At 40.9% G+C, this 144,179-nt stretch overlaps 1 protein-coding gene across 1 annotated transcript; it reads left to right on the top strand.

The window, feature by feature from the left end:
* Positions 1–40,437: 40,437 nt before the first annotated feature.
* UBE2E3 (ubiquitin conjugating enzyme E2 E3) lies at positions 40,438–101,358 on the top strand. Its single transcript, XM_084288994.1, has 6 exons — positions 40,438–40,566; positions 41,716–41,918; positions 44,084–44,134; positions 95,154–95,286; positions 97,061–97,208; positions 98,848–101,358. The coding sequence occupies exons 2-6, from the start codon at positions 41,725–41,727 to the stop codon at positions 98,943–98,945; spliced, it is 624 nt and encodes a 207-aa protein (XP_084145120.1). The 5' UTR covers positions 40,438–40,566; positions 41,716–41,724; the 3' UTR covers positions 98,946–101,358.
* Positions 101,359–144,179: the final 42,821 nt, after the last annotated feature.

The raw sequence follows: 144,179 nt of genomic DNA, 5'->3' as shown, positions 1-144,179 counted from the left end.
ACCAAGAGCTCACCCATGCCTGGGACCCTGCTGGCAAAGATTTCTTCCAGAGGTTTCAGGCAGATGGTTTGGTAATGAGTACTGTGGCCAGCTGTCCTGGTGGCAAGGCAGACTGGTTGCTCCCAAAGGGTATCGATGAGTGGGTGGTTAAGTACACATTCACCTGTCAGTTTGGGGATTTTAAGGAGGAGGCTGATCGGAAGCAAGTTAGCCTGGGGGTGGGGTCTTAATAGAGTTTTAGTAGGATGACACCGAGCAGCGTTTGATCTGTGCTGTAAATTAAATAGATCTTATCCTTGGCTTCATGGCACAAGCATGTACTTGTCCAAATTATGCTTTCATGAGTTCATCAAGTTTTTAGGATTTGCCAGTCTTTATGCAGTGTTACTTAAAGAAAGGTTCACAGGAATATCACATGCTGCATAAAAAGGTTTGTGTAGTAGTGTTCTGAAGCTAATTCATGTTTCAAAGTCAGAAATGACCATATTAGGCTATAACTTGTCATAACAGCAAGCACTGGTGCCATGAATTCCCTTTTACTGTTTCTCAGGCATGTGGAAAGACACAAAAGATGTGTTATACATTTGTGTTATACAAAGTAGTACACAAATCAGCTAAAATGAGATTTTAGTGTTCTGATTATATACTTAGGTTATTAATTGCTAGTCCAGCCCTCCTTGTATTTTGTCCTCTCCTTATTACCTTGTTTTTGCAATAGATGGTAAGGGAGAAAGACAGACAAACCTGAATGGCACTGTAGCCAGAGGGGCATTTAAAATATTGCTCTGCACCTGGGAAACAGGTTTAATTACTGCCGCTGTCAAAGTGTTTTAATGTAAACAGGTTTCCTGATGGATCACATTTCCTTACTGTGAACTATCATCCCCCAAACACAATCCACTTTATGGTAAGGCTTAAAATGCAGGTATCATAAATTAGAGCGATGAAGCTTTTATGATTAAAGATGCTTCATCTGCTTTTAATGCCTCAAATTATAGAAACTATAACAAGCCTTCACATTAAAATTTAAATAGGATTAAGAGTCTGAAACTCTTTATAAAGTAGATATCATAGGCCTGATTCATTCTGAGATGGTGCGAGCTTAGCACAGACACAGAAGGGAGGTATCTCCTACTTTCTTTATTTTGAGACAGCTTGGAATAGGTTTAGCATAAATTTAAAGAGGACTGAGACTGCCCTAACCTGTATACTGGAGACAGTCTTTGATGTACCGATGTCATATAATGAGATCTTCCTAAAAGGCACCACAGAGCAAGAAAGCATGCTCTCTGCCTGCACTTACTGTTGTATTCCTCGGGGGTACTTTGGATCCTTTAAAATAGGCAACGTACCTCCTATATATCTATTCCAATAGAGGAATCACCATAAAAATACCTGCAGATACACACAAACTGAGAGGTTATTCTGATCGCCTTGATGTATTTGATTTATGTAATCATCTTATCCCATTCACATTACTCCTGGTAATAACTTCTCAGAGCATGTTTCATATTAAGCAGCATTTGTCATAAGCAGATTTTAGATCTGTAATTAAAACATTTGCTTCCACAACATATTTATATTCTGCTCATCCATTCAGAATAAAAAACACGGCTCTTACTTGACCAAGTACCAATAGGTAAGGAAGCTCAGCTTTCAAATGCACATGCTACCTTGCAATTAAAGGAAATAATAATATATAAAAAAGATGAAAAAAGCAAAGAGTAAAATAAATGAAATTACTTCATGTAGGTGGTACATGAAAGAGGAACCTCAATTCATCTTATAAATTATTCATGGTGAATTATTCACTTGACTCATATAGAGATAAAGAAGCTGCTGTTTTATACTATAAAATCTACTCAGACTTAAAACTTCTGTTAATATAAAGTAATGCATGTTTACAGTTAGAGGTGTACTTTTAAATCATCTTTGTGAAATCTGAGTTTGACTGAAGACACTTATTAGGTGTGCACTGTGTTCCTGGATACAAGCAATCACATGGAAAGTGCACAAATGAAATACATAATTCTAAGTGCACCTAACTTTGTGACTCACGAGATCACTCATTCTTTTGGGAAATGAAGCAAATAAGAAAAGTCCAATACACTCTAAGGACATTCCTTGAGATTTCTGGTTTGTATTGCAGGACCACAGCCACCTCTGCATGTACGACAGCAGACTTTTAAAGCTGTTTTGTTTGGTTGGCTTTGTTTTGTGTTTGTAGTTTGTTCTTTTCTAGTACTTATCATTTCAGAATTATAAAATCTTTTTACTAAATTATGGAAAGCTGAAGCCCTGATCCTCCCAATGCTTTAACCATACTAACAACGTTACTGTGAATGTTCCCACCAAATTATTACTGTAGTGCAGATGAGAGTTATTATATGTCCACCTGCACATTTGCAGCCTCCAAAATACTGAAAGGAAATTCTCAGTTAATCAAGGCCAGCCATTCAACACTGAAACTTTACTGTAAATAAATGCCCTACAGAAACAGAGTTCCATGTTTGAAACAGTCCTAGTATTAGTGGAAAGCTCTTCCAGAATCTCTCTAGTATGAGACTTAGAAACATTTTCTCCTACTTTCTGTTCTACATTTATTCATGTTTGTATCATTTTTTCCTGCTTCAGCATGTTAGAACTAGGACCAAACTTGAAGATACTCTGAGTTTAATACCTCACTTTCTTATCTGAGATCCAAGGTAACACATCTCACACTTGACTAAGCACCACTCTATCATATGAAAAGTCACCTCCAATAAATACCATCCTTTGCTGATCAAACATAACTTTACTAAATGAGAGAACTGAGGTACTCTGCATATTCAGAAGCCTGTTCTGCAACAGCATGAACAAGAAAGCTGTAATATCCACGTTACCTCTATACTTTACACACTAACTAGTTTCCATGGTGATTTCATATTTCAGGTCAAATACTATTGCTAGACAAACTGGATAGCAGGTAAAAGATGACTAGATGCTAGTATGATACAGAACATCACAGCCTTACTCTAGCGATGACAGCAGTAAAGCTCTCTGGACTTACAAGATCAGCATTGGTTTGGGTCTTTCCCAGAAAACTGCTGGCCCATGGCTTCAGCACTAAGAAGTCATCGTTTAACTGCCTTCCTGCAGCCAGCTTGAATGCCAATGTAAACTGCTGGACATGTTACAGGATTCATTTGGTCCAGCTGACTAGAGCAGGCTATAGCTACCCCTAGCAGCTATCTTCTGCCCACACTACACCATGCATAACATTACCCATGGTCTGCTGCCAGACTTGTGCTAACAGAATATCCATCTTACATTTAGGGACAAAAGCTTTAAATCCAGATTTTTTATGAAACAAGGGAGTAGTTTACGGTTTAAAATCAAAGCTGTATATGCAATAAGCTTAAAAACAATGGTGGTTAAATTGAGATGCCAGAGTTATCTAAAATTGCTCAGTGACTTTGAAATTCATTTTTATTTGTTTGTTTGTTTTCTTAAGATGGTTGGTTTATTTTTTTAAGCAGGTTCTTTTCTGTCATCACTGCTGTTTTTAACTGTTGAGATTAAGGCCAATATAAACTCTAGCCATATAAAGTCAGGCTTCATTCCAACTGATTGTCAAGAAGAAGATTGTTAAATTGATGCAAAAGAAACCTGATGTACACAAAGTTGTGGCTGAACTCCCTCAACAGGGTGAGGGATATTTCATTCAGTGCCTTGGATTTTGTTGGCTCTTTTGTAGTAATTCATATTTTGTTCAGAAAATAATTCCTTACTTCAATTTATGAATAACTGCAAGACATAAGATCATTTTTTGTATAATTCATTAATATGAATATGTTTTAATTTCATTCATAGAAGTCAGAGCACCGATAATTTTCAAGGTAACAGTATGAATCAGTAAGATGATAATCAGCAAGTTGTGTGCGCTATTGTACTAATTCATTACTGCCTCAAATTTTAGTAGAGATATAATCCAAAAGTCCTAAGCATACGGCCACTATCTTTAAACAATAGTTTTCCTTAAAATTATGCTTTTGTATATAGAAACGGTAATTAGAATGTTTAGAACAGAGTTGTTATTACAAAATTAAATCACAGAAAATAAATTCAGAAAAGCCTGAGAGAGTCTAGCCTTGAAAAATAAGCAGTTAGCCTCCAGTTAAATCATTTTGGGGAAAATTATTTATCAAATCTAGTTTTCAGCTTTGCTGCCTGGTGTTATATCTGCCCCTTTTTTCAATGTGAGCGTGGGCCGATAGCAGTATCTTATTCAAGGTCATACATCTCCAAAGACTTGAATTGTTTAAAAGAAGACTTGTATTGACAAAGGACAGGAACTTTATTGAAATTACTCTACAATGCATATACTTAAGTTTAAGTATATTTGTAAGATTCTGTAAGACATGCACACGCCTAGCAATACATGTATGTCTCTCATTAAAAGGTGTTTAATTTGTCACTGAAGCTAACATTTGAATATCCTTTTGAGAAATATAAAAAAACTGCTATAAATCTTTTCCTAGAAATAAATTAAAGAATGCCAAGCAACGTCACTCCTGTTGTGTTCTTAAACCAAAACTTCTATCTAGGGGTGATGGGGAAGTTAGCAAGCACTTATTACTCAACAGAAGAATAATTACTTTTGCTGCTGTGAGAGGGAATGGATATTTATATCTGGAAAATAGCTACTGCAACTACTTTCTAAAATGCTTCATAATTACACAGCAGCACTGCACACTGCAGAGTTGTTTCCATGCTAAACATCACTTTGGACATGCTTAAATTTTACAGGAGTGAAAACAAGCATGCATTTTTCTCTAGAGGACTGTGTTGTGGGAATATTCATGTTACAAATCTGACACATAAATTCATATGCTCTGCCTGCCTGCTGGAAACAAACTGAACTTGTGTCCAAGGTCTGAAATTCATTATGTATTAATTACAGCTTTGTGTTTACGTATGGAATAACAGGCTATCTTGTACTTAAATTTTAGTCAAGAAAAATCTAGGAATGTGAAGAAATGACTTTGTGTGTTCCTTTTCCAGGAGGCAGAAATGCAATAAAACACATGCAAGTTAATCTGCATTTGAACTCTGGCAGATGTTGGACTGTGTATTAAGTGTGCATGATGCTTACTCAATTATTATTTTGTGTAAAGAAAGAATACAACAAACAGTGCAAAGAACAGTGCACAAAATCCAAACTTTGCAGCTTCTTACAGCTGAAAAGGAGTCTTTAAAAGACCTTCCTACCAATTTTCTAGGGAAAATACAGATAACTAAAACTGTGGAATATATGTGTGGAATAGCTAAGCCTTCTTTGTATTATTGTTACGACATTTTCTTTATGGTTCTATAGCCCTTTGTTGAGAGCAGAAGCTTTTAAAAGTGGATGCATACAGACAGTTACTTTTGCAGGAAGCCAATCTGGTCAACTCCTGCCTTACCAAAGCAAACTTCAGTCCTTGCCACAGAAATGGTATTAAAGCATTCAGATCCATCTCAGGAGTATTAGCTGCAGGTTGTCTGCAAACTTCCTCTGAGAGGCTGCGCACCTTGGATCATGCTATGAGGGACCAGAGGCTTTAATGCATGTTTTGAGTTTTTGGTCAGGATACCTGTCTTTTCAATCCTTCTCTGTACCCATTTCATCCATGAAACCCCAAAAGAGAAAAATTTCAATATGTGGGCTAGGCCGAACATATTACTGGTGCAGAAATGAGAGCTAACCACAATAAGTAGACATGGTCTCAGGAAGTGACCTCAGGCTGAGAACTTCAAGGACTCACACAAAGCTTTTCAGCTGCTGGTCCCTACTGTCAGTGCAACACCTGACGCCTTGAAGCAACTTTTTCTCCTTCTCTGGCAAATGCTGGTAACAGGGAGAGCTGCGCAATAATAGAAACTTGGAGCACCACAAAGAAAAAAAAATCCAGAATAGGTGTTTTTATAATCTGCCCTGGACTTCAGGCCTAGATTAGTTAAGAAGCTGCATTTCTTGCACTTTCAGTGAATGCTGAATATAACACTTCCTATGGTTCTTGTTGTGAAACAGCAGTATGGATAAAACATCACCATTATAAAACTCAGTGGTACCACCATATTTTTCGTTGCTACCATCTAGCCACCCTTCTGGCAAAGCTTAGAAAGCATTTACAGAATAAACATACTAAAACATTGCCACAAAATGGATTCTAATGAACGATTTAAAGGTTTTTATTGTTGTAAATAAAATGCAGCATCTGAAAGGATATTCCTCTGAGTGACTGCTGAAAATCCATTATCTGTAACATGTACAGCAGAAATTGCACATTCATGCTCGTCATAGCATCAGGGGTCTCAGAAGAATCTATTCAGCTCAGTGACCTATTATCTACGCTATTTGATTTTATGCAGCCAATGCTTTTTTTTTCTTCTTCTTTTGGCTAAAACTCATCTTAAAACATTTTAACTCTTTTAAGGAAAATGGGAAAGATATACTCAGCTCAGTTGTTTATCACCCTAAAAATATTATAGCACAAATTATCCAAGCTGAATTGCAAAGAAAAAAACAAACACCTGAAATGGAAACATTAAGGGCCACAGTTTTCAGACACAGCAGCACCTGAAAACACAGAGGTAACTTAAGGAATTTTAGAAGTCCCCACACATGCATTCAACCCATATTTCTGTCAGTATGAGTGTTGTGCTGGACACATCTGCTTCCCTCTTTATGTTTTGGTTCCCCCATTCCTTCATTTGCCCGCATAAAAACAGCCAATATAGAAAACAGGGAGATCTCTTATACCCTCCTCCTCTGCAGTTTCTGCAGCCTTTCTTCGTGAAGTCAGTGGTTGGTGTGGATGTGAGCAGACTCAGCCCTGGGCTGCTCTGAAGGGGCAGAGGGCCAGCTGTGCAAAGCACTGTCAGTCTGGCAGTGTTTCTTGGTCAGCTGTGCACAGAAGCAGCTCATCCTCTGACAGCCAGTGGCTCTGTGGGGTTTGTTGACTGTGGCTGCTGGGGGAAAAAAAAATCACCCCAAATAGTCCCTGCTTTGGCTGCAGTCATGTTGGAAGGAGCCCATTTATTCCTCTGCTCTCTCCCTCTGAGTCTGGTAACATGCAGCTTAGAGAGGTACTGTGCCTATACAATGGATGTGTGCTTGTTAGTGTTTATTAGGCTGAATGCAGAATACAGTTTTGTTGGCAGTGTACTGTACTGAATATGGATGGAGTACTGCAATGATATCAATGAAGTTGTCTTTGCTGCTGACTGCTTTCCATTACCTACAGTAAGACCATTCATAGTTCAAAGCTCTTTCTTCAGCAACCTTTCGGGGCCAGGATTATGGAGACACTTATGTGTCCACTTAAAATCATATGGGAAATATGTCTAATTTTTTTTCATAGTTGGGCAATTAATGACACCACAAGAAATCTACTTTAATGTTTCGTGCTTTATAGCTGTATATAGCAGTAAGACAAGATATGCACCACACCACTTAGACTTTCATTTTCTTAAAGCACAAACCTCAAAACCATGTAACCAATAAATAAATTTGTCAGTGACTGTGAGCATACACAAGGAGAGATTAATAGCAAAAGAGAGAAAAAGAGGTTGCAAAGGGATTTAAGGAAGGAGAATCTCAACAGGGATACAGAAACATAGACACACCATTAAAATTTCCTTTTAAAATGGTAATAAATGATATTAAGTATAAAAGTGCTCTAAGGAAACAATACAAATGTTAAGAACAAAGTAGCAGCTAACCTTCAGGTTTTGGATTAACATGCTAAAATTCAACAAAACCTGTGAAAGCCATGAACTCCAATCTCTATTCTTTCCCTTTCTCCAGGTCCACATTGCATAGGACAATGTAATGCTTGAGCTAAGAGGCTTAAGTATTGGTTTTTACACAATGTTATCACTCTTCTGTCATTGGGACTACAGCTATGACTATTGCTACTACTAGTGAAGAAATAAAAGTTCAGATTTTGCTAAACACTTTGAAGCACTTAAGAAGAAAATTGAGACAATTGAACAACAGCAACAAAATTAAAATTTTCTCCCAGGGAACATTACAGAAAAATCTATCAAAATTCAGCAAAGAGCAACACTTTATAAACAGTGTTGACATACAATTTGATGGATATGACAGAAGAATGGACTGATAAAGCAGAAAGTTCAGAAATGAGAAATATATTTTTGTTCAGCTAAAAAACAATTTCTTATAGGAAAATGGGGAGTACTAGAACAGAATTATTCACAATTTTTCCCAAAGAGAAGAAAAAGTATTTTAAAATAAAAGTCCAGGCAAGAAAATAAAAAAGTTGTCTCCACTGATGGTATTTAAGGTTTTTTGTAACTAAATTTCAAAGCACTGTTTAGAGAGTGATCATCACTATCATCTTCATTTTATAGGCACGGAAATTGCTATACATGATCTGAACAAGTAGATTACAAAAAAATATATCCAAGAAATTGCTACCACTGAAGAACAGATTGTGTAACCAGCAGGCAAATTGATATAAAGGAGAGAGAGAGTGCACACAGAAGTCATACTAAGCAGCCCCCATGGTTGCTGTTCATCTATTATCCTATGTACATACAATGAACTCTCTTAGAGCAAAAAGGTAGCCAGACTAATCTGTATCTGTTTCTCTCATTGCACAGAATTACTTTATTTGATAAAACAGATTTAAATTACTGCTACATTCTCAGATTATGTTTCTCTGGCCTACTTTATCAAATACATTGGCTAAATCTGTGTCAGATGGCAATTTTGCCTGCTTGGATTTACTGTAACTGTCAGACATATAGGCCATTTCACTAGAGCATCTCTAAGTATGTAGCACCATTTCAAATGCTCAAATAGCTGTCAAGTGCACAAAAGATGTATTTTCAGTTCAGCAAACTTGCTACCATCACTTCTGCTTTCTGTTTATTATGCGAACCCAATAGTATTCAGTATTTCTGTACTGTTGATAATTGCTAATTATGGAAGGAAAAGTTATCTGATTGTGAGCCATAGAATCAAATGAATTGAAAACATTCCATCAAGAATTTAACAAAAGTGCAGGAAAAAGACTGACTAAAAATAACAATGAGCATGTTCTCTGCATTGAAAGATCATTGGCAGAAGTAAATCACACAAAATTCAGATCCTTATTGCTTAATCATCTCACATTTCATTAGCCACAGCTGACAATTGTCTTGTACAATATGAATTGCTTTTCATAACAAAAGATAAAATAATAAAAAAAAAATAATAAAATTTCTTAGGCTGGAAATCATTTCCACTAAGATGCAATATTAGAATGCAAATATTCATTTCTGAATTAATTTGTGACAGAGGGCTTGGCCAACCTGAGCTAATCACACCCTTGGGGTCCTATAATCCTCTAAAGCTGATTATCTCATGATTGTCACACCCACTGGGAGTTCCAATTGTCATGAGCAAATTCAAACCTCAGTTTCGGTTTTTGGTTTTTGTTTTTCTTTAAAAAAAAAAAAAAATCATTTTGATGCTAAGGTTGGGTGGTGAATAGCAGCTCCAACTCTAATCCTTTGGCTAGCTGACAGGAGGAAACACATTCTAGTATGTCTCATTGCTTCTTCAGAATTACTAGTCAGAGAGAACCAGAAGCTAGCAAGGCTGGTGTCAAGATTACATACTGATAAGACAGCTTTGTACCTCCACAGTTAAAATACATGCCAATAATAAATATATTCTTTTTTATTATTATTTTTAATTCTCAATTTTATCTTTGAGAGTGTGCCTCTTTGGTTGGCAAATTTATATCAAGTCATGAAGAAATTTGCACAACATAAATTGCAAATATGTTGCATGGCACACATTCAGTGATGTTCTCTTCAAAATCTGTCTTCTACCAAGACTGCAAAAGTTGCAGGAGGAGCAAATAAATTCTGAGCATACGTGTGAAAGAACCGCTGGTGAACAGGTGACATCCTTTTCCAGCAGACACTTCTTGATTCTACATATTAAACCATACCAATAGAGAACTATAGTCAAGGTTTAAGGTTTACAGACAACTAACTGATGGAGCTATTATACATGCAAGCTTTGCAAAACGCAGTTTGCACATTCAGCTAAATTGTGTAGAATGTCTCTGTGAGATAATCTTCATTTATTGAATATGAGTTTTTTATACTGTGAAACTTCTGTTGTACAAATGCTTTAAAATTTGCATTTGTGTCAAGCTAGAAAATTGTGCAGGAGTGCTTGCACTGAGTTATTCATAACACTTCATAACTCTGAATTATTCATAACACTTGTTGAATTTGCATTGTTTGTTACCAGTATTACTAACCTGCTGAAATTTGTTTGATACATTAGCTAACTGCATTTAAATGTATTGTAGTGGCTTTCCACTTCCTAATCCAAACACTACTTGACTGCCATCTGGACTACTGTGATTTCTCATGACTGTCTTTTTACAATTTTTGTCTCTCTTTAAAAATAAATAAATAAATAAATAAAATAAAGAAATTGCAGGTGGGCAGATGTGTGTGTGTACTTGCAGGCGTGGGATGTACAAGAATGTGAAAATCAATGAATTTTTGCAGTTGGTATATGAGAAAACTGCTGGTACATATTTGATGTTCCTAGAAGTACTAGCATGACATAATCTCATATCATTTATTTTGACTCCATCCATACAGTTAAGGTTTCACTCAGCTGTAGAGCATCCAAGCTATTCTACATAGTACAGATTGTCTTGTTCAGTTAAATTCATACTGATTCTCTGAAGTTTGTGTTACAGGATTTAGCACTGTTTCGCCATGAAGCTTTTAAGCAGCAATGTAATGTGTATTTTCTGAAACATAAGATGTGACGTGGAATGTATGGAATTTGGCTCATAATGTTCCAGCAACATTAAGAAGCACAAGATCTGCTGTAAAAGATGAATCATGTGTGGCTTGTGATTAATTTGACGAGCAGCATGAAACTTATGCTACCAAATTTGTATTATTTTTTTTTGAATGGGCTGTGAAATTGTTATCGTTCTACTTAAAATGTATTAAATTTTGCATATTGAAAGCCTGTTATCTGTCTATTATGAAGTTGTTACTGCATGCATGCTGCCATTTGTGTGAATATTTGCACTTCCCTCAGGTGTGCTGTAGGGACTGTATTAAATGCTCCAAATTGCATAGGCATGCTGAGAAATGTGAGCTAAACGATGAGAAAATTTCACTGAGTTTGCTGTGAGGCTAGCACTTATCTCTCCCACAAGATTTTCACAGAACGTGTATTCTATGAAAATTTCACTGTAAACAGGAGATCAGATTTTAGCAAAGTAAAGGAAGGTAGCACTATAGTATAAGCTTACTACACAGACTAAGATGCACAAATGGATAGAATAATCTTGGAGATTACAGAATTTATCAAAACTCTACCTACCTACAACAGTAGCAAGATTTTTTCTTCAAATCTTTATATGATTTTGCATGAAATTCCACGTGGAAATATACTTTCACATAAAAAATTTCATGTACGTTTCTGTTAGAAAGTTTTTACAGGCTTGACAATCATAATGACAAATTTATTGTATGACAAATTTATATTCTGGAAATTCATATTGTAAAAACTTATCTCAAACACAGTACTGCCAATTCTCAATATTCACAAGTGTTAATATGTATGACGTTTTCACAGCCCCAACTCCCTGTAGCAAATACTCATGGGAAGACTTTAAACTTCAACAAATTATTCATGTTAAAATTACAAAGCAAGAATTGTAAATGTAAGGCTTTTTACACTTGGACCAAATAAAAATCAGCCACCACTAGAGAAAGCTCATTTCTTTCAACTCATTGACAATGACATTAAAGCTTCTACACTGGAAATTATGGAGAAACGTGACCTACTAAAGTCATTAAGTTAACATTCATTATATCTCAAACAAGTTACCTAGGTATTCTAAAGAACAATTTTAAGTTTGCTTTTCCCATCCAACTTCTAGGGTAAATTAAGGTAAAAAGCTGGAAAATTTAAACTTCTAGGATCATGTAAGAAACCCATATCAGAGTACAAATTATAACAAGGATTTGAAATAGACTAAATTTTACCACTAGTAGCAGTTTCTTAATCTTATTTCTAACGTTTCAAGCAAACTATTGAAACATTGGATGCAAACTTTTTTAAAAATCATATCAGGTAATACAGTGTGAAACTCCCACGGTGAATGCTAACATCTAAACTAGTGTCATAGAACAGCAAAAACAATTGAGTTGGAACAACTGAATTTACAAATCTATTGAAGAACCAAAATCTTACTATATACTTGCCTGTGTTTTGAGTCTACTTCCACTTCTATTGCAAAAATCATTATTTTCCTAATCACTTCAGAATCTAAATCTTCAAACTCTTTTGATCATTAAAGCTTTTAAATAACTCAGGAATTCTTCAAAATGTTACAATGCAAGCTTAGTTTTCTAGAGCATAAATGCACAACGTGTGTGTGCATGCATGCATGTGTACATATCTTCCTCAATGTGTTACCAATAAAAGGAACTGTTTGGCTTATGAGGCATTACTTACTCCAATGTAACTATGGAGTAGAAAAATTGAATAAAAAAAAAAAAATCCCTCTCACTTATTTTAAAAGCTACCAATATAAAAAACAATATTTTAATGTTGGGAGAGGAAAGAATTTTCATAAATATGACAAATATAGCCAAGACACTTCTTTTTTACTACAGATCTTCAGAACAAACTTTGTTCAGCATCAGTGCAGTGCTCAACATCACGTGTTTGGTATTGCAGACAACTGACCTGGAATCATCTCCAGCAGTTCATGGGTAACGATGAACGGACAGACATATTGCTCAGCTAAGACATGTGACATTTTGTCACAATATGCTTCATGTAAGGAAAAGTCTGGTGACAAAACTGTGGCAGACTGCACAAGTCAAATAGGAATCATGTGGGAAAAAAAATACATCATCTTCTAAACCTATGAGATATGCACTAGTCACATGTACTTATATTTACTGTGATAAAACAGGGGCCTTACCAAAAGAAATCAGGCTCACTCTGCAAGACAGAAGAAGGGAAAAACATGTTTTTTGACATCAAAGGAGATGGAACGCTTGATAGCTTACATTGCATATTTTATAGGCAATTATGTGGACCCTATTGGCTTCTATAACATTTTGAAAATGCATTCACAATAATATTCTATTTCTACGCCAGCAATGTCAGTGGGAGTCCTGGTAGTATGTTATTTAGGCACATTGAGAAAATAATAGGATTTACAATAGCTGGCAATTTGTTTTCTACTGCCACAGTGCATGCTTTTTGTTAGTCTTCATAGCTGTTAGAAATTTATTTCTGGCTATTCTGTTCATCTTTTCCACAGAAATATTTCTTCAGTGTGAGTCACTTTAGTATGAATTGGACTGTTTATGCTGTCAAAGGTTTTCATTATTAGACTTAACATAAATAGTGCAAACGTTTTTCAAGGAATAGTCATTCACATTTTTAATGTTTTCTGGTTCTGTTTGTAGGCCTGATATATGGCCTTGCCAGCAGCACTAAAAAACTATTTCAGAAAGTAGTGAATATTGGCATTAAACAGTGGTACCATGTTTTTTAAACCTTAAAAAATTTAGATAAAAAATTGGATTTTAGGGGGGCTACTTTTATTTTTTTAATCTACCTGCACTATAACCTTTGTTCTGTGAAGTATACTTATTCATTCAGGGAAAATATTTACGCAAGAAAGTTTGACTCTCATCAAAACTAACCAATAAAATTGTTCATTTCAAGCACTGACAATCAAATTAGTTGGCTGCACTATTTACAGAAATCATTGAAAAAAATATTTCCAGTAATCAACATATTAAAACATTAACAATATCTGAATGGCTAAGGTCTTAGCACATGTTGTAATCCACTAAAATTGTTCACTCAAATTCAGTACAACAAATGGCCTGGAGATTTGTGTTTTTCCAGTCAAGCATTTGTTGTATAGCTGTACATCATATACTGCAAAGAAGAGTGTTTCCGTGCTGTTCTCAGGTTTGTATATCACCACATATCTATTCATAATTACTCTAAGTGTTACAACTTGCTTTTGATACTCCAAACTCCAGCATAAATACCATCAGATCTGGAAAAATATTATGCTTTGTTATACTGTAAGTATACATAATAGAAAACCTTTGTATTTGCTGCAGGGGAAAAGCCAACATTCAATTATATATATATTAAAAAAAAAAAAAAAAAAAAAAAAAAAAAAGATACAGACAAGTACTTTAAAGCTGTTACGAATTATGTGTTGCACGTTGAATTAACTTGGATTACACAGGGAGTAAGAAACTTAATGTATAATAAACTGGCAAGATAAAAATAATTGAGCTCTCACTTCAGCCTTCTGATACATACACAGTTATGTCCTGGTATGGTGCAATTATCTCATTCAAATAAAACTGTATGCTTATAAATTTTTGTAATAAGTTAACTCAAAATTGGTTATTTATTTAACTTGCCAATAATAGCGTTGCCTAATTGCCATGTACCTTTGATCTAGTTCTTCCACCTCCTCCATGCTGTTTCTCAGGATTGTCACCTACTGCAACTGCCCCAGACATGTAAATATACAAAAATAAAAAGAATGGGGCCTATTAAAATGTAACTTTTCTACTTTAGCTTACCCAGTAACAATCTGGCAGATACTGAATGGTGAAGGTAATGTGTTCTTCCTTAATCATTCCCAGCTATTGGAGAAAGTCTAGCCATCAGGTTTTCCTTCACCTGCTCCCAGATCATTTGGGGAATTCCTGTCTTTTGTATGTTAGTTAGAAGATGCTGCGTGGAGAAAGAAGAAATATTAAGTCTTTGTCATATCCTAAATAGAGAAATACAGTCCTAAATTTCTTTTTGAAAGTCCATCCAAGTCCCATAGTTTGGGGATGGAGTGTTTTCTCTGGTCACCTACCACACAAGGATAACACTAATTAAGTTTTTAATTGCTAACCATTTTCTTTGGGTTAATCAGTCAGATCTGCATTCCCACATACGTTTGCTGAACAATTTTCAACATATTATGTTCTCATAGATTCTTTCATTCTTGCTGACTGCTGGAGATAGTTCTCCTGCTTTATTATCTTCCATAGCATTTTATTTGAGACTAAAGTCTCCTCAAGAAAATACATTTTTTGTCATATCTTCCATTGTCTTGTGAAATTCCAAATGCTTTGTTCTCCTCTCCTTCAGCTTTGGGACACTAAAGATTTCAAGATGGGAATCCACTAATTGCACAAGATACCCTTTTTGCCACCACAATTTAAGCACTCCACATACAGACTGCATGCCTTTGAACATCTGCAGTTGACTTTAGCCCCCAAGCCATGTGCAATTTCAGAATGGACAATCGTACAATGTAATTAGAGACAGGCTTCTCTATTATATGACTGTCAGTGAAAGCCCTTCACCAAACATTAGCCAGTCTTTTGGCCCATCTGCTGCTGTCCACTCCTTCACTCAGTTCCCAGAATGATGCCCATTTCTCTTATGTCCCCAAGATGCATAGCTGATCATTCACAGATCTCATCTCTGGATAGCACAGCTTCCTTCTCCACTGATGTCAGAGACTGACAGCTGCCTTGCAGAGAGAACTAATCATGTCTTAATCAAACACACAGATTTATCTCCTGTTACGAAAACCTATTTGCACAATGAATTATTCCAAGAAGGGCCTCCTTATTTTGAAAGAATTAACACACTTGACAAGAGCTCACTAGGTCATGTCCTTTCAACATATGCACTAGACAGAACCTTTTCAACAAGCAGAATCCCAGCTCCCCAAGGAATACCCTCTGGCACAGAAAAATGTTGAAATTCCTTTCCAAGGAAACAAATTTCTTTCCTTAAAACAAAGGAAGATGAACTGTCCCCACTGCCTTGGCATTATTCTGTTCATATATATACACACATATATATATACATATATATATACACACACACGCACACACGTATGTATATAGGGCAAATGACAGCTTTTTCTCTCTTTTTTCCTACCTCTTCATCATCTGCTACACAAAGATGGTAAAGAAGAATCAGGATAACTTTACATGTGTCCACAATTTGTGGAAGGTACATCCAGAAGACAAACTCCAAATAGACATTCCTCTTTCAGAGGTTCAAAGGCTTTAGCACACAGTACATGTCTGCATAAGGAAGAGACACTTCAATATGTTTAGATCTTTCTACAAACTATACTACAAGATATTAAAGCCCTGGAGCAAAAGGTAAATCCAAAAGTGGATGTTTTCATACTCCACATTATTTTGCTGACAGGTTAGGTTACTAACACTGAATGGAATCTGGCCACAATGACAGAAAAAATAGTGATTTCGATAAAGAAGTTGACACTGTTGGAAAGTTCCCATCTATTAGAAAGCATACTGTTTTTCCTCTATCTTAGAACTGAAGTGTTTCAAAAAATCACAACAGCTAGATTGTTAGGTATGAATGAAGGGACTGGAGAGACTGAAACTTTAGTCACTACACATGAAATGATGTTTCATGCCAAATATACACCTTTATAGAACTCTGAAAATCTACTGCAATTTTGGGAAAAGAAGGACTGTTTGAGATCTGATTTGTAGATCTTTTTGTGCTTCCCCATGCAAATAAGTCCACTCCATCAAAAATTCTCAATGGGAGTAATGCCACTTACACACAGAAGTAGTCTACTTGAGGGTAGATTTTATGAATGACACCATGTTTTGAACAGATCTGATTCTTACCGTTTTCTTAATGTCACAGCCAAACAGAGGAATGCATTTTCTGGGCCTTAAGGAAGTAGCTTGGCCTCAACTCTAAATTTATTCTTTAAATGCATTCCTAAGTTTTTGAAGCATATATAGTATCGTTGTCCTCTTCCTCTAGCCATCACGTTTACAGTTTCTATTTTAATTACACGAGTAAGGGAGAAGTCCAGTCTCTCACAGATATGAAACAAACACAGTGAGTATTTGATGACAGGTAACTTACCTGATTCAGCACCAACTGACTTCTGTCAAGAAAATAGTCTATTTTAAAAGTGCATGAAAGTTTAAGGTCCAGACCTGCAGGGGCATAAAACAGTTACCACACATCCTTGAGCCCCCACAGAGGCTGATTAACTATGTATCTTGACATTCGTATAAAGCCAACTCCAGAGCCCAAACCCTGGGGACTTGACTGGATTTAGATGTGGGGGATTTGACAGGCTGGGCAAACTCCTGCTTGGGCAAGCAGGAACTACTGCATTAGTCTTCACGCATCTGTTAGAATGCACTGTGATATGATCAAGTCTGGCATCAGAACCTATCAACTGGGCAGCTATAGGCTGAACATGTAGGGATTGCACATAAACATAAAGCCCATTTCAACAGTGAAACCATAGTACATGTGCAGATCAGTGGGCACATGGGCAGGAGCTCTGATGAAGTCTGAAGCTTCTGGAGTAAAAGTGACCAACCCAGTAAGTAATAAACCAGTTCCATGGCAAGACTCCATGGGTTTCATTGGATCCAGATGGCTCCCTAGACTCAGCAGGACTTTACCTAATGCATGGATCCACAGACCTAGTCTCAAACTCAGACCATCAAACTCCATATGCTGACCAGAAAACATAGATGGTGCCTGAATCCTAAAGGTGTGTTTCACTCTGTGGCCTCAACATCTGACTCACCAACCAATTTTTCAATCTGAGTCTAGAAGAAGCCAAACAATTAGGTGCAAGACTGAATTCAGGAACACTCAAGACAACTGAAGTTAAGACAACACCTAACTGAGTTAGCACCATGGGACACAGCATTCGGTTCCAGAGCTGGGGTCCAGACAGGGGTCCCAGGGGCACAGTCTCAGTAGCATACTCTGTGGACTAGTATTAGTACACTTAAATTTTCTGTCTTTTTATACTCAGATCAGAAGATACAAACACATTCAGCAAAAGGTGATTATTAAAGGTTAACTTGCTGTATTTTTTTCTGCCAAATTACCAATTAATGTAGCTGGAAATAAATATTTTACAGATCTATAATCAAGCCCAGAAAGAAACTGAAGCTTCAGTTGTAGCCTCTAACTATTAATGTATTAAATTATCCTGATATATCTTCAGCTGATTATATCAAGCACTCTTCCAGAATTTGAGAGAGTAGTAATAAATTAAATGATAAATGAGTAATGATTATTTTTATTTTTAACTTATATTCCTCTAGATTTTTATATGGATATTGCCAACTGTTGCTGAGCCACAGTGAATGGAGGAAGTGGTTTCAAACAAATACTTAACAATTGTGTAATAATTGGATATCAGGATTGCATATTTTCTTCTGTTATTTCAGAGGTGCTCTAATATTAAGCAATGATGCATAGTGACTCTTTTTTAAAGCCATATATGTATGCATAAATCCATCACAGAAAGTTGAACTGAACTGGGTTTTGTTCACCTGTTAAGGATGTCCAGTGGGAGGTACAGAGGAAGCAGAGGAGAATCACAGTACTGTCTCATAGATTTTCATGTCTAGTTGCTACACCGCGCCCCTTTTGAGCATCAGACCCTGCCCACCTATTTCCAGAGGAACCAGTTAAGTTTTCAAGATAATTAATGCTTAAGTAACAAACAGTCAAACAAACAAAAAAGGAACTCCTTTTCACCTTCTCTTCCCTCACTTCTCTCACTCTCTGACACCCACAGAACAAGCATGTAAAATGCAAGATGTTCTTTCCCTTATGTGAACAGCACTTGTTACAAAGGGAGCATAGCAGCTAGGTATGCCTGTTTCATTAAAAAAAAAAAAAAAAATACTACCCGCATAGAACAAACAGTGTTTGATCAACATACATGCTAACAGAGCATGCCTGCATATACATTTATATAGGCACAACAAAACAATGGCTAGGATTGTGTTTGTCAACATTTAAAGATTTGGAAGTCAGAAATGCCATTGCCAACTCTTTTTGTAATGCGTGATCACAAAAGATTCCTGAAAATGCTACTATTGGCACACAAGTCATGTTGGTAACATTATCCTACATAAAAGAAATATTGTTGTAATCAGCAATTTTCTAGATGCTAAGTGCTTTTTGTTTCAAAAGCATTTTGTTTTTCTATGCAAAATTGCTACTGACAGTAGTTTTTCTTTAACATAAAAAAATTACTAGGAGAAATAATAGCTGCTATGATATCTAAAAAGTAATATTCATATTGAGTACAGTAATTCTAATAAATATATCATTTCCTAACAATTTGTGGCATAATAAATTCAGTCATTTTACAGCATATAAGAATGTTTTATTGGCCATTACAAAATTCCATTTCCTACCAGATAGCTCCCTGCAGTTTTGTCTCCCAATTACAGAAATATCCTTGAATGCTTTTTTGGGGAATCACAGGCCAAACTACATAAAAAAGACAGCTGCAGACCAGCACAGAATCTTTAAACGCTGGCTGTTGAAAACTTCCAACTACCCATTTCAGTTTTCCTTAGTAAATATGGCCTGGAAATGCAACCCCCAATTCAGACCCCACCAAATATCTCAATATTGTACTTATCCCAGGGTGTACATGTAATCAACCGTTGACAAGAAAGGAGATGCAGACGCAACGTGACCCACACTTGAGAGATTTGTGTGGCCCACTTGGCCGCACAGCATCAGAATGCTTCAGAGAGGCAGTGGAGCAACTGTACTTGCCACACCCATAACAGATACAGAGTCCTCCTACAGACTTCACTATTCCACTATCCTTAGTGCAGTCCAGACACACATTTTTGGCTGCATTAAGTGCTTGCATATAATCAGCTGAAGGACACAGATGTATTATGACTGGAAATGAAAATGCAGAGGGTTCTGAAATAACAGGGGATGAGTTAATTAAAGGATAGGAATTACATATACTGTGAGTAAAGAACACATAGGATGCAGCTGGATAGAGCAGTCATTCAGTTAAAATTGAAACAGTTTATGAAGGATGAGCTCTAAAATAAAATCCATTTTGCTGTCATTAAGGGAAGCTTGAATGTTAAGTCTGACAAAAAGGCTAAGCAAAGTCAGCTGGAATTTGGTATCATGTATACCAGGTCAAATTACACATTGCAAATAAGATTCACTATAAGTTTAGTGTTCGTGAATCATTTGTGAACAGATTTTCTGTACTTGTAGGCATACAGCAAATTACTTCTTTGTAAGCATGCCACAATCTTCTGCATTGTTGCAAATTGCTCATATTGACTATTCATAGTACATAATTGATCATTTAGTTCACAAGCCAAAATTTCCGATCTCAAAGGATGAATTGGAATTTCCAAATATAATAGAAATGAAATAACAAAGAAAAATACACTTCTGACATGCATGTTCAGATGAATACTCATATATTTTCAAATGTGTGAAATTTTAGTAAGTCTTCAGAAACTGTGCAAACATGAAGACAGGAAAAAAAAAAGTGAAATTGAATACACAGCAGTGCTCAACAGCTAAGTCAATAATTGACAACTGATTTTTACCTCTAATTCTCTGAATTTCAGAAGAAAAAGAATGACAAAGTACTTAAATTGCCCCCAAAGGAAGGAAAAAGCACTGAAGGTAACCTTTAGACTAAACAGTAACTGAAATATGACTTAATTCCATGGAGAAAACAGCATCATAAAAAAGCCTCATGAAAAATGAAAACACACAAAGCAGAAGAAAAACTTAGGCAAATCAAGAGAAAATGAACTTAATTGCAATTTAAAATAATTAAGGCTTCATAACATAAATGACTTACCTCATAGAAATTATCATATAAGCAGCATCTTTTTCAAAATGATCTGCCCTCGAGAAATGAAGAAACTACAGAGATTAGACAGAGGATGCAGAAAAACAACTGAACAAGTATCTAAGAACACACAAGAGCAATTCCCTTAGCAGTAGGAATTTTATCTGAACCAGAATCTACTGATAAACCAAGATTATTAAATTTGTAGAAAACATTTAAAGCAAATCTAAAGAGTAAGTATCTAAAGTTACCATAGAAGAAATTTGATACCTGTCAGACAGAAATTCTTCCTTCTTCCCTCTGCAAGTCCTCAATCACAAACATACACCACCTGACTGATTTTAATCATCAATCAACCTTAATCATCACATGTGCTGATTATTTGGAATTTTATCTTGAATGCCATGAAGATTAAAATAATCATTTCTCATACCATCACTACTTTATTATTATTATTTAAATAAAGTGTCTGATCATCACCTTCAGAAACCATGTGACAACATCCTGGACATAAGGGGAAAAATCTAAGCCAAACGACAAATTGTTAAATAAGATCACTGACAAAAATCAGTAGAGTGATTTCACTATATTAAAAAAATGACAATGTTTAAAAAAAGTCTGATCAGTCAGAAGGACATTTCTGAAAAGCTGTCCTATTCTAAGGAACAGATTTAAATGTCTTCTAGTTAATGTTTAAAATCTTGCAAGACAAAATTAAACACATTTATCTTATTCAGTACTTAACTTTTCAAATAGTGAGTAGACTCACTGAGACTATTATCAACATTATATTCTGACTGCCTGTTTTCAATACAGAAAAAGGTACTACCCTTTACTATTGAGCTTTATGAATTTGGATAAATCAATGAGTCATGGCATGAAGTTTTTCTCTTTTTTTCCTATTTTTTTTTCTTTTGCCTTACTTTCTTACAAGCTGAGTATGAAAAATAAGTAATTAAAATCTGGAAAAAGTGGGCTAGTTTACAATGTATTGTATTCTAATGGCCACAACAGCAAACATCAAGATTGCAATAACTCCTATGAATAAAGATTGAGATAACTGCTTTTAAGGGCTCAGAACAAATTGTTTTTCTGATCATGATGGTCTTTTTGCTCCCTAAAAGACATTATCTCAAAGCAATGGTAGACATTCAAAAGATTTTTGTGAAGAGTGTGAAAAGTTTAATTTCTCATGCAGTGTGACAACTCACCTGCCGTTATTCATTATTATGTTCAGTAACAGGAATAGGAAATGCTACAGAAAGAACAAACAGACAACAAAAAAAAATCCTTTGGCCAACGGTAGAGGAATGCTGCTGTGTTTGATGGCTAGGTTCAATTCATTTCCAGGTGGTTAAATACCCACTAGGTTCAATTCAGTTCCAGGAGTTTATGTACCGACAAATACACATGAAGGGATAAGAATAAAAAAATAAAAAATAAAAATAAAAAATGGCACATGGCATAGAGGTAACAAATCATTTTGTAATTGACATTCTAACAGGGGATGACATAGCTAGGCATCACTTAAGGCAATACAACTACTTAGGGAACGCTATGAACTGAAAAGGATGTGTAGAGCAGGGAATACAGCTGATACATCTAAATAGGAATTCAAGATAGAAGTAGTCTTTTCTGGTCATCTACAAAACTTTTTCTGTTGTACGACACCATTCTGTGATGGTTTAATGCATCCCAAATCAAGGGGCTTGTGTCTTCAGATTCTTAAGTTTGTTACCAGTACTGGTGTTATAAACTTATTGCACAAATTTGCACAGATTTTTAAGGAACATTTATGTACTTTGCTATTAATAAGGCACTATTATAACATTGCTATAGCAACACAAGATATAGTTGAGAAGACATTTTCTAAATCTTTCTACCCAGGTGCTTCTAACTTTAAAATCTTTTGCAAAAGCTTTAAAATGCTCACTTGGTTCAACTTAAATATCTCAAGTCTGTTGTCAACATAATAGCAAACAATTCAGAAAATAAAATGGGAAGGGAAATGTCATGTCTGATGAATCAGAGCATATAAATATTATACTTCCTGTATTAAGAGAGAGATTGAGATGATTCAGTAACAAGGAAGTGTAGATATGATGAATGCAGCTCAAAGTTTACACAAACCTAAGTCAGAAAATTAAAAATTATGATATACTCAAGACTTGTAATGCTGCCCTAGGCATAGAGATTAACATACTAAGTAGTGCACACATTAAATGATCAAATTAAGCAGCATACACAGCAATACAATGTACCGTGTAAGCACAAGTTAAGGGTATTTTGGGAAACAATTCCTCTTCTTATGTGTACAAAACCTTATGCTAACATAGGACCAGATTTACCCTGGCAGAAATGCAGCAGAAATGACAAGAAAGCCCATGAATCTGTCCTTGAGAATTTTTCCCTTTTACAAGCTGTTTTCAAAAGCAAGAAGTTTTCACCTACAGACCTATACGCAGGGGCCACAGATTGGTGCTAGCTCTTCTCGGCCACTAAGCGATGCCGGTCTACCTTGGCTCTCTGGCATTCAAGTGCTAGACCATTCATTGAAGTAAGCCACACCTGTGCAACAGAATTCTATTGTTCCAACTATGAAAGGACCCTCTAAGGGAAGGTGAAGTACTCTATGAAGCCTTCATTTTTTTTCTTTCCTGTTTCACCTGAAGACTGTAAAGCTAACCATTCTCACAGCTAATGTGTATTTTCATTTCTGGTTAAAAGAGTGAAGTCAAAACTTCACACAGAATACAAATGCCTTATTTATTTATTTATTTATTTGGAGTCTACGTTGAATTATGCTGTTCTGGTCATGATGAGATAATCATGACTAGAATTACAGGAATATATTTCCCTACTCCAGAACAGGATAAAGCTATTTCTGACAGGTATTTTCTCTAACCTCTACTCAGAAATCCTCAGTAATTCCACAATCTCACAAGACATCCTACCCTATTTTTGCTAGGAAGTTTTTCATGATGTCTAACATAAATCTCTCTTCCTGCAATTATGCTGAATTTATCTCTTAAAGATAAAGTAGGAAGTTCAGCAGGAGATGATGTGTGAATGATGATGTGGTGACTTGTGAAGCTACATCATCACTCCTCAATGTGTTATTCTGTAAGGACAAGCAGTTTATATTTTCACTAGAGATCATTTGGCTGAAATAGACACATTCCTGGGGGGGAGGGGGAAGGGGGAAGGAGTCCAAATTTTAATGCAATCTCATTGCTACTATGCAGTTTTTCAGTTCTACTCAGGAAACAATATGAAAGGGATTTTCATGGAATATGTATGTTTGCATATAATAGAAATTAGATACTGAAATAAAAATTGCATTTTCTTATTTTTGCATTTGAAAAATTTTCTATATGCAAAGAAAAGAACAATCTACAGAAAAAGTCCCATATAAATAGCAGATACAGACTAATAGACACTAAAGACTAGAATATTTTCAAACAGCTATTTGAAAAATTCATACGGAACAAGTATCTTGATTCCTGGAGAACACACTTAGCATAAAGCTTCTTTCAGAGCATTTGTTAACAGAAAATGATGATTTCCCATTTTAGGTAAGTTGGATATTTTACATTTCTTAAGGTTAAAGAAGCACAGCTGTTTCTTGCATAATCAGAAAAGAAATACATATGAAAAATACACCAACTGAGAGTTTGTGTTTCTTCCCTATGAAGTGGGTAGTTTATCGTACCGTCTGACTTTTATCGTCGGGAAGATCTGACCACACTTGGTCAAATCCTTTTTGTACAAATCTTATTGGCTATATTTTATACATTTGGATAATGATTAAATATGACAAACAATGGATGAGAAATATCGAGAGGAATATGCAGGCCAGCACCACTCTTTAAAAAGATTTCAAAGGTAGGTGGCAGAAAGGCACTCAGACTAAAGTTTTTACATCAGAAACACTGAGTTCAATTTGCACATCAGTCCTCAAAGAAAAGAATAGTTTAGGTTTGGTTGGGGTAGAGAGGATGTGATCACAGACATCAATGTAGAATGAATTTAGAAGTAGAGACCACAATCTCATTTTTAGTAAGGGTATCAGTTGAGAATACCTTAACATAGGGGTATGTTTCTGTTGCTGAAGGTCTAAGTTCTCTCACTGTTGCAACAGGCCAAAGGCAAGTACAACAGCACATGACATCCATACATTTAAGTAAAATAAAGCTGGAACATCCCCGGAACAGAGCTACATTTCTACACCAAGACAGGTTGGCAATTTGGCATCACCAAAAGCTTACAAAGTAGGATAGAGAGCAGACATGCACTGCCTTGGAGAAACCTTGGAAGAACAACAGCTCTTGGCAAAGACCTTGTTTCCAGATCCAGACCTGCTGCAATGTAATTGCAACTCCATGGAAATCACCCACCTCATCTATATCTGAGTTGAATCCTTCTGTGTTTTGCATCAGTTTCAAAAGAGCCTTTTTTCCCCCACCATAACAAGTCAATGTAAGTGCTATCAACAGCATGGCAAGATGACAGCTAGTAACAGCCATTTGGGGATTCTTAATGATTCTTATGTGTTGCTTGGGGAGGTGCTGAACTGGTGATGGTATCATCATTACTTTTGTTTTCTTGCTGAAATGAAAAGGGCTAGGGATTCGGCTCTCATTGTAGTCAACCAGTAGCCCCATAAAAAGAGTTAATATGCTGTGGTTTAATTTTCCACATGGAACATCTCCATCTCCTTTTCTATAGGAAAAGAATCTTCAAATGAAAAACAACCTATTAACTGAAGTTAGGGGCTGAGAATGTGGTGGGCGTGTATAAACAAACACTATATTTGCAAGCATCTGTAATAATCACTTAGTTAACAATGAATCAGTATACATCATGTTTTCTTGCTCTTGGAATCTATTCAGGCCTTTTTTTTCCCTGCTCAAGAATTTTTTGCTGATTTTCTGCTTTTTGGTAAAAAGTCAAAGACAGACAATACTTAGGAATTAAATTTGATAACTAGTCACTTACTGTGAAGAAGGTTATACAGAAATATGTTTGCTGTCAAAAGTGCTCATTTATCACTTACATGACACCTAGGGGACAGAAGTATGCTGAAGCACGAAAATGGTACACTCAAGTTAAAACATTTATTGTTTCTCTCTTTTCTTCACACCTTCAAATAAGATATATGCTCTTGCAATTGAAAGCCTATTCAGACCTGAAACTAACTCAGATCTCTGAAACATGTTTAACATATTCTAGGTAGTGAAAAAGATAATAAGTAAATAAGGTAAGTCATTTATTTACCGATCCCCTGCAGCTACTGTATTATTTATCCCAGTGCAAACTGTTACCAAATAAGAATTGTGACATTCCACACAGGTGTAAATGATTAATTACACACAAGACACAGAGTGTAGAGCAGACTGCACAGGATGCAAAAATTTTCCCATTCTTACTCAGAGTCATTTTTAACTGTCACTAAATCCACCTAAGTACAATTTCCTTTTATTTATTTATTTTCTTCATATCCTACTTTTTTGGGTCTTTTATTCCACAGAAATTGTTAGTCTTATAAAATTCAGGATAAAACAGGATGAGTTACAGAGGTGCACCAGCATTCCTCTACAAACAACTTAATTAAAATCTCTTTACAAAAAAGAAAAGAAAAGAAAAAACAAAACAAAACAAAACAAACAAACAAACAAACAAAAAACAATTCTTTTTTTTTCTTTTTCTTAAATGTTTTCAGATGTTTTCTGATTACATATTTCTGTTCAGGAGTGATTCCCTGCCATTCCTCTAGGACTTTGGCTAGCCTGGTGCAAGACAAGCCCATTCTACTGCAGACTTTCATCATCACGCACTGCACAGCTACTTTACTGTAATTTTTTTTTTTTTAAATGATTTAGCTATTTGCTGCTTTGATTTCAAATTTTTGTATTTCTGAGAAAGGTCTGTATAAAGAATTCCACAGTATTAAGTTAAAACTCAAATATGTGTTAAAACTCATATGTGTTAAGGAAGCTTCAACTTACCACTGTCAACAGATAGTGCAAAATAGCATGTTTTCTTTAATTCTCCTAAGACATACTTAATATACAGAAATGTTTAAAAACTAGAAGAACAATTTGATTAACTATAACCACTGCTTACTATTCTGATACAATATAGTAGTAAAAAAAAATCAGAGATGATGTCTATCCCAAATATTTTTGATATAAATAGACAATGCACAGACTGTAGATTAAGAAACAAATATCATTAAATAGCAGTTCTGCAAGTATTACAATCCATGAGGTCTTCTTTCTGTTAGTGTTTACTTTGTGATTGATTGCTTTGTTTGCTTTAGTGAATAATATTAATGGTATACCATGAGTTCACCTGTTATTGGTCAGCAAAGAATACACACAGGAGAGAAAGGCTGCAACTATGGAAAAAGCTGAAATCAGAATTTACATCTGGAGAATCCACAAAGGACAGAAATCCAGACTGAGGCTCTAACAGCAGGTTTTAAGTGAGATCTAGCAAGTTCTAATAATGCTAATATAACAAGAATCCCACAGTCCTCTGCACGGATTTTCTAGTGTCTAGTAGGAATAAGCTCCATCTGCCTTCTTTCTTTTACAGAAGACATTAAACTCCTTTTCTTCTTTGGCCACCTTCAAAAAAAAAAAAAATTGGAGATGCTTTAAATCCCTCTACTCCTCTTCCAAGTTTGTCATGGTTTTGTAAGTTTTTCAAGATAAAGGATAAAAATATGCATTCATATGGTATAATTACAGAAATTTTGCTTCCCCAAGAAACAAGGCCTGAAACAAGATGAAGAAAGCACTAGTAAGAAACAGCGTTGTTGTTGTTGATGATTTTTAGGGTATGAGTTGTCAAGGCTGGACAAGAAGGCATTCAAGAATGGAAAGAGCTGATCTAGAAAGAAAGGTTAAATGAGGCAATGAGGTGGGTGGCTGTCCTAGTTTCAGTTAGGACAGAGTTAATTTTCTTCCTAGTAGCTGGTAGGGTGCTATGTTTTGGCTTAGGATGAGAAGAGTGCTGATAACATGCTGATGTTTCAATTGTTGCAGAGCAGTGCTTACACCAAGCCAAGGATGTTTCAGCTTCTCACTCTGTCCTGCCAGTGGGCAGGCTGGGGGTGCAGCAAGAGCTGGGAGCGGACAGTCCCAGAGCAGCTGACCCAAACTAGCCAAAGGGGTATTCCGTACTGTATGGGGTCGTGCTGAACAATGTATAGGGGTGGCTAGCCAGGGTGGAGGGCCAGACTGCTCGGGGTTAGACTGGGCATCGGTCAGCGGGTGGTGAGCAATTGCATTGTGCATAACTTGTTTGTACACATTATTAGTAGTAGTACTATTATCATTATTATTACTATTATTGTTATTATTACCATTATTGTTATTATTATTATTATTTTTTTCTGTCTTAATAAACTGTCTTTATCTCAACTCACAGGCCTCACTTTCCCATTTCTCTCCCACATCGCAGAGAGGGAGGGGGGAGGGTGAGCGAATGGCTGTGTGGTGTTTAGCTGCCGGCCAGGTTAAACCACAACAGCAACCAATCTACCAAATGAGAAATTATAGTGATAAAAACAGAAAAATGCAAATAGAGGGAAAGATGAGGGAGAAAACTGGACGGGAGAAGGAAAAATAAATGCATGAAAACAGAACAATGGATGAGACTATGGAAAGTAGTATCAGGCTTGTTGGGGAGAAAAGTTTGACACTACTTAACAAATAGTCCCTCTGGAGGACATCTTCTCAAATTATTTACAAGCAGGAATTCATTCACCTTCATGTACATGAATGATGCCAGCACTAGAAACTGCAAAAAGAAAAAAATCTTGATATTTCAGATGTCACGGGACGGCAGTGACCAGAAGCTTTGGATGTCACTGATACTCTCCAAGATGGAACAGAAGGAGCAAATAAAGAATGCTGCATACTGCAAACTACAAGAATCAGAGTGCAGCACATTGATATTTCAATGATATTTGAAAATAAACTTCAGTAAAAGAGGGCTTATGCTCCAGGATTGCTTGGAAAAGAGGTCATGGTGACAGAAGTTACAGAGCTATGACAGCTAATAACTAATAATGAGTAACAGTACGTAACCACTGACATGATAATGGGTTTGGAAATGTTATAAAAATGGAAATAATTTTAAAGATTAAAATTAACCTGGTTTAAGGATGAAAAGGTCTTCAGTTTCATTTAGTAATTTATTGAGGGTTTAAAGTTAATTTAAAGCCTAGAAATGCATCTGGATGATATTAATCCTTTCCTGAAACTGGTTTAATAAAGGCCAGGCTGTTTCTTCAGCTCCTTGCTCACAGGAGCACTGTGGTGGGTGGTGCTGAAGATGATGTAAAAGGCAATCATCTTCATAACTGCCCATGTTCACCAAAGACTTCAGAAGTACATGACACTCTTACAAATCACATCCTGCATAACTGTGGAAAAGCAGGTATCTACACAGGAGCACAGGAGCTACAGTTTTGTTTGCACCACCTGAGCAGTGTCTGAAGCCTGGCTGTTCTTGATGGGGGGGAAGTAGAGGAGGGAGGGGGGCAGGTACCACAGCAAACAGTCAGGAAACTGCACTAGTAGTGTTGCTCTGCTTTAAAATTAGATATGTTTCATAACAACTCTTTCTACTCATTTTTAAAGTTGATCATTTTCCAAGAAACACTGAATTGACAGTACCTGTCTTTTAAATGAATTTGGCTGGAATATAATGAGATGCAAACGACAACCCAGAAGAGAGGTTATTCTGTATTTCCAACTGGTGGTCTCAAAGAACCTTAACAATAAGTATCTATTAATGCTTTCAAGGACCTGAATGGTAAGTTAGAATAATTCTCCTCATTTTACAGATGAGGAAACTCTGACACAGATCAGTTTTGTGACTGCTGGGGTCACAGGGTAGCAATGCTATCTATCTCATCTGTCAGTCTCTGCTGCCCTTTCCCACAGTATATGATCTTCTCTCAAGAATTAATAACTAATATTACAACAGGCCACAAGCCTAAATTTGCTCTTTGCCCAGACAGGGTTTATCTAACTTATTTCCTCTTCTCACTCTTCATTCTGACCTTTTCTGCTTTCCTCTTTTTCTTCATTGCAGATTTAAGCTGTGTACATGGTGAGGATAGCAGGGCTAAAATAACATGTTATACTTTACCCTGAGGGCTGTGAAAGTTGTGATCATTCTTATCTGTTTCAGCAAGGGGTTCAAAAAGGTTTCTCTGTTGCCAAAAAAAACCTTGTCTTCTACTGTCATGAGACTTACCCTTGAGGTTAGGAGAAGTGCTGTTCCTAAAGTAAAGTAGATGGCAAGAGAGAACATCATCTGAAAATGAGCTGCTCTAGGTAGTGACTTGGAAAACAAAGCTTTAAAATTTAATAATGATATTCTGAAACTGACCCAAATTCTGTGGAGGACCAGCCTACACAGGGAAGCAAACCTCTTAGATCCCAGGCAGCACGGTAACTATTAGAGAGCAGGTACACCTGAAGACAGAACAGAAATCTCCCGTTTCTAATGGGTAATGGAAAAAGTATTTATTTGTTACTGGGAAGATTTGTTGTATGTGGAAATGTCAGGACAACTGGTCATACTCAAGCAGGGTACCAAACAAAACACTGGTTTACCTCTTCAGATATGGTCCTGACAATGTCATAAACCCTCTGTCATGGCCTGAAGCATCTTGCAGTAGAGGTGGACAGGAACCAACCCTCATCAAAAGTAGGCGTTAGTTTAACTCCATATTTCTAGGAAGCACCTTTTCCCAGAAACTTGCTGACATCTTTGCACTGATATTAAGACCTGTGCTTGCTGCATGACTGTTGCCTGCCAAAGATGATTGGCCTGTTCTGTTAAGTATGCTCCTGCTTCCTTACAGTACGGTCCTTCTTCCATGGTTTGCTGTGTTCAGCCCAGTGTGAGAAATTAATCTACAGTCCCAAGATACTACAGACAGCCAATTTTGGACTGTTGAAACCTCATTGATATAGCTGAGGATATTGCAGGACATCTGCAAGTATTATACCTTCAAACTATTTTCCAATTTGCTTTATTCCTGTTATATCTGACAATACTGTCAAGAAAATAGAGGAAGAGACAGTAAGGAAAGTGAGACAAATCTCCTAGTGGTGGTCACCTGCAGGAGAACCCACATTCTCAGAGAAAAACAAAACAACAACAACAACAACAAACAAAACCAGATGATTTTCTCTTTAGTGGATACTTTAAATCACCTGAACTTAAAGATTTTCAGATTGAAGGGCAAACAAGCGGAGTAGATGTGCAACTTTATTTTTCAGGCCATTCCTAAGTTTCTAATTGTGTTTGTGATGTGACCAATACATGCCAAGCTGGTTATCCAAATGACAATCATGTGACTGATTGGAGAGACAATTTGGGAATGTCTGAGTGTGTTCTGTGTGTAAAACCTGCAAACACCAATCTTGGGACCTCTCTGTTGTGGACAGATCTGAGAGCTGACTTGATGGCAGATGCCTTCAAATAATATTACTACCATTTTACCATTTGTGGCTGAATAGTATAGCGTACCTTCTCTCCCTGCGGTTTTGAACAGCCTGGTGGACTGAGTTTGGCTAGCTGGCATCATCTGAACTGGCTTTCTTAATGCAGGTCAGGGTAGAGCTGTAGTTCAGCACTGAGGTCAAAATTCAGCAGTTCTTGATCTTTCACTCAACAGCATGAGTTTTCTGTTCATGTAATACAAAAAGAAACAAACATAATCAATTCACATATAATTACTCGTGAGAATTATGCATTTATTCACCTCTGTCAGGCTTTTCTTGCATCACAGGGTAGTAGAGGACAACATTAAAGGAGATTTATATATCTGAATCCTGTGGAGTGAAAGATGAGTGCTTTCTCCCAGTTGTTTCTCAATTTCCCTTTTTCTTCTTCTTCTATTTTTTGTCCTTTTAGATAGTTTAGAATGACCCATCAATAGCATATTAAATGCTAAGAAACAATGCAAAGAAAAAAAAAGTTGATTTGCACTTTAAAGCCTCTTTTCTGACATACATGTCTCTGTAGGGTAGGATTCTCTGAAGGAAGAATTTTGGAATGTAAATACTGACTTTGCTGCTTTCTTGGTACAAAATGATGTATCATTGCACGTCTTTTTTTGTTTGTTCGTTTGCTTCAGGATCTTACACATTCTGATTCACTTATCCATACTGCCAAAGTTTAATAGCTATTAATTTGATAAAATGAATCTTAATATCACTGTATTTCTTCATAGAAAGAAGTACACATGACACAAGCATTTCATCTAGAATTATGTTATACCATCCTATTTCAAAGATAGGTTTGAGAAAGATAATTAAATAAGGAAAAAATGTACTCTGGAGACTTAAAATGCACACCGCAAAACATCCATTTTTAAATGGATATGCTTTAACCACTTCAGACTACTGGAACCATTTTGGTTCTCTATCTCCTTTATCCTTGGTTTGATGCTGAGATAGGAAAGTATCATACCAGAATGTCATATCTATATTGGAGATGAGAAGATATCATATGTACAATATCAATGGGAGTTACTAGCTTTTTTTAAAAAACAATATGGCCACCTGTTTATGTACTGGGATTTAGACGCTTCACTTTAAATACCTGTCTTCCAATTCAATGCTAAATTACATGAATTTGATTCCATTGACCTCTAAATTTCCTTTTTCCATTAGTAGGATTAATACAGACTACTAGCATTACTATTTAAAATCACGAGCAGCCTGACAGCAAAGGCCAAAAGTTCATTCTCACACATAGTTGAAACAGGGACAAAAATAAGCAGACTTCAGGAATGATGATCTCCATTTAGCAAATTAATTAAAACAACGTAAGGTAACATAGGAATAAGAATACCCCTGAGACATTTTTTTTTTCATGGCTTTCAAGATCATGGATACAGTACAAAGTAAAGAAATCTTTTGATGTTAGATGTGTGGAAGCAGCTTCCCTGGCATATTTTTTCTGCTGTTTTGAAGTTAGTACCATGTTCATATTTGTTCTGGCATAGTATGGTCTCTTCTGTTTTTATTTAACCAGAAATCACTCCTAAAAACATAGTATATTAATATTCACACTAAGCATTAATGAGAACATAGTAAAGAGGAAGTAAAAGGTAACTGTTAGAGATTCAAAGATGAATAGGCAGTGCTACAGTTAGATCAATGCAAGCAGAGGTGGCATGAGATAAACCTGCTTTTTCTAGTTTTCCTCACCTGCATTTCACAGAACACAGAAACATCATTTTAGCTTCACTCAGGTTGGAAAACCTGAAACACTTTAAAGATGGACTTCAGCAAACACTCTGACTGCCTCATGATACTGTGTGTTCAGTGATACAGAAGTGCAGGTATACAGTCCTCCTACCTGTAGAGACAGAGTTAATTCACATGTTTATTAAACATTATAAGTAGAAGCATGGACAGCAGTGTCACATTGCATTGTGAAGGAGGGCTGCAGGAGCAGCTGGGATTACTGCACTGGAAAACACACAACAGTCAGTCTGTTGACACACATGTGAATAAAGGTAGGGAAATGACACTGTGGATTTTTGAGAGAAAAGCCACCTGAGGGATAACTGCATTTGGCCGTGCAGCTGTGCTCTGCAGGGGCATGGAGACATCTTTGATCTCTCACTCTCTGCTGGGAGCTTGGCACAGGCAATGCACGTGGCTGGCCAGGAAGGACACTCATCCATCAGCCACTACTCAACCAGCCTAATGAGAGACTCCAGAGTGAGCCTGGTTCAGTTTTCACTTGGAAGAAGGAAGTTGTTCAAAAGTGTAAAATAGAAATGCTCATTACAAAAAGAATCATATGGTGAAACAAGAGTTTACTGTTGAAGCCATGGGACAAAACTAAATCAGACTGACCTCATACCTGCTAAGCATAATTCCTTTCCTGTACAAAGATTTCTGGCTGATGACACGAGAAGAGCTACTTGAAGACAGTCACGTCTTGACATCACACAGATGGGGGTGATAAAATATGACTATAACACTAAAAGCAGCTTATTTCAAAGTCTGCACCACTTTACCACTTACAAACTTCATAGAAACCTTTCTACATACTCAGTGACAAACATAACCCCCTCCTCCCTCCCGCACGATTCAATCTGCTTTTGTCCTTGACTTTCCCAGTGTGTCTCTAGGGCCTGACTTTCCATCTCCAATGGCTGTAGCTACAAGTATTTAAGACAGTACCACCCAGGCTCTTTACTTGGATGTGACTGCTCCAGCAGGGCTGGTAACAGAAGAAAATACATGGAAGCTCTTCTGCCAAGACTGTCCTCCATTCTCAGCCCTCACCACCACCATGGGGATCCCTTCCTGACACACATTTGCTCCTGTTATGAGTGCTGTGGGAACATCTCCCACCCACTGGGGCACAAGAACAGCTAGGAACTGCAACACCTACTCCTATTACAGAGACTGTGCAGGGAGCTCAGGAGTGCAGGCTGTGGAGGATCAGCCCTGCCCAAATTGAAATGGTGATTTATCATGATAGGCCCCTGACCTGTCTTTCCTGTCCCTTTGTAGGAGTGCAGAAACGCAGACAGTAATGCTCCTAGTCAAAAAGCAAGATGCTGCAATACTATTCTACTGGAGTATTTGGTAATCCTGATCTTTACAGGCTGAAGAAGACATTGCTTCTTTATTGTACAAGAGGCAGTCAGCCAAGCTGGCCTTTTATCCAGTGCAGACAAGATAATAGGAAATATGTATGGGCCTTACCCTATAATTAGGGCGCGTTCAGAAGTGTCATGGGCTTTCCAGGCAGGCAGATGTAAGGCACTGTGATTCATCGCAGAGGGGTGTGACTGCCCCCAGGGATTTGTAAAATTTTTTTAAATGCTGACCAGTTCCTTCCTCTTTGATGGGATGGCAGAAACCAAAATTTGAGGAGCCTGTTGGGAGAGAAGTGTGTCAAATTGCTGGGCAGGCAAGCTAGACAAAGCTGTTTGTGCCAATTGTCACCAGCACTGAGTGATAGAGGAAATCTTTTATGCACCTAATCTCAGAGAAGTACATTAGCCAGACTGAAGGAGCTGTCCAGGATCCTTTTGTATTTAATAACCCCTTCAGGATCAACCAATTTAGTCATGTAAATTTTACTATATTGAAAAACAAAACAAAAATAAAAAATAAAAACAACCATCAATCAGCTTATGAATACTGCCCTGCTCCATGTGTGCATTTCTTTCTGACCTTAACTCGGTCAAGTGAGCATGACTTTGTAATTATCTTGCCTTCTTCTGGCTGGCATGAAAGGGCATATTAGCTCTATTACTACCAGCCTATTAACTTTCTGCTTTCACTCAAACAGTACAGGCTGGTCTTTTAGAGCCAAAGGTTTTACGGAGCCAAAGGTTTCCAATCTGAGCAGTCTGTAGATAGCACTAATATATATGCTTGTGTATATACTTACAGATAATTTAATCTGAGATAGTTTAGGGGTGGAATATCTCTTTGTAACAGGGAAATTAGAAGCTTAAAGCCTTCAACAGTATTTGCTACAACAGCTACAACTTTCACAACAGAATATCACACACTGAGAACGATGGCATTATTTTACTACATCCTGTGTGCAGAAACTGGGCAGATTCTCACAGATTTCTGAGAATGCTGGTCTGCACGGGTTATATTTGTAGAGCCAAGTTCTCCCTAACTTATGATCTAAACACTACACTGTTGGATGTACACTAAAAAAATAGTTTTCTAGAGTTTATGAAGTGGCTTGTAGATGCCACTTCATTCATACGCTTTGCTACAGGTAAAAGGCTGATGGTATTTTGTATCTTCCTCTGCTACAGTCAAACACTGACGATAGTGTACTAAAAGCTGTGTCTGTGTTAAAGCAAGCTCAAACTACCAATTTAAGTACATCAAGGATTATTTTTTTTTTTTAATTAAAATTTCAAGGGAAAAATTCATTTCATGATATTGCTTGCAGACAAATACTCACTGATATGACACCTATTTATAAAGACAGAAATACCTTTATGAAGTGCAAATTACTATTGTCCAGTCGACACACCAATCCCACCTGAAGTGTCTCTATTTAATTTTTCTCCATCTGCTCATAGCCTTCCAAGTAAAACAATAATTATAGAGGTTAAAAGCTGACTAGCACAAGCTGCTTTCAGGAAAAAAAAAATGGATTTTTTTAAGCACTGATAATTATTTGACATGCATAGACACTGGATTAATATGAATGACTACAGGAACTCAGAAGGGGCTGTTATGTTTTTTTCTTGCATCAACAGTCCACACACAAGGAAAGAATTTACACAACAGAATATGAGGACTCCATGGGAACCCTGAAATAAAAACATTTCCACATGACTTTGTGCTACAAAAACATCCATTTACCTGACATGCTTTTTAAGTGCTTAATGCTAATCTGCCCAAGAAAACCTAGTACCCAACTGTCCATTTAGTCTGTGTAAAATATGTTTGCCAAATGCAATGCATACCATACAGGAGAACTTTCTATCTATTTCACTGGATTATGATGAAGATTAACTAATGTCTGCAGTGCTTCAAGATGTTAATTATTTTTCTATGGATTTAGGTACAGCAGTTCAACACTATGAAGAACCCTGGCTAACTTGCTAATTCCTGTGCTAAAATACAGTTGGTCACATTATTCTCCTCCTGACTTTATTCAAACGTGTAAGGATCCAGAGCAAGTAAAGATACCCTGAAAACTCCTTTAAGTGTCCCAAATTCTAGGCCTTGTGGCAATCTGCATGAGAGCAGTCTCAGGATTATTCCTCAGCTACAAGAGCTTCCAAAAAGTTGTTCTCTAAACAAGAGCAACTGAAGCACAGCAGTGTTCTGGCTCTCATCTACAGTTCTTCTTTCCTCTCTCCCTCCCTCCCTCCCTCCCTCCCTCCCCATCCTTCCTCCACCACATTCCTGAGCCACTATTTGGAAGGTGGCAATGCAAAACCAACAGATGGGCTAAACACTAGCTGACAAAGAGACAGGGAAATGGTTTCCTAACAGTTGAATCCTGCCCACTGCCATGCTTACTTTACCTCTTGTTTTGAGGACAAAAAATTACTTCTACTTTACTTATGAATTCTTGAGGATATAAATTAATTGAAACACAGTAGGAAGACTGTTCTTTAGGGGTTTATTTTGCATTCACACACCCAAATGAACCCATAGCATCACAACATAAAAATAATCCTATTTATTGTAGTGATTTTAAGTTTAAGGCACCACAGGATGAGCTGTAATTACTGACTTTGTAACAGGCTTCCTGAGCTCCATTCGGTAAATCACTACATCTCTTCCCGGCTCAAGGTTTTGTTTCTAATCTAACCTACTCTACTAGCTCTCTCTGCTAAAGCTGTAAATTATTTGGGGAAAAGACACACTGGGTATCTGCATGTGATCTATCTTACAAGGGTCAGCAGTTGCTACTGTGGAACTAATTAATAACAAAAACACAATCTAAATTTTATCACATCCACTAAAGAAAAAAAAAAAAAAAAAAAAAAAAAAGACTTTATTCATTTCCTGGCTCTGCAGTTTGCACACATTCAGCTGTAGTGTAGCATCACAGTAGAGCTCCAACAGGTGCTTTAACAACACAGCGTGGTATGGGAACACACACAACAGAAAGATGCATTGGTAGGTGGAGATGTATTTACTGTCAGGAAACAATGATTTTGTGATAAAGAAGACGGAGTATATGACTATAAACACTAAATAGTATTTTCAATTGTGCTGCTCTTAATCATGAAAAACGTTCACTGGCCTTATTTTACCATCTGTACACCCTTAAAATGGTAGGAGCAAGGAGATCAAGCAATGATTTTTCTATCCCTCATAGTTTACTTGTGAGAAGCAGAAAAAGCCTTTCACCCTAGTTCTGGTGCCAGGCATTGAGCTGTTTGCTATCACAGCATTTCATGTCAGATGGAGGAGACTGAACTGTGAATTCCTAAACCCAGAAAAATATTTTCAGATGTCTGTGCAGCCCAAAGCAGCTGTTAAACCTCTGCATGTTGACAGTAACTTCATACCTGTGCACTGACAGAACAGGGATGGAGACATACCCAAAGAGATACTGGGCTTCTGAAAAAAAAAACACCAACAGCCTTTGAGAGTAGGGCTTGCAGGGAAAAAAAAAAAGGGGCATCCGATCGCAGAAAAAAAAAAGCAGGCCTCACCCATGCCTGAGTGCCCGAGACTATTCAGACAAGTCTGAAGTTAGGAAGGCTCTGCATGCACCTCACAATACTGGTTGCACTTTCGCAGTTCAAGTGCCCAATAAACTGGCAGAGAAAAAGCACTCATGAGAGGTTCACCAGTTAAAATTACACTGATGTCACATCACAATGAGTATGAAAAGTCGGAGAGATCATGATATGTAGCTATGTAACTATGGCTATTAAAATCAGCATTTTCTCCCTCTGCTTCCACTGCACCAGATCTCAGTGCAGTACTTTTTCTACAGCTGACAAGATAACAAACATACCCTAGGAAAATACAACCTCATAAGAAGAAACTGTCATCCTTTGTGCCTTGATGTCAAATGAATGAATATGCATTCCAATAAACACCTGTTATATCCACAAGTTGCTGTAGTAAATTTGTTTTAATAAGGTACAAAAGGCTGGGGAAAAATCTAGACTGATTTTTCAATTAGCCTCTGTTAAATGGGCATTATTTTCATTTTGTATCCTAAAAGCCATAGAAGCCACACAACGTGTAGCTGTCACGGTGAGCAACCCTTGACCAATCTACTTACACTCTGATGTAGATGCATACTCTGCTAATCATATTTTGGAGTCCTGTGTTGATTGTCACATGAAATAAAATAAAAGTTAAACACTTATTCCTGACTTCCAAAACACGGGTAGCCTTATCTTGGGCATCATCAACAGAATAGGAAAAAAAAAAAAAAACTTTCACTGCTGACTGACAGATTTTTGATGTTGCCATGCTTCCCTTTTACTAATTATGCCCAGATTGCTCATCATGCCAGATACTGTTTATGCTAGGAATTTTCTACAGCATACCTCAGGGGCAAATTGCCTGTAGTGGTGATCTGGGAATTCTCTATAGCCTACTTTAACAAACAAACCTCCAGTATTCCTCCGCATCACGTCATTCAGCTCTCTCACCAAATCTTCAGCATACTTTTCAACTGAGCTAACTTCAGCTACTGACAGAGCTGTACTCCCTGACACGCTGGCTGTGTAGTCCCTCTAGAGCACACTATAGACCCTTTGGCCCCACGATCCTGCTAATCCTAAAAAAAATACAGTAGTTTTAAGTCATTAGGCTGTTGATAAGGAAAGCCCTTGAGGTAAAAGCCATCGAGGTGCAAGCCCAAGTGCTGGACAGCGGTTTCATGTAAATTCCTGCTTTTAGCGTTTACACAAAACTTCACAACATTTGTTAATTTCACCTCTGCTGTAGCAAGTTATTCACAAGCCTGTCTGCTTTTCACAGAGTAACTCTTCTTTTATGAGTGGACATTATCACTGGCACGATCGGACCCTGAGTTTGGAATATTTGTATCACTCCAACCTGCGGATGGCTTTTGCCACACTGCGTGCCCTGTAGATGCAGGGTGAGGAGCTTCTCATGGAAGCCCCAGAGCGGCACATTTATGATGGGCAAGAAATCCCATTCCCATCCTGTACCACCTTCCCGTGACAGCTGCTGCAACCGATCACCCCCTTGCCCCTCGAACCCCTCAGAGCGCGGCAGGCCGCCTGCTCCAGGCTCCTCAACGTGCTCTTACTGCGGGCTGCCGTGCCCAGCGGCACCTCGAGTGCTCGGGTGCTCCCCGTGCAGCCGTGCCCATGAGCCGGGTGGCACCGGCTGCAGCCCCTGGGCCCCGCCGTGCCTCAGCCCGTGCTGTGAGCGGGGGTTTCGGGGGGGATCGGACGGGAGCTGATAAAACCTTGCGGAGCCTGGCCGTGCTGAGAGGAGGGGCACGAGGTGAGGTGAGGTGAGGTGAGGTGAGGGGTGAGGCGAGGCACGAGGCGAGGCGGTGACTGCGGCGACCCCGCCGACCCCGCCGCTCTCCTCAGGGCGGGCCCCGCGGCGCAGCCGTCAGTGGGCACCGGCCCTGCCCAAGCCGGCGGCGGCTCCCGTGGGCCTGGGGGCGGCTCAGCACAGCCCCGCTCCCACCCGGGGCCGGGACCGCCGTCGAAAGCCTCCCTCCCCCCCCCCCCATCCCCGTGCGCGCCGCCGCTTTGTCCTTGCCCGGCCCGGCGAGCGCGCGCGCCCCCGGCGGCGGCGGGAGAGCGCCTGCGCGCACCCCAGCCCAGAGGGGGGCGCGCTCCGGCGGCCGCCAGGCGGGAGCGAGCGCCCCCCTCGCCTCGCCTCTCCTCTCCCCTCCCTCCCCCCGCCCGCCGCCAGCCCCGCGGCAGGCGAGCGAGCGGGCGGGCGGGGGCGGGCAGCCGCCGGCGCGCCCCCCCCCCGGCTCCCGTCGCTTCTCCCCCGCCCCCGGCGGCGCGCTCCCGGCCGCCCGCCGCCCCCCGCCCCGGCCCCCCGGCCCGCCGCGGGAGCCCGCGCCGCAGCGCCGGGGCCCGCCAGCGCCACCCGCCGGCCGCGGGGCCGCACCGCGCCTCCCCCCGTCCCCCCCTGCTCCGGCTCTCAATGTTCCACACCGCCCGGCCACAGAGCCGCCGCCGCCGCCGTATAGCCCCCCGGCCGCCTCCGTCCCCCTCCTCGGGCGCCGCGGGCCCGGCCCGGCCCCCCGCCACCCCGGCCCCCCGACCCAGCAGCGGGACAGGACGCGGGCGAAGGTAAGGGAGAGGCGGGCGAGGTGGCTGCGGCGGCGGCGGCGGCGGCTGGGCGAGCGCGGTGGGGGGAGGCGGGGAGGAGCGGGGGGGGGCGGCTGGAGGAGCTTTGTTCTTGTTTTCGGCGCTCGCTGCCTGCCGGCGGCCGGGGCCGCGGGGCCGGGCCGAGTTGACGCCTGGCTCCGGGCACACACGCAGCGGTGCGGAGCGGAGCGGAGCGGGGCCGGCCGGGGCTCTCCCTCCCTCCCTCCCTCCCTCTCTCTCCCTCTCTCTCCCTCTCTCTCTCTCTCTCTCTCTCCTTCCCTCCCTCCCTGCCCACAAAGCGCGGCCCCCAGCCCTGCCGCAGCAGCTCCCCGCCGCGCTCCTCCTCGGCGCCCCCCCCGCCCCCGCCTCGCCCCCCGCCCCGCCGCCGCAAAATGTCGGGCTGCCGGCCCGGGGGGGGGTCCGCCCGGCGCTGCCCAGGGCCCTGCCAGCCGCCGGGGCTGCCCCCGCCCGGGGCGCTCCGCAGGCATCGCGGGGTCGGGGCGCGGGGTGGGTTTTGCCAGGGTTTTTTTTATTTTTCCCCTTTAAAAAGCGGCCCACGTTCTCTCTCCCCCCCCCCCCCCCCTCCCGGCGCCCAGCCCTTTAAATGCACAGAGCAAGTGTATGTTTCGCTCTGAACGCAGCCCAAGTCTCGCTGGCAATGTATTTTCCCCGAGAGAGGGGGCGAGGGGGGAATCTGGCGTTTGGACCCAATAAAATGCTCTGCTCCAGTGTAAATATTTACAGGGTATTAGTGACTTTTTAAAAAACATTTTCAGTGAGGTCTGTTATTTACAATGTGTCATAAGTTATTAATGTTGATTGCCTAAGTACCCTGCTAAATCTGTCTCATGCCTCGGAACAAAGTCGACAATTGGCATATTGTTTAAAGTATGAAAAAAATGCGAGTGGGTTTAAAAATGGGAAATATCTGTATATTCAGAAGTGTAAATACTGCGATGTAGCTGTCAAGCTGCAGCCCTTGTAGAGGAGACAAAGAAGCGATCTTGGTCAATTTCGCAGTGAAATTGACTCGTCTCCAATTTAAGTGTTCCTTGGAGCTTGGGGAATGGCGAGAGACCGTCCTGCCAGTTGTACTAACTCTGCCTCTTCTTTTCTCCTTCCCCCAAAAAGTTCCCCACGATGTCCAGTGATAGGCAGAGGTCAGACGATGAGAGTCCAAGTACCAGCAGTGGTAGTTCGGATGCCGACCAGAGGGATCCACCAGCACCTGAGCCCGAAGAGCAAGAAGAAAGAAAACCTTCTGCAACCCAGCAGAAGAAGAACACCAAACTCTCCAGCAAAACTACTGCTAAGCTATCCACTAGTGCTAAAAGGTAAATGCGCCAGTAAAGCGTTCCGTGGTGGTTTCGCACACTGCGTGGAGTCACGGTGTTCGCTTGCGCTTTTCGAGGCAGAGGGATTCTTATAAAGCTGTATGGGAAGTAGTGAAGTACAAACTTCTGTAGCACAGGAGTCTTCTGGGAAGTGCCTTCGGTAATCCAAGTCTTGTTGGGGTGGTAATTACGCAGGCTGGTCGTACTTCTTTTGAGAAGTTGTTTGAGAACTTGGTAACTTACAGGCCGGCTGGGGGGCACCTCCGTGACTTTCACGTTTCTAGAAATGAATAAGTGTGTGTCAGCTCCAGGTGTCTTTTTTGCAGAGTTAGTTTTCCATCCCTTATTGGTATAGGGTGGAGTCCTCCTGGTGTGTTTCAGCCTGCAGCCTGATGATGAGCAGTGCTCTTTAATTAAAGAAGTCGCAAAACCCCAGTGACTTTTGTGGGCCTTCTGACTAGCTTCTCGCGTCAATGTACGGTAGAGCCTTTGCACACCTTCAAGTCACTGTTTTTTCCTGGAGTTCTTTCGGGAGAAAGTTAGGCAAGTCTTCTCCCTCAGGATCTGCAGATTCGAGCCATAGGGTTCTTCAGGTAGCCTCTACCTTTAAGTACCAAAATCTTAAGAAACCTCGCTCGGTTTTATCTGTTACGTTTTTATTTGCATACAAGTTTTCTGACAGTCCAGCTTTTAAGACATGTGCTTTAATCATTTTCTGTAAGTCCAGCTGTGTGAAATAAAGCAAACTTTAAATCCCTTGATTCCAGTTGTCTTCTGAGAAGAAACATAACTTTCCAGTCTTTTCCCTCGAGGTCCTTTTCTGTACAAATATTTACAAATATACTGTAGCCAGAAGACCTGTGGAGTAGCCATAGTAGCTTTGAGTTTTGCTTATTTGGTGTGAATACAGGGGTTCAGACTTGTAGGAATGTTTTAGTATTTTTGCGTTGTACTTAAATTTGGTAAATACTTTTTGAAATATGCTGGAATTGCTGCAGGATACAACTGGGTGACATTGGTGACTTTTTGTCTTGTTAAAGAAACCCTATAAAATAGGACTGGCTAAAGAAGGAAGAGTTCTGGAAATGCTATGCAGATTTTGCGATTTATTGTTACTTATCTTTTTTTGAAATGCCTGAGGTCCGTCATGTAGAAACCCTAGACAGTTTTTTCCTCTTGCCTTTGTTTCAGTTAATTATTGTAAGTCCAATTCCATACATCTCAAATAGTTCAGCAGTCTGATCGGACTTAACGGGACTAGTGCAAGGGGCTTTCAGGGCGGTTTCTGTCAGCTCACATTTTACCACTCGCTATTTGTATGGAAGAACAGTCTTGCTTATGTGAGCCTTCTGGTCCAGAGAATTCTTAGTTGTGATTTTAAAGAGGGATTTGCCATGAGTCTTTTAAAATTACACCTTGTATGTGTCTGAATAAATTATTAAATCCACCAAAAGTTTCCAGTATTCATTTTTCTGGACTGTAACACCTTGGGAATGGTTGTTACAATGTAAAGCTAAGCACAGATTATTTCGAGTTATTATGTCGCTTTTTATCATGTAAAATACAGCTACTGTATAAGGTTGGGGGAGGAAAGGCAGGAGAAGGTGTGGACAGGAGCAAAGTTGATCTGGAGAGATCATTCCAGGAACAGAGACAGACTTGCAGATCTGCAAATCTACTTTTGAAACACCCTGCAAAGCGGGAGGTAAAATATTGTCAAAGGAATGTGTTTGCTGACAGCATGGTTCACTTCTTCAGCCTCGATCACAGCTCTGTTGCACTGGTTTTAAGTCACTGTCAAATGTGCTTGTACAGCCTCCCCCCCGCCTCATTTGCATATTAGCTTGCAAAGAAAATCTCTCTGGTAAAAAGTGCTCAGATATGAAAAAGAGTCACTTTTCTGAATACTCGTAGGGAATTTCTACCAAACTCAGCTGTGAGTGTTCTGTTTGTGTACAGCATCGAGCAGGAAAAAGCTGCAAAGTTTCTCAGCTATGGGATTTGGGTTATGCCTCTGAGAACAAAGAGGAAGCAGCCATGTTAGCATTACTGAAGGCAAAGCCAATCTTGCATTTAACTGCATGGTGGTAGAGGGCAGTGTAATTCCCTGATTTATTCTATAGACTATCTCAAATGCTTTGTGTCTGTTCTCATTTCACCAACAGAATCCAGAAGGAGCTAGCTGAAATAACCCTTGATCCTCCTCCTAACTGCAGGTATGTAACAGCTTCTTAAATTGTGGACAGTGGCAGGAGATTAATCTGCTCAGGCTAACAAATGGGAAAGTTCGTGTTTACAGCTGGTGACTATTAGACAAAAATTGCATACAGTGGATTGAACAAGCATAGGGAATGTCTGATATTGAATTCTGGTATTTCATCTGCATGTTGTAGGTGTAGTCATTTGTGGTTTAAGTACATAGTAAAATATATTCAGTTTATTTTTTTTGTGGCTGGTCCCTGTCTTTGTGAAACATTGATTGTACAAACTTCAAAATACATGGAAGCTTTTGACTTAATGTCTGCGTGTAGTTTGAACTGGCCTTTTGAGTGCCAGGTTTATAGAGTTATCGCTTTGTTCTGAAGCAAAAGTAAAGGAACTCTGTTTGATTTTTATAGGCATTCTCTTAGTACGTTGCTTAGTGGTTAGATGAGAGGTATTGCCTTTAAATTTATGTTCTGTTGGTCAGAGTTGTAGTTGCTTGATAAAGGATGTTTTTAAGGAGGTTCCCAACTTGAGAGATGTCTGTTGGTTTTTAGAAAGCAAAGTCATAGGCTTGGAAGGCTGAGTGATAGAGTCTTAGTTGAAGTGAAGGTAACTGGAGCACTTCATCTGTAGGAAAGTTAAATAGTAGCATAGCTGACTAATTTCTTTAAATCTTTTACATTTTTTACTTTTGTTTAAAAGATGCATAAAAATTCTCATTAGCTGTGAACATCCAGCATTAAGTTTTGTGCTAAAACTGCACTTTAATAACGTTGCTTTCATTTGATGCACCTCAGTAAGCTTTCTGACTGTAAGGTTTCTTCAGATTAATAGCTCATGTAACAGCAAGCATTGTACACGTGTTAAAAAAATGCTGGAAGTGCTGTCTGATGTTACGTTAGAATTGTTTGGCATTTTGAATAGTTGGAAGGGGTTGGTGCAGATCTTGTGAATTTGGTAAAATGTGTGATGTTATCCTATTTTAACAAGCTGGGAGAGGCAGGGACTAACCAGAGCTGCGTTTTACTGTTTTTGCGGTAAAGGTGTCTTATCCTGAGGACTATGCTGTAGATTGCCTATGGCAGTCTGATGTATTTGCATGCGGGGGCAGCGGGGTCTCCCTCTTCAGTAGAGGCAAGCTCTGTAAAGCGAGAAAATGTGGGGGGTTGTTTGTTTGTTTGGGTTTTGTTGTTGTTATTTGTCGTTGTTGCTTTTTAATAATTGTCCTCTTACTGGGATCTAGCTCTGTGTTTGTCATTAATTTTGTGCTTGCCCCCCTAAATGAGGCATAGTAGGAAAAAAAAATTATGAAGGAAATGAAACACTAATGCTTTTCCTTGTTAGATAAATGCTGAAAAGATTACTGTAGCGGTTTCAGGTTCAGCAAGCTACAGCTTGGCTTTTCGAAAAAGAAGCCTCCCCCCTCACACTTCCCAATCGCATCTGATGTTTAGCTCCTTGGGAAAGCATGTTCCTCTGGTATTAGCACAGGAGTGTTGCACAGAATCTTTCTTGTGAGCTGGTGCTACCAGTTGCCCAGGAATGCTGTTGAGAATGATGAAAAACCTTCGATGTGTCTAAAATTATTGTAACTTCTCTCCTACAGAGTGTAGGGGAAAAGATAGATAGATAGATAGATAGATAGATAGATATTGTCAGTGAGGAAGCCAGTGCTTCTTTTCTTGCAAGTATTTTTGAAGAGAAAATCACCCTTTAATCAAGAGCAGCTGTATGATGAGTGTATTTTTACCTTCCACAAACATATTTACAAGAGACATTCACTTCTTTAACAGAAATTCTGGGTTTTCAGGATGAACAGTTTGAACAGAGTTTCACTACCCAAAGGATTACCATTTCACTGGAATTTAAGGTTTAGAAAGAGCCTTTTTGATATCCTTTGGAGGTAAATGTAGCTGTGCAGTTTGCAGAGCAGTTGAAGCAAAAGGCTTGCAACATGCTTTCTTGTGGGGTGCAGTAGCACAGATTAGACAAACTGATGCAGCAGGCATATGACACTCTTCATGCAACAAGCAGCAGAATGTTACTTCTTACATTTCTTGTAAATGTGTATAAAAAGTAAGTAAAAAAAAAAGTTTAAAAGCCTGTAGAACGTGGGCATATTCATGTGTGCTTTAAAAATTAAAAAGCCCTGTGTTGTAAGTTCTCCCAAGGGGATTTCTTCATGCCAAGCTGTTTCTCCTGCAGTTCCAGAATGCACCCTTATCATTTGCAGTCCACATGTTGCAGGCTTCCCAGGAAGATAATCGCTAGCTGATGTGGTTGATAGTCCTTCTGGTTGCCCAGTTATTGAAGTAATTAAAAATAAATAAATAAATATGATATAGGCAAACAAAAAACAGTAAATGTAATTTTAATTCGGTACAATGCAAATACTGAAAAGTGTGTTGAACTCTCCTGTACTGAGGTACGTGTTGGTGTCTGCTGCTGCTTCTCACCTGCCAGTGTAACTGCACGTAGAGTTGCTCCCTAATCCACTTCTATCAGACTGATCTGAGGTTGAGTTAGCAACTTAAAAATGACACCAACCGGTTGCACTGTGATTCTCACACACGAGATGCGTAGGTTTCCTCAGTAGTTAAATTTCCCACAGTCGCATCTATTACTATAACATCTGTTTTGTTAAAATGCCAGAGCCCCAAGAGAGCCCCATTCTTGGGTGTGCTGAGCAGGCCTGGGCTGTGCATTAAGTTCTATTTTAGGCACTGGGATAGCAGAATGACAGGCAAATTAAAAATGTCTAAAAAGCATTTTTTGCTTGCTTATCTCAACGGTGGAGTTTGGTTTCTGATTCTGTTCAGTTAATTGGGCAATGTACTGTTAGAAAAGTCACGTTGTTGTGTTTGTGAGTGGTAAACAAACTGCATCCTGGGGGGTACCATGTATAAAATCTTAATGCTGACAGCTGTACTCTTTAACATACAGTAATGCTCAAAATTCTTGTGGATTTTGGTGAGATTTCCAAGAAAGATAGAGCACTGAAAACAATAAAACTAGATTTGGTCTTAAGCCACTAAAGATGATGGGAAAGAAGTTAAGTACTGCTTTCTCCTTGTGTTTTCTCTTGGCTAACAGAAGAGCCCAGAATGAGTCAGTGGGTGTCCAGCTGTAGCACCCGGGCAGATAGGTAAATCCAGGTCACAAGTATCTGATCCTGTTTTTTCTTGCTTTTGCTGGCTTAACTCAAAGTTGTATTACTTGATGCAGTGTGCTGTATTTAATTTCTTTTGTGCTTTTAATAGCATAAAGCACAGCTAAAAAGGTCTTGGCCCTATTGCTCCTGGGCAGCTCAATTTCAAACCATGGCCAAGCGCTTATACATGCTTCAAGGTAGGGAAGTATGCCAAAACCCACCATTGCACATTCTCAGAAAAATATTGCAAAGATCTTGCACGTAATGCGTGGTAAATCTGTGCTGCAGGGATGCTCTTAAATAGGTTTGACATATCTGGAATAACTATTTTCAGTTCGTGGCATAAAACTGCTCCGAGCAGAGGGCAGCATGCTGTAGCTGAGGTTAGATCCGAGGCTGCTGTTCAGACCTGCGAGATTTGGGGGCTCTAGCTCAGGTGGAGCAGGGCACAGCTGGATCCCACCGTCCTTGTGCTCCCTGGATTGTAGCGTTGGCATGAGTGAGGCATTCCCAGGGACACTGTGATTTACAGCAGCTTCCTTTAGCTGTTCCTGGCTGCTCTGCTGATCCACATTAGCAAAACTACGTACTCCCTGTTGTCTTTCCTCACTCCTCATTTCCACTCCAAAATTAATCATTGTTCTTCTTCATGAGAAGGTTGTAGAAGTTCGACCCAATATTAAATGTATTTAGTAACACCTATGCCAGCATATTTTATAGTTTATGTCCTGTTTTGCAACAAATTCAGTTTGGTGTAAACTTCGGAGAAAATGAAAGCAAACACTAAAATCAGTGTATCCACTGAGAGCTTGATTCATGTGGTTTAGAAAGAAGCGAGTTAAGATAGTGTGCCTTTCCCATGTCAGTGTGAGAATTTGAGCATTTTACGGTCTATTCTGTCAGTTGGTTTTAATCACTTCTCTTTGTTAAATTAAAGATCAGACATCTGAAAGCAAGTGGTTAAAAGAAAAAGGCCAGACGAAGCACGTGCCGTAGAGCCCCAGTCAGAGGCAGCTTTCCTCCTTTATAGCTGCTGGGAGATGGGATTTCTTACCAAGACAGAGGTTCTTGGATCATCCCAAAGGCTCTCTGCTCTGTTTCATCCTCTTCCTAGTGAGTGCCTGACTGAACCTGATCAGTCTGCTGAGAAGATTTTTCTCAACAGGGATTACTATCTCTATTTATTTTCAGGCCTCGTACTCTAATATATACTAATGTGATTTCTCAAGCGGTACTACAGAAGGTAGCAGTTGATGATTTTGCTGTTTGTACCCTCTTCTAAGCTTGCAAGTATGTTGATAATTTATGAGTAGCTCATTTTAAAATTACTTATTTTAAAATAACACTCCAGAGTATGTGTACTGAGCACAACGGGCAGAAGACGTAGGGGTTTCGTTTCAGTGCCACATTCTTGTGCTTCCAGAGGATTGCATTTGCTACATCTTGGGCTAATTCTGTGCTGCAGTTTTGCCAACTCAACCCCATGGTCTGGAGTTCGACACAAAGAGAAATGCTTGCAAACCCCTGGCAGACAAATGCTTTTCCTGGTTTAGTTATGGACCCACGAATCCAGACGTTTGTAACTGTCTCACTGTGGTTATTACCCCATCAGTGAGGAAGCATTGCAGTATATATTTAAAGCAATATTGTGAAGGTATTCTTCAGACCAGCAATTTAAGCTCTTTCAATTGAGGTGTCTGAAACAATGAGAAGCAATGAACAATTGCTCCGGTGGTGCAGGTTCCTTTATGTGCAGAGAGAGCTCTGGGCTGAGCACCCTTCCACAGCCTTGTGTTAGTGAGGAAGGTGCCTCAGATAAGCTGGTAGAAGCCTTCCTTTTTGTTAACATACTCCATCTACAGTAAGGTTATAGGCAAATGTTTACTCTGCAAACAGTCGTGCCTGCTGAAGATGTTACTGCACAGCTGTGGTTTGCTCCAGTTCTGCCATGTGGGGTGACTACTCCAGTCAGCAAGTGAAGCTGGCTCATCTGATAGTGCTACCCACGGGGAGGAAAAAAAAAATCATCCAAGTTTGCTTAAATGGTTTAAATAGGTGATTGAAATGAACTCTGCTGGATTTTTCCTCCCACTCTTCAGAGTAGGCATTGTTCACATGAAGCATTTTGTCAGACACATCAGGATGTGAATAAGTCAATCCGTTCCTTTGTCTCTCAAATGTAGTAAGTTTCCATCTCTCCTTTGACAAAGCCAGGCGTTAGTTTTGTTACTTTTTTGAAATCAGTAGGAGGAAGAATATTCTGAATGTAGTCAAATACAGCAGCACAAATGCATGCCTAGGTCGTCGCATGTACTGTTGTGTTTTTTTCATAGAATAGGATTTCATAGAATTCTTCCAATCAAGCTTCTGGCTTTTCAGATCAATGGCAATCTCCTCAGTTTTGCATTTGTACTGTTCATGTCTTATTGGGCAAATGTCTTCATGTTGCTAAATATTGAGTATCAAGTAAAAAAAAAAAAAAAAAAATCAGTTTGGCTTGTTTTCACCTCTGTAGTGAAAACCCCAGCTGTGAACACTAAATGGTTCCCTACAGGAGGAGCTGTTGATTGAGGTAGGTAAGAGGCATTATATTAGGAATGCACGCAAGAATGCCCATGCTGAAATTGAAGGAGCAAAATTTAAAATAATGAAAAAGTAATCCAAACCCTACTTCATAATGTATCTTCTGCGAGCTACATTGTACTTTTTATTCTGTCTCTTCTTGCCCCCGCACTTGCTTGCCACTAAATATAATAAATCCATGCTACAAGAAAAGAAAGATGAAGTTTGCAGAATGATTCTGAGAATACAAACCCACAAAATTATTTCTAACACTTCCTTCCCTGTACAGAAGTTTGCAGTTGCAAAAATGCCATTAAGAGGGCTCACAAATCCTGTAAGAACATGTTTGAAGTAGCTCTCAAGTGAATATTCAAATATTGCTTTTCAGAATTGTCCAGCTTTGAACATAGACTTGCAGTTCCTTCATTGTTAGTCAATGAATGTAAATCAGTGGCTCATAGTGATTTAAAGATCTGTTAATTTAATGATAACCTTGATTTATCTGAAGTTATTTCTACTAAGCCGTTTCTTCCTTGCTCTTTCTTCCCACCCCCTTTCCTACAAGAAGAGTCTAGTCTAGGTCAGGCTAGCAAGGAGTGGTGTAATTTAGCACAGCAATCAGAAGTTGGTATTTTTTGTCCATTTGTAGTAACAGCCTCATTCTGCTATCTTTATGTGTGTGCAGAGTGGCTTTTACCTTATTTGCCAGTAGTCAGTGAAACTGCTTAAGGAGTAGGGATGAAACAAATCTAGAAAGACATTTCAGTAAAACACTGAAGTGTTAAGTTTTGCTGGAGTGCACTGTTATTTAACATGCATTTAAAAAAAAATAATGCAGCAGTGGAAGATTGTGTAACTCCTGTATGTATTGAATTGTGAGAATATTTAAATTACTTTCTTTTCAGTTGAGAGTGGATGAGAGATCCACTAACTAAAATTGCTTTATGTGTGTTTTTTTTTCCTTCACCTTGTCCTGGTGTTGACCTCATTTGAGCTCTAAACCAAGTTTGTTTGTTTGGTGTTTTTTTTTTTGTTGTTGTTGTTTTTTTCCAAAAACCCCCATACAGTGAATTTCTCATGGAAGTAATGTGAGCAGCATAATTAAGACAGTGTTATGCAATATAAATAAACTTTTCTACTCGTAGGAGTAAGTTTTTCTGCCTGCAAATTTGCAGATTAGGCCCTTGTGTAAGCAGTGTCCACAGTGCTGTCATACATGCTCTTAAATGTCTGTATGTTAGTCGTAAGGTCTTATAAATCTTTCACCAGTTTTCATTAGCAGTACTTTCAAAATGGAGAAAAAAAATCGGCCATCTATCTACTCTGGAGCTGCAAAAATAGTTCAAACGCTTTTCACTCAGCTACTGGTGTTACAAAACTGATCCTCATTATTTCTAAGTTTTGTCTGGAAACAATAGAAGAGCCCAAGATGGACCAGTCTGTTTAAACAATTCTTTAAGCATTGTTGTGCAAAAATTTGTAAAAACCACAGAGTAATATGTCCTTACGCGTAAGGACAAATCTGCTTTTCAAATATCCATTTGTATAACTGCACAAAGCCCGTTCAGGCTCTGTGATAAAACTAATTAAAGTATGCCATATATATATATTTCTTTTTACATTCAAGCTGTGCCTTGCTCCTCACTGCCAACCTGTTATATTTAGTTTGTAATAAACAGTGTACATGGCAAGGTCCTAGCGCACTGAACACCTTGCCATCAGACTGACTGTCTGTGTGTGTCAGTTACCCTTCTTTGATCTGATATTTACTTTTACAGCCTTAGGACACCTAATTTTAACTCAAATTAATGAAGTGTAAGTAGATGAGAAATAGCTAAACTGTTAAACCCTTTATTTAGAATTCGTCATCTACTTCATGTAAAACTGATGGGTGGAGATTTCCTGCGACAGGTGTAACTGTGCTTTGCAAATATGTGGAACGTTCTGAAACAGGTAGTACAGGCATGATGAAAATACCGTAAGCGTGTTTTGAGTTAGGCTAAGCAGGCAGGAGCAAGGATATCCAACTACTGGCTGGGATGGGAGAATGCAGGCCATTAAACTAGCCACAGACTACACTGTGACTTTAAATTGATGCCTTTTTTGAGCCAGTAACTGCTAGCAATGAACAAGTCCTAACCTGCTTGCATTAGCTTGGATTAATTTTCTACAGTGTCCTCATGCAGAGAGCGTTCTATGCTATTATCGGGTTCAGAGCTGTGGTTGAAGTGGTTGTTAATTTTATAACACTTACTCTAAAAAAGGCTGGTCAGATCTGTTAGGAGCTCAAATCGAGATTTACTTGACAGTGTTGAAACTGCTGTAGTTTAGCATCACTTCCAGGAGCAAGAGGGGCAGAGATTGCCGTGATGAAACACCACTCAGAACTGCAGTTACCAGTAGCTTGTGTTCAGTTTGGAAGGGTGTGTAGGGAGGGTCTTTAGAGGACTGTCCTGCAGTCCTTCGTCACTGATGTTTTCATTATTGACTTGGATGCTGGACTAGAGCTACATACTAGAGCATGTAATAAATGTTACATTTTCAGGTAACAGCAAAGAGGAAGTGATTACGGGTGCTTTGGAGGACAGGACTAGAATCCAAAGTGACATGGGCAAATGTAGGAAGTGACCTTAAATACATGCAATAGCACACAATTTAATAATGAGAACTGCAAGGCACAGCCCTTTAGTAGGCATAGTGGGCTGCACAAATCCATGGGAAAAAAAGGCTGGGTAAGGAGCAGTTTTTCAGAAGAGGTGTAGCAGGCCTGAGGATCATGTGCTTTTCAGGAGTGAACAATACTACTAGACCACAGCAAGAGAAATAAATAGAACAGCGGTCACAGTAGGGAGATGCATTAAAAAAAGAAGTGTTGGAGACATGGTGTATAAACTCATCCCATTCAGTTCAGCAGTAGTAAAGGCCAGCTGGAGTACCTTATCCAGTTTTAAGCACTACACTGCGAAACGGCATGGGCTAGCTGGAAAGAATACAGATTAGAAGAAAGAAGGAATAATCTGTGGATGTATAAGAGAGTTCCTGCAAAGGAGATACAGCAATTACTGCTAGTCTTATCGGGTGGTTATGGGAGCGGCTTAAATTGCTATAAGGAAGATCTAGGGTAGACATTTGGAGTACCTAGCTATAAAGACAGTATGCAGAAGGAGGTGGTGGCTCTGCATCACCAGAGGTTTTCAAGAACAAAGGTTAGACATGTAACTGTCAGGGACTGCTTGGGTATAGCTGATCCTGTGTTTAAGCAGGAAACAGACTAAGTGACCACTTAAGGACTAGTTTGACCAAGCTATCTGTGGCAGTGGATTTAAGTAACAGTGTTAAAGGAAGGCTCATCAGGAAGTGATTTTCCCCTCATTTAAAAACTCTGTTGTAATATTTCTCTCTATTGTATTTCTCTATTGATAGAACTTGGGTTCTGTCATTTCAAGCAACAGCAGTAACAGCAATTATTTAAAAAGTCACTGGAAACAGTTTTAGCCCTGTTGTCAATTTAAAAAAAAAATCTAGTGATTTTTCTGCTAATTATTTTTTTTTCTATGTAGCTTCATTTTCGGTTTGTGTCCAACCCTACTTTCCTTGCACAGTCAGCATATTCTGCTGATAACTAGAAATAAGCTAGACACATGTCTGATGTTCTCCAGGGGTGTATCACCACTGTGAGAAACTAATAACACTGGTTGTGTAGTAGATCTTGATTTTGGTTGTGTCCTGTGCTCCGTGTTTGGAGTTTCAGCTTTTGTTCCACAGTCATATAGGTACATCTAGCACTGAGATAAACAAAAGCAAGGGATGTTTTTTTCCCTGCTTTACAGAGGCAAGATGCAGTCAATATGCAAGGCTCAATGCATCTGTGCACATGCATGCCGAGTGGATCAAGTGCATCAGAAAACAGTTGTGTAGCATGCTGCCCCTGACCAAGACTCTACCATGGATCCTATCCCTAAGCACCCTCAGGAGTCAGGGCTCAGAAGGTTGTAGTGAAACTGTAAGCAGCCTGGCAGGTTTCCAGCTGATGAGTTAATGCTGCTATAAACTCCAGTAGTTCCTCTTTGAGGCATGCAGAAGGGTGCAGACACTGGGAAAGTAGCCAAGAAAGGCAAAGAGCAGACGGCAAAGCTAAAGGCCAGCCTCAAGGATTCACAACACAATTGTCTTCGAGGTGGGATCCTCCCATGCCAGAAGCCCTCTCCATAGCTCCGGCAGCAGCACGGGAAATTGGTAAGCAAATTAAGGTATGTGTTCAGTGCAGTTAGCCTGACTTGTCTGTGCTTGGCTAGCATAGCTTGAGCAAAGGTAGCTGCTACCTGTGCCCAACGCTCCTGCCACCCCACCACTGGATTAGCAGTAAAGGGTGCTGCAAGAAGCAGTGGGCTCACCGTCATGCCACATTAGTTCATTGAGCTTGAAGCTGCAACCAGGCAGTTTTTAACTCAGGTTAGCACTTCAGTCTCAAGCTTAGGCAAAGAAGTCACCAAAATATTGAAGACTGGGTGAGTCTGTAGAGCAGAGCATCAGCAGGTCAGATTCCATGGCACAAGTGAAAAATAAACAGCAAACAGAAACATTAGGGTCTTCTTTTCTGTAGGGAAAGCTATTTTTGTTTGAAATTTAAGTAAAGCGTTTAGCTTGTAAATGGTTTGAGCAGAGTGAGTTTGGGGGGGGGGGGGGGAAAAGTGTTGCAATAGATCAGTGGCTGCGCAATAGGAGATCTGTGCAGCTGATGATGATCCCTGCTGTGAAGCAGCAGCTATTGCAGCAGACAATGGGCAGCTAGATTCCTCCCCAGGCACACGCACCTCTTCTTACAAACAAAGGACTTGTCCAGCCTGCAGTCACTGCCTGGGGTGTGCTCACACTTTAACCAGCTTTTGTCCTTCTGCCTGGTGCCGCAGCACCAGAGACCGGGTGAAGAACCCACTGTGGCTGTGTTTGTGCTCCGTGGTGGAGGTGTACCTTGTGCTTGTCCTGACTTCTTCATGGATGCTTTGAGAGTGCCTGTGTCCATGTCAGTAACGCCAATGTCGGGAGCTGTGAGGGGCATCACAGCCATGGTGGGACATCAAGGATTTACTAACGCCTTCCTTAGCAGGCACCTTAGGGGCCTAGGGAGCCAGGCCCACTACAGCACAGCCCACTTAAACAGTTTCATGTTTGGTGTTTTCAACTTCAGCATCTTGGGAAAGAAATGAGATTCAGTTTAATTTCTAGTCTATAAAGCAAAAGCAGGGAGAAGTCTTGGGAGACTAAAATCTACTTGTAATGAGCTCTGTAACAAACGCTGTATTCCCATGGAAGCAAATTTAAGTGATCTAAGTTACCCAGTACAACCTACTGCACATTAAGCATAGCCTGAGTGATTAAACTGAGTTCTTATGCCAAAGGAAAGAAATACAGTACCAACTGAAGTTCTGCAAGCCTGATTAAACAGTAATCAAATCTGAGAGGGTGATCTTCACATGATAAACTGTGTGAAGAGCAGTCTATGGCTGCAGAAGTGTTTGCTTGCCTGGAGTAGATACTTTGTATGGAAGTAAAATCCCTACAGATTTTACACTGCCAGGTAGTGCCATGTGGCTTGCCTTTCTGCCACAGAGTGCTGTGGTCATTCAAAGAGTTTGAAGAGCAACCTTGCTGTCGCGTCTTCAAGTCTGGTTTGCTTCTATTTATTTGTTTGTTTGTTTATTTCTATGAAGTGACTGAAAGCCATAGTCACAGATGGTGTTCTTGCTTCCGCCACAGCAAACACACCACAGCTCGTTATTTAAATAAGAAACAAGTTACTAAAGTGAAATGGTCACAACGAAAGCAGAACAGTAGGAGTGCAATGATTCATTTGATAATACACAGTATCAAATCTTAAATCAATGTGGAGAGACCAATTACTTTTCAAACACTAGTTTTCCAAGTTTTTTTGTTTGTTCGTTTTTTGTTAAACTGGTTTGGTTTTGGAGTTGATTTTTTTTTTTTTTTTTTTTTTTTTTGTCTTAGGAATAACTGAAACAAAATAATTTCTTATCAGTTAGAAGGCAAGCTAACGGTAGCAGTTGTTGATACTAAAACAACTATTGCAGGCTGAGCACTGTGTGGTTCTCCTAGATATAAAGGGCATTCTGGGCAAAGTTCCCATAAAATGGGTGTGCCTTATTAGAAATTAGTGAAGAGGGGGGCAGGGATGGAGGAAATAGAGATACGAGTTGTACTAACTGCATAAACGTTCTGTCATCGCTTTATTTTCTTTTGGTAAAGAAAGCAAGCTCTGTAAGGACATGCCTGAAGTTTGACAATGGTAATTCTGATCTGGTAGAAGGAACTGAGAACTGTTATTTCTTATGAATTGCACTTGTTTGTCTTTTGTGTGATTGTTCTATGTTTTACATAAAATGTTGAACAAAAACTAGAAATAATTATTTGCTTAATTTGGCCTAACGATGTGTGATGGTGGTCTGTGCTGTTCTGCCCAGTGTTTTAAAGAAGGCGAAAAGGAGGAGCTGATGCTGCAGGATGCACTTATATGAGATTTTGCAATTTTCTGTGTAGCCATGACATAGCACTGAAGTTGTACTTAACCTATGTAAAATTCAGTAGTAGATTTTTTAAAAAGATAATATTGAAGAAATAAACTTTTTTTTTTTTCCCTGTAGGCTGAGGCAGGTGAAGCTTTGCTAGCCTAGAAATCATAAGCCAAAATTTATCTGTCCTCACACGTACCCAGGCTACATGCAACATCACAAAATACATCTTTGGACTTGGGACCCTGCTCAGGGGCAGTGTGGGGATTTTGTTCCGGATTCCTTGGCTGCTGGCTGGCGTGGCTGTGGGCACGTCTCGCCGTGCATCTCCCTGGTACAGAGCTCACCACGGAGCACCTGGCTGGGCTGGGCTGGACTGGGCTGTGCAGAGAGCAGGCAGTGCCAGCAGGCTGCCTGCCTGCCGTGCCAGCTGCCTGCAGGACTGGGTCATGCTGCGGAGGGATGGGGCTCCTCATCTTCTGGACGTTACTTAGCCATTTGTAGCTCCTCTGAGTTGCTCTCTGTGTGTTTGGTCTCATTAATTGAGGACCATGTGGTGTCTGATGTCGTGCTCTAAATGGCTACTGCCTAATTTTCACGCAAGCAAGATCGTAGGAGAGGTTTGGGTAACTCAAATGCACTGCTTTTGGCCAGAATCAATTTTGAGATTCCACCAGCAGTAGCAGTGTTACACATGGATGTGGCACGCTTAACTTTTCTTTACTCTTTCATTCAGATTCAGACCTTTGAGGAGTAAGTGTTAATGAAATCTCTGATCTGAATTATCAGACTCTGCTGTGCTTGCACTTTCTTTTGTTTTTAAACATGGGAGTAGGAAGACAGAAGTGACAGTGAGCAGAGCTCTTCCTGCGTCTGAGATAATCTGGATGCCTCTCCTCTAAAATCTGCCAACCAGGCTGGGAAACTATCCAGTAAAGGTAGCCTGTGCCCACCTCAGGGATAGCAGCTAGTTTCAGGATGCTGTTTATCAAATCGTAGTGCAACAATATAAAAATCAGTTTGGCATTCTCCTTCGAAAAAGTCAGTGAAGAGCAGATACTTTGGAGAGGCCGTATTGCCCCAGGTCTCAGTCAAAATCCACTTATGTCCAGAAGCATTCCAGGTTTAAGTTTAAAAGATCCATGGACTTTTGAAGTCTGATGCTGGGCGGAAAAAAGGAACAGTAAATCATGTAGAGAGTACTCCACATAGCACAGCGAAAGCTGTTTCTGGAAGTAATTGTATCGATCATTTTCTGAAGTTGGTCGCTGATCACGAAAATGAGGAACCTGTTGCAGTTAGTTCTGCAGTCATTAGTGGTGCATGCTTGATGAGCAGTGGCTGAGACACCATGCAGTAGCTGCTTATGCAGAATCTCTGTTAGGTGCAAAGACAGGTGGCAGAATATACAGCTCTGAGTCACCCTGGCACTACTGGAGTGCATAGCCATGGTCTTTAAGCTAGACCCTGGATTTTATTCCACCTGTATGCAGAACAGGGCAGGGAAACAAACCTTTGTGCTTCACAGTCCTAGGGCTGTTGTAGACCATATAAATTTTACTGTCTTGAGTGCTTTGACATTGCACCACCTGCACGTGGTCCTAAGTGACCTCAGCCTTCGATAGGAGCAAATGATTTTCCGGGGTGTCCCAGCTGTGCTCTAGAGCCAACAGCGCGGCACTAGCTGGGGTCACCTCTTTCTTCCAGGGAAAAACTCTATTAAACCAGCATGTTAATTGGATAGCCATGCTTTGCTCGAAGTGTGGCTCAAAATGAGTGTGCTAAGCAATGCTGTGCCTCTCTAAGTTAGCAGTTCCCCTAATTTTTCTAGTCTTGTGCTGAGTCTTGGTGGTGGAGTTTCCAATATCATTAAAATAGTTATTTGGGAAAAAGATCTTCCTAAGTGTAGTTTGAAAGACGGAAGCTGTACTCTAAAACCTTTCTGTTCTCATATTTGATGTCTGCAATAAGTTGTTCCCTGTGTTATTAATTCTTCTGGCAGGTGGAGTTAATTTATTTGTGCATTAGTCTTCGTGCTGCTGGATGAATTATAGATTTAATTATGGTCCAGGTGCTCAGAGCTTTGCTGTTCTTCAAAAAATGAAATATAAAGGAAAAGTGAGTAATTTTTTGGCTTGTTGAATAAATGTAAACATTGGGAAACTATGCCAGAGTATAAATAAAGAGCGGATTTACTTTGCAGAGAATGTTGTTATCTACTCCAGGGTGTTCTGCTTGGTGGGGAGGATTAGTGCTCTGTGTTATACTGGGACACACCTTTTTGCAGTTACTACTGTATGCAACAAAAGATTAAAATCTTCTACCTACAATTCCTTGTGCTTTTAGACCAAGTCTTTTTTCTGCAATTATGGCCAACTACAAACTGCAACACTACTTATTTGTGTTTATTTCTTGTCTTAAAACTGTTTTCCATCATACTTTCCATCAGTCTGTATGAAAAATTACTTTTTGGATGACATTTAATTCCATGAGAGCCCTTTTCATAACTGGTTGTTCATGGTCAGGCCAGAATACAAGATCCATGAAAGAAGTGTAATTTCTGCACTTTGCAAACTTATTTTTTCTGGCAGCTGTAAAGCTACTCTGAAAACTTGAATTTATGCGCTCTCCCCACTAACATCGGTCCTTTAGCATTAGATCTTTGGATGCTGGCTGTTGAAGCTGCATTTTCTGGTGCGAGATCTAAAGCTTTTCCTTGGCAGGTATTTAAATGCCAGCAGATCAGAGCTTTCTTCCTGGCGAAGGGCAGTGACGGGTAGATGCCTTTCTGCTCGCTACCTGACGTCAGGGCTGCAGAGCTGCAGCCCCCCAGCCCAGAGGGGCAGTGCTCGCAGTGTGGGCAGGTGCTGGATGGACGCTGCTGCTCCCCAGCTCCCGTGTGACTTTATGTGCGTAGCTGGGAGCTACTCCACTGCCCTGGGTCCCAAACAGCATCCTCTTCCCACAGCACTCGCATCCTGTCATGGTCACTGTCGGCTGCCCCATGCAGTCAAGGCACTTTTATTCAGATATTTTACTAGGTACATGGGTATCTTGATTAAAGCAGCTAGCTTCATTTTTTATTTTTATTTTTTTTTTAGGTTTAGAAAGCATAACTGCAACTGTATATATATCTGCATGGGTGTGAATGTATGCGTGCATACAAATAAGCTCTCTGCTCTGTGAAGAGAAGAGGTGTTTCTCTTTTTACTGAGATTTCATGCAATATATGGGCAAGGGGCAAGTGTATGAGCTATGCTAATTCAGTGGGACTTGCTTCTCTTCATTCTTCATTTCTGCATTTTTAATTACTGCCTTTCTGGTTTGTGGCCTTGAGTCAGAAAAAGCACACCATGCTTTCCTCACCTTTTCGAGGAAAGCGTGTGTCTGTGTGTGTGTAACAGCTTTTCTGAAGGGAGCGTGAATTGGCCCTGTTTCAGCTGCCACTAAACATCACTTGGCAGTGCCCTTGGAATAATACACATCTGCTGCTGTACCTGAGACAAAAAATAAAGACTACCTTTCTTAATAGATTTAGCTATTTTAATATGCCATTATTACTTGCAATAATATGAAATTTTCAGATGAAGATAAACTGTCCAATGTATCCTTGCAATTGTCTCCTTTTGCTCCTTTTCATTTTGGAGGTGGAAAAATTCATGTCATGGTTTCATTATCTTTTTGGTACTGCATGACCAATACCCTCAGAAGTCTGCTCTTCCTCAGACAGAAATAATGTTTGATGTGTCTCCCGAGGAAGCAGCCAAAAGTACGCATTCTGACCTCATCTTTAAGCTTTTTCATTTCCTTTACTGACACTTAATGAAGTTACTATCACAGCCATTAAAGATAATTTTATAATACATTGCAAAAGTAGATTATGTAATTACAGTTTCTTGTTGTACTGTTTAAGCATGAAGTATTGATGCTGATTCTTCATTTTGGCCTACTATGGCAGTGTCAGTTTGCTCTGGTTGTTAGTTATGAAGTGTGTTCAACATCTGAGGTGGTAAGGAGCTTATCTGGGGTGGGAAAATCAACATGCATTAGAGCACCTTGGTATTTTTTGTTAAGAAATCAGTGAAATTTCAAGTACCACTTCATAACGTGTCTGTATTTCCCACTTTTTCTTTGACACTTAATGCAGGGGAATGTTTCCAAAAGTTTTGCCAGTGTTACTGGATTCATTTCTGCTTCATTGGTATATTGGCATTGTGAAGAGCTGTGCAGCCATGTGCTCAGCATGGCTCTTGCTGCTGGGCCTGGAATGGGATTTTCAGAATCAAGCTCTCTTGGTAGGTGGCAGCTTTTGGCTGGGAAGGTACACATGCCATTTCTTAATTTGAATACATCTTTAATGGGGCTAAGTTTAGAATAAGATTAGGGAGTAAACTCTTCATACGGATTTTCCTATTACGAGGCCTAAATTTAGATTCCCTTTTATATAAGGATAATGTTAGATCATGAAGTACCTGCATTTTGTGGGAGGTTTGGGAATGCGTGGAGTAGCAGTTCCATTCATGTATAGGCTTCAAGTCCTTTGCTCAAGAAGGAAACGCAATTGGTGTCAGCGTGTTGGCTAGATGGAGTGCAATTATAGGAGGCTTTACATAAGTGCTGGGTGTTAACTCAGAACCCTGTCTTCCTTTGGTACATTTGTTCATTGTCGTGTCCTTAGGTTATTTAATAAAACATGCAGTGAAACAGTAGAAAAGCTACTAGACTTTGTCTTCCAAATGGCTATTGCTGTCAGTGTTAAGGTTCTTCATGTCTTAAACCAAACAGTCATTCTTCTTTACAGCAAATCTCTGATTCTGAAGAGTTATTTGCTCTTCATGTGTTACTATATATTTTTATTTAAAAACTGAATTATATAGATCGGGACTTTTTCCTTTGGAAGTCAAATCAAGTGCACTGTAATTTCTGGGTATAAGAGTGATGCTATATAAAATTATTCCTAATATTAGAAATATAGAAGAAAAGCAAAACAAGCTGATGCCACACACTCCTCAGATTTCCCGCATTTCTGGTATTGACTGTCTTAGTGGACTTCACACATTCGTTTTTGTATTTGTATATAGCTGCTCACAGTGGTGTGGTGTATTAAATGAGGTCAGCTTTGCACTACTGAATTGTAATAAGTCAGATCTCAGTGCTGCTCCTAAACATTGGTTTGCTGTAAGCACACTTTGGATGGTCTCTGCTTAGTGCTGAGGAACTCTTTCCCTGAAAATTGTGTGCCTTTTCAATGTGTCATGGCTCAATTATCACGTTCAGTTTTGGCTGCCAAAATAGCCATATATATTGTCTAGCGAGTGACAGCCTGGGCCTTTATCTCTCCCTGGCTGTTTGCCAGCTGTTTAATTGAAGCCCTGTGTTTGCTGTGTGTCACATCTTATGGTGGTCTATTATACCCAGCTAAAACAATATTTTGAAAATGTTTCAAATGTAAACTAATTCTGTGAGACTTTACATCCTGTTATTTACACGATCTGTTGAGGATGCAGTGCAGGTCATTTTTTCCTATGAATACAGATGTTTGTACCGCAGGTCACCTCATGTATTTCCATAAGACAAGACGAGGATGCAGAAATGCTATCCCAGCCCCTTGAGAGAAGTAATTAAGCTGTACATTCGTCATGTAATTTTTCATTTGTAGTTTCAGAGGCATTTTTAAAGCCAAATGTTTTCTTTGTTCTGCCCCTTAGAAAAGAGCATGGATACAGAGATAGCTGAGATCTCAAGGGATCAAGGGTTGTATTTCTTCTCAGATGTTCTGAGTGAAATCGGTGCTGGGCTTTGAGTGAGCGGTGTCTGAGAGGCAGCGAATGATGCGGCCGCTGTAAGCAGCACATTGGGTTTGGCAGTCGTCTGCTTTCCATCAGGAAAGACTTGAGGCTCACGTTACTCGTGGCAGAGCTGAACTACTGATTTGTGTCTTGGCCCCGCATGGGCTGGGGGATGGAGCTGCGTGGTGCAAACCCAGGATGTTGGAGGGCTGAACACACCATGCCTGAGTGTGCGGGGAAGCCTCAGACAAAGTATGAATCCAGGAGAGCTCTCCCTGCTCACCTTTGCAGAGCTATTAATCTCCCTCACTCTCTCTCAAAAGAGCATGTGTCTTGGGGAATTTCAGCTCCTGGGTGAGATTCTGGTGCTTTCACCTCAGAAGCCATGAATGTGCATTAGCTGACATTCTTGGCTATGTAGATTTTTTTTTTGGCAGAAACTTTTATTTTCTGCTGCTTTAAGAAATCAGGATTTGTTCTATTGCTTGTTCAATAAGAAGACTTAGCTGTTTAACAAGAAGGAAATGATAAAAGTCTTAGGAAACAGCTTTACAATTTTAGGTCAGAGGAGCACAGAGCAGAAGAGAGCTTTAAGATAGATCCCGTTTTTGTGCAGAACTCCAGATTTATAATTAAGTAGTAAGTGTTGGCATTTTAAAAAGGAGAGGAAAAGATAGCCTGTAGGCAGGATTAGATCTACAGATTTTTTTCTTCTTAATCAGAGGGGAAAACAACCCATTTGGATAAAGCCATCTAGCGTTTTTGAAGATGTTTAATATTAAAATGGGCCTTTGTAAAAGGAGGTAATTGTTGGAGTGCTCTTAAACCTGTTCCGTGGAAACTGCAGTATTGTGTGTGTGTATGTGTAATATACCCAAGCATGTGCATGCATGTTTTTTTCTGGTTAATCTGATAGAAGAGTTCTGGCAAATGCCCCCCCTGCCTCTTTCAGAAGCTGCCCTGTGTAAGTACGGTAGCGGAGCATTAAACAATACCCAGGAGAGCGCTGTGCACACACCGGGCAGCACGAGGGTGAGTGGTTGTGGCACTTCTGCTGTGCTGTCGCTGCGTGTCCTTTCAGGAAGCACATCACAACAGCTGCTGACAACCCTTCATTGTGGCAGGACCTACATAATTCTGGTAGTTTTACTATGTGACCAGTCTGTCTAGTGTCAAAAAAGGTCGCTTTCCCATGCCTGAGTTTCTGCCTGACTAAAGTCTTCCTTATGCCATTAAGCTTTCCCATGAGTGCTGTATTGAGTATATTTGACACGTGAGTTTCTTATGTCTTGAATTGCAGTACTTGCTGGGGAATCTAAAGACATCATCAGCTAAGTTTTTTTTTTTTTTTTAAATGTGCAGGTAAAGTTGGTGCTGGAAGGTACCTTAAAGAAATTCTTAGTATGTATGTGCCACCTGGTTGGATAAGGTGGGTGTGCTGCTGAAATGGAGAACTTAGGCAGCCTCTGAAACTGGGGGACAGCACGGCCTGAAGCAGATCGGGGGCAGAGCAGGTACCCGTGCAGCAGTTGCTGCAGTTCTGTGGGAAGGTGCAGAACAGTGCCATCAAAACACAGAACTGGCGGCGTGAGCTTGGGGTGAGTCTGGACTGACCGTGGTGCTTGTGCCTGAGGGTTTTGCTCAGCTTTCCATGCGGAGGGCTCTGCTTCCTCCTGCAAGTCTGCCTGTGCTTACACCTTCATTCTCAGTTTCCGACTTTTCGCATCTTGTTCCTCCCTCTCCCATCTTCACAGTTGTGAAGTGAAAATCACTAGGGCTGAACACTGGATTTTTTGGTGGAATATTTGTTGTGTGTTTGTAGTTGCTTTCTCTGGGGATTCAAAAAAAAAAAAAAAAAAAAAAGAAAACGAGACATCCTCTCCAGGAACATGCAGAGTGTTCAGGGCTAAAGCAGGCCATGAAAAGGGACACTTCCCTTTCTTGTCAAATGGGCTTTGGTTTCTCAGATCCATCATGCTGGAATGCAGCTCTGAAACGCCAATTTTCTTGTAAGGAGGAAGCAGAGCCAATTGATTTAAACTTCTCCTTGCGTCTGCTGGCAATTTCCGCCAGAAGCTAATTACAGCTAGCAGCTCTCACCAGCAGCTGACCGAGTAGTCCCCCCCCTTAAAGTAAGCAGTGAGTTTAAACCTGCACAGGGATTGTTTTTCGCCTTGAGATTGTAAGGCTGGGGTTAAATTATTTAAGCAGTTATTTTACACACGCCAACAGAGACCTTCAAAAATTATGTAAATCATTTTATCACACAAATAGTATCTGTAGCTTCTACCTTGAACCAGAAGGTAATTTATTGGGCTTTGCACCGTATCCCTGTATCATTTCGAGACTACGCGATGTGCATGTTTAACTTCTGATGTGGCTTCCCAGCTCTCTATCTGTATTGTAAGATACATAAATTACTTTGGGGTAAATAAAATGGTTCAGACCTTTTTGATAAATGTAGGTTTGAAAGTGCTTGTAGGTACTGGAAATTTTATACTTATTGAAACTGTATTTCCACTGACATGAATTTCCTCCTGCGAGAATGAACCTTTTAATGAAGGATGAGGCATGACTTCCTTTCAGCTCTCATCACTAGATGGCGTTGCCTAGTAGTCTAACAGTGGAGTGTTATTGTGATAGTAGCTAACATTAATGTAAATTGACAGAGTAATTCCAAAATATTTAAATCTTTCACTGTGCATGTCTTGGTTTTCTTCCTTTCTAAATCACACTTCTAATTGCTCAGGAGAGAGTGCCTCATGTAAGTGTTATTGCTGCATGTACGACTCCTAGGCAAGCAGTCTGCTGTAGTTTCTGCTGTGTTTCTGCTCTCATCCTTGCCTTACTTGAAAACTTCTTGAGGTCTCTTGCTGAGGGACTGAGGCTCAGTGAGACTCCATGCCACGTTTTCATGCATGGTTCTCTCTGTATACAATTAACATTTCAGCACAAAATTAGAGGAGTTTAACAGAGGGACGGCTTGGAAGATGTTAGTTCAGATGACAGCAAGCGTTACTTTCTGGAAAGCTCCTCAGAAGGCATATTCTTATAAAGTATGATGTCTGCTGTTATTGCAGGGAATGTGAAATCAATGAAAGCATTCTTTTTTATTTTCTTGCCTTTTTTGTTGTTGTTGTTTATTTTTGTGTGTTAACCACTGGGTGTTATTTTTCTGTCTGGTTTCCTGTGCTTTGTTAGTGGTCAGTTGTGCTTCCTGGCTGCAGCACTGGCATGACAACACCATGCCTGCACGTGGGGCATGGCCATGCCTCAGGCATGTCACTGGCTTGCTTTTTCCCAGGCAAGGCAAGAAGAAACTTGCCTTTAATGCCAGCTACGTGTTTAGCTAAAAGCAGAAAGATGACAGGTAGGTGGATTTATTCAGGGAAGATGGCAAAGGGAAAGGATAAACCCAATCAGCTTTTGTGCAGTGCTTCCTGTTCAACTCCATCATCTACCTCTTCTAAAATGTAAGTGGAAATTCAGCATCATCTATGTCCTTTTTCTGGTTCACCAGCACTTAATTTAAAATGATCTTAAATGCTTAAAACTAGAATTATTTTTAATTATTTCTTAACCCATAGCAGTTTTATTTATTAGTTCACTAAAAAGTGAAGAATTGTTATCAGCAGGAATTACTATAACTCATTTGTTTTGTTTCATAGTCTAAATAATGCTTTTTATCAGTCAGTGTGCCAGAAACTCTACACTGAGATGGAGAGCATGCGCTCTCCTGGTTGCTCTAACACCTGTATTTACAAAACAGTATTTTAAAATGCTTAGTTGTAGGATAATGTTGCTGATTTGCATTAACAGCTTGGAGACCTATAAAACAGTATCAGACTATGCAAAATAATGAGAAATATGAAAGCCAAATAAATAGGAAAAAAAGCAAACCAAGCAAACAGTTAGCTTGTACCATAATATATTGTGATGACAGTGGGTCACCAAAGCTACTGTTTACTTCAGAGGTTTGCAGATGGGTGCTAGAACTTACTTGAACAATTTTCTGAACACCCCTACAGTGTATTTCTGTAGATTAATGTGGTTTCTGATGAAGTCTTGCTTTTTTTAAAAAAAAAAAAAAAAAAAAAGGTAAATAAGACCTGGGGAGAGAACAAGGTTGTTGGAGAGCTCTGCAGCACGGTGGCTAACAAACAGCCTGCTCTGCTCATATGAGGGGCGAGTGGTATAAGACTGCCTGACAGAAAAACCCTTAATCTACTTTTACATGCCTATATATTTATAAGTCACAATGAATAGGAGTCACTATGAAGTAATCCAAGCATTTGCAGGCTAATTCTTCAACACTTTACACAGGGTAATTGGTAATAAAGGTACAAAAGTTACCAGAGAGTATCAGTAGCAGAGGTCTACGTTCATTTGAACACGCCATTCAGTAAAGCACAGAGGCATGTGCTTATCTCCCTTTGAAGTCGGTGAGTTTTAAGCACACGCAGAAGTGCTTTCCTGAATTGGGGTCAGAGGGAAGGGAGTCAGCTAAACGGGGCCACGTGCAGGCAGAAGGAGGGGAAGGCAGCGCAGGGATCGAGACCTGGAGTAGCTACAGCCTTCGAGTGCTGTGGGAAGTATTTCACAAGGGAGAGCTCTCCCTACAGCTCGGCGAAGCACTGTTAATATTTTTTTAACAGATCTCAAAGCCTTGCCGTCAAAGATGCCTGATCCACTGGACACTCCAGATGGGGCTTAGCCCTATGTCAGGTCAGTGCATTTGAGAAGCATGGCTCTCTGTGCCTGAGCAGGGCAAGTGGGACCTGCCTGCTGTCCGTCCCCACATCACGGCCTGGCCTTTGCCAGATTTCTTGTGGCTGTTCCAGAAATATGCCATTCAAAGGAATTACACCTCCATCCCAGAACTCTTTCTGGGATGGAAATCTGAAAGCCAGGGATTGTCAGGAACTGCTCAGTCCATCGCTCTTAGGAAGGTTCAGTTTCATGAGAGTCTGGAGAACCAAAGTGTGCATTCAGCGCCATTTTTTCCTCCAAATTTTTACATGGGGGCTGAATGCTCATCTAACCCTGTTTATTTGGGAGGCATTCGGCACATAATACTAAATGTACTTGATTTTTCTTTTATTTGCAGGTCACCTTTTAATGGAGCTGTAAAAGTAAGTGTAAACTGCACCTTCTTTTGTCGCCAGTAAGTGCTGAAGGGCATAATGCTCAGAGCAGGAGTGTCTCTGGGCTCAGGTGTGGGAGAAGGGTGGGCAGCCCCTAGCACTACCCAGTAAGTGCAGGGGTTAAAAGGTAGCGTGGGCTCTCGTTCGTGTTCACTGTCTGTTTGTACAGGCCTCCTAAACTCTGCAAATACCTCCTTTTTGTTGTTGTTTTCATTTTTAAACAGTTGTTCGTGGTGTTCAGTTAGCACCTGGAAATGCTTGCCAGGGGACTCTGTTGTGCCAATCCCAACACAAGCGCACTCAGAAGGACAGTTTCCTCTCTGCCAGCCCTAACTGCTGGTTTTGCTGCTTGGTTGAAACAGGGCTGGATGGCTTGTCTTGATGACCTCCAGGTCAGGCAGTCAGGATGCAGAGCTCAGGCCGTTATCCTGCTCAGGAAGTAGCACTCACCCCTTTCAGTGTCTTACAGAGGATCTTGATCCATGGTAGAAGTCAATCGAGCACATCCTTTTGGTGATTTAGGTGATTCCTGTGGTCCCTATCCAAGATGAAGGAAGTGTGATCTGGATGCAGTTTGCACGTATGTTGGAAATGCAGGTGCAAGCCAGATGAAGCAGTCACAGATCCCAACCCCCCTTTTGCCTCTGTGCTGCCTGATGTGCAGCTGATGTGTTCGTTAGCTGGGCATGTAAACGGGCAGCAGCCCAGGCTGGGGGACAGGGGAAGCAGTATGCTGCAATGGCTTTGGGCTACAGTCTGAAGGGGCGGGTGGGGAAATAAGTAAGTTCTTCAGTCAGTGTCTTTCTGAGCTGTCCTCCTCTATTGCGAGAGCAGCTTAAAACCCCTAGCAACTGCTGCTGTGAATTCTCCTCATTTGCTTTATTCCTTGGCAGCTGTGGTTTGAATAGGAGATGTCTGCATATCCATGGTGATGAGCGAAGATGAACCTTAGATTGTTTTGCCCCCTAGAAGGCTGGCCCGTTTCAGGCACTGTGCAGGAAGAGGCAGTGCCTGGAGATGCTCAGAGGGAGACACCTGCCCACTGCCAGGAGGTTTGCTCTGCATGTCTGCCTGTCCATGGCTGAGCCGCCAGGGCTGGTGCTGAGCAGTCCTTTAGTGCTTGTGCACTCACTGGAGCTGGAATTAACTTCTCATTTTCAAAGGAGGCTTTGTGTGTTTATTTTAAATTACAACTTTTCTGGAAAGAAAAAAAAAAAATCTGTTTTACAGTGTGTTTCCAGGAGGGTGGGAAAATGTCAGTTGGAAGCAAATATATTTTTTAGTGGTTTTGAGAAGAAAGTTTAAGGATTTGTTGTACAAGGGGCTGACATCACTGCAGAAATCATCTTCCTCTATGCAAAGCTGCACTGCAGGGTATAATGTCACCATTCCAGGAGATCCTATAAAATGTATCCAGTGTCTTACCCTAGTGCCTGGCATGTGAATTCCTCTGCTTTGCCTTGAGTAAGTTGCAATCAAAAATCCTTTAGCTTGCCCTCAGCATCTGAAACACTATTTTCTGAAATTGAAGTTGATTTCATCCCACTACTGTTGTTTCAGAGAAAAAGAGCTTGGATAACATTTATTGGATCTGTTCTGTGAATGTGGAAAAACGGTCAAGTGAAGTACCGGAAACCTGTAGCTGAGAATTGCTTCAGCCCTTACGTGGACAGGGCTACAGTGAAGTGCCAGGTATTGTGTGGAATATGGCGCAGGCTTTAGAGACATAGACAAGGTTTGCAGGCGCCAGGCAGCTGGCAGAGTGGGATGTGGAGGGCTGCTGCGCAGCTTCCCTGATCTGCTCTTCCCCTTGGGAGCCGCTCTCTGTGCGCATCAGGGTCTGGTTCCCAGAAATGCGAAAAGCAAGACCAGGTTGAGCGTGGCTGAGAGCCTCCCCTCCTGTACTGCCAGGGGAAGCTTGGAGGAGCACAAAATGCAGGTGAGCTGCTGAGCCCAGCAAAATGCACTGCAGGAATAGTCAGGAGGCAGAATCATACAGAAGAACAAATACTATAGAGAAAAATCAACTGACCTAACTTCATCTGGAAGGCTGCCTGCTCAGTGCAGAAATGTCACTGGATCCTGGGAGGAGCTGTCTTCATGCTCCAGAGAGCGGCACAGTCAAGATAAGAATTGGTGCTTCAGTGAGAGACCACCTCTATCCACACCATTTTGTGCTTTCATGGAGATGACAAAAGTGGCCTGGAACAGGAAGTCCAGCAAAGTATTTATCAGGAGAAGCTCTTGCCTTGTCTTTTTTTCTTTCAGTGCTCCAAGAAAACCATAGAATTGAAAGAAATATAAGCCTTTTGCATAAAAACAAAGTGGTTAAAAAATAAATAAAAAGGCAAAAGGTTAGACTGGAGCTTGCCAGGAGAAAACACCCAGGATTTGTTTGGGGATAGTGCAGTCCACGTGGGACACTTTGTGTGTAAAGCTGTGAAAGGAAGCATGCACGAGAGGCTCTTGTCTGCCTGTCCCCAGCACGGAGCTCTGGTCTGTGGTCTTTTTTTCCTTTTTTTTTTTTTTTTTTTTTTTTTTTTTTTTCCTCTTTAAGACGCTGCGTGAATCAAAACGGGAGCAGGAGGCTGAAGCAGCAAGACAGCTGTTATCCTCTCCTTAGAGACTGGAAAGTATCAGCATGCCACCAGACCTGCTTATATTACATGTACTAAACACATCCAGTTCCTTTCTTCTGTCTGTTTTTCATCAAAAGGTTAGAGCGCAGACTGAAGTGAGAGGGACTTTGAAGGTCAGGGCCCCCTGCCTAATTATGTGTTAGGCACCTTATAATAAACAAATGAGCCGGAGGCGGTCTCCTAAGTGGTCTAATTCCTGTTGTACAAACCCACAAAGGAGTGGTGGTGTTTACTTTCTGCTCTCTCTTGATGGGGCCATTCACAGGTGCTCCAATCTTAAGTGTCGCTGTTCTCCGCAGGGAAGGCTGCTCTTTGGCCAAGGTTGGCTCTGTTGGATGTGAGACAAGGAGGAGGATCGCTGTTTCCAGGAAGAGTACATCTCCTTGGCAGCGAGATGTCTACCTGGGCGAGCCAGAAACAAGCTGAGATGCCTGCCAGCTAATTCCAGGGCTGTGACTTGGCAAACATGGGGCAGTACGAGGGAGGGCAGCCAGCGAGGATGTAGAGATACGCACCTAGAGGCACGTTTGTCCAGCCGTGTCTCCTATGAGTAGCCTGGGCTAGCTGAGGCCCAAGCACTTTGTTTCACCTGCCGCTGTGCCACAAGAACAGCAGGGAAGGAAGGGCAGACACCTTTCTGCACCGCAAGATTTGCTGCAGCTTTTGTCCCTAAACTCTGTGCTCGGAGGAAGACTATCGCTTTCCCCCTTCAGAGAGCTCCTTGTGGCCTTTTCCTGTTAGGGTCACCGTCAAGGTGTGTGTCTTCGGGAGTGCGCTTGGAGAAGTGCTCCCTTACCACAGGCTTTGCAGCTATTGCAGCAGCTGCTCAGGACCAAATCAGCATGATTTCATTTCCAGCTTTACATGGTGAAAAGCAGGCCATCACTCCAGCAGTCTCAATTTCTGCATGTTCCTTCTGGCAGCTTCCACCCTGGTACCTGTTTGCCTTGGAAGCATCTCGCGGTCCTGCTCATGGCCCGATGATGGTGGCAAGAGCCTGGTGCTGGCAGTAGGGCTCCGTGGTCAGAGGTCGCTGCCAGCTGTGTCCCCAAGCAGCCCTTGCTTTGGCTCCTTCCCTGTCTTGTTCTCCAGACAACTTTTCTCCAGCACCCCAGTGTTACTGAGATCTCTCTTATAACCCCCAGCTTTTAGCTGGAGGCTTCAGGATTTGTTTTTTTAGTTTATATTTGCTGATGGCTTTTCACATTGTCCAGAGGTGCTTCTGGCATTCTTGGCTGGCTTCCACGTCAAGCATGAAAATGACTGAAATTTCCACTCTCTTCCTTTTGCTACTCGACAATCAGATTGCTGCCTGTCTGAACCTCTTGCTTCCCATGAGAGACCCTAGGGACGCAGGGCAGGGGCTGAGCAAAGACTTCTGTGGGAGCAGAGCAGGAGGCAAAGTGCCCGCTCAGCTGGCAGCACTGACACAAGCTGAGGGGCAGTGCCTTCTGTATATGTGTATGGGAGGATAAGGAGGCATTTCCAGAGAGAGAGAGAAAAGCATGGTCTAAACGTATTTAATACATGTTTGAGTTTAAAAGCATATGCATGTTTATAATCAAGTAGATGACTGAAATGTACTAACACATTTTCAGCAAGGAAATGTGTTGAGCTGAGGGGTTTGTGCTAGCTGTGTTGATTGAGGGTGAATGTTGGTGCAGCTCTTAGAGCAGCAGCTTGAAGAGGCTGCCTTTGCTAGCAGGGCAGCTGAGCCTGTCTGGTCTCGGACAAGACAAAAAAAAAAAAAAAGGACACGAGGAAAGGTGAGAAACTAGTGGCATCTTGCGATGTTGGATGAGTGATCTCAGATGACCATATTGATATTCTAGCTTTAAAGTTAAATATATAAGGGAGAAAAGGAAGACTTCATTCAATAGACAGGATAGTGGCAGCCAAGAGAATTGGTTTACATTTTTATTAGGTGTTTTCATTAAGGAAATGGGAGGGTAGGATTTATCTCTCTCTGTTTCATAAGGCTTATATGGGATGTCTCAATACTGGAATGGTTAAGCATCTCAGGCTAATGAAAAGATTATTTCAGGGTTCTTGAACTGTTTTATAGCTTGTGATAACTGAAAAGATATGTTTATTTCAGGAAACATTGTTTAACTGGTAGAGAGATGTGTGCTTGAGTGCTGCTAGAGCAATATGCCAGAGGTTGTCACGTGCATATGTAACACAGTAGCTGTGTATGCGGATCTAATCTGTTTATGAAGAGATTCAAATAATAAGATCGTGGGGTTTGCTTTTGCACAAAAGAAAAATGAATTAGTATGAAGAGATTTTGTATCTTATTTTAAGAGATTGGAAAGATTCTGAGAGAGATTTTTCTGTAAAATATTAAAATTGAACAAAGCAGAAATCAATTTTTACTGAAACCATTGAAGGTCTTTCATTTTCAGTTTTGTTACCGCTTTTTATGCTGTTTATTAATTCATTAACTATACTAATTCATTAGCTATATATTATTAATGCTAATTATTGCTAATTGTTAAATATTAATTTTTAATGTTAATTCATTAGCAACACATTAAAGCATTCTTTATTTTTATGTATGTGTTTTTAGATAAAAGCAAAGTTTCTATCTTCTGAGTTAAGCAAGTTAATTCATACTAGCACTTCATAGTGTCTAAAACACAGTGCTGTGTTGGTAAAAGCACCTCCACTAATTTCAGGGACATTAGGGAAGGCTCAGAGAACACTACCTGAGAGAAGAGTTCAGTCAGAGGGGCTAAGCACGTTTGTGCACGTTAAATAGTGCTCTACATACCTAATGCTAGCGTAATACTTCTTATACCAACCAAATATTACCACCCGGTATAAAAGACTCCTATCCTGCATGTGTCCTGTGAAAAGTTACAGGTTAAAATAGCTCTGCTTAAATTTTTGTTTCTCTACTTCCTCCATTAAATTTGAGGGGTAGCATCTGTCCAGAAAATGTTTCAGTAGCTAAATGACTTGAGTTTTGAGTGGTCTCCGTTGCATCTCTCCTTCCTGGTGGCACATTTCTGGGATTGGTAACTGCAAGTCATCACCAGCTCCAGAGTTGGACCTGCTCACCCAGCTGGTTGTGACTAGCTGAGAAACCAGCTCCTCCTGCTAGGTTCCCCAGATTACCTGGGATGTGTTTAAGGGCTCTGGATTTCCAGATCATCCTTTCCATGCTTCCCCAAGGGGGACGGTGCTCTCCCTGGCTGGTGCCCCCCGCACCCTGCAGACCTGCAGCCCAGCCACGTCGGCTCAGCTGCAGCTCCTGTGGCTTGGACTGGCTGTGAGAGGCAGCACCAAAAGTGAGTAAGGACGGTAGCAGAGCTGAGCTTCTGGGCGACTTCCAGGATTATTTCCTGTTACAGTAGTTGAACTGTTTTATGCACTTTGTGAGTTCCCTGCTGTACTGGCACGCGTGGGAATTCTTCTGCAGAATTACCCAAGGTAGTTTACACTTCAGATATATTTCTGTCAAACTTTATCACAATGTGTAGAGACAAACTAAGTCTTCAGGAAAGGGGAAAGTAGAATATCCTCCTGTAATGCATTTGCCATAGGATATTTCTAAGGTTACTTCAGCCAACATAAAATATCTCTCTTCAAGAACAGAAGGTAATGCTGTGTTTTACACTGATCTCATTTATCATTTTAAGGCTCCTTTTAGTTGACCTCTTGCTGCTGACATTTGTAACGTTTCCCAGATAATAAAACTGAGCTGCTGTCTGACTTGCCGTAACCACAAGGAAAGTGGTCCTCTCCTCTCCACCACATCCCAAGAACCCGCTGCTGACAGCTTCTCAGCAGTAATGTGAATTCCCCTTTTGAGTTTGGACCTGAACGCGTTGCTTTTCATTTGCTTTTGGACAGACTTTTGAACACTGCTCTCCTAAGTGAAAATCAAGATTGCATCCAGCTGCTCCAGATTATTTAAATTTTTCTGAATGTGTGTTTGTTCTGGAACAACCCTGCTGAAATGAACAGAAAAGTGGGAAGTGCCAAGTATATCCTTGGCTGTGTTGAAAAAATCCCTGTATGATAGCATGTTTCAGTTTGTTTTTCAACAGTGGAGTAATTTTATTGAAATTTCAATGATCATAATTAGCCTTCAGAAGTTAACATAGAGTTAGCATACAGAAAAGAAGTTGAATGCCATCTTGGAGTTGTTATCTCAGACTTTGTGTTGCTTGTTGCTGGGATTTCTGTCAGAACAAAGATATCTGTGGCCTCTCTTCCAATAGGTATTTCCAATCTAAAATCAGTGACAGGTCTAGCGTAGGGCACGCTGTCACTCCTTTTGTTGCAGAACATAAGGGGCAGCCCTCCAAGACGAGGGAACATCGCAGAGCCCTTTTACCAGATGGATTTTTCTTTCTTTTCTAATCCTTTGAAAGCACCTTCATTGGATTATAATTACTTTTCTAGCAGCAAGTTTTCTGACAAAATCAGCTTTGCTTTTTCTAAGAAACAAATTACCCCCTACATCAGTAGAGTTTATTTTTGGCATTTCTGAGGAAAGCATGATTCTAAAAAAATAGTTTGAGGTTTTAGTTCTGTGGATGTAGGTCTTTATGGTTTGCTGTTGGCTTTTGTTTTGTTTTGTTTCTGTAATACACGTGGGATCTGTTGATGGCTGAAGGTGGTGTTTGACTTCAAAAACTCCCCTGAGCTGTGGAGTAGGGCACAGCACAGACACTGTCAAGCTGGTAGAGATTGAATCATTAACCACCACATAGATAACGTTAACTTCTTGTCAGCATTACATATCTTAGGACAGGAGGGAAAATGGATTGATTCTGCATCCAAACAGCAGCTGCCTTGTTTCAGAGCTCAGTTTGTAGAGTCATCACAGACAAAGGCATCTGATGCCTCTCTCACTGGTGTATACTGATGGGGTGTATATTCCCAGAGCAGTGTAGCTTGGTGAGCTTTGGGAAAAGCAATTTTAATATTCATCCATGCTAGATATGCTCCCCATGTACTTGTGGAGTTTTTCTTCTGGTCTTGCTTCTTACTATTTGCTTCTCTGTGCCACTGAGGTCTGATTGTGCTTCAAGGATTCTGTAATGATTCTGTAACTATGCAGAAATCTTGGAGAATGTTTTAGAGGTTTTAACTCTTTTTAGGTGCATTTGCCGATCCATCTTTGGTAGGTGTATCTGTGCTGAGAACATAGAGAATCGAGCCTCAAGCTGATAAAGAACTTTCTTTGTCCATCAAGGAGAGCTGGTTTAGGATTAGATGTGCTGTTCCTTGATGCGTTTTTTTGTTGTCTTCAATGATACAAATATATTTTGAAGCTGTGCTCTCAGCTTAAGTAAAAATGAAGTGCTTGAGAAAAGTAAATCCAAAGAAAGCAGATGTACTGTATGAATGGGGCCATTTATTTTCTCCTGTGTACGTTACAAATTTTAAAAAAGAAATGGGCAGCTATATTTATTGAAGGGAAGGTAGGATGATTTCTTTACAGATAAAAGCCATTCTTACTCTCATGGGTCTGCAGAATAAATTATTCCATCATCTGTCTTCTTTATGGATACTTCGTTATTTGAGTATTGACACACATAGTCTCAAGATCTTTGAAGAAACAAGCATCTTATTTAGCCACAAGGTGCAAAATAGTATCAGTGCCATGTAGCTGAAAGAAAGGAGGAGGCAGGAAAAAAAACAGTCTTGTGCTTGACAAGTATATAAAATGTAATGGCCAAGGGACTGCAAGCAAGCAAGCTCTTTGAGCGCTTGGCTGAGAATGTACAGTGAAGAAGTCAGGCTTTTTTAAATGCCTTATCATTTTTCAGTTTGTTTATGAAAAAAAAAGGGGGGATTCAGGAGGAAAGTTGCTGCTGTTTTATAACTGTACAAATGCCCAAGTATATACATGCTCATCGCATGTTAACCAGACTGTGCAGTATCTCTAAAATTGTGTGTACATCCACAGCTGTCCTATACTGTATGGTTCCTTTAAACTACTGTTTTTCAAACTAATGGTGCTTTTTTGTCTGTATTTTAATACACATTTAATACATCCTGTAATACGTTACTTCTTGTTTATTTGCACAATTTTTATGTTATAACACTAGCATTAATTTGACATCTTCTGTATAAATATATACATATATATATTCTCCAATACTTTTTCTTTACTATAATCATATAATTCATAATTCACTGCAGTAGTGGAACTGTGCTCCTAGGAGTTATTTAGTTATTTCATGGGGTGTGTTACCGGTGGACTTGGCTCAGCCTGTGAGCCAAGGTGTTCACTAGAATTTGGGTGTTTTTGACTGGCAGGATGTTGAGTAAGGACAATCTGCTCTATAGGTTATAAATGCAAAATATCTGTCTTATTAAAAGGTGACATCTCTAAAACTGTAAAAAAAAAAAAAATAAAAATAAAAAAAAAATGCGTTTAAGATAGAGTGTATAGTGATGCAGATAAAAGAAACTTTAGGAACGTGTAGGTGAGATTAGAATTAAGGTTGCCATGTTTAACTTCAAATTTAGCTTGTCCTGGTTTATGAATATTTAATCCAACTCCTAATATTCCTTTGTCATTTTTCTTTCTGATCTCCCTTCTTCACTATTGACATATTTCTATATTAAAAGGAAAGATTTCTAAGGCAAAATAAAGGTTGACAGTAGGAACACAAGCACTGTAACAGATCAAAGTATTTCAGGTAACTATAACAGATTTGCATCCGTATAGTTTGAGATTAGCAAGAAAACAGCTAGAGGCAGTGTATCATCCTGTTTGGACTTAGTTTATAGTAAAAACAGGATAGACTATTGCTATATCATTATGCAATAGACATAAACCAATTAAGAAGTCTTGTACTGTACACAAAGAGGATCTTTGTTTTCAAAAAGATTAGAAATCCAGAAAGAAAAAAAGATTGTAGCTTTCACTTGTTTCTGGTTGTTAGGTGGTTATCACAACATGCTGAGCAGAGAAGTTTTACTTCTGTGGATCTAATCTGTCAAAATTAATCAAACAGTGAGTAGATAAACGTGGAGGGGTCGGTATTTGAGATTTGGGATTTATTTTTCTGTTGGATGCTTTCTGCTGTGAAATGGACAATTATATTTAGTTTATTTCTGCTTGGCATGGCCACTGAGCTGATCAGAGAAGCACAGAAATGCCATTCTGTGGAGAATATATAAAACTTAGGAAAGAAAAAAGCTGGGAAGTATCATTGTGGTGCACTCTACTTCATATTGCTAATGGTCATCTTTCTGCCTTCAGTGGCTTAGTGCCTGTTATTAAAGCTGTACTGCTGCTGCTGTCACGACTCGGATGAGCCAGTGGTCCATGAGGTTGTGCTGGGTGCTGGAGGTCTCTCTGGGGCAAACCTTTAAAGCCAGGTGCTCTGCTCTGTAGTGTTTTGGGACACCTGCAGGTATCTCTAGATTTACTGTTTTAGAGCATGTTAAAATTATCTTTTTAGAAAGCCACTCTTATAAAATTGCCTGGAATTTGTTAACATTTAAACAGAAGAAGCACTCTTAAGTGTTTAAGGTAGGTAGGATAGCACAGATAGCTAAGGGCCCTGGAGGAAGACAGTGTAAATATTTTTTATTTTTATCACACAAGAGTTAGGATGGGCTCCGTACAGCTGACAACAGTGACTGTTCCTGTTGAGTGTAAGTAAAGCATATGGAAAAAGTCAGATAGGAATTACTGGTGTCATCACTTCAGCACTGACTCTCAGCAGCAGAATTGTACCAGATTTTGCAGTACTTCCCTTCCTAAAATATATTTTGAACGGTTTATTGCTTTTAGTCTGATCGGAAAAAAACACTGCTGCTGCCGTAGCATTACATTTTTGGCTCACATATGGCATATCCATGTAGGCTTGCAGTTCATCACATTTCTGTAGTTCAGGATTGTAATTTTACATCTATAAAAGGGAGCAACTCTTCTGTGTTGTTACCCTGAATTCTTTCCAATGAAGGAGACCTCCGGCTTCCTTTCCTCGGAAGGCACCAGGAATGTAGTGTGGCAGAAGGGTCCGGTCTTCTCTCACTGAGCTTTGTTGGAGTGCTGGCAATGGAGGGAGCATGTACGGGCACTGCGCCTGCCGAGCTGCAAGGTGCAATGGGAGCTTCGTGCAGCCTCAGCCCTCCTGGGTGGCTGTCCAAAAGGGAACACAGACACTTCTCTGTTGTTCATAGTAGGAACACACTTGAATTTATTTAACTGTACAGATCGTTTTAGAGTTAAGTCCCATTTCCAAAATACTTTTGGTCCCACAGTCCCAGCACAAGTCATATTACAGTCAGGTGCTTCTGTGCTTTTACTTCCAGCCCTGACTTTAACTTCACAGATTTCAGTTAAGAAACAGCAGTTCCCTTCAGTGGATTTTGGACATTTGTAATGTGAAGATGGTTGTGTGAGTGCCTATGGTTGGTGCAGTACAGCAAGTAACAAAGTACCTGCAGTACCCACACACACTGGGTCATTTTGGGCGCTGCACTAACTTTCAGAGAATTGGGTTTGCGTGGCAGAGTATAGTCTTGAAGACACCTGAGATTCCTCAGGAAATATTTAGTAAAAGTAGAAATGAGATTTTAAAACAGACTTTGATTTCTCCTGCGAAGATCAAAATCAAGTAATTAGGTATTCTTCTGAAGGAAAATAAATAAAAAGCCTCCTTAACAGCAACAGGTCACTTCTTGTGGTAAGCCGAATGGGAATCTTGGCTTCAGACCATGGCTGGTTTCATGTGTGACATTGATTCATACAGCAACCATACCTGTCTCAAAAGCTGCCTGGCATTATTCCCTGTTGAAGAGCTATGTACTCATGGAGCTTTTTATGTTTGAGTTCTGTGTCATCTGAGTGGTGAGGAAAATGTCGGCAATACCTCATCATTTTAGTCACTAACAGTTGGGTTTTTAGATCCGATAACAGGAGGTGATATTCACAGAACAATGCAGTTTGAGAACAGTCTTCAGTTTAGAGGGGAACAGGAAATCCCCCCTCTGCACTCACAGAGGGCAAGCAGCTTACTGTTCCTTCACAGAATACTTCAGTGTTGGTATTTAGGCTGCACCTCATCCCCACACAAGGAACCCAGGTTTAATGGCACTGTCTGCTCTGGGAAAATTGGGGTTACTGGCACTGGCCACCGCTGCACGGGACAGGCAGCCTTTAGGCAGGTGGGAGGGCTGGCAGCATGCAAGGCAGGGCTGTCGCTGTGGTGTGCTCCTCAAAGAGCCTGGGAAAGGGGCTGCTCAATGCCAGGAGCTGGGCATTGTGCGCTCAGCAGCTGAGGGAGGCCTGGCAGGGGCGGCAGAGGCAGCAGGGGAGGCAGATGCCAGGCCTGTCACTGGGTAGAGCACGGCTCAGTATTTTAAATGGGTGTGAGTGGGCAGCTTCAACTGCGAAAGCCTTTCCCTGTGGGCTTCCTGTCAAAAAATCAGTTCTGCAGATGTAATTTGGGATCTTCTCTTCTCGTTCTCTTTTTAAGGTGGAAATTCTGAAAGTGTGCCTTGAATCAAGGTTTATTTACTTATAATTGTGAAAGTTCTTGTTCTTCCTTTTTTTTTTTTTTTTTTTTTCTTCCCCTACAAAAGGATGAAGAAGGAAGGAAAAGTATGTAAATCCATTCTCCTTTCAAATATTTCCTTCCTTTACCCTCTGTCATTCTTCTTGTTTTCTCTTGTTCAGTTGTTTTGGTTATTTGGTGGTGGTTTTTTTATGTTTTATGCATGTGTGGTTTAGTGTTAAAAGGGGTGAACTTATGGAAAGGAAGCTCTACAAGTGAAGTCTCAGAAAGTTTGCAGTTTAACTGTGTGAATGTTTAAGCAAAGCCAAGCACTCCTTATTTTTAACAGTTAAGTTGTGCAGTCCTGTTTTGAAAAGCCCTAATTCTGGTCTTTTCATGTTCTTGTGATTTAGGGCAGCAGAACCTTCTTTCTATGTAAATGGTGAACCTTTAAAAATGAATTTAATTTGGGTTGTTTTTTTGTTTGTTTTTTTTTTTCATTATATATTAATCAACTTTTTTTGCTAAATGCAATCTTGTGCTTCCGTGAATACAATTTGCTGAGAAAAATATTTTAGGTACTTAAGTTAGTATTTTGAGGGGAAAGATGCTGCTTGTAGTAGATGCTTTTAAACTAGCAAGAATACACAGTGTAGTAGGCTTATTATCCAAAATGCATGCATCTAAACAAATATAATATTGAGTGCTGAAAAGGGTATTTATTTTCACGTAAATAAATCTGCAACATCTACAGGATAGAATTTGTGCAAAATAAAAGCAAAATGCTTCTTCCAGTTGTAGTCATGACAGACTCTTTCCAGAACATGTGGAATCCAGAAGTCTGTGTTTCACCCTAGGTGAAAGTTGTTGCTTTGTTTCTTTAGGCCAAAGAGGTTTAAATGAGGCAGCTTTGATGTTAAAGGGGACGTTCCTGCTATACAGCTAGCAAAAAGCCATTTGTCACCAATCCGTTTAGCCCAGGGCATAGGACAGGTTTCAGGGAGACAGCAGGGGTACAGCACAGCATCAGTCTTAGACGCAGCAGCGCTGGGTGTAAGCTGGAGCAGTTCTCTGGCCTCTGGAGGCTGTGCCTGGGGGCTGTTTGGGCCCCAACTGCCCTAGGTAGTGCGGAGCCATCCTTCCTTCCAGTGCACAGTCAGACACCCCCTGTGTTAGCAGCCTGCTCCTGTGGTGTTTCAAAGCCCTCCAAACTCTGTCAACCAAAGGATTCCTGTGCGTGGGGGTCTCTGTTCCTGCTTCACACTACATCCATGTGGTTACTTGGTACAGATCCCACTGAAATGGACGAGGGAGAGCTGACAGTCTCCTTTGTCAGCACTGCTGCAGGAGCAGGAATGCTCAACTGACCAACTCTTCACTCTTAATCTTTTTCACTATTCCACCTCAAGAAGAGGCGATTGGAAATCATTTCTATTCATGTAAATTGTAGATTCAAATGCTTGATGCTCTGCAGAATATCTTTGCCTTGCTGCTGGCAGTTATTTGGAGTAAAACTTTGTGGACAGAATTTCTATCTAGCAAAATCAGAAGAAATGTCTGATTTGGTCTACTTCTTTTTTTCAGCCCCTTGTAAGATTTTCATTTAAGTTGTCTTCAATAAGTTTAGTATTTTAGTGGCCATATGTTTGGCAAGCTATGTAAATAATTTACAACCATTGTTTGTATTCATTTTTGTAGTTCTGAAGTTATTTTAAAGAAACAGCCCAAAGCTCTGATTCCAGAATTAATACATTTTCACATAAATACTTCTGTTCGGATCTCCAGAAAAGTGCATTTAATTCATTAGTTTCACGCTGAACTGTTAACATTTTAGGTTGTTTTATTAGGAGAGAACAAAGAACTCCTGGCTTGTTGAAAATTTGTTACACAAAAATAAGGATGAAAAGGTTCCAGAAGAGCTGTTGTTAAGCATTGGGGACTGGATGAAGTTGTGCAGATTGGAAAGATTTACAAGACATCTGGTAATTAGCTTCCAGCTCCTATGGAGTTTTGCCCTGTGAAAGCTACTGCCGCTGCTTGAACTGGAGGGGGAGCAGGAAGGAGGTGAAATGTGACCCTGAGAAGCTAGGTCTCTGTGTTCACAAATTATCGGTGGGCTACTGAAGCCTCTGGGTACAGTTTACAAAACCTGCCTCCTACAAAAAAATAAAATTAAAAATGCCTGATATCTTTCCATTTGGGGGATTGTCTCCTGCTGCTATTTGCTTAGTGTGAGGGGGAAGGGGAACAGGCCATGGAGGTGCTGTTTATGACTTTCCCTATTGGAGCCTACCCGTGCCCCATGGGGACCATGTGGCAGCTGGGGGCTGCAGGAGCGTCCCCCTGCCCAGCCCAAGTGCCGTGGTGCTCAGGGCTGGATTTGGGGCTGTGTGCCCTGTTGGGGTCCCTGTCAGGAGAGGAACAGCAGAGCTTGGGGACACAGGGAACTCAGGACCAGGCCGCAGGACTCAAGCTTTTCATTTTTATCATTATTATTGCTATTGTTACTCCTGCTGTTACTTTCCAGCACCGTTTTTTAAAATTCCTTAAGGAACATTCAAACAAGAAAGAAAACTTTCTTTTTGGATTCATTTTATAAAGTGCCTCTTGGGAGCACCTTTCCACACTGAGTCTATAGAATAAGGTGTGTTTGTGTGGTTTCTGAAACTCAGGTGTGTTTAATCCTGAAGCACTGCTGTGACCTGGTGCTTTGGTTACTTGCCAGAAACTCAGGAGACTTTTGCTTCTGTGCCCACTTCTGTCCCTCACCTACACAATCACTTTCAGGAAGTCATTGCCCTGTCATGTTTATTATTCTGCCTGTAAAACAGAATATTGATCTTGACTTAGAGACTTACAATAAAACCAACTAATATCAGAATTATGTGGGTTTTGTTTTTATTTTTGGGGGGAGAGTGGGGAGAATATTTAATCATCTAAATATCAGGAATCAATCCCAGCAGGCTAACTACTAGTAAAAAAAAAATAAATAAAAATTGCATTTTCAGCTTTTAATATGTTAAGTACAATCTGCAGGCAGTCTGTCTGAAGTTAATTCTCCTAGTATTGATGTGCTTTAAACTTGAAAATAAAACATTTGCATAAAAATTAAAAAGAGCCTTATTGAGATGAATTGTCAGAAAGAATGTTATTTTTCTTAGACTGCAAATGTAAGCAAATGCGTGGTAATGATGTTCACCAAATTATGTGAGTGACTGGAAATGTTAAGGAAGTAGGGCTATATATCAACAGATAATTTTAGGACATGCTGGAAGAGATTAAATATAAGTTGTATATAACCTGACGAATTTTTCAATGATAGCAGTCAAATGTGTTCTTTCTACTGGTAAATCATGCTTGCAGTCACAAATGAACAAACATACACAGCCTGAGCCGTTGTTCTTGAGATTGCAGCCACTGTGCAGCTCATGCTGTAGCTGGATCTAATTCCTGGATGCAGTGCAACTGGTGCTGTAACTGTATCTGCTGAAAAGAAAGGTTTAGCACGTCCACAAAGAGGTCGGTGCCATCCATGTGCTTTTGCTTTGCCCAAGTCTTCAGTTGCTGTATCCTAGCACAGGTGGTAAGCTGCTGTGGTTTTAACAGCTGCCGTGGTCGACCTGAATCTGGGCAGTGGGGGAAAGTTATGTTTCTCTTTGATTGTAGTTACAGAGAGATGTCTAGAAAGGTGAAGTTGCAGTGCATCTTAGTCCTTGTGAACCAGTAGTTCAAGCTCTATGGCAAAGCTCTGAGCAGGTCTCTTATTTCCCAGCTCATCCTTAGTGGCTGTCAGCTTCTTGGAGGAGGCCTATAAACATTCATTGGGAAGATCTACTCATTAGATTAACATTGTTAGAGAGAATTACAGTTGGGATGAAGCTGTTTTCTCAATAAACAGATTTTACTGAGACTTGTCTCACTTAGATGTTTATTGACTTTTTTCTGGAATGATTCTTATTTTCATATTTTTCTCTGATGCAGTACCCTTTTTGTACAGTAAAATAAGCTTTCATATCAGAAATTGATTTCTGTGTATGTATGGTGCTTTCTCAGGCTCGTTGAATTGCTGTGCTTTTGGAGTTAAAACTGTTATTCACATGGTGTTTTTTTTCAATGCTTTCAATGCACACTGCATTTATATCTTACTCCATACAAGATCTTGGTTCAGTTTTCCTCTATTTCTGCTATATACAAAACAGGTTCCTTTCTTCAACTGCTTTTAGGTTGAATCTCCAAATTGATGTACTCATCTAAGAAATTGTACAATGGTGCTGGGTTTGCATTTTAGCACCCAGATCATTCCTGTCTCATGGCTCCAGGATGGTTACAGCTCCCGGGGTTTGGCCGCTCTGTATACTATATGCTGAACAGACAAGGAACAGAGTGGGCAAGAGATTGAGGGAGGATCCTGTGCCTCTGCTTGTATAGACAGGGGACTCAGGATCTGGAAGTGCACTCTCACAGCATGAATCCCACTGTCTTTTAAGCCCACTTTTATGCCCGCTGCTGCCACACTGCCCTAACAGATCAGATACGTAAAAAATGTTGACGGAGATGACCTTGTGCACAGCACTGTATGCAAAGCTTGTCATCATTTTGCTTTAAGCAGAGTTTAGAGCCCACAGTTACAGCTCTGAAAAAGTTGTGGAAAAGCATAAACCATACATAATCAACCATCAGTGTTGCCAATTTTTGTTAAATGGGATTAAAGACAGGCCTGAATGTTACACTGTTGGCTTGAGCAGGGTTCTTGGGTTTTGGTAACCAGATTCACACCCCTTCAAAACAGTGAAGTTTTCCAGTGCAGATAAAGCAGCTAGTGACAAAAGCCATTTTGCAATCACAGCCATGTCCCGGAAAGAGCCAGAGTTGAGGACTCATCCTTTTTGACATAACCTAAAACTTGTGTTGCCTACAGTGGTATGCTGAGTAAGTGGAAGTGATAGCAGTTCTCTTTCTTTGCATATCTGAAGGTCTTCCGGAGATCACATCCCTACAGCATCGGCTGTAAAAGCAGACTAACTGCTGAGGAGAAGCCTGCCTAATACACCCGTGCTGTATGTCTTCAGTGGAGAAACAGAGCGTTTGCTTTTCAAGTACTGTCAATCTGCCCACATTAAGCACTGAATTTACTTCAAAATTTATTGCTGCTTTGACAGCTTTCAAGCACTCCATTTTTGTGTCTTTTCGAGAGGAAGAACGTTTTTAAAAAATGTGTTGCGGTGACAAAGGGCACTTCGAAGAGCAGAGCATCCGTATCCCCTACTTTAGGCTCTTGCTTAGTGTCTTGCCTCGAAGGCTGAGGGGATTTCTTTTAGTAGAGAACATCAGTGCAACAAAACTGAGAATTTAAAGGCAAAGAAGCTGCTCTCTAGACTTCAGTGTAACAGAACTTGACTTGACACAGCATTTCTGTGTCTGTTTTTGATGGTAATGAACTTCAGGAAACAGTGAGGTAGTCTGGAAGCTCAGAGACTCAGAGAAGTGGCTAAAAGGTGGTCATTTAGCAACTGCCAGCCCCTGCCTCTTGCAGCAGCTACAGCCCTTTCTGACTCCAGCTGCAGTCTCCTGCCTCTTTCATTTTAAAAGTCTGAGCTGCAAACAAAACCACAATTCTTACGGTGGTTTAAACCAGGAGTGCTCTGTCTTCTTGGTAGCAAGGTCTGCATGCTGGTTTTGGAGAACCTCTTAGACTCCCAGTCACACTGGTGTCTCTGAAAAGAAAGAAATGTGAAGTGGGTTTGGGAGCTGATCATGTGAGCGTGGGCTCTGTGAGATGCTCAGCGGCATTTGAGAGCATGGTGGAATGGCTTTGTCATCCAGATCCAACCAAATGGCACTTGTAAAGTAAGCGGCAAAGTTATTCTTACGATTAAACCAATATGGAAACATATTACAGATACGTTTGCCAGGTGTCAGTGTTTCTGTTACCACCTTTCATGTACTTTTTTCCAATGTGGAGCTTTCAGCAATGATGAAGGAGAACTGTGGATGCAACAACTCCTGACTGTATAGAAAAGGTCGAGCTGTGGGTGAAATTCACATCACTTTGCTCATTGGCTGAAGTAGATGACTTGTATGTGGATTCAACAGAGGTGGCAGACTTTTCTTCAGAATTCCTACATGGTTACCTGCTTTCATCTGCTGTTGAGAGTTGCATTGTACAAGTGTGAGCTTTTCCCCAAAAAACGTCTTCCAAAAGCAGTTAATTAAGCTGTTTTTACTGCCATAAAGTCTGCGTTAAAGAGGCATAGATACAGTTGGGGAATGTCTTTGTGTATGAAGTGAGAAGGGTCAATTTTATTTTTGAGAAATAGAGCCTTTTACTAGTTACAGAGGCTTCTGTCAGACTTCTGTGATTTCAAGTTAGCTCTCCTACACAGGGAGCTATGGCACTACTTTTTCCTGTTTTGTTAGTCTGTAAAGCCTTTGATGTGGAAATGAAAGGAGGCAAGAGGGAGGAAGTGTTTAAAAGGAATAACAGAATTACATTAGGAAGAAAGTATATTCTGGATAGTTAGGAAGGCTGAACTGTGAACTGACTTAGAAGATGACAATACAGGCTTCTTTTGAGGGAAAATATCTAGTGCTTGCTATATAAGAGCATGGATACAGGGCAGCATTCAGGAAGTTAGCGTGAAACAACTAAAAGCATAAGACTACTACGCATATGTTAAAAGAGTATTAGATCTCTGAGTGGATGCTCCTTACGCAGAGTATTAATGCATTTCAATGTAGGCAGGCTGTCTTGACTGGCTGTTTTTCTCTCTCCTCCATCTGTGTGTGGGCAAGCTGTAACTTCATTGCTGAAGTTGAAAGCTGATTTCTGAAGAGGGAAAAGGGCAGCAATATTCCTGCGAAGTAGTAAAGAAGCCCAGTCCTTCACATGCCAGGAGGAGGATGCTATGCCACGCTGACACCAGGAGCGTTGGGTGCTCGTTTGGACAGGTGGCTGCTGCAAGCATGACTTCCCAGCAATTCTCTCTCGCTTGGTCCTTCATGAAGTCACTTTTTTTTTTTTTTTTTTTTTTTTTAGAAAAAAGTTCATCCATGACATTCATGACATTGACACCAATCCTAGTTTGTCTTTAGACTTGAATTGTTAGACTGTGACAATTCTCTAACGAACCAATGTGCTTTCTTTGTTCAAAAACACTGTTTATAGGTAGAATTCTTCTGAACTTTTGGCCAAAGATATATTTCTTAAGAAAGAAAATAAATCCACAGAGATTATGTGGGGGGGGGGGGAAATAAAAAAACATTGGTCAGTATTTTAAATTGCTTAACAGTGAGGTATTTGGGGCAGACAGCTGGGGACTTCATTTTTAACAGCTTGACTTTTGGCCTCAGTCTGTTGAAAATTTCCCGGTTATTGTTCATAGGCATGAACCTTTGTAAGCTGACTACGTTTTTAAAGCCAGTTGTATTTTTAGATCAATTAGGTCCTGTAGTGAAATTGATTGTTTTAACTGTTCTTTCTTCCCAGGTCTAAGGTGCGTGTGTAAGGATGCTGAGAATACATTTTCATTTTTGACATTAAAGTTTTATTGAAAATACTGTTAGGAAATCCTAAACTTGTTTCTTCAGTGTCACTTAACCTCCTGACTTTGAAATTTTTCAGTGAATGATGGGAGCTGACTGATGTGTGGAATATGTGGGTGCCACAGAATTATTGAATGAGATACTAGTAGTACGGTCTCAGTCCAGCATGTAAGGGGATGTTCTAGGACTTGGGAGATTTACCCTGCAGTCATACTCCGCAGACTTTCTGGATGAGATTAGGCAAATGATCCTGTGTCTGGTGCTTCAATTTTGTGTGTCTGTGGGTAGACACCTTAAACTATGGCTGTATGAGTCCTCAGGTACTGTGTGATTCTTTCAGTATGGATTGCTAGCATCAGGTTGGATGGAGGCTATAATACATTACAATAAATAAATAAATAAATAAAGTAAAAAATTGCAGGTGTATACCAGATGAGTTTTGTTTGTGTTAGGGAGTTAAGAAGGATCCTGTCTCATGGAAGATGAGCAAAATTTGCTGTATTTCCTAAATATTGATTCATCAGTAAGAAATTTTGAGTGAAAGGAAAATTTGAATTATACTTGGTAGACTAATTTATTTGGCAAAGTGATTTGACCTTAGTACAAACTGAGCTTTATAGCAATAGGAAGAAAATAGCACACATTTTACCACTAGTCGGGCTAGTGTTTCAGTTGTGATGACAGGGAGCTCGTCTTTTATTTTATTCTAAACTATGAATTTATTATGAACACATGTTGAAATAGCGGATAATGTTTCCTTTTACTGACTGACCTTCTCTATGTTTTGGTAGGGAGTATGGGTAGTATTTGTGGTGTATGCGTGTGAAAAGGAGTTCCATGCAGATTTCAAGATGTTTAAAATAAACCTAACATTCAGCACGGACTTTCTTCATGCCATTGAGCTCTGTGATGTCTTTCTTTTTAAAAAGACTAGTCTTATTTAGAAAACTTTCTATATATTGCCTGCATAGTAGGTATTTATTTACAGCTCCTCTGTCAAGAGCATGAACAGGATCAATCCAATACATTTTCTTACCTGCTTTAAACCCAGTAATTCTGTTTTAGCTTATCAAACTTCATTCTGGGGATAGTTATTTTTCAAAACAAAAGGTGTGGGAATTTGACCTCTGTAAGTGGCTATGTTTGTTCTGGAAAATGGAGGGAACCTGAGTAGGCTTCTAACAGCAGCAAGAAAGGTCCTAGGAACTATCAGGAATACAAATAGGAAATTAATGTTGAGCTATTGTAGCAATTAACTAGTTTAATGGTTTTTTTTTTTGGCATTGGAAAAATATCTACTTTCCGAAATGCATTACTTGGGGTATAACATCTGTGATGGAATTATCCAACGATTTGTTATCCATCTTTCTTTAATAACAGCAGTGAATATTCTTCTACAATAGCAAGTTTAGCACTGGAGGTCTTAATAGTCTAAAACACAGTAATCTGGCATGTTTCTGTTTAGGGTGATTAATAGCTGATCTGTAATCTGTTTTAGATTCCCCTAATGGTATGATTTGATGTGAACCAAGTAGGAGCACAAGATTACATTTTAACCCGGACCATGCAATCAGAAGTTTATGCTCTTTATGCTGGCAGCAGGAGGACAAATGATACTTGAGCAGGCATAAAGCCTGGTGCTGCAAAGTGAATCCATTGACCTTTTTGGAACATGTGTGGTTTGGCAAAGTTGGTTGACGTTGTATCAGTTCTTTCCTCCGAGTAGCCACACTGCTTTTGATCTGGTAGTAGGAGCTTTAAAGTTGGATTTACTGTTGCATCAAACCATGGCCTCAGGCACAAGTTCTGTGCTGCTTCACAACCAGCAGAATTATCAGGGGATCCCTAAGTTAAAAATAGGCTTTTCTAGCAGTAATTTCTAGACTTCAGTCTTAAGGGCATGATAGACTTTAAGGACATGACAGAAGCAAAGGTTTGTACAGTGAACTAGACTCCATGTATCTTCAGTTACATGGAGCCTCTATGGATTGTTAGAAGCAGTAAATAACCTTTTTCAGCAAACAGGTGTAACAGATAGTTCAGTGGCAGATAAAATAATACAGGTTATAGCTATATAAAGAACACAATAGACTGGAACTTTTTCTGTGTAAGAAATTGCACGTAACCTGGGAGCCTTAATAATAGTGAGTACCTTATCAAAAAGCAATCTCAACGGGAATTTCATATATTGCTGTAGACAACCCACATATGTCCTACCCTAGCAAAATGCTGTAATCCAAAAATTAGGGCTATATTTGAAGCTCTTGCTAATGAAACAGTACACTTTCTGTGCATACAGGGTGTACTGCTTAGATGCTGGAAGAACAGGTGCTAAGGCACTGGCACTGATATTACAGATGCTGAGAATATGTACTCCAGAAAGCCTTGTACACTAGGCATTGAAAAACAAAGAAAATGGAAATTGTTGTCTGTGCTTGTTAGTTTTCTAAGATACTTAAAAACAGTACTAGAAGCCACAAAAGTATGCCTTTTAATTAACGCTCATTTAATTTGTTGTGCACTATAAACAACACAAAGGAGAACCTCCAAAACTGGGAAAAGAGGATTAAGAAAGATGCTAATGGACAAATATTCTTCAAAATGTTGAAAATATCAAAGCAGGCAACTAATGTGAGCAACAACAAACATATTTTCATTTTCATGTTTAACATTAAAATATAACTACTGGTATGTGATTTGTGCTCTCTCCAGATTTCACAGAGTAATGCTATGAACTAAGCTTGCACTAGACAGAGATCATTGATTCCTTGTGAGATTTTTTTTTAATTTTTTTTTCTGAATTACCAGCAGCATGGCAGGTGTACGAATACAGTGCTAGACAACCCTTTCTCACTGCATGGAGTTTGAGGAAGGTTTTCACATGTACCAAGCCTGGAGGTTTGAGTTAGGAGCCGAGTGCCACATACAGTCAGGGAAAAGCAGATGTCACCAGAGGGAGATGGCAAACCTGTGAGTTAGGGGGTATCTGGATGCTCCTTGTAATTTTGAAGTGGATTTTTCAAGTACATAGTTGCAGAGCATATTCAAGTGTAGTAATTGTTCCTTTCCTTAGTACCTTCATGTGAATTAAGGAAAAAACAAAAAAGTTATCCTACTCTGTTTGTAAGTAAGCACTGCCTGCACTTATATTGCTGTATAATTTATAGTTAAACCACTGCAACAGACTCACTGTGGCTGAGCAGTCTGTGAAGAGCTTAAGAATTTTTACTTTTGCTGAGTCTTATAAGAGTTCGGTGAGGCTGCAGCAGGGGCTCCTTTTTCTTACATACATGTAGCTCTCACTCCATGCACCCAACTTAATTTGTTAGTGGCTGTCTACCTGGGGAGCCTGAGGAATCTGTAATGGTGGAACCTTTGAAAGGCAGACACAGAAATACGCAGTCATTCGGAATTTAGTCATCCAGGAGTCAGTCACTCCTCTGCCAGAGCTTTGTGATACATCAGGATTTGCACGTGCTGGGGGTCTCCCACTTCAGTCTGTGCTGTGGCGGCCATGCACCCCCAATGGTCATAGACCAGGATCTTTTGTTCCGTGGTACCAACCACGTTTCTCATAATTTCACTATCCGGAAGCTCCCTTCAGTTATGTCCTATTACAGACCCAGATGGTTTCTCATAATAAAGCATAATACGGAATCAACATCAAATCTAGGTAAATTACATTTTCCTTCTTGCTCTTTCCTTGTAATTATCACAGCCTCAGTGCTATAAAGGTACATTCTGTCACCAAATTTGGAGCACTGTGTTTTAGAAGAGCACTGTTGACAGTCAAAGCGCAGTTAGTGAGTACAGAAAGCAGCATGCTACTAGCATCATGCAGATTGGAAATTCTTGTCCTACTTTCTCATCCTGCAGCTGGTTCCGTGTGGGCAGCCTTAATGCATTTTGATTTAGTGAATTGTAATAAATACTGAATTCTGATTTCTGTAACCACCCTGTCAGGAGTCTAACAGAATCCTTACTGGTGTAAATGCTGCTGCATCTGTCTGGATGCTCATAGCGCTGTGCTGGAAAAGCCATTCTTCGTCTTCATGAAACCTGAGAGTCAGGGTTCAGTAGTGTTAGGTTTAAAGGACCTGGTGTGACCCCATAGGCCCCTAGAGTTTAACCTCACGTCTTCTCAAATTCACCTTCTGAAGTCATACTTGTAAATTAAATCTGTTCAGCTGACTAGCTTGGATGGGGTGCTGTTATAAATCCTTTGTCTTATCTTGATCAGTTATAGATCCCTCAGTGAAGCACATAATGAATATTTGCTTAGGAAGCAGATGTAGCTGGTTAACTTTATTCTGTCAATTTGTCTATTTTATTTAACAAAATAATAATAAATCAATGCAGCTTCTATGTATTAAGTAGAAAGTCCTTAATTTTGTAAAGAATATTTTGTCATTTAATTTGCTGTGTTATTTTGTTTGATAATTTTTTAGCCTGGATTTAAAGAAAGAAATTGAGTGCTTCTTTTGCTGAGAATATACTGATGGTCCCTTTATGGAATTTGTGATGTTCTGTAGCTAATTTAGGAGGACAGCAGGCTGGTAGCAGTCAACTGAACATGTGCTGTGTAGCCAAAACACTTAAGTCATCATCAGATCTGTTGCTCCATTAGGATTTCATATTTTAAAGGGCAGACTGGAAGAAGATGCTTTGTCAATATTGATTCATCTGGGGGAGTCAGAAGGAACTGGGTCTTCCAGTGATGAAGAAACAGGAAAGGAAAATGTCGTATTCCCCATCACAGTGCTCTGCCCTGTGTGGCAGTGAGAGAGACTTCTAGGCTGTCACTCACCTCAAGCGTAAAGATTTAAGGTGAGATACTTGAAGCCTACACTTGCAATAGGAGAATGAGTGTCTGAAATAGCAGGAGAATTTCCAGGAATAAAGAGCTCAAATACAGCTGCTAGAAGCACTTCTTGTGCCAGCCTCTTCAGTGCCCCCAGAAGGAAGAGAGTACTTTTTTCTGGATGTGAAGCATCAGTGAAGCAACAGCGTGATGCTTCCTCATTCCCAGCTTTCAGCCCAGGGCTTTACCTGCCATCCACGGGAAAGGACGACTTGGGCTTGCACCAAGGAGTGGCGGTTCTGTCCGTGTGGCTTTCAGCAGCACCTGAGCAATGCTCTGCAGTGGCAGAGAGTCAAGGCGCTGGTCCCAGTGGGGCTGCAGTGCTGGGGGTGTGAGGGGGCATTGCTGGAACCCGGGCTGTCCATCTGCTCTGCTCTGTGCTTGTCCATGTCGGAGTAACCCCACGCTCCTGTCCTGGGGAAAGTCGCTGCGGAGGCTGAGGCAGCCCCGAATGGCTCTGCTCTGTTTTGCTGAGCCTTAAAGAGGTTCTGAGAGAAACAAGTGCTGTTGTGTTTGCTTCCAAAAGAGATTATCTTGGTATGTATACAAAACACAAAGTAGTCTGTGGCTGTCTGAATGTGGTCCGGAGTGGAAATGCACAAGTAGTAGAAGCCAAGTGTGGTGTCTCATCTCTGCTCTTTAATCTCGTCTCCACATGCCAGTAATACTGTAATTGCTGGGGGTTCTTAATGAAGCAGGTTTATCTTTAATACTACTGGAAGTGAGACACCACTTCAGCAGTTAAATAGAAATTTCACAAACCTCAATCAGGTGTAATGAAATTGTTCGATTTAACAATTTTCTCCTTTATCTGAGTGTGTTTATTGTTACTGCTTGTATTACTTTTGACATTGCAGCAATCTTTTCTCAGTAGCAAGTTGAACACAGCGTTTTCTTCCTCTTACAAGGAGAAGAATCCCACTTCTCACATTATAGCCTGATCCTTTTATGTATTACTAGTCACACACAGAAGAGGACAGCAGATAGTAACAGGCAGAGAGTTATTGCACTTAGCTTCTGGCTATTAACTGATAGATGCCCTTGTTCTGACTGGGTGAGTGATTACCAGATAGTTTGGCACCGGCCTGGATGCTATAGCTGCACTTAATTGTGACTGATTCATTGGGCTGAAATATGTCACTAATTTAATTCAGCTATTTCATTAATCTGATTGAACTGCATCCAGCCGTTAGAGGTGTATGAAAGAAAGGTATGTGACACACAAGGCAAGAACAGTAACCTCTGTATTAAACTATAAAACAGTCATTAGGACATCTAATGCTGAAATTGAATTGCTCCATAGAAACTTGGTTTCCAAGCATAATACTAATTAGCTATAAGCTTGATGAATGTCAAGAATTAATTAAAACATTTCAGTAGCCTATGTGGGTTTTAAATATTGTCATTATTGCCCCAATATTTTCAGTTCATACACTAATTGCTTTTTAGAGAGCATACATGGAATTACCTTCTGGAGTGACTGAGGGTACAAATGGTTCGTTATGTCATTGAAGGTGCACCTCCTTGCCTCTGGTTTTCCCTTCTTTCCTAAACTCTATCTACAGTTTTTGTTCCACTTTTGTGCATGAATTGCACATAGAAAGATAAGATCTGTGGTTTTAGACCCAAGCTTTATTTTGAAAGTACACTTTTAGTCTTTCTTTCTTAGCTGTACTCTGGAGGCCAGCACATTGTTGTTACCTACTTTAATTTTGGCAACAGGAAAATAGCTATGGTTCCATCAAATTATTTTTTTGTTTTTAATTAAATAGGATGTCGGCCAAAATCCATGATTATTTTTACCCTATTAATAAAAGGCCTGCAACAGTTTAGACATTTAGTACATGAAGCAGACACAAGAAAAAAAAAAAAAAAAACATTATGGGAAATTATGAATTGAAAGGCAATTCCTAATCAAAATCAGCTTTTGGTTATTTCTTGAATATGATCTTAATGAAAAAGTAGCCAAATTTTTGTTGGGGGAATAGTAGATGCGTAGTGCAGACTGCTCATATTCCTTTTCTCTGATGAATGTCTCCACATGTTTGGCTACGTAGTAAGGATGAGCATCCAACACGCCATGTTGTAGACTGCAGCCAGACAAATGCACGAGACGACATGACACAGGAAGAGCCTTAACACTGAGAAAGCTCCTCTGTGTGTTGAGCAGCACCAGAAACACAGACTCCCTGCCTGCAGCTTAGTACCCTGCTTCATGCACAATCACATGTGACAGTCCTCAGCGCCTGTTCCCTGGACCACAGAGGGAGAGAGGGAGAAAGACAAGGACACTTCTCCATGTGTCTGCAATGTGTAGGTAGTGCCTGGGAGGCTGTAAGGCAGGGAGAATTGAAAGGATCTTCTACGCTGCCTGCCGGGTTATTGACTTGTGTGTTTGGGTGTGATGGACCCACAGTGCCTCCGTGAGCTCAGCCGTGTTATTGTCTGCAGCAGTCAGCTTGGTTCTCAGCAGTTTGGATTCAAGGCCTTTTTCTTGTGGGAGCTTAGTTTAGTTTTTACACTGAGACTTGCTTACAGAAATGAGATTTTGCTTTGATTTTTTTTGGCTGCTGTGTTATAATAGCATGAAGTACAGTCTCCCCCTTTCAAAGTTTTAATTACAGAACAACCCTTTCACTAGTGAGAAATGTGTTCAGTATGGTACTTAAAATAAACTATTTTTGGCTAGTTGCCTAAATGCTGATAGCCCAGAGGCATAATACACATATCTCCTGAAGAAAACTTTTGGATTGACAGTGTCATAAGAAGCTCAATTCCAGCATACTTAAACCTGCCTCTCCCATCCATAGTTGGAAAGGGTATTGCATTTCACTCTGTAGCATGTGAAAAAAGTGGAAATAAATGTGTATCAATATATATGTAGGTTACATTTTGTATGAAATTGTGATTAATTCGATACCTGGAGAAGACGAGTGTGGTTGAGATACACAACTTCTTTCATGTAGGGATATCATGTCATTGGAAAAATACCATGTAAAAGCTCAGAGCATACTACGTGCTTGGGGAAACAGATGTGGGGGAGTGTTTTGGACTGACAGTCCAGCTGCTCTTGGATTCTTCATTCTATGTCCAGAGGCATGAGAGCCCAGGGACAGCGGAGTGCCCAGATACTGCCTGTTTAAAACACTGAGCCCCCTGAAATCAGTTGAAAATCAGGCAGATGTTGAAGATATGCCAGTGGGTAGCATTAAACAAAACAAAATGAATACAGAAGGAAATCCATAAAATACCTGTCTCAGAGGTAGATCTGACGCTCTTTTTTTTTTTTTTTTTTTTTTTTTTTATCCTCTCTCTCTCCTTTCCTCTTCTTTTGCGCAGTGCCGGCCCTAAAGGAGATAACATTTATGAATGGAGATCAACTATACTTGGACCTCCGGGTTCTGTATATGAAGGGGGCGTTTTTTTCCTGGATATCACATTTTCATCTGACTATCCGTTCAAGCCACCAAAGGTAAGGGTAAGGTTTTCATTGTGTTTGTTGTTTTTTTAACATATGAGAAGAATTTAACTTGTAGTAGGTTACTCAGCACCTTCTGAAAATCAAAATTTTTATGGGCACTTGAAAACAAAAGAATTCAAAATCTTGGCTTGCAATTTCAGCAAATCACGTGTCTAATTTATTTCCTGAATTCCACAATGAATACTGATTTCGAAGCATTACCCAGTAATAAATGACATGATAATTCTGATCAAGAGTAAAGATACAAGAAACTAATTTTAATAGAAGACAGCACAAGACCTTCTTATGCTTCCTTCATCTCATTCCAGCTACTAAAGTATATGTAAAAGAAACATTTTCCTACTGTAAACTAGATTCTATTTTATATACTTATGCATTAGTGTTAGCAAAATAACAGAAAGATAAAAAGAAATAACATTAGACAGCTAAAGTATTATATTGTGACATAGAATTGGGTAAATTATTGTGATGACTTCCATTATATTATAGACTGTCAAAATATTTATACTTGTTATATCACCAGCCATGTTTGATAGTATTTTTCAGCAAAAGTTCTTTTTATAAAATGAAAACAATATTAACTTTAATTAAAGTTTAATTTCCTTGCTTAGAATTAGTATGGTTGTTTAAGAAACCAGAATTTACTAACAGGTGTCAAAGAAGTTAAATGTTGTTCCCTTTTCCCCTCCCTTAATGCCAAATTACAAATCTTGACCAGGGCACCAGAAAGGACGCTGCTGACATTCACAAACAGTAAATGAGTTCTGTCACACAACATTTCTACAGCTTGTGGCTCTTGTGTCTGTAACATTGTTATTGTAAATGCAGTATCTTTTTCCATTCCCCAAAGGATTACAGTATAAAGAATAATACACCCTCTTATGTATTTCACACTTGCCTGAAACTTAAAAAAATCAGTGTTCTTTAATAATGTTATAATGAAATGATGCAGAGATTTAGACAAATTCCTCTTTTTTTTTTTTTTTTTTAAGAGTTAGGTTATTTTTGAATATTCAGTAGTTTCAGAAACTATCATGGATTTTTCCCCCTTTCATAAGTGTGAAAAAAAAAAAAAATTCTTCATCTTGTGCTGTATATAATTAAGGCACTTAAATGTTTCAAACTTTTTACTTGTGCAGAATAATACATATTTTACCGATATTAGTCTGAAATAATATAAAAATGAGGATGGTGTCGGTTAGAGAGGTAGCATTGTTTTAGATGTGTATTATATCCTGTGTAATGAAAAGGTACGGCAAAGATTTCATTGCTAATTTGGACATGAATATTACAGCATTCCAATTTTAAATGTCATGGTCTATATTTGGGCTTTTGAAAGAAAGTAAAAGATAAGCTAATACTGCATATGCAGTCAAGTTCTAACTACTTCTTCACCTTCAATAACTTCAGTAAAGTTTTGTTTGTGATCAGACAGTTCTTGACATGTGATGTGTGCATGAACCTAGCATCCAGTACTACAAAGTAGGTCCTAATTTTTGTGGGTACCTGACAAAGGGCTTGTGTGAGAGCAGTCTGTGCACTGAAGATCTTGGTAGGTTTCTTAAAAATAGCCATGACTGCAATAAACAAAGTCTAATCTCAATAAAAAATATTTTTCTGTTACAGAATGTTGCTTTAGAAAATGAGCGTAGAGGAGCTGCTTCCCCAGAAGCTCTGCAGCTCGGGGAGGGCCCCTCAGGGACTAGGGGCAGCATTCCTAGGCAACACTGAATGACTTTTTCTGTCTCCTGTGCTGCAATTCTAGGTTACTTTCCGTACCAGAATTTATCACTGCAACATCAACAGTCAGGGAGTCATCTGTCTGGATATCCTGAAGGACAACTGGAGCCCTGCTTTGACTATTTCAAAGGTCCTGCTGTCTATTTGTTCTCTTTTGACAGACTGCAACCCGGGTAAGGAGCTGATAGTTCTAGGCATCCACTCCTAGTCATTTGAATTATTTGCCATGGAATATATTTTGTATATTTGCTTATTTAGATTGAATCAAAGTTATTATTTTTAAAATCAGGGCTGAAACACTTCTGCTTGGATGCAGTCCCACATTTAATGGTGCTTCTTAGTCCTGTGATCCAACAGAAAGTAAATAGCATTAAGCCCATTTATTTCAAATGTGTGGTGGAGAAAATAAGTCAGTGTCTTTGAAGGTCTATATACTAAAGGCTGTAGCAAATGAGTGGTAGATCCAAGAGTAAAGCGAAGTCCTCTGAATTACAAACTCATAAATCATTCAGGTTGGAAGGGAACTACAGGAAGTCCCTTTGTCTTACGACAGCAATTGAGATGTTTAATCTTGCCAAAGTGCAGGTGACAAGGTTTGGGGAGATACTACCTTTTTCAGAGAGAGTTCCTTATTACTGTTGGGAGGAGAGGAACTCCACTGGCATCTGTAAAATTCTCAGGAACATCTGTATGACCAGTGCCACTGTGCTATGAATGCTAATTGCTTTCAGTCAGCACAGGAACTGAGAGGTAGTGCCAAGATGACAGGTCATTCGCAGGAGGCTGGTAACGAGCAGGGAGAATTAGGTTAGCCTCTTTGATACAGAAGTCTGATGACTCTTGACACAGTACAACTGGATCCCCTCAGTGTGTCTCCTGCGGTCTTGACACCAAAAGGTACTCCAGCCTTCTCGCAGCCCTGTGAAGGGAGGATGCCAGCCTGCACGTGCTGAGTGCCCCATGCACCCAGCTGCCCTTCCAAAGGAAGCAGGGTGCCTGGCTGGGAAGAGCCGTTGTGGTACAACTCATTCTGTCCATGACGGGGACAATGCTAAGACAGACTTGAGATGCTGCCCCTTACAGGACATTTTTCCTGCAGGCAGAAGGTGGCTGGTGGGTGTATCCTGAAGTTAGGTGCATGGAGCTTTTCAGCTGCAGAGAGTAGGCTCTGCTTACAAGGATCTTGATTTCTTTGAAGTTAAGGAGCTGTTTTTTTCTGTGTCTCACCAGGAAATTGTTGCACTTGTCTGTTGTTTCGCCACCACCAGCTGGCAGCAAGTCTGTCTGTCCAGGAGATGTTTACCCTCCTTTAGCAGATTAAATCTTTTTAAAAATGGAAGACTTTTTGGGAAGGTTTTTATTTTCAAGACATTAGTTGCTTAAAAACATTGACAAATCGCACCTGACGAAATGGTATCTGAATTGCTGGTGATCTTACAAAACTTCACACCAAGCCTTTTGTCAGGTTTTGGCTGAAAAGAATAGCTGTATCATTTGAACACAGGTGTCTGCCTGTCATCTGACACACTAACACACAGATAACTGAAACTGATTAAAGCATTTTTCTGTTCACTGTGCTTTGTGTGCTTTCTCCTGGAAATGTATGCTAGGAGCCCCACTACATGTCACAGCATTTTCTGGCCTAACAAAGACTGTATTTTGGAATAGATTCTGTATTTTAAATCATGGTGGATTTGGTTAGTTGGTTGGTTTTGTGTTTGCTTTTTTTTTTTTTGGTTGGTTTTGTTATTGGGATTTTTTTATTTTTTATTGTGAAATACTTTCTAATTCATTTTCTCCTGCCCTTTACAGCTGATCCTTTGGTTGGAAGCATAGCTACTCAGTATCTGACCAACAGAGCAGAACATGACAGGATAGCCAGACAGTGGACCAAGAGATATGCAACATAAACGACAAACTACTTGTGCAGTGTGAAGGTGCAGAAGGCAACTTTACAGTGTGCAACAAATCTTTATAGCCTTTACAATACGGACTTCTGTGTATATGTTATACTGATTCTACTCTGCTTTTATCCTTTTGAAGACTGGGATACTGCCCCCCAAAAAGGTAAATGCTATCAAGAGTAGAAATTTGTAGCTGTAGATTAGTTATGTTTAAAATGCCTACTTGCAAGTCTTGCTTCTTTGGGATATCAAAATGTATTTTGTGATGTACTAAGGATACTGTTCCTGAAGTCAACCAAATATTATAGTGCATTTTAGCCTAATTCATTATCTGTATGAAGTTATTAAAGGTAGCTGTAGATTACTAGGAATTATGTCATTTGTATTAAACCCAGATCTATTTCCAATATGTGGTACATGCTGTTGTGAAAACTGTTTTAACTTTTACCTTTGTCAGTTTGTAATGAAAGGATTTCCTTTTTCCCTTTGTAGCTCAGAGAGCACCCAGTGTATCATCTCAAACACAATAAACATGTTCCCCAAGGAGTAGTTTCTTTGTTTTCCTATTTTAAATTAATATTTGAAGAAATTTAATTATAGTAACAAGGCAGGGCCAATGTATCACAGATCCCTGTGGATAATCTTTAAATTAATATACATAAGCAAAGGCTTGCTATTAAATGTTTAATGCACCTGTGGATTGTTTAAGTTTTCCCTGTTTGTTTTTGTTTTGTTTTGTTTTTACAGAACAAATGTCATTTATACAATTTCCTTAAATTTAATACTGCTCAGCTGTTTCTCAAGTTGGAATGAGAGCATTGCATATGCTTCCTCCAAAAGCTAATGTAGCTGGTTGCTTCAGGGCCAGACCTGTTCCTGTAACAAACCAAGTCTTGCTACAAACTCTTTTTGCAGGACCAGGGCCAAGTTACACACAGTCTGGTGCTTTTATGTCAAAGTAAAGCAAGTCGGACTTGCTCTGGAGAACTACAGTTGTCCATTGAAAATGGTCTTCCAAAGCACGATTAAACACTATCTTGTCTATCCAGAAAAGAAAGGAGTAGAATTAAATTTGATTAGATAGTTATAACAGAAAAACAGTTGTGGGGGATATTAACTTTTCTTAGTGAAAATGAAATATGTAAAACTTTTAGACTACTTTTCCCTCTCCCCTCTTTACTTTCTGGCTTGCAAATTTTGTAACATCTGTAAGTAACAAAGATACAGCTTTATAGTACATACAGTAGAGTCACTACTAGTTTTATAATTTAAGCTTTTGTAGGTTACCAGTCACCCTATCGAAAAAGAGATTTGATCCCTTTAAATGATTTTTAAAAATACAATTAATTTTAAACTTCACTGCCTCCCTTACTATCTGGTGTTTTTGGAGATAATGTAGCACTTCCATCAATAAGATGCTCTGCTCACTTAATATATGAAAAATGAATGTTAAGTTTAAATATTAAAGCAATAGAAAAAATGATAAAGATTAGATCTAAGTTAGTCATCACTATATAGATCCCTGTTTTTTGTATCACATAACCTTTGACCATGAATTGCCCACCCTACTTTAAATATTTCTACAGATTCCTGAAGGTGGCTTGAAGAACTGCGTATCCCAAATATCTCAACCTAGAAGCCAGTCTCTCTTGATAGCTACAAGATAGCTTTAGAGTTCAGGTTTTAAAGTGCAAAAGGGAATGAGAAACAGGGGATCTGGCAGGTGAATATGCCTAAGTCAGGTAACAGACTAATGCCAGGAGATGAAGTGCTGGAAATCACTGCTGACGGTGACCAGAGTTTCTCATTTTGTCATTGAACATGTGAGAAATAGCACAGATTGGCAAAGAAACAAGGGGCTATTACATCCGTGTTGGATATCTACAGTCTGCTCACTGCTGTCCACTAGTGCACTGGTGTGTTATGCAGTGCTCGTACACCACTCCAGTGACTTCCCAGTGAGGAGCAAACTATGTATTTCACATGTTAACTATGTTGCCTACAGAATTTACAGATATTTATATCATAAAATATTATGGTATAAAAATACAGGTTTTATTTTAATTTTAATGTATTTTGTTTTTGTATTGTACTGACAACTTCAAAGACCTAGGTGTACAAGTGGGATGCCTTGTTAGCGTTGCCCCATCTTGCCTTCCTTGCAATTGGATCCTTTACACTGAATTCCCATCCTTTTCTTTTTTCTTTTTTTTTGTTGGTTTGTCATGATTCTGTTCTTTTTTTAATGTAGTTTTTTTTTTGTGTGTAAATTTTATATTTACTGAAGTAAAGGTTGTTTTTGTGTAAACATTTAAACTTTTAAAAAAAAAAAGAAAAGAAGCTAATTTTGTTTCTCAAGTTCTCTCTGCTAAACCATGCAGTAGAAAGAAATTTGTATTGTTAAATAAATCAATTAGTTGTTAAATGCGAACGTGTGTCTGTTTTCATGGGGAAGAGAGAAATTGCTGCCTGAAATATATCCAAAATGCCAGTTGCAAAGAGCATCTGGTATTTTCAAACCGTTTCCTTTCCTGGCTGTGCCAGGGTAAATGCCGGACACTACCCTGTCACAGTGCTGATCCTGTTTTACAGTTCAAGTTTTCAGGTCCATCTTCTATCACCCATCACCAGGCTATGTATTCAGGAGAATGCAAATTTAAATGATACATTTCAATAACCACACTCCCCCTCTTGCCCTACACTTTGCATGGCCTTTGGAGACACTTGCACTTGCTGATCTGCATTTGAGGCCCGTAGTTGGGGAGGGAAAGGAGTCACTCAGGGCCAGAAAGCTTCAAGTAGCCAAGTAGCTTCCCCAGCTTTGCAAGGGGAGCAGGAACTGAGTCAGCTGTGGGCTGTGCTCTGCACCCCCCTTCCTCTGGGGAAAGGGGAATGTGCAGCCCCGCGGTGCTGCCCAGCAGCCCTTGCCCTGTGTGCGATGCTCTGGGGCAGTGGGCATTGTGAGCATGGAGATGGAGCTCTGGATGCTTATGTGAAAGCAAGACCTGCTTGGGCATCCTGAACCACACAGCTTCACAGGACTGCAAGGCTGTCCTGACTGGATGTGACTGGGCCATGAAATTGCATTGCATATGCAGCCCATGCTACATGCAGGGAAACATGCACTGGAGAGCCCAGCACTGCTTTGCCTGCATTATCCCTTTAACCTCTGCATGGTGGCACTGCTTGCATCGATATCACACTGTGGCTCCTGGGGCAGACCAGCAGCTCCCCTTCCCTCCCTGGCCACCCAGGCTGGAGGTGGCTGCAGAGGAGCCCAAGACCCCAGGAGAGATCAGGGTCAAATATGTGCTAAAGGGAGAAGTAAGACGAGCACAACTGCTTGTACTATGGCCTGACCTTGCTGAAATGTTGATGATAATTAGATACATTCAGCTGTGGCTTAGGTGGAAGAGCAGATAATGAACTTGGCAAGTGACTGCTGAAATGTTCGCAGCACTTTGCTTTTCTATTCCTAAAGAGGGAAACCTGCTCTAGCGTGTTTTCCTCCAATTCTCTGTGTGCATGTCTGCAGAGCGGTACTGTGAGTAGCTCTGTCACTGGGTAAAAGAGAAAGCACCCACTGTGGCAAGAGTTGGGGAGATCCTTAATAATAAAAACTGCCAGGATTAGGTAAGATAAGAGTAGCATGAAAAATATACATATCTCATTCCCTCATGGTGACTACGTCCAAGCACAGGCTCTGCATCTACAGTGATGGAAGATGTTGTGGGACCACATGCATGGGTAACACGCATATGTTGTCTCACATTGTTGTTGCCCTTGCTCTTCTCCTGCAGGCAATGTGTTGACAGCCCTATCTACGTACTGTTTCCCAGCACTGGGATGCATTTTGTAACTTTACTGTCTAAGATAAACATATCTTTGCATGATCCTAAATTGTTACCCTGCACAACGTCCTTTGATAGTGAATGCTAAAGTTCAATTACAAACTGTGTAAAAAATAGTTTGTCATGTGATTTTTTTCATTTAACCTGCTCATTAATGTTTTATGCCACCTAGTTTTGTATTGTGAGAAATAATGAATAATTGCATCTGTTATCTTCCTTGATCCCATTTATGATTTTATTTATCATCATTATTATCAGCCCCTAGTAACCACTTTTTCCAGACTCAAAAGTCCTCATTTATTTAATCTCTCCCTGTACAAAGGTATTCTGATCATCCTGGTCACCCTTGTCTGAGCAGTTTGTAATTCTGCTCCAGCTAATTTAAGGGACTGAGAGCTGTGCATTGCATGCAAAAGGTGAACTCAGTTCATCCAGAAGCGTGTGTTCTGGTTTAGTCTGATTGCCTAGTAATTCTTACTGCTCTGTTTGCCTTGTTGACCACTGCTTATTGCTTAGTTAATGTTTTCATAAAGCTATGTTCAGAAACGGTGGAATCTCTCTTTCTGAGCAATAGATAGTTTAGCCCTCTATGTAGGTCTAACAAACATGTCTTTTCCAACATCCGCTGCTTGGTATCATCACTGAACTCATCTTTGACATAATCTTCCCATTCTCAGCATCATGAAATCCTTTACAACACTTCACAGTCAGCTTTAGTTTAGGCTGCCTTGCATATTGACTCTCCACGTGCGGTGCTTATGATAGGGGTAGGAGATAACAGCAAAAGTAACAGCAAAGTGCACTGGACAGGTCTGTCTGCCAATAAGTGATGGGTCCCCGAGGACAAATTATCATCTGGCTTCTGAATGGCACAAATGAAAGCAGCTGCCAACTGTTTTCATCAGGCTGGGCTTTGTCTCCCTCTACAGAACAAATGTCAGGTCATTATTTAAAGCGGAGCTCAGGGCGGGTACATTTTCCACAGTGCTAAACGAGCTGTCATCCTAGGGATTAGTTTTCTGGGCTATCATATAGGTAGACAGGGGTGAATCTCAAGTCCTAGGGGAGACCATCCTTCTGAATGTAGCAACTGCATGTATCTCTGAAGTGTACAGGTGGGTTAGAAACCTGCAGCCTAACACTAGTTCACGGGAATAGGCAGCGGCAAAGGGGCTGGAAAAGGAGAGGCACCCAGGGGAAGGGGGATAAAGTTGTTGAAATGCAGGGGTTCGTGATAGCCTTGCTCGTACTGAGGAAGGCAGCGTCTCACAAGTGCAGATGTCTGTGGCTCTGTGTATGTATTCCAGCATTTGAACCTGTCTTGACAGGTGAAAATTTGGGCCAAGCTGGGACCCTGCTGGCTGCGTGCTCAAGGAACAGGATACCAGCGTGTGGTTTGTGAGTTACAGGTGGTGGAATTAAGGTGACAAATTATTTTAAACTTTTCGGTTTCTGAAAGTAAACATTAATACACCCTATTCTTTTCCACTATTGCATGGGTGTCTCTGTTAGCTGTGAAGCTAACGTGCTGTCTTCTCACCGCTGGGATGATAAGTTATTGCACATAAGCAACATTTTTCATCCTATTCCCTGTTGGTTGTTGCCGTTTCCAGCCGAATTGTTTCATAAGTGTGGCCTTAATGAAGAACTGAAAACACTGAGGTATCATGTAAGCTCCATTCAGATTTCATCGATATTTTACTGCACTACGGCCTGAATTACCTTTCCTAAAGTACGAGTAAGAACTGAACTACGCAGCAGCTCTTCTGGAAGACCGCGCTGTGAGCACGTCTGTCACCTAGGCCAGCGCCACATCAGTAAATCATGCGCTTCACTGCCATTTTCTTTTGCCTGCTGCATAATACTTTATACGAGTGTTAATACACAGTCAAAAACTGAATGCAGGAGCTGAGAGGGGCCGGGCTGAGCGGAGGGGAGCGGAGGAAGGCCCGCTAGGTGTCAGTGCAGCCCCGGCTAGAGGGAAGGGCCGCGCTGGCGGCTGGGCGCTGCTAGCGGCGAAGGGAGCGCGGCCGACGGGCAACGGGGCCCCGGGAGCCTGAAACGGGGCGACAGCCGGGCCTCGGGAGGGATGTGGGGACGACGGGGCCAGGCCCTGCCCGTGAGGCAGCGCCGCTGGGGGCGGGTGTCGCTGTGCCCCGGCGCTGAGGCCGCTGCCTGCGGGAGCCCCGGGCCCGGCCCGCTTCGTGGCGCTGCCCCCAGCTCCCTGGGCGCCAGGGCGGGTTCCGGAGGAGTTGAACTTCGGCCCAAGTGAAATCGCTGCGGATGGGCGGGTAGCGCCCAGATGGAGTGAAATGCCGCGTGTTGGTTCTGTTTGCTTTCTTAGGTTAAACATTCGGCTCCTGGCATTGGGAAGTCCGTCTTCGTATTCTCATAAAACATACTCATTCATAAGTCCCACTCTGAAATTAGGCCAAGCAGCCAGCTGGTTGTCTTTAAGTAACGAAGGATTTGGATGTAGCAAAGAATCATAGATTCATACAATTATTAAAGTTGGAAAAGACTTTCATGGTCATCTGGTCCAACCAACACCCTACCACCAACGTCACCCACTAAACCGCGTCCCTAAGTGTGACATCCAACCTTTCCTTAAACACCCCCAGGGACGGTGACTCCACCACCTCCCTGGGCAACCCATCCCAGTGCCCGACTACTTTTTCTGAGCAGAAATGTCTCCTAATTTCCAACCTAAACCTCCCCTGGCACAACTGGAGGCCATTCCCTCTAGTACTATCACTGGTTATCCGTGAGAAGAGGCCGACCCCCAGCTCCACACATCTTCCTTTCAGGTAGCTGTAGAGAGCAGTAAGGTCTCCCCTGAACCTTTTCTCCTCCAGACTAAACAACCCAAGTTCCCTCAGCTGCTCCTCACAGGACTTGTGTTCCAGGCCTTTCACCAGCTTCACAGCCCTTCTCTGGGCACGCTCCAGGGCCTCAATGTCCTTCTTGTAGTGAGGCACCCAAAACTGAGCACAGTACTCGAGGGGCAGCCTCACAAGAGCAGAGTACAGGGGAATGATCACCTCCCTGGTCCTGCTGGCCACACTATTCCTGATACAAGCCAGGATGCCGTTGGCCATCTTGGCCACCTGAGCACCCTGCTGGCTCATGTTCAGGCAAGCGTCGACCAACACCCACAGATTCTTTTCCTCTGCAGAGCTTCCAGTCACTCTGCCCCAAGCTTTTAGAGTTGCCTGGGGTTGTTGTGGACAAAGTGCAGGACCCAGCCCTTCCCCTTCGCCATGTTGAACCTCATCACATTGGCCTCTGCCCATCGATCCAACCTGTCCAGGTCCCTCTGCAGGGCCTTCCTAACTTCCAACTTTCTGAGCAAATTCTGTCTGCTCAGAAATGATGTGTGGATAAATATTTTAAATCCAACCAATTGCTAGTGATTTTCAAGGGCTTTCATTGAGCAATTAAAGTAGCCATTGATCATTCAGGCCTCAACCTACGCTGTAATTCTGACACTCTGCAAAGAAAGCCATGCGCAAGCAGATCAGATGGTGTTCAAAGAGAGGCCTCTGCAATTACCTCTGGTAATGTCACGTATTGTGTTTGCCTTATTAGATTACATTAGGAACCTGTAGTGAAGCTGTGAAATAGCAGTTGTCCTAAGATGTTTCCTGTGGTAGCATTTTTACTAAAGACAGTTACAGAGCTGTAAACTGCAAAGGCAAACTGATTGGAATTTAAGCTTTGAACAGGATGTAGGTCTGCAAATGTGCTGAGAATCCTACAAAATTACTGTCAAGATCCACAGAGGAACCGTACTTCCTGGCTAAGGATTACTTAAACTGTGAACTAGTTGAACATTCCACAGTGGTGCTTAGAAAAATGGCTACAAATGATCAGTGCTTAACTGCCTTTGGGAGGAGAGTTGGGAGTTTTTTGATTTCTCTGTCTTTGTCAGATCTATACTCAGCCACCACCTTTCTGTGTTTTCTCTGTCTTGCTCCCTTTCTTCATTCTTCATGGCTGGATTTAGAATAACAGATTTGTGAAAGAATAAACGGTAAATGTTCCTTGTTCTTCAGATTTGGGAAAATTCTTTAAATTCATGCATTTGTTTGGGTCAAATTCAAGATTTGACCTCCACCAGTGCACACTTCCATTTATTCCTACCCCACAAAAGGCTTTTTCCTGCCAGACTAGGCTTCAAGATGAGAGTTTGGCAGAGGCCAGGATCATGGGGAGTTCCCGTGGCACCAAGCCCCCACCCCAGGCATGTCACAGCCCATCTGCCCCATCCAGCACAGTGAGGCTTCTTATAGGCAACTGCTACTTCAGGAGACCACTTCCTTGTCACTCCCATGTGGTGGTGGACCTCGCAGCTGCTCCTTAATCCAGTTGGTCTTTGGGAGCCTTCAAACTTTCATTTACAGGGGAAACTACCAAGAGAGGAGGTATAGTTTGTAGCACAGAGTGATTTATTTGTATAATAGCAGTTATCCAGAGCAAAGCACTCTGTAAAATGACACTCAAAATAAAAATAAAAATAAAAAATCAGGCTAGAAGCTTAATGTAAAACTACTAGACCAATTTGAAAACACAGTGACAATCTAGTCCTCAGTATTCAACCAAGCTCTTCAGAGGAAGGGGGAGGATGAGGACTTTGTAGTGCCCTGAAACACCACAATTCGGGAAAAGTTTTGCTCTGGGAAAAGGAGCGATACAAAGGACCCAGAGGATATTCCCTGTGCTATGCCCTGCTGGAGCTGATTTTAACTGTGAGGATCTGGCTGTCTTGGAGGCTAAGATTTAAGACTTTTTTGTTTCATTGCAGAAAGCTAAAGGATCGAACTTGCTGTTTTCAGGTCTTGCCCCTGTTTCGTTTCTCCATCTTAAGCATATGGTAGCTTTTGCTGTCCCGCTCATGCTGCCACACCAGTGGCTGCTGTTATGTGCCATGGTTAAGGACGCACAGAGAAAGCAGCTTTGGGAGCTGCTTCTGCTGGTTTAAAAACAACCAAGGTGCTGCAGCAAGTGCCAAGCAGGCTGCAGGCACCAGGTGCGCACACCTAGCTCGTGGCCTAGGTAATGTGCCCCAGCTCTGAAGATTTTTCTTCCCAGACCACCCTTCCAAACCATGCTATTGCTTTCTTTTCCTAAAAGGGTTTGGAAAGAAGAAGTAATTTCTGTCACTTTGTTATTATGAAAGACTAGCTAATGTGAATCTAGGGGTTCAGCCTTGAATTAATATAAGGTTAATGCTCACGGCAGCTGAGTGATGGGAAAGCAGAAGTGGCTCTGGCTTACGCTGGCGTGCAGAAGATCTCTGGAGGCCATCGCACTGGCAAGAATTATTGCCTGAAGGGCAATTACATTGGCAAGCCTCAGCTGGAGCACTGTGCACCCTACTTTCTCACCTCATCATGCCAATTCATGCCGCCAGCTTTGTTCTGACACCCATCCTCTTATCAGAGGAGCAGGTGGCGAGGAGCCAGCCACGCTCAGCGTGGGGCTGCTCTATGGAGAGCCAGCAGCCGAGGACCAGCTCAGAAATCCAGCACAATGCACAGGGCAGAAACAAAGCCTGACTGCAAAACAAGAAACCAAAAGCTTGGACTGGCCTGCAGGACATATCTGGTAAGCAAGAGGAGCGAGGCAGTAGGAGAGGAGAAAACAAAGCCATCGTTCTGGAGGTAGGCCTGACTGGTGGCAAACGAGCAGATGGACAGCACTCTTCAGCTTCCTCCCAGGGAGAGCGATGGCAATTTGATTGCTGGACAAAAGACGTGGACAGGAAGGTGCTGATCTCCCTGCCCCAGCTGCCTTCTGAGGCGCCCTTCATCACTCTTACCACATTGGGTCAGAGACAAAGCCTAGCACTGAAAACAGAAATACCACAGCCCTGCCTGTTGCAGGCAAATTCTGCCTCTGCAGAACTATTCTGTCACAGCGTCTTAAATAAACTTCTGTTCAGCATCCATACTGGATCGCCAGAAACCAAGACATATTCGGAAAAAGAAAATCAAAAAAAAAAAAAAAGAACTACATGAAAATGAAGAAGCCTGTTCACAGTACCCTAGCAGTACATTCAAAGGAATAAAATCATTGTAAGCAGACTGGAAAGTATTTAAAGAAGCCCATTTCTGCAGAGAAGGCATATTGGGTCTCAGAGCAAAGCTCTTATCAGGAAATATTTTTTAAAATATGAAGAAAGAAACCAACTACAGGATAAGGGAAGCTAATAAAAGCAAACAAGAATCAATGGGCTGAATGCTAAGAGGACAAAGTTTGCTGCGGATTTGTAGTTATTCAAAGCATGTAGGAGAAACGCTGACCATGAAGAACTATCAAAATAATTTAAAGTGACCAGATTTTAAAACAGTCAATAAATTCAATATAATTAAATGTAAAGTGATTAGCAGGAGGAAAAGAGTCTCGCATTATGTACACAGTGGGATCTGGGCTCATTCTTTAGCACTCTGAATTCCTCAAATGACGCAGCAGAGAGAGAAGGGCTTTTAATACTTCCAATGTTTTCCTATCTGTTGAAGGTAAAGGCAGGTCTGTACATTAGCATCAACACAAAAGCCTTTGAAATCGAGTCACATGCTGATAACAGGTTAACATCATAAAATTTTGGAATACAAATTTGGACATTTTGGTTTAAATATTCTCCTGCAGATTCTCCTGGGATTCCTGTAGGTGGGTCAGTATTGCTATGTTATGCTAACTTCAACATGTATGTTAATCAGTCCCATATTTCCATCTTTTACAAAGTCATAATTGTATTAAACCTACCCAGGGCCTGGGATACCTCAGGCTCTACTGAGAGCAGTGCTCCAAGCTACTGAGCTATTTATCTTTAGCATTGCTCAGCAGTTTCAGGAAAAGACACAGCGAAGGACAAGAAATAGATTTAATGCTGGGCTGATGTAAGCAGTGGTGCAGGTGTTTTAGGATAGGAGCACTGCTGTTGCAGAGGTGGGAACAATGCTGGCACAGGAATGAAATCGATACACAGGTCTCAGTACCAGAGACACTCACCATCCATGCAGAGAGCGCTTGGGGCTCTCCACAACATGGAAACACAACGTGGCTCTCTACACTGCTGTCTCTCGAGACAGCAGTGGGTTACTTCTCCTCTGCCTTACAGGGAAACCCAGCTCCTGCATTTTTGCCTGAATTCAGTTACTCCTTCTGCTCCTTCTCTCCATCACAGAGAGCATCCCTCGCTGTGACTCAAGTTACCCAATGCAATGTGTCAAAACCACATAAAACTGAACCACCCCATCCTGCACAAGTTGCCAGTTAGGTCTTCATGCTAATGTGAGCTGCTGGTTCTTCCAGGAACAACTTATGTCAAATCCTCCTTACCCTTTCCTGAGCCCCAGCTGACAGTGGCTGGCACAAAAAGCAGGAAAAAGACAAAAGTCTCTCAAAACCTGAGGATTTTCAGAACACACCTCAAGATGCCTGCTATTAGCTTGAACCATGGGGTTGCACGAGCAATTAAAAATGAGCAAACAACAAGACAGCCAAATCTGCAGAGTCTTAGCCAGGCAAAGAAAAACTCCATTTCAGGAACACACAATGCAGTTTAATAGTGAATCTAAAAATTATCGACTGACAGCTGATGAGCATGGCCACATCACTAGACATGGGACAGCCTTGTGTTTCTGAAGCCACGCGTGCAAGGGTGTAAAGCTGAAACATCTGCCCTAAGGCATGGAGAGTAAAGACAACAGCCTCGCAAAAAGCATCTTCCCACCCTCCCAGTCAGCATTGCAGGCACGGAGCCCTGATCCCTGACACCCCTCACCAGGCAGTCCTGCTCTGCCCTGCCCCTGAAAGGGGAAATGGGAAAAAAGAGCCAAAAAAAGAGCTTTGGGTGGGGGAAGCTGCCAGCAGCTTCAGGCTGATCAGAGGGTGACTCAGAGGCAGCGGTGGTCACAGGCAGGCTGGGTTCCCAAAGACGCAAATCCCTGAGAGACTGTTTGCTGCTTGACAGAAAAGTGAATGCCACAATTTTAACCAAATTTGAAATCGTTTATGTGGGCAAAACTCCTGTCAATAGCGGGAGGAGTTCTGCTCAAATAATGTTCCCCAAATAAGGCACTTCTTTACTGTGAGTTATCAGTGCTATGGTTTAGGCTGCGTCCCTACATGTAGACACACCAATTGCTGGCAATTTGCTTGCTCTCCACATCCTTCCTAAATGCCTCCAGCATTAAGAAATGAATGCATTTTTTTTGGAGGAACTCCATCTTTGCTGAAATTATAGAAAAAAAATAATAAAGTGACAAGAAAAGAAAAAGAGAGTTTTTTTGATTCTTCATGTATGGAAAGTGAATAGTCCAGCTGTCTCACACAAAAGACTTTGAAAGGTTCAGACATCACCAGTCTCATTTTTTGTTGGCCCTGTACTAGCTGCACTAAAACCAGCAGGTGTTGAACTGGTGCAGATGTGGGGAATCACCCTACCTGAAAGAAAAAAAAAAAAAAAAAAAAAAAAGGAAATATGCAAGAAATCACCTGAAGATGAGGTATTTAGTGGGGACTGTTAGTGTTAGGTCAGAGGTTGGAATCGATGATCTTGAGGTCTCTTCCAACCTAGAAATTCTGTGATTCTGTGATTCTGTATTAATAGCATATATGAGTGAATTTGGTGCTGCTGGCAGTTGCCTGATGTAGCATCTGACACCCCTCATGCTAAGTTTGGCTGAACCCAAGTGCTGCAACCAGGGCTAGGAAGTTTCCCCCAGCCCCTGCCTCTGGGCGGCTATAACACATGCCGGGCACCCAGAACTGGACTTACTGGGAGCTGTAATTGAGCTACCAGCTAACCCGGCTCATTAAACTTGCAGTCAGGGGACAGAAGACAAAAAAGACCTAGCTTTGCGCAGCTGTATTCAGGCACCTCTGCTCAGTTCAGGGTCAAGGAGGTGTGGATGGGGCTTCAGAGCCTGGAGCTGGAGCAGAGGCAGGGAGGTGAGGAGAAGCCTGCTCCGCTCAGCGGTGACAGTGAGCTGCCCTCTCTCCCTGCAACACACTTGGCAGCTTGCTGAGAGCTAAACCCATCCTAACCTGAGAGCTGCAAGCTCTGCGGGATGGAGAGGTTATCTCCTGACTTGGAGCTGCTCTGTGCTTAACAGGAGATTACAGGAGACTTCTTTCCATTTGTGTTGCTTTCTGGTGCTATTCAATGCAGGCACTAACAAGTAACCTTGGGAATCTGGCACAGGTGGATCCTCATGACTAGTTACCAGGAACATCTATGAAATACTACATGTATATTATCTCCCCTCCCTTAATAGATAAGTCTCCTGTCTTCTGTCAGTGGCTGGCCAATTTTCCTCTCTATTGAATGCTTCCATTTCATGATGGACGTGCCAGACTGTGCACTTCTAAAGGCTTTATTTATTACCTGTCTGTGGTGCTTGCACTCTCTCATCGTTTAGACTACGTGACTCATAAATGCACTCAAGTTATGTATTGATATAAGCAAAATCCCTCTCCTAATATAAATCTTGTTGTATTTCATTATTTCCATATTCATAATGTTTTGTTTACCCTTATTCAGACACAGAATGACTCCAGCAGAGCTTACTCCTGACTGCACAAATCGTGTCCATTTTTCTTTTAGGTCTTTAGTGGGCTTAGATGAAAACACAGCTACACTTTTTTTTCTTTAGGCTGTGAATTGCATATTCTTTGACAGCAACAAATGTTCACCCATGTTATACCTATAGCCTAGAGAAAGACTAGCGGCATTATCTCTCATCTACTTTAACTTCAGTCATGTCTCTATTATTTAAAAGTGCATGCAGTGTATGTACAGGCATGAGCTCTCACCCTTGTTGACTCTCAGGTGGAAAGCATTTCCAGTGCCAGTTCCCCTCATGAATTCCAGCTATTGGGTGGCACATCGCAGTGGGCAGAGGTCAGTACAACACGCTACAGCTACCTGTACTTCACATATTCACCTATTCTTTTCTGCTAGCCTGAGGATAGCATCAGGCAGCCAGCCCCCAGCTGCACTGCCAAGCATGGAGGTGACACACAGAGGTGCTCAGCACTGGGGTACAAGGGGACGGTTTCATTATTTCGTTTAGGCATTTCATGAAAAATTCATGCTAAGGTCCTATGTGCTCAGCCTGCAAAGAGCACAAGCTGGCAGTGGGAGTGGGCTCAGCATGGTTTCAGGGTCAGCGAGCACTTGGGGACCACATCACGTGGGTGGGTAACGTCAAACCACAAAGTACCCTCCAGGCCTATGCCCCAGGTGTGGAGTACAGGCTTCCCCAAAGCTCACATTCACATTTTTTTTTTTCTCAAGCTCCTCATAATCTAGCTCTAAACATCGATCTTGTGTGAAGTCCTATTCCAACCTATTTTTTCAAGCCTGGTCACACCACCTCATTTGGGGAATGCTCTAACAGGTTTTGGTTTTTGAGGTCAAACTGCTGAAAATCCTCCTGAGCACATCTTCTGCCCCAGAGGCAGCTCGCAGCAGGCTTGCCTGGAGCACAGGGAGAGAACCTTTGGGGAGGTGCAGCTGGTGCAGGGAGCATTTCCCAGCTGTACTTAGCATTGCTATGTGATTTGTGGGGAACATTGTTATAAATATTCTTTTCAAAAGAGAAACATGGCTAAGCAGAAAACCTTATCTAATCCTGCTTTATGCCACTTGCCATATTAAATGTATTGACTGCTATCATACAGGATCCAGATGTAAGCATGCTGTCAGCTTTAACTGTATACTAATTTTATATATAAATATAAACCCTATGGCTGAAACATCCTTTCAGTTTTCTCTTCCCCCTGCTGGATTAACACATCAACAGCTGCAAATAACCAATGGCTTCAACCGTGCCACAGAATTTTTCATGTTAAAAGTTTGTCCAGACATCATTTCAAGCAGAACAGAATTTTAAACCTCGCTTGTTGTCTGCTTCTGCTGCACGCTTGTGAATAAGCAACGATCCTAACATTTCAGATTTTTTTTTTTTCATCCCACGACAGAATAAAGTGCTGAAATTTTGAAAGCTGTGAAATGGAAAAAAAAAATGCATTTGGGGAATATCAAAGGGAATTTATTCAGGCATTTTGCTAGGGTAAAATCAGAGCCACATTTGAATGTTACCACTTGCACAGGTGTATTCCCAGACACAGCTACCACCCCCAGAAAGGGCAGCCAGAATGCAGTGGCTTCAGCTGACTAAAAATGCAGAGGAAATTTCTCAATAAATTCCATGAAAAATAACTTTGAAACCATGTGTTCTTGTAGAACTTTTGATTACATGAAGCCTGTGTTCCTCAATGAGGAAACAATAATTGATTTTTTTTTTTTTTTTTCAGAAAGATAAGACAGAAATAAGCTTGTTGTGTGGGGATGGTTAAAGGCAAAAGGTTTTGCAGATCTTGCAAGAAAAAAAAAAAAAAAGCAGAGTTAGACTGATGATAACTCTTCTAATTTTTTCAGTAAATGTGTATATCACTTTGTAGGGCGTTTCCCCCTACCGCTGTTTTGTTCTCATCCACACCTATGTGAAACTAGAATCACTTCCCCCAAGCTGTTCTGCTTTAGGTATTTTCACACTTCTGTGCTTGAATTTCTGATTTCCTTTCTTTACGTTTTGCGTTTATCTACTTCTATAATTGCACTTATGGAGTCTTCCTTTCTATGCTTTTTCAATGAGGCTGGAGATTTTCACATCCTGCTATTGCAGTCAAAAATAATGCCCTTCTTTTATTCTATTGCACTGTATTGTTGAACTTGGAGCTACGCCTTGGGGTAAGATGTGTTTCACAGTTCTTTTTAGCTTAAAGAAAGGTCATGATCCTTTCAAACAGAAAGCAGCGGCCAGCCCTGGTCTGCTGCTCATTTGAGGGAGCGTTAAGCTATGCTGAGGGAAAAAGACCCTCTCAATTTCTACCAAATCAAACAAACAGAACTTTACTTCTTTTTATGGGCTTTTCATGTCCAGTCCATCCAATGTCTTCAGGCTTGAGCTGCAGTGACTTGTGGGGCACAGTCTCTGCTGTGCTGCTCTGGCTGGGGCTGGAGCATTGCTGCAGCAACAGCCCCATCACCTTGGCTACTCCCCACCATGCCCATGGAGCTCCCCGCTGAGACCACAGACACCCCTTGTCCTTCAGCCAAGCACTGCCTAACCTGCTACTGCCTGTGAGGCACCAGCTGCACACAGTTATGGGCTGTCGCTTATCTGCTTTGTGCTTTTTTCGGGTCCTCTTTTTTGACTCAGCTCATATTTTCAGTATAGACTCTTTGAGCTTTTGGGGACAGCTTTCTGGGAAAGGTTCATTTCTCCTACACTGGGTGTATGAATAAAATCTGGGTCAGCTGCGTTCCAGGCCCTGGAGGAGACAAATCCTCTAATTATAAGACAATCTTCCCCTCCACCTTTGCAGTCTGAACAAATATGACCCTGAACCAGGAAAAATGCTGTTATATCTCCCATCTGATTCAAGCTTTCAGTATCTCTGGCTATGCCATTAATGGCGATTCTCAAAGCAGCCTATTCCTGCTGAATTTAACAGGAAATAACAGGGTATAGCTCTTTGCGGTTAAGGCCTTGTGTCATTCAGTAACCTACTTCTGTAACTACTCGTTTTCCGTGATTGTGCCTGTCACAGCTGCTTGTACCTGTGCAGAAGTCCTATTCTGTTCTAGAGGGAAAAGCACAGCATGCAAAGGCAAACTATTGACAACAACATCCTTGAAAATGAGGCCATTCTTGGACCTGTGTAGAGTCTGAACATGAGCCAGCAGTGTGCCCAGGTGGCCAAGAAGCCCAATGGCATCCTCTCCTACACCAGAAATGGGATGGCCAGCAGCACTAGGGAAATGATTGTCCCCTTGTGACACTGGTGAGGCCACACCTTGAGTACTGCATTCAGTTTTGGGCCCGTCACTACAAGAAGGGCATCGAGGTGCTGGAACACGTTCAGAGAACAATGAAGCTGGTGACTAGAAAACAAAACTTGAGAGTGACTGAGGGAACTGGAGTTGTTTAGTCTGGAGAAGGGGAGGCTGAGGGGAGACCTCATCGCTCTCTACAGCTACCTGGAAGGTGGCTGCAGGGAGGAGGGTTTTGGTCTCTTTTCTCCAGTGACAAGGGATAGGCCGTGAGGAAACAGCCTGAAGTTGCACACGTGGAGGTGTAGATTGGGCCTTGGGAAGAATTTCTTCATGGTTAAGGTGGTCAAATTTTGTAAGGGACTGCTTGGGGAAGTGGTGGGGTCCCAATCTCTGCAGGGATTTAAAACCCTGGCAGAGCCGTCTTGGGGCAGAGAAGAGGTGTGGCAGTGCTGTGTGGTGCTGTGCTGTGCCGTGACAGGCCCACCGTAGGGCTCACCCACCTAGTGGCAGTGAGCAGCATGCCATATGCACTGGTGGGGTGGGTTTGGTGGTTTTATGCTGGTTAAAAATCCGAGAATTGAAAATAATCCTGCTGTTTCATGTTTTGGTATTACTCACCTGTATTTACATATTTTCACATGGGTCAAAAATGCATTCCTACAAACAGATAACGAATGACACTGTCTTTACGTTTGCCCTGCCTCTCTTTCTAGGCTGACTTGCCAGAGGTCGGAGGCTCTCAGGCTCTGGAGGCTTCATCAGGCCGGCAGAGCCCCCACCACTCCCCAGGGCAGCCCGTGCCAGTGTCAGATATGACAGGTTTCTCTTGGGCTTAAATGGAACTCTGTCCACTGCACTGTTTCAAATACCATTCACAAAACGCATTGCTCTTGAATGTCAGCAGTGGCAGCGCCCCAAGGAGCACCGTCTGGCCTACCCCCTGGTGTACTGCTGGGTATGGCTGGACACCGTGCACTCAGCTGTTAGTTTGCAGACGGGTCAAATGGAGGATAGTTTGCTTGATAGGATCTACTGTTTTTTTTTCTAGCCGTTAAGCAATTCCCTGTGCTTCCCAGCAGCTCAAAATGATGCTGAAATGAGATGATGTTTCTGTTGTCAGGCCACTACTATGTTTTGCTGTCACCGTGGCTACTGAATAACTTCAGCGCACCTGGCACAGCACTATAAATACAAAGATAATGTTTCATAACATCAGTGTCAAATCCTGTAAACTCACCACTTGCCTGACATTCTGTTCCTTTTTTCCCATACAGATTTCATAAAGCACTGAGAAAGAAAACACATTATTTCCCTCAGCCAAACAGGCGGAAGTTACCTAACCTACCACTAAATAAAAATAAGTGACTGTCTCTCAGTTACCTCAAAAGTACTTAATTTTCCTTTTTTATCTGTCTTAAGTCATTTTAACTCTGGGGTGTCTATTCCCAGCTCACCTGGGCAGACGAGCAGGAGGAGCAGACCCAGATGCCAGGAGAGCAGCAGTGCCGTGGCCGCAGCCGCACACGGATGCCCTAATGCCCGGGGTCAAGCGTGGCCAGTCTCTTTGTTTCGCTGGGCAGGATGACAAAGCTTTCCTGAGCAGCAGTATTTAAAACAATTGAACTATGTGAAATCTCTCCTACTGCTATTACACAGCTTGCAACCTTTCGTTCAGGAAATTAAGTTTGCATCTCTTCACATTATCTCTTTGTAATTGGAAAACTTTCATTTTGACAGAGAAAATGTGCCAGCCTCCCTGTGAGCCTTGCTGCGAGCCAGTGCTGAGCGCCATCTGGAGAACTGATGCCGAAGTCAAGCAACAACATCCTGCCATATTTTATCTGGAACTTTGCGACAGAACAACTAATAACATCTTAAGCTTCATTTGTCTGGGTCTCTGGTGCTCTTGGCAGAGGTCATAACCAGTAGTGGCTTTGCTGATTTGCTGCATCGAAACTAATTAGGTTACAGTGCTCACTGACACAGCCTCTGATAATGGCAGAAAAGCCTCTGGCTTTAACTTCGCTCATTATGTCAAAATAAGCACTGCAACCCATAAAACCTGCACTTGTATCAGGTTCCTAGGTGTAAGCTTTAACATTTTTAAAGGTGCTTATTCAGCATGACCAAACCCTTTCCGTAACTTAATTTTTTCCCTTCCTCCTTTAAGCGTAATGTGGGTGAGAAGGGGGTTCATGGCATGAGCATGTGCCTGGTGTTGCAGGCAAGGATTTCCAAGTCCCACCTCTTTGCTTCTTGCCTTCTTTGTGGCAACAAGGCCAGCCACAACTTGCCCGGTTGGGTCTGTAGCTGAATGAACTGAAGCTGCCTGCCTACTGCTTCAGAGGAAAACGTAGTGGCGGTGACCTTTTTACCGTGCTTTTTGGAAATCTATTCTTTTACCAGACACTTTCATAGTATGTCTAATTGAATGAGTCACCTCTAAAAATCTGAGTAAAAAGACGATAACGGTTGCCCAAGGTTAAAATTAGGGCAATGCAGGGTAAAAGCCAGGGCAATTCTTAACGGTTCTTAGTACAAGTGAGAAAGCAGCAGGAAAGAAGATTTCTGTCTGCACAGAAGGAAAAAAAAGAGAAGTAAGGTTTAACAGTTTCCTGCTTAAATGTTGTAAAACAAGTCAGCAGGGGGCTGTGGCAGTAGGCAGAATTGTGCTTTCTCACAGCAGGAAAGTGGCGCTGCACTAGACGGGCTACATTGCTTATCATGATGAGGCCATCTTAAAGAGCTAGTACAGCTCTTAAACAGATAACATGCAGAAGAATCATGACTTAAAAAAACAGCATTGTATATTTGCTCTCAGACTTTCCACCTGCTACAGTTTGCAGGGGCTATGGCAGTGCTGGGAGCTCAAGAAACTTGTGGTTTTGTGCACCTGATGAAAATTTCAACTGAGTCCTAGCAATGGCTGTGAATGATGCACCTCGACAGAGGACAGAGCCTGGATTGTGTCAGATTTTAATGTCGGGTAATCTGTGTTTCAGAAAGGCAGAAGTATGTGAGAATAAGGGTTAAATAAGTATTTGAGTATTTAATTCATCCTGTGCTTGAGGTGCTGTTATTTAATATTCATATAATTGCTATTTATTTATTCCTTAGCTTTTTTTTTTTTTTTCCCCATTGGGAAAATGCCATGAAACTCTGAAACTTCTAGTGCTTTTATTTAAAGCACTAAAGGCTTTGAATTACATTAGAATAGGAGTTCCAGTTTACAGCACTGCAAATAACACTGCTTCTTTACAGTTGCCTGCTTCCTCCTGATACATAATGCCCTGCTCTGCCAACTCACCTTACCCTTTCTGTCTTATTTAATGCACCCCTTGCATTATTAAAAAAAAAAAAAAAGAAAAAGAAAAAGAAAAAAAAAAAAAGTACTTTTTTTTTTTTTTCTGAGCAATGCACATCCATGCCAGTGTCATGAAACAGAACATATGCTGCTTAACCCCAGGAGCATTTCTAATTTGGACCTGTATCTTTCTAAACATGGATGTACATCAACGGTTGTGACACACCATGGGAATGAGCCTTTGTGATAGTGGACAGATCTGAAGGAATCAGACCTGGAATGTCACATTCATATTGAGATACCTAATTAATGAGGAGACTGGATATCTAACAAGGAAGCGTTACTACCTGATTTTGCAGTTTGGATGGATTGCTTTCAGAAAAGAAACTAACTTAGGCAAAATATGTAGGTCGACAATGCAGCACTTACAGAGATTATAACTGTCTGGGCTGAGTCAACAGATACCTGAGGAGTGTGAACGCTGAGGTCCAGCTCCCCAACACACTATGCACATGTACACATTCATGCTTTACCACCTTCACTTCAGATTCCCTATGATAACAAAGTTAATCATGTGCATAAGTATGTGCAGGACTACTGCCTAATGATGGAGAGAAATTAGTTAGCATGTCGTACACTGGTCCAATTAAGAAGCTGAAATTAAAGAAAATAAAACAGTCTGAAAATCAAGAGAGCCGTTGTCGCAGAGGATGTCAGGCTCTGAACTGTTTTCCCTCGCTGATGAGTGAAGTTTCATTGTTTGGGTCTTAAAACCAGAACAATGCAGCCAAATTATTAATAAAAACAAAGGAGCAAACAACACACCCTAAATGGGTTCAGCATTCCCTGCCTGTAGCTCCTGTACCCAGATGTGTGACTGCAGAGTGGTGTTTTGCACCGATCAGGACAAAAGCAGGATCTTAGTGCACATGTTTGGCAAGAACTGCAGGGACAGACTATTTAGTCTGTCTGGAATATACCTGTGTGGTCACGGGTAGCACAGCAGCAAGCACTTAAGGTCTGGGAGCTTAGCACAAGCCAGTAATCCTCGCTGCACATAGCCTGAACTCTTTTTATTTGATTTATTTGATTTAGGATACTTAAAATCCTAAGGCTGCTCTCTTAGGACAGAAAAAATGAGCTGGGAGAGAGCACTGTGGACAAATAAACATCTCCTTATTTCTCTGCACACATTAATATCACTGAGGAGTCAGGAAAAAAAAAGTCATTGAATACTTATTTAGTGGATTTTTTAAAGCTGAGTTTTAAACAGGAATGATCACGCACACTAGAACGGTGCATTCAGCTCGAATTTTGAAAATACGCTTTCAGAAGGTATGCATATTTCATTTCCTATTTTCTTACAGAGATCAACTCAGCTGACGTATGAGCTTTAAAGCTGCTTACCTCGGAGAAAAGGGTGTCGGCTAAATTTTCATACCACATCTAGAGGGGTTTCTTGTGGCAGAATGTAGCAGAGCCTGGGTTAGCCTCCAAACCATCACTCACTCTCCCTCCCAGCGTGGGAGTGCTGCGAGGACCATGTGTTACAGCCGCTTTGTCTTACGAGGTAGCTTAAAGAGGGACGTAATCCAGCCATAAATTCACAACAAAGAATCCCCTGCTGTAGAGGAACGCTGCTGGATATAAATGTGTCACAGTCAATCTGTGCAGGGACATAAAAGCATGTTGGAGAAGAGGCAGTGGGACAGAGGCGCAGGGGATTACGCTGCACATCTCCTCCACTGCTGCTGGGCACCAGGGAGCTTCTGCTGCCTGAAGCACATCCTGCCCAGAGCCACGGCCACCCTCCGAGGGGTGCAGAGAGGACTGCTGAGGGGAAGGCTTTCTGCAAGCCCAGAGGCCTGGACACTGGGAGAATCCTCCTCTGCTTGCCTTTCCCTCGAGTTCTCCTGTTACGCAGGAACCACTCCGCCCATAGTTTATTCCTTATATGCCAATGATGTGTGCCAAAATTCCCATTTCAGTAAGGTCTTTGTAACTCCCATGTTTTCAGTTAAATTGATGATGCACAGGGAAATAGATTTAAGCCATGTAAATCTGTTGTGAAGCTGAGTTAGTGCAGCTTTGCGATCCTCCATGGTGGGGCTCAGTATTGATTTAGTTGCATGTACCTCTTCAGATAAAAAAAGTGTAAACCATTAAGAAGCTGGCAGTGGTTACAGCTGGGATACCGCAAAGTGGGTCCAGAGTAGCAACAGTTACTGATAGACCAACACAGGGCAACCAAAATGGAGCTGCCAAGAGGAGCTGTGATGAAGGCTCCAGGGTCTGGGGACGGAGACCATCAGGTTTCCTCGGAGGCAGCTGTAGCTACCGTCTGTTTCTTATTTTGCAAAGAAATCAGTGTCTCCACAGTTGGAGATGGGTACTGAGTAGGCATCACAAGTACCCAGCCTCTCTATCAGAAGTGTGATCATTGCCAGCATTTTGCAAACTTGATTTGGCCTCCTCTGAGTATGCTAAATCATGCTTGCTCCACATTGGTAATTTTCAATTCTAAACTCTGTGTGGATTGCATTTTATTGAGGGATAGCTCTGAAAGTGGGAGTGATAGGGAATCACTTGACATTAGAGGGGTCAGTGTGGGAGAAAGAGGTACTCATGGTCCTGGCATGAGGTCATGGCATGCACATAGAAGCTAGATTAATATCAGAGTGTCACACGTATTAGTACCTATTGCAGGGAGTTGTCTAAGCCCACTCAGCTGACACCATTATACACCGAGGAATGTATTAGCAAACTATTTAAATGCAAAAGGATTTTTTGCAAATGTATTTGTTGCATGGTCTGTTGACACTGTTTAAGCATCTTGTCAGCAGTGTTTGGAGCTCACTGCTTTCCCACAGTCAGAGAGCACAGGCTTTGACTTCAGCTAACGTGTTGCAGAGGTACCCTGTGTTAAAAAAAGGACAGTGCTCCCCCAGCCTGAGTAAGGGGAGGCACTTAGCAGAGCCAGAACTTCAGAGATTTTATCTGCCACGTATCTTCTCCTGCAGGATTTGTAAAGAGATCTGAAACAAGCACCAGCAAAGGCAGCCTGTCTCTGTTGCTTTGAGGAAATGTGATTCCTCTGTCTGTTTTTATGTCCCAAACAGAGCGCTGCAGCCCATAACACTTATCTGACTCAGGTCCTGTGGCTTGAACAGGAGAGCCAGGCATTTGGTGAAAGGAGGTGTTTGTTAGCTCTGGGCATTTCTTATAAAGACCCTATCATTTCAAGCCCTCTTGCAGACATGTCTTTTTTCTTTTTTTGGCTCTGCTTTAGGTTAGCTGCTACCCAGCTACCAGACCTGTGAAGAGGCGTGGGTTGATTGGGCTGTTTGCAGCAGGAAAGGTCCCTTGGCAGTCACCGACCTGGCAGAGGCACTGAGGGTGCTGTTGGGAGCTCTGCCCATGGGACAACCGTCACGCTTATCGGGTGCAAGCATTAGCTCCCATATTTTGTAGTGGAACAAATTACATTCCCAAAGACCTTCCTCTGAGACCATGAGGGCAAAGGAAACTTTTTTGTTTGTTTGTTTGTTTGTTTGTTTTGTTTGTTTGTTTTTCTCATTTCTTCTGCCTCCTGATTAATTTAAAATGTAGCTTACTCGTGTTTTTAATCCTTAGTTCCCTTTAGCTGCTCTCTCTCCAGAATTAGTTGCCAAGTCCTAGCAGCAGAGGCCACTGTGGATTTTGCTGGTGGGCTGTTCTCACAGTGCCTCCTTTCATTTTCTCTTGCACTGAGGAAGAAGATTCAGAACACTAAACCGAATGAAGCTGTCTTAGGGGTACACTGAGGAATTATATCGTAGGTAAATCTGTGCTAGAATTGCATAAATGCCCTTTATGTAAGAAATAAAGTTGCAGCCTGCAGCATAAAGCTTTATCTGCGTTTGTCTTCATCCCCTGTGTGTCCCTCTAACACAAGAGCATGCTGACAAAAATATGGAAGGAAGCCACATATTTTGCCTTCAAAAGGCAAGTGTAAATGTTGTCATAGCAACACAGGAAAGCAGAATGCTACTTTATAAAGGTGGTGGTGGGGAAATGAGGGAGGGAGGAAGAATTAGGGGGTTGCAGAACATGCAAAAAATGACACTTCTATGATGAGTGCGTGAACAGAGATGTGACACGTGACATCTCCAGCTAGTGCAAGGAAGTTTGTGTCTGAAACACAAGCAATTCCAGTGGACTAGGTAATGCATCTAAACAAATCGGAATGTTTTCATCTCCTGTGTCTTATATGACAGAAACCTGATAAGCCAGGGGTCAGCCAGACCCTCTGAGCTTACCCAGCTCCATGCCTGGAAAGGAGACTGATGACTCACAGCATCTTTCTTTTGTATAAGCAGCTTGTGATATCCCACAGCATCGACAAGATTTGAAAGGTTCCACTGAAACTGCTAGATATTATAGATTATGAAGATAGAGAGATGGAGGGTCAGATGCTAGCGTCTCCGTTGCACGGCAGACCGTTTGTTCTGAAGCCTTTTCTTCTGATCACGTTCTTTCTCTGCTGCTGTAAAAGATGGCCCATTCTGATGTCCCAGAGCTAAGTTTTTACTAGTTTCATCAGGGAATGAAAAATGGTTTCACTAAGAAAAACAGGAAGGAACAATTCAGTAAATATACTTGTTACAATACAAATATTCCTCGACAGTTTTACTGTCATCCTTTCAGAAGGAACTGTGTTTGTTTTATTTCCAAAATGCAGTTCAAAGACTCTTACTTTTCATGCTTTGCGTACATCTGGTTGTGTAGGTGGTGCATCTGTGTGCTGCAGACCTGGTGAGCTGTTGTCAACAAAGCCAAGGTGACAAAAAGAGCCCCCGGCCCTTTGGTGGTTGACAGGTTTGGTCACTGTACTGCCGAGCCCAGAGCTGAGGTGTGAGTAGGCCCTGCCTCACAGAACACTGGCAATGCCATCAGAAAGTTTGGTTGCTGTAGCTTGTCATTTAAAAATATCATCCATCTGAGGACAATTCATTCCAGGGCCTTTATATAACATGCCAATACTGTGAAGGGAATATTTTTAATGTAGCTGCAGTTTGCTTGAGTATCAGAGAGCAACAGGAATGTCTTAATAAGCTGCTTTCCCCCACTCCTGTAGTCCTACTATAGGCACAGATAATACTATTCAAGAGGGAACAGAAGGTTGTGTGTTCATTTGGAGTTGGCAAGTGGCACATCAGTTCCAAATTTATGAAGGTGAAAAGCTGTACAAAAATAGAAAGAAATAAAAAATCTGCCATATTTACAAGAATAAAATGCTGCTGCTAAATGCCTTGGAAACAAAGAGAAAGAAATATCTCTATAAAAAAATCTTTCAGGCAGCTTTTGTGCTTGCCTGTATTTCTATCTTTGTAATGAATTTCAGCAGGTCATAGATCCTTTTAAAGCAACAGCAATTGCGAAAGGATCTGGAAGACCCACAAGGATCTCCCTAGACCCTCTGGTTCTTGTCCTCTAGCAGTGCAGTCTCCCCCTGCGTACCCACTACTCATCAGAGCAGGGGAGTGAAGTTGCTAGCAGGCAGGGTACTGCAGGTGCCACTTGTCATTTCCCTTCTCGTTCTTTGCAAGTATTGAAGTGGTGATGGCTGCAGATAATAGAAGTAATGCTGAAGCAAAACTAGCACGATGAAAGTCAAGTGCAAAAATTAATAGCAAAGTTATCATCTCAGAGTATCCCTCCCTTTTGCAAACACGGTGACACGTCTGTAAAACCACACAGTATGTAAGATGTTTAGAAATATTGGCAGGAACTTTGTCCACCTAGCAGAAAACAAAATTTAACAGATTCTCTAGAAAGTCAAGAATTTTCTCTCTTCCCCCTTTTGTTTCTATGTAAACAAACTGATTTTTTCATTAGCACTAAAATAGATTGGGGGAATGAATTTTTACTTAATTATTGTCAGGTGTGACCAAGACCAGATGCCAATTTATAGTCCTGGCCTGGATCACAAACACAAAGCAGCATTGGTTAGTCATGAACGAGGTTGTCAGTGGTTCAAACACACCATGAGAACTTAATTAAGCTTCTACTGATTGACAAATCAGCATAAATCCATCTCAATTCAGCCCTTCCCTCTTTTTGGGGGAGGTGAGGTGTTGCTAGAAGATGCACCACCAATGCAGGAGCACTGCAAGGCCAAATGAACACACACACAAGAGCAAGGAAGGAGTCTGTTAATGGCAAGCCATGGGGGAGCAAGCAGATGAAGTGTCCCTCACAGACTTGAGTATTTATGTGCAGAATCACATTCACCTGAGGTGAGTCTAATGATGGCACTCCTCCAAGTGGTTTATTTGTTGTGTCAAATAGCAATTGATGTAAGCAGGCAATTCCTTCCTGGGGAATGCACACAGGACAGGCTCATCAGCCCAAGGCCAGTTTCACAGCACAGTGGAGCCCCGCAGAGCCTTTTTGTTAAGTCACCCCAGTGCAGGGATGCATGGGGGTATCCTGGGCAGCCCTGGCTGAATTCCTGTGTACATGGAGAGGCTGTAATCTGCGCTGCCTTGCTCACCAATGAGTTCCTGCTGCTGAACTCCTGGCTTGTAGCTACTTCTGATGGGAAACATTGCATGCATGATAAATGGTGGCCAGGTCTGGAGTATCTAGGCCTTGCCCCTGCTCAGGGAAGTTAGAAATGATGGCTTACAACTACAGGGGGACTCTTTCTGACAGCACTGCAGGTTAGGAAAGAAGAAAAGAGGAGAGGTGAAAGGCAAAACAAGCCTCTGCAGCTCTCTCTACCTAACCGCAGACTGTCCCACTTGGTTTCCATTTAAACATTGGGCAAGGCTGTGGTGAGTTGTTCAATATGAATTGTTCAGTTCCCTAGATTTTACAGTTTTAAACTGTGCACTTACAAATTTCAAGCATTTTTTTATCATTTTAGTTTTGATTCTGAGTCTTGCTGAGGGAATTAGACCATGTTAAGAGTTCTTTAAACCAAAAAAGGGGCACCAGGAATGGAATCAGATCAACTTAAGTGTTTTTTAAACTTCACCTTGGGTTCCCAAACTACAGCCGTGCACAGAGGGGTCTCTGGCAGGTTGATAAGCATTGCTGACAGAAACCATACCTTTACCTGTGTATGTTTATGACTTTAGAAACCTGATCACATTGAGGGAATGTGTCTTCCTAAACTCAGTTTGAAACTTTCTAAAATTGCCAGGAAAACTAACCTACCACCAAAATAGCAAGGCTGAAGCGGAGAAAGAAAAGCAAGATCATTGTATACACCCACTGCTGTGTAGGGGGAAATTCCCAGGCTGTGTAAAGCAGACATGTTTCAGTGCAACTCCTGGCTTGTGGCAAGTGGGTGCTGTGCTTCTGCAGCCAGGGCTGCTCTGACCCTGCAGTGTTTGGCAGGGAGCAGCAGAGCCCCATGCAGGGCATAGGGATGGGGTGCATGGGGATGGGATGCTGCGGGCAGCACAGCCCTGCTCACTGCTTGGGCAGCAGGAGCTGGAGAAAATCTGCTCCGGCACCATCAGATACATGTGCCTTAATAGTTTTTTTCTTGTAGAGATATCGAATATCTCTGTAAACAGCATATTCAGACCGTTACATGCAAACGTACATGTGATGCCTTATGAAATATGCAAACTATGATGCGCTAGGCTATGATCTGATCTGCGTGTGTATTTGAAAGCCTCTTCCATGCTTTGGTTCGGGTACTGAACATTTCTGACAGTTTGTTTGAGGTAAACAGAGCCAATCTGTCAGCATGATTCACTACCAGCACATCTGATAAGTATGACTTACTTGCAGCAGGCTGGTGTGTTTTCAGAGCACTTGCCTCCTTTGCAGTTAGCAAATTACTGCAGGGCAAAGCAAACACAAAAGGAGATAACAAAAGGAATGATGGATTTGATCACATTACAGGGGAAGTGGGATGATGAAGAGAAGGCTCTACCTAGCTCAGACACCTGGAAAGCAGAACGTGTGTCTCAGCTGCATCAGAAGTGTGATCCAGAAGCCCCATGCTGTGCACAGGCACTGTAACAAGAGGCTGTCATCACATACTGTCCCACATTCCCTTTTATATGGATTTCCCTGATTAAGTTTCTGTTTTGACAGCTTTTGAACAGTAACACCTTTCTCTTTTTGCCTCTGAATTTCCTCCCTCAAAAGGTGCAAATTACGGTTTTACTGTGGCCTGTTAGAGGTGCAAATAAGCACAACATAGCCAAACAGGGACAGTCTTGAAGTAGTAAAATATCAGAGCTGAATCCTGTTGAAAGACATGCATGTATATTTTGATGAGCTGGGGCTAAATGGTGGCAAATGTATGTGTGAATTTTCTGGGTGGTGTGAAGTGCTGCATTTGCACAGCCTGGGAATGTGGCAATGCCAGGGATGGGGAAGGGAGGAGTAACTGAAGTGTGGTTACATTTGGAGAACCAAACGGCTTTTGGTGGCAATTGCTACAAGCAAGTAATGGCTGCATCCTTATTTCACTGGGCTAGGACCAAGCAAATTCCTCACAGCGTGAAAGATGAAACTCTACATTCTTGCTTCTGAACTCACTTTGACTTCTCATTCTTAGTATTATAGAAGTTCTGTGCCTGATTCAAGCTGCACTGCTTGTACCTGCTGTTATATGGAACAGAAAACCACTTCCTTGGCCACAACTTACCACTAGCTGTTTATCACAAGCACACATAAAACTATCATTACTGTATGGCAACTTCTTGGTACAAAAAAGGCAGAAAAAGAGAAGTGGTACCACATTTTCTTCTCTATTTTCTTTAGAGACTATGCTAAAATAAGCTGAAAGAAGGTGATGTATTTGTGAGGATTCGTTTCTATATCTTTACATTATCTGGTTTTGATTCTCAAAACCAAAGCAATACCAGTTAGAACATAAGGATTCAGTTAGAATCCATATGTTCTGATCTACACTCATGAAGGAACAAGCAGCCCAACACAACACATCCAGTTACATACTATGCATGCTATTTCCACTTGCATGGAGACTGAAGAAAAAATCCCTTTCAGGGTCAAACTCTTGATGCTTAGGTGCAAGTAACAGGGGATGTTTGCTCTGGGTTGAACGGAACATGTTTGCTTTCATTCTTTTCCACAGCAAAAACAGCAGGGGTTTCTTTTGTTCCAGAGTGACAGAAAGGGCTGTCTGGCAGCACCTTGAACAGTGAGGTCCTCCTGTGAGGTGCCTGCTGCCAAAGCTGAAGGGAGGCAGGCCGGGAAGGAAAGGTAACCAAAAGGTTTTCTGATGTCTGTACGTGACTGGAATATGCTGCTTTTGCCTTGCTTTTTACTGGGAAGTTTAACATATGATTAGAACGCCTCAAAGAAATGTAAAACACTCTGTGAAAATGGACAAAAATGCAGGTGTGTGAATCCTTCCTTGGGTTCAATTTAACCTTACACTTGTGGGCTTGAACATGTGTCTGTTTTCACTTGGTGGTTGCGGCTGGCCTAACAAAAGGTGCTGGCTCTGCCTGCAGACCCTGCTTCCCCTGTATTATCTGACTCTGGTCAGATAATAATCTGACTGTAACAGTTCTGCAGCTCCCCGAGCTTTATGACAGTGCTGTAAAGTCCCTCTGCATGGTGGTGTCCTGTGCCCCTGCTCAGGACACAGGAAGCCCTGGGGCTGCGGCTGAGCTAATTGCAGGCAGGAGCCTGAGAACAGCATGGGAGAGCCCTCACAAGGAAACACTGCCATGTGAAACCCAGCAAAATAATGCCGTGAATGGAGAAAAATGCAGAGTTCCTTCCCATTTCTACTGCATATGTGGGGCTCAAAGATATATTAGTCTTTATTTTAAAAGAAAGGTTTGGTTTTACGATTTTCAGTCACAAATATAGCCCGACCACACCGCATTACTGTTTACTTCCGGCATTTAATTCAGCCCTTTGTGACAGTTCTGGGTACTCCCGGAGCAGGTATTTCAGTGATATATGGGCTTCAGTGGTCAGCGGGGGCCTTTTAGGTGTTTTTGAGACCCGCAGGGTTTTTTCTTCAAAATGCTGAGTGGAAAAACAAGCACCAGGCTATGTTTAATAGACAAGTTCTGCAATCCAAATAACATCAAGTAAATGAAATTAAAATTCAAGATTTTAACAATGAGTGTTTGAATGTGTCTGTTGAACATTACTATAGTAAAATGTGCATTCATACATGTGAAATGCAGCCAAATGAACAATTTGCAGTAAAAAGCCTCCAATATCCCAAACATTTTGAATTTAAAAAAAAAAAAAAAAAACACAAAAACACTACTTCTGTCTGATCATATTTCTTTTCCCTCCCCTGCTTAACAAACTCTAGCTCCTCACTTCATAGGGATCAGATATGAGCGAGACAAAATGGTTGTTTGCTAAAGCAGCATTTCTGTGAGCAGAACAGTCCCAGCTGATGCTCTCAGAGATAATGCAGCAAATTCTGCTGGGTTCCTTGACTTGGTAGCTATTTTTAATTCCGTTCTTTTGTTCATTTTAAGTCTGCTTTGAGGAAGCTGCTTCTGCAGCCTGACACCAGGTTACGGAGCACCACGTGACGTGATGCATGTTGACACATCCAGATGTAGCACGATGCACATGTCTCTGCTTTGCTTCATGTCTTGTGACATTTAATTTTTCAGCTCCTCAGTAACCAGTAGATATCCACAGGTGGCTGAGTCCTTATCCCTGCGCGCCCCATTGCCAACAAGGCAAGAAGGATGGCACCTTGTGTCCTGCTGGGGTTTTACAGGAGTGACTGCTGTGCAGCCCAGAGCCCCAACTCTCTAGCCCCATTGCACGTATTTAACTTGATGCACACCTCCGTCTGGCACCATGTTAGGCCGAGGTGGTGTCAGAGGAGTTATTTGGGGCACCAGTACCGGGCAGACAAGCTGTCACTACCCATGCTGGCTACATCAACGCCTTTGGGCATGTCAGTGGCCCAGTCCTGAAGCTGTGGGGATGGGAGCGGGCAGGATCAGGCACAATTCAGTTGCTCTAGTTGTCTGTGCTACCCCAAACAATATAGATGTAGTCACAGCACTTTGCTTCCTGCTGTGTGGCAGAACCAGTAGGAGAGTGTTAAGACAGAAAAACCTCTACGTAAATTTTTCCTTCAGGTACCAAATTTGAAGCTGAGAGGCAGAGGTAAAAAGTGCCAAGTGGGCACAAGTTTTATTCTTTTTAATATTCTTTTTAATAGAAAAAGTGAGGCAAAATAAATCTTTGTCAGCATTTTAAACTTGTTACTGAGTGTACAAGTACCGGCGATATGAACAAAATCATTCTGCAAAGGATAAATTTGCTGTATTTGTTTCTTACTGAGCACACCAATGTTTTGAGAGGAAGGATGAGCTTTTCGTTCTGCTTGGAAAACAGCTAGCAGAACTCACAGCATGACTGGTAGCCAACAATTTACTCCACTTTCTTTTCCCCATGTGGGCCCTGAAGTACAAAGTTGAACTTATCAGCAAGTGAAACCGGCAATTTTTGTTCATAGCCAGACAGCTGCACTGAGGCAGAATGGAGTGGGAAAGCGGTTGCTGCCACAGCACTGTGCCTCCTCTGTCCTCTCCAGTCATCTCAGCAGTCCCCTTCCCTGCAAACCCACAATTGTAATGCCTTATCATGGAACTTCAGTATGTACAGGAGCGATAACAAAGGCTGTTATATTTTTCAAACTGAGGGTTTGCCAGCTAATACAGCCTGAGCGCTGCCAGCCTACAGCTTCCTGCTGCTGTTGCAAGCATGCACAGACCACAATGGTTTCACTCAGGAGGTTGAAGGCCTGGATCTTCTGGAAATTGTTTTTGAGGTGGGGTTTTTGTTTGCTTTGTGTTTTAAAGGCAGAAAAAGCAAACGTATTAACTGCTATAAAATGAATGACATTTGTTTGACTGTGCAGGTGCAAAGGGACATATATATATATACTTTTTTTTTTTTTTTTTTTTTTGCTGTTATCTGTTTCAGCATCATATCTCTGATACATTTGTTGTTAGATTTTATTGTTTATCTTTCAGCAATAATTCAGTCACTTAAACTGGAGAGAAGGGGTAACATTTTCACTGGACTGAGATTGGGTTGTTAAGATTCCAGGTTGAGAGCTGAGAAGTTACTTCATGTCAAACAGGGATTTTAAAAGTCATTTTGAAGAGCATTTTTTCCTTTCCTTTATTCCACATAGAGAACCTTGAACCTTGTTATTTGCTTGAATGATTCTTTAAAGCTCTGCTTTCCTGGGACATGCCTGGGTGGCTGATTTTTCAGGGAAATTTGATCTTAACCCAGATTTTTAATCAACTTCTTAAGTCATTACTGTACAGATGTTAAACCACAAAGTCAGAGCAGAAGACAGCTTGCTACCTTGTGTTTGTTCTTTGTATAATAAAAAGAGGCATGGAGCTGACTTATTTTCTCACCATGAGACCATTGATATGTGTATAAAACTAGTCAGTTTGCAAATTGGATGACCAGCAATTGGCTGAAAGAAGTGAAACCATGTATCAGCTTGATGTCATTTTTTCATGTCTGCCTTCTCATCAGCTTAGATCTTTTTGAGGTATCATGAAATTAATTTCATGGAATTTATTCGAAAAGCTAAATAGCTTGAAGAGGAAAGAGGGACATCCTGCAGATGAGGCCAGCTGAGGGGAATGATGTCTCAGGCTGAGCATGAGTGCCTGGCAGGGCAGCAAGTGGCACAGGGAGCGTGACCAGGAGATGAGAAGCCTGAGCCCAAAATTCGCCTGGGGCTTCCAAGCCTAACAATAATGCCAGATTGTACCCTGGACCAAGTTGTCATAGAAGGATGTGAATCTTGATGGTTTGGCCTAGTGTGAAAGGATGAATGGTAGTGATAGACACTGGGAATATTCTTCAGTCACTTCCATATTCTCTTGCCTCTAGTCTGCTGTTTATTTGAGCTAGGTAAACAGTTTTATTCCATGTGACTAAACATTTCAGTGATACAGCAGAAGAAGGAAGAAAAATGATATAATCTCTGGATATCATCTTTGCAACAAAATTCAAAAAAATTCTTTGGAGAAAGAAAACTAGTCAATAGAAATGCTACAGTCAGTATGAAAGTCTAATGAATGACAAGTAGGCACAGGAAAAATTATCCAAATAATATAAAACTTTGGAAACAAGTTAAAAGAAGAAACCCGTATTTTAAAAATACCAGGATAACTTAGATGGCTCTGCCGTATTCAGACAAGAGCTCCATGATAGAGCACAAAAGCAAAGCCTTCAGGTTAGTTGAAAATAAAGCCTCTAACCTTAGCTGAAATGGAACAAAAGCAGCTGCTCTTTGACATGTATAAGGAGCAGATTTGAGCCCACTTTAGAACAGATCTGAACAGGTAATATAAATACCATCCTTTGCTCTGCATTTGGGTTGTGAGTTAACACAATTTGACCTATGTGTTATTTGTTAATACAACAGACAGCCAAAGGAAGTTAGTGCAACATGCTATGCATGCAATGAATGCAGTATATTAGGAGAGATTTAAGAATGATTTATTGGAATTTTAATTTGTAAAATTTGGCAGGAATTGAGAGGGAGCTCCAAAAGGTCTTGAAACACATGTTATCAGCCTCAGATTTAAAACATTTCCTTTGGAAGTTGATGATCAGCAGTTAGTTGATAAGGAAAGAGCCATCTTAGCTGGTGAATTCAGCAAGCTTTCTGTTGTGAACATTCCTTCATTGCTGTTTGTGGACAGCACCAGAAACATTCATTTCCATTTTCCTGGATTTTATTCACATGTCTCTAGGAGCATTCTCTTCCCTGAAATTTTAGCAGATTATAACCAATACACCCAGGACAAGGACAAGTCCTGTATAAAAGATTTTCTTTCTACACAGGAAGTAATGTCAGCCTGCAAATCCCTGCTCTGTTCTCAGAGATGTTTCCCATATGTATCTGAAGACATTTTAATTTCTATATGGCCTGAGATAATTTTTTAGTCTCTGATCCAGGACATCAGCAGCAAGACAAATGTTAGAAGTAATGTTTATACATTTATGTTTTGTGAAATGCTTCAAGTAAATCTTTATCTAGTAATTCAAATTTTCTCATTTGTTCCCAATACATTTCAATTTAATTTAGTGTACCAGCTTCTTTCTGGATTAAAGTCTTTTCTACGTTACTCAAGGAAAAATTCCAAAGTTCCATAGAAATTCATTTATGAACTTGTGCTTCTAAAAGTATTTCACCCTTGGGGTTTTGGCAGGAAATTTATCTGCGTAAATAATCTTAGAACGTTTTTGTAGACAACTATATTTTGAATGATGAAACACAAATACCAACACAACAATTTCAGTTATAAGGATCATGTACTTCACAAGGTTTTAAAAGAAATGAATGCCTTTCAAATCTTAAATGAAACAACTAATACACTGTGCTTGATCCATAGTTGTAATATGAATTGGTAAATTATTTTGAGCAACCTTGGAAAAATGGTCAGGGACCATACAAAAAATATTCAGTTGCAGATCGTAAGATGAAAAAGCCATTCTCTTCTGATATCAGCCCAGAACACCTTTTTAAAAGATTTGTTAATTTGTTAATGAATCTGAGCTATTCTTGGGACTATGTTTTGGAAAAGTATTTGATATTTGCTGGACAACTTCACAGCTGTTGAGAGAAAGAAAGAAAAATAAAAATTCAAGACCCTGCATTGGAAGTTTGTCCAATGGGAACCAGAAAGGTGAGCAGAGGTTAGTCAATCCTATGACATGTGCCTTGATCATAATCTGAGACCTCTTGATGGTCATATGAGAGAATGATTTAGGAGATGATACTGGGGAAAAGTTGGCATTTGAACAAGTGGAGATGAGTGATGGCTGTGATGATAGACAGCTGTAGAAATCTAGTTGCCAGAACACAGCACAAAAAGATGGATTTGGATTTTGAACATCCAAAATCAAAGCAAACTCAGAGATGAAAATCAGATTAAGACAGCACAGCTGCTTTTCAACACCAAAGTTCAGAGCAAGCTCTTACTTTCAACAGAGATCTTCTCAAGAATGTAAGAATCATCTTCATGCAATAAGATAGTCACAGCTGTAAATAAATCATCACAAAAACAAATAATTAAGTGGATATAATTCATACATTGAAACTATATGGTGATAAAATTCCTCAGTAACCAAGGAATGACCTTTTTTCCAATCTGTGCTTTTAAAAGGAACCAGAGCATTTCCAAATGTTTCCTGGAACCTTCTTCTGCTTCATATGTTTCCTTGTAGTTTGAAATGAGCCTGTCATCTCCATTGTCTTTTTATTTAAGTAGTCAGAAGAGCAATATCTCAAAAAACAGTACTTTCCTTTTTCAGTTTTTGATCCATTTGTTTGTTTTCTGCTTCTGAACATGAGATGTCTTTTAATGATGTATATTTTATAAAGAAGGGATGCTGCAGATGTACTGTCCTAGTGTGGCTTTCTCTTGGAGCACAGAGAAGCCTAGGGGCTTCTCCTGCATGTAGATGCATCTGGTTTCTCTACGGATTCCCAAGGCAGTTCTGTCGGTGGCTCTGGAGGTGTCCTCTGGCCTGTTGTGTGATGAAGCCATAGATGATTGACTGGGCTTCTTTAGTCTCCCAGTTGCAATTTCTGTCGGTGTATCCCATATTCTGAGGAATTTAAACACTTTGGAAAAGAAGATACAGTTCATTTTGCTATCAAGAGATGTATTTAAAAAAAAAAAAAAAAATCTAAAGGCTGCAGCTACCAGGATTTCAAGAGCTGACCCATTGCATCCAAAGAAGGTACAGCCACAGGGAGCTCATGGAAGAGATAATTGCAGCAGGGAAATTGAAGCTGTGTTCCTGTGCAAGTTGTGCATGTTTCCCTTTGGGTCAGGTATGCAATATGCCCTGTCCAAAATGTGCTTTGCAAAAGAGTTAGGGTACCCATAGGTCACACACAGTAAGAAGCTAATGCTACCTCTCCAATTCCAGAGTCTTACAGTCTTCATCAAGACTGGGATAGAATCTGAAGAAAAGGAGCAGTTCAACTTCATAAAAGACAGCTTGACTTTTTCAGAACCTCAGGAAATGTTTGTTTTGAGTTTTTTGTCATGCTTCAAGTTGCAACACTATGGCGTCTGTTCAAAAAGCAGCTCCACACACTCATTATGCCATTGTGCGCTCTGCTGATAAATATGCAGAGAAATGCTATCTGTTTAATCTGTGTAGGCATTCAAACCTTGTGTAATACTCGGTAGAAATAACTGGGCTGAATAAAGATTATATTTTATACTGCAGGAAAACAAAGCAATTCTCACAGCAGCTGTTGTAATCTTGGTAGTAAAAGCAGGAGAGTTTGTGCAGATGCTCCAGTCTTGGGAGCCATACAGGCAGATGTATCAGAGGAAATACCAATACATGGCTTTGCATATTTTGCTCTCACTAATCACAGCTGCAGTAGCACCTAATTTTCTCTCCATCACCCTTTTCTTTCACTACAGCTTCCTGTAGTGCATCAACACCAGCCAGCTTCTCCCTTCCATGAGCTGGCTACACTGTACAGAAACACAACCGTGCTGACATATATCCACATTATTCCAAAAAGTGTTTTTTTTATCAATGAATCTTTCTTCTTGTTAACAGGACACAAGCAATTCCAATATCTTCTGCACCATGTTTGCATTTCAGCTAGAGAAATAGGCTGGGGGTATGTGTTGTGATTTACAAGCAAGTAGCTAGCAAGACAGAAACAGCTTCTTGCTGAAATAGGAGGAAAAAAAAAAAAAGGGGAAACAAAAAAACACAACCCTACTTTGAATTACATAGATTACATTTGTTTCACAGGTCTGGGCTAAGGTATCAATGCATAGAACCTCCAAATGATGACACGCATTGGTTTAGAAGTGTGTGCATGAATGACTATTAATTTCTTTACCTTACGATGTCTGTTATCTTTCAGTGAGCCGACAGGAGACAATTAAATAATCAGCAAAATAAAATTCCCTATTGGAGCTAGACACAATTAATTCTTTTTCTCTAATCCACAGTAACTGATAACTCAAGAAAATTATTTATTGTCTGACATATTCTGCCCCCCGATACAACTTGTCACTTGTAAGCACCTCAGAAGAACTGCATTTCAAGAGAAGAGTTTTGGAGTTAACTTAGATAATCATCTTCAATCTCCAGGAGAGGGAGGAATTGTAAAAACAAGAAGCATATGGAAGAATTCACAATAAGAGAACAGTGGGAGAGTAGAAAGTGGGGTAGGAAGAGCAGAAGGAGGAAGATTAAGGAGGAGGGAGGACAGCTGATCCTTGCCAGTGGGTAGAAATGATTGCCACACTCTCATCATGGTCCAAATTCCCATTTCACTCCTGTGATGACTTCTCACACGCTCTGTGTTTTATTCACACATTTTGTAAATAGAAACAGTATTTAACTCGCTTACAGGAAAATGTTAAAGAAGAAATGGCTGATCCCCGCTTTCCTTTTTAAGGTGAATTTTCAAAGCAGATTATACAAGTTTTAACACCATGCCTGCCACCACAGTATATAAAAAAGTCAAAGTAGTGTACTAAGTAACATGACTAATATCTACCACATGCTGTTCTTTTTGTTGTTTTTCTCTCCCTAATGGAAAAAATGAGTGCTTGGGAGTTTTCAATTTTTCTCTGTTGAAACAAAACACGTCCGCCTTACTGTGCCTATATTAGAGAAGACAGGTCACAAACCTGCACTTTTCTCCCAAGAAGAGGGCAGCGAGGTCTGCAGTGGCTGTTCTGCTTGGTGGGGATTTGTCCTCTAATCTGGGATTACTCAGAGCAGCTCTGATTTCTGCTTAAGTGAACTCTTGCCCTATGGTAGGGATTTCTGCTGTCAGCCTCAAGCCTCTTCCTGGGTTTTCCAGAGAGGAAGGGAAGGTGGAGAGAGGGGAACAGGGTCCCTGGAAGATGAGTGGTTAGGGGACCACCCTCCTCTGTTCTTTGTTAATGTTTCCTAAAGACTCACAGTTTTGTGACCAGACATGTTGTTGTTTTCCATGCAGCTAGAGAAGAAGGCACTTATGCAAGGTGAGGCCACCATTTGTCTAGGCGGGAAACATTCCTATACCAGCCAGAGACAGCAGGAAGTTTTACTTGATTGGCTTGTACAATGATAGATGCAATCACTAACGAATATGCTTGTACCAGTAAAAAATAGGACTGCACCACATCTGCAAAGACTGCACCATGTCTGCAAATTCTTGAAGTATCTCCTTCACAGATCAGTGGCACTTCTTTTTCTGAGGTCCATTTTCAGACAGCTATTTCTGTGGCCCATCATCTGATCTTGTCCAACACTGAGACCAACTGAGACTGTTGGTATACAAGATATCTTTTTGTTAGATTGTGTTTACAAGAATATTGCTGATACTTGCTGTCATGGCACCTTGTGTGATATCTTTTGGGCTGCTTGAAGATACTGATTTGGGCTGCTGAAGACACTGGTCATTGTAAAACTGTAAAAATACTCCTGCCACTAGAGTTAGTAGTGGGAGAGCAGTATGATGAAAAAAGCAACACCTAAGTCACCTGCAATCACCTAAAACCAGTTTACTTATGGACTGGATTTAGGTAAAGGATTATTCAAAGTGAAGTGGAAGGTAGAAATAAAATAACATAGCCTTCAAAAAACATTGGCTGTGAGCTATCAGTGGATGGGAAGATTTTCTCAGCAGAATTTGGGGGAGGTTTCACCTGGCAACTGGTGAGATTTGTGACATTCAGTGAAGACAGTTTACTGAGAGTCAGGCTGCCACGGTTGGATTAACCCAGAGCAAGACTCCAGCAATCACCTCTATTTGGAAGCTTTATAGGGAATTTAACAAATCCTAGGCTGATTAAACTGTGCTGAAAATTTTCTGCTAGTTTCATGGGAAAAATAATTTTGTTCTCCTTGATCACACTCCTGGCTCATACCATTTTCACCAGGGAGATGCCCAGATCTCCCAGAAAAGGAAGAAGTAATGCAACAGATCTGGGTGGGCTGGAAAGCAATCTTTCCTTGTGTGTCTTCACTGGATAAACTTGCCCGGTACCATTATTTCCTCATAAGAATGTGTGAATGTCTTCTACTCACCCTGTTGAAATTAGCTCTCAAACAGCACTACTTATTATATAATTGATTCTCAGACTTTTTTTTTCTTACATGCTATTGTACCGCCCAGTGCTAAATCTACAGGGGAGAGCACACACCTGAGCTGCTACATCATTATGTGGAATGACGTCCAGAAATCTGTGTTTCCAAGAACAAGATTAACTGGCATGCCAATTTTTCAGCTGTTTGGATAAGTTTTCTGTGATGTCTTGGCTAGTCACTGATTGAAGAGTAGTGCTATAAAAATATACATCATTGGAAGATGGCATATTAAAAAGGTGTTTTAGTTTGTCATAAAATATTGTGCTTTTTCTTCTATTATTTTCAAATGCTTTCTTAAATCAAGAGCCTGTAATTAGGTTAGTTAATATAATGCAATGCAATGGAATAATGAGATGATGATGGTCTCAGGCTCATAGCCAAAGCCTATAGTCATAGACTATATCTATTTTTATTTCAGAAATGACTAACAGCTCAGTTCATGTCTTTCCCAGCTGTGGCTGTACAGCTGAATGGGGGTAAAACAGATGTTCATAATATAAAAACTTCCTCTGATAGTTCATGAACTCACAAATGTGGATGGTAGGAGAGTTGCCTGTTTCTATCACAAATAGGAAATACCACCAAATACAGCTGGAGACCCAGGCCAGAAATTGTTTTACTGCAGAAATGTTCTAGGGGCACTTCCCAGCATGCTGGCAAATCCCAAGATACAGGATCATACATTTCTATTCACGTTGAAGCTGGTATGATTTTGCTTTATAAAAATATGTTTGTAAATGACAGTTTCTCTTACACAGCTCACTAAAAAGTCTGTGAGAGGGTTTTTTAAAAACTCAGTTGGATTGCACAATTATTAGAGTTGTTATTATTATGGTTCAGGTGCAGAAAAGGACGTTGGAATTAAAATGAACTCCTTTCCACATCACATCTTCATATATGCTGCCTACCACAGTCACTTGCATGTAAAACTCAGTGATCTGAGACCACAAAAGTGAGCAGGTAACAGTGGCACACTAAGTAACATCAGCCCAGAGTCAGATATACGACTCATATGCATCGGGTAGTTACTCTTCCCACTGACCTTGCTCACTGCTATTTGAAAATCAGAAAAAATGACAGATTATTTCTGTTCTAGTGAAGTGTGTTTGCAACAGAAACTTTTTCAACAGTAGAACTCAGGTGATTCCACCAGGGCCATTTTGGAAACTTGCTCAGACAGGTACTGTGGTGCTCCCGCCCCAGCTGCCCATGCCCAGCCACTTTTCTCCTATGGCTTCCAGAGCCATCAGCTAACCACGCAGCCCCAGGTCTGCCACCACAGGCAGACAGTCTTTTGCCAATGTAGGGATGTTCCCTGAGTCCCAGCATCCTCCTCAGGGTATGCCAGTCTCCACATGATGCAGTTATTTCCCTGCCACATTCTCCTGGGATGCCTCATGCTACTTTAGGTTTCCTGCTATGGATATCAGACATACTGCTTTTCTGTTTCCTTCAACACATTTCCCTTGGTTCCAATTTGGGGTCACTTTTTCCTTCAGTTCCCCTGTTATTACAGCCCAATTATTTTCCTCCTACGTGACACGTCTAATGCTTTACCTAAATGTTTCCCCACACTAAGAGTATTTAATCTTATTTCCAGCTTCCAGTTTTCCAATTTTGCTGTCCTGACAGCTTTGCTGTGAGTTAAAATGGCATAATGCCAGAGACTGCACATCTACCAAATCCTTGAAATCCTTGACTGAAGAGAGACTGAAGAACATAGACAAAGATAGGAACCTATTGGACCTAAAATGTAGTTCAATCTCTTTCTTTACTTCTCCTCTAAATTTAGTTTTTCAGGAGAGTTGAGTGGGATTTTTATTTTATTTTATTTGACTGTAAAACTTTTTTTAGGTTTGTTCGAAGTGGCTTGGAATCTTTTCACTTTGCAGAAGTTGCCTCAGGTTACTTCAACCCAAAAGGTTAAGGAGGTCCATGTGTTTTAAGCACTGACCCAGGGTCTGTGTAGTTCTCCAGTCTCCCCTCATCATCTATCACTCCTTTTCATGGGAAAGGCAGGGCAGAATTGTTCAAAGGATGCCCAACCTACCGTTGTTTTTCAGTCAGGCATATGAAACTTCCTGCTCATTTGTGTCTCTTTAATTATTATTCATCAGATCTGCCACCCTCACCAGTTTCAGCGTTACCAACACTTTAATGATCTGTCTCCAACAGGGAATGTACTTGCTAGTGAAACGGATATTTTTATAGCCTTAGATTGTATAACATGGGAAAAAGATCAGCATGTTAATAACATTCTTGCTTATTGACTTCAAGAAGCTCCTTCTGGATAGATTACCCTGACCTCACACAGTAACAAGCCATCTACAAAGTCTGGATACACTTCCATCACATCCCTCCAAGTGAATTGGGTTAAAAGTGGCATCAACTGGTAAAACAGATTTACACGAGTGTAAAACTAGAATGAATTTGAAAGTAAATGGGCAAAATAAGAAAAGAGTTTTCGACACAAGCTAACATCTGTTACTGCTTAATATTATTAAAGGAAACTGAGACTGACAGGTTATGCTTTTTTTGCACAAAGCACTGCTTTTAGATAATTTTGGTTAGGAACAGTGTGAGTGCTGGTTCCATAATTGTATGACTGACCAGACTTGTGGTCTATTGTATACCCAATATTGGTCTTCAAAATTTGTTTAATCAGGTAATTGCTAGTTTATCAAGTAGACAATATAGTCTTGAAAGGATTGTAATTGCATCATTATTGTCCACAGTGGGCTATGAAAGAGCTATTACGGAATGAATAGTCAGTGTTTCAACCCAAGTAAGTATGGATGCTCCCTTATTTACAGAGAAGAAAAGGGAAAAGACAAAAAAAAAAAAAAAGAAAGAGGTTTTAGTGTTTATTTGCTCTCAGCAGCCTGAAGAGATTTAAGTGGGTATCAGTTTAAAAGAATCCTAGGAGAGAGGACATTGGTTTCCCTGCATGAATGCCTTCTAATCCCTGTGGTTTTTTTTTTTCTGATTTTTTCTGTGTGAATTAGGGTCCTGTTCTCTACCCACGCGACAGCAATTGTCAGAATAAGAAATATTGAAATTTAAAGCAACAAAAGCCTACACCAAGACAAAGCTCCAACAAAAGCCTACTAAATCACACAGCGAAACCCTCCAAGTTATGAAGCATGGATTTTATGTGTACTTAAAAAATCGTTCTCTGTCTAATCTCACAATGAATGCCCCTTCATCTTCTTGATAAATTGAACATCCAAAACTTCTACTATGGAGAATAAATAAATTCTGGTTAAAAACAGTAATACTGATTAACTTGTATACAGCTGTTTGGGTTTGTGTTACTTGTATACCACAAATGTGGTCTCTAATACAGAGCAAAAGCACAACACTGGTTGATTTAGCTATTGTGGAGTATGTAACAGGCTATATTACTTGGTTTCTGTTAAATAAAAACTCTCTTTAAAAAGTTTTATTATTTCTTCTATTTAGGAATTTATATCTTCATTCAAATGTGAATGTTTATGAGCTTTAAGCATTTATTTTTAAATTTCACTGTCACTCTATTACTATTTGTGGCTAGAAATGAAATTTTCAGAAGAATGTGTGAACAGATGATCATGTTTCCTGCATGTCCCAAGCCAAGGTACACTGAGATCTTGCAAAATAAATAAATAAATTTTATATAAAATAAAATTGCCTTTTGTGAAATTTTAGAACAATCATACACATCACAGAAGATATAAAATTGCCTTAGATTTGATCAGAAGCCCCTGTAATCAGACACCTATAACTTTCAATGTTAATTTGTTACCAGGAAAGATCTAGGATAAGTATGCTGTCTCCTCTCAAAACTCTGTTGATCTGAAAAGCATTTTAGTTTTTGTGGCATTTATTTTTCAGGAAGCTGAATCAGCTTCTGGATGAAAAGCAGAAGGCAGATACGACTTCTGTTGGTTCAGTTCAAAAGGAAAATGTGAAAGGATCTGTAGGAGTTTGACTTCACTAATCCTAGAGAAATGTAGGGATGAAGGAAATCCCACAAAATAATGATCAAGGTGTCCTATGATAGTGTCCTATCTTTGTCTTTGGACTGGTTGTAAATGTGTGATGCTGACTCATGTAGATAAGAGTTCTCAGCAGACTCTCGTAACCAGAAGAGAGAAGGGAAGGATGAGCTAGGGCTGAAACATGCTGCTCTAATGCATTGCTGCAAAATACTTCAGGTTGCACCATTGCTCCTGCTGCAAGCCTTGAACAACTAGTCATAAATGTCAACTACTCAAATGATATTTCGTTCAGCATAAATTCATTCTATTTAGAAAATCACTGTGATGGATAACAGAAAATGAGCCATTTGATTTGGGGTTAGTGTTTGTCCGTTCTAATAGATTGGTGATGATTTATATAAGAAAACATGATAGTGTCAGCAACATGACTGTATGCATACACACATAAAAACATATTTATTTGAACCATATTATATATGCCCATGTGTATATAATGTCTTATATCTGAGGAAAAGGAGAAAAACGAGAAATATTTATTCCAAGAAAAAGAAAAGAGAGCATTTGTTTCACTGGGGAAGAAAAGTAAAAAATAAAAATGAGCCAGTTAAAAAAAAAAAAAAAGACTTATGGAGTATGAAAACATGGTACAAGAAGCTGGAAAGCTAGCAAGCAGGAAAATGTTAAAAGCAGGAGGACCAAGAATAATCTTAAGAGCCCTCTCACAACATTACTCAAACCTGGCAACAATGATCCAAAAAAGGCAGAGCTTGACAAATACTGCATTAAAGGTAGGTATAGCCCTTTGATAGCTAACGGAAATCTTAGACACAAACATGTTGAAAGCAGCTCATCAAAATAACCCCTGGTGAACACTTTTGCAAGCAAGGGATGCTAAGTGGCCTGTAACTTTGAGGTGGCTGGCAGTCGGGAGCTGTTTTGCTTGTTCTGGCTCTGGAGGGCTCAGGACTGAAGTGGGCTTCAGTGAAACAGCTTGTAGATCTCTAGTGGGCTTCCTATTACTTTTCTTATTGCTCGTTACATTTAAACGAGGCTTATTTCTTAAATTCACTCAAACAGACATTTACCAACACTGATTCAACTCAGTAAGTGTTAGCAAACATGCTAGTCAGTCATGCTGTCTCCACTGAAGGATGCTCAGTTCTTCCCTTTCTCTCCCTCCTCCTCTGATCTGAAAGCTAACCTTTGCAGATGGCTTTTTCTCATAATTTACACAGGATTTTTTTCAGTTACAGTGACCCACTAGTTTCATAACAGCTTTAAGAGTGAAATATTGAAATTGCATAGCCATGAGCAGAAGCGTTATACTCACAGACCGAGGCTTAAAGAAAAAAAAAAAAAAAAAAAAAAAGATTCCTCTTCAGCCTTCTGGAAAATGTCCATATTGTCCCATTACTTCAAGAAACCTGATTTTAGTCTCTGACCAACTTAAAGATGTGGCTGGTAACTACATAAAGGTACTTGCTTCAACCAGACTTTTGGCATGCTGTTCCTATGGACACCTATTTGTTTAGATTTGTCTAATAAAACCATCTAGTATGTGATTTATTGATACAGTAGAGCATTAACTTTTCAGCTGGGACTTAAGCATGATGGCTTTTTTTTTTTTTTTTTTTTTTTTTTTTACAAGGATTTGTACCATTCCTATCAGTACTGAATATTCAAATCAACAAACTGCAAAGTACATATAAAATCATGGTGAACAAAATTTACAGATGACAGAAAGATGAATAGAGTGGTGAATCTTAAAAAAGGCTTGGCCAGCTGAAGCAAATATTCAAATACATCTAAATGCAATGTGTGTCTAGGGCCAATGAATGCAAACCACGTACACAGGATAAAGGGCTATTCCTACAGAACAAGCAGTGACTTTCAAGGAGAATTAGGGTGAAAGTGGACAACCAGAGAGTGGACAACCCTTAAGCTGTCACTGAATACACGTGGGGGAAAGTGAAAGGGAAACAATTTTAACTGTGAATCTGGTGTTTACAAGGTTGATAACTGAAATGATTAATTCAATTTCAATATCCACATTTTCAATGGGTATTGAAAGCACAAAAACAGCTACAAGATTGAATGCAAGAAAAGTTGCTTTCC

The sequence above is a fragment of the Netta rufina genome (assembly GCF_964035555.1).
Source record: "Netta rufina genome assembly, chromosome: 6".
NCBI lineage: Eukaryota > Metazoa > Chordata > Aves > Anseriformes > Anatidae > Netta > Netta rufina.
The sequence above is the reverse complement of the archived record's forward strand: the minus strand, read 5'-3'. Positions and strand labels throughout refer to the sequence as shown.

Excerpts from the sequence above, each read along its gene's own strand:
- UBE2E3 (XM_084288994.1), top strand. The coding sequence starts at position 41,725 with ATGTCCAGTGATAGGCAGAGGTCAGACGATGAGAGTCCAAGTACCAGC. Across the intron at positions 44,135-95,153 it reads GATCCTCCTCCTAACTGCAG|TGCCGGCCCTAAAGGAGATA; the intron begins GTATGTAACAGC and ends TCTTTTGCGCAG. Across the intron at positions 95,287-97,060 it reads ATCCGTTCAAGCCACCAAAG|GTTACTTTCCGTACCAGAAT; the intron begins GTAAGGGTAAGG and ends CTGCAATTCTAG.